We start from the raw sequence: 144,179 nt of genomic DNA, 5'->3' as shown, positions 1-144,179 counted from the left end.
CTCAATGTCCTGATGTCAGTCCGGTGACTAGGCTCAATGTCCTGATGTCAGTCCAGTGACTAGGCTCAATGCCCTGATGTCAGTCCAGTGACTAGGCTCAATGCCCTGATGTCAGTCCAGTGACTAGGCTCAATGCCCTGATGTCAGTCCAGTGACTAGGCTCAATGTCCTGATGTCAGTCTGGTGACTAGGCTCAATGTCCTGATGTCAGTCCGGTGACTAGGCTCAATGTCCTGATGTCAGTCCAGTGACTAGGCTCAATGTCCTGATGTCAGTCCAGTGACTAGGCTCAATGTCCTGATGTCAGTCCAGTGACTAGGCTCAATATTCTGATGTCAGTCTGGTGACTTGGCTCAATGTCCTGATGTCAGTCCAGTGACTAGGCTCAATATTCTGATGTCAGTCCGGTGACTAGGCTCAATGTCCTGATGTCAGTCCAGTGACTAGGCTCAATGTCCTGATGTCAGTCCAGTGACTAGGCTCAATATTCTGATGTCAGTCCAGTGACTAGGCTCAATGTCCTGATGTCAGTCCAGTGACTAGGCTCAATATTCTGATGTCAGTCCGGTGACTAGGCTCAATGTCCTGATGTCAGTCCAGTGACTAGGCTCAATATTCTGATGTCAGTCCGGTGACTAGGCTCAATGTCCTGATGTCAGTCCAGTGACTAGGCTCAATGTCCTGATGTCTGTCCAGTGACTAGGCTCAATATTCTGATGTCAGTCCGGTGACTAGGCTCAATGTCCTGATGTCAGTCCAGTGACTAGGCTCAATATTCTGATGTCAGTCCAGTGACTAGGCTCAATGTCCTGATGTCAGTCCAGTGACTAGGCTCAATGTCCTGATGTCAGTCCAGTGACTAGGCTCAATGTCCTGATGTCAGTCCAGTGACTAGGCTCAATGTCCCTGATGTCAGTCCAGTGACTAGGCTCAATGTCCTGATGTCAGTCCAGTGACTAGGCTCAATGTCCTGATGTCAGTCCAGTGACTAGGCTCAATGTCCTGATGTCAGTCCAGTGACTAGGCTCAATATTCTGATGTCAGTCCGGTGACTAGGCTCAATGTCCTGATGTCAGTCCAGTGACTAGGCTCAATATTCTGATGTCAGTCCGGTGACTAGGCTCAATGCCCTGATGTCAGTCCAGTGACTAGGCTCAATGCCCTGATGTCAGTCCAGTGACTAGGCTCAATATTCTGATGTCAGTCCAGTGACTAGGCTCAATGTCCTGATGTCAGTCCAGTGACTAGGCTCAATGTCCTGATGTCAGTCCGGTGACTAGGCTCAATGTCCTGATGTCAGTCCAGTGACTAGGCTCAATATTCTGATGTCAGTCCGGTGACTAGGCTCAATGTCCTGATGTCAGTCCAGTGACTAGGCTCAATGTCCTGATGTTAGTCCAGTGACTAGGCTCAATATTCTGATGTCAGTCCGGTGACTAGGCTCAATGTCCTGATGTCAGTCCAGTGACTAGGCTCAATGTTCTGATGTCAGTCCAGTGACTAGGCTCAATGTCCTGATGTCAGTCCAGTGACTAGGCTCAATGTCCTGATGTCAGTCCAGTGACTAGGCTCAATGTCCTGATGTCAGTCCGGTGACTAGGCTCAATATCCTGATGTCAGTCCAGTGACTAGGCTCAATATCCTGATGTCAGTCCGGTGACTAGGCTCAATGTTCTGATGTCAGTCCAGTGACTAGGCTCAATGTCCTGATGTCAGTCCAGTGACTAGGCTCAATGTCCCGATGTCAGTCCAGTGACTAGGCTCAATATTCTGATGTCAGTCCGGTGACTAGGCTCAATATTCTGATGTCAGTCTGGTGACTAGGCTCAATGTCCTGATGTCAGTCCGGTGACTAGGCTCAATATTCTGATGTCAGTCCAGTGACTAGGCTCAATGTCCTGATGTCAGTCCAGTGACTAGGCTCAATGCCCTGATGTCAGTCCAGTGACTAGGCTCAATATTCTGATGTCAGTCTAGGTGACTAGGCTCAATGTCCTGATGTCAGTCCAGTGACTAGGCTCAATGCTCTGATGTCAGTCCGGGGACTAGGCTCAATGCCCTGATGTCAGTCCAGTGACTAGGCTCAATGCCCTGATGTCAGTCCAGTGACTAGGCTCAATATCCTGATGTCAGTCCAGTGACTAGGCTCAATGTTCTGATGTCAGTCCAGTGACTAGGCTCAATATTCTGATGTCAGTCCGTTGACTAGGCTCAATGTCCTGATGTCAGTCCAGTGACTAGGCTCAATATTCTGATGTCAGTCCGGTGACTAGGCTCAATGTCCTGATGTCAGTCCGGTGACTAGGCTCAATGTCCTGATGTCTGTCCGGTGACTAGGCTCAATATTCTGATGTCAGTCCGGTGACTAGGCTCAATGTCCTGATGTCAGTCCAGTGACTAGGCTCAATATTCTGATGTCAGTCCAGTGACTAGGCTCAATGTCCTGATGTCAGTCCAGTGACTAGGCTCAATGTCCTGATGTCAGTCCAGTGACTAGGCTCAATGTCCCTGATGTCAGTCCAGTGACTAGGCTCAATGTCCTGATGTCAGTCCGGTGACTAGGCTCAATATTCTGATGTCAGTCCGGTGACTAGGCTCAATGTCCTGATGTCAGTCCAGTGACTAGGCTCAATGCCCTGATGTCCGTCAAGTGACTAGGCTCAATGTCCTGATGTCAGTCCAGTGACTAGGCTCAATATTATGATGTCAGTCCGGTGACTAGGCTCAATATTCTGATGTCAGTCCAGGGACTAGGCTCAATGTCCTGATGTCTGTCCAGTGACTAGCCTCAATACCCTGATGTCAGTCCAGTGACTAGGCTCAATGTCCAGATGTCAGTCCAGTGACTAGGCTCAATGTCCTGATGTCAGTCCAGTGACTAGGCTCAATGTCCTGATGTTAGTCCGGTGACTAGGCTCAATGTCCTGATGTCTGTCCAGTGACTAGCCTCAATACCCTGATGTCAGTCCAGTGACTAGGCTCAATGTCCTGATGTCTGTCCAGTGACTAGCCTCAATACCCTGATGTCAGTCCAGTGACTAGGCTCAATGCCCTGATGTCAGTCCAGTGACTAGGCTCAATACCCTGATGTCAGTCCAGTGACTAGGCTCAATGTCCCGATGTCAGTCCAGTGACTAGGCTCAATGTCCTGATGTCAGTCCAGTGACTAGGCTCAATGCCCTGATGTCAGTCCAGTGACTAGGCTCAATGCCCAGATGTCAATCCAGTGACTAGGCTCAATGCCCTGATGTCAGTCCAGTGACTAGGCTTAATGTCCTGATGTCAATCTGGTAACTAGGCTCAATGTCCTGATGTCAGTCCGGTGACTAGGCTCAATGTCCTGATGTCAGTCCAATGACTAGGCTCAATGTCCTGATGTCAGTCCAGTGACTAGGCTCAATGTCCTGATGTCAGTCCAGTGACTAGGCTCAATATTCTGATGTCAGTCTGGTGAATTTGCTCAATGTCCTGATGTCAGTCCAGTGACTAGGCTCAATATTCTGATGTCAGTCTGGGGACTAGGCTCAATGCCCTGATGTCAGTCAAATGACTAGGCTCAATGCCCTGATGTCAGTCCAGTGACTAGGCTCAATATTCTGATGTCAGTCCAGTGACTAGGCTCAATGTCCTGATGTCAGTCCAGTGACTAGGCTCAATATTCTGATGTCAGTCCGGTTACTAGGCTCAATGTCCTGATGTCAGTCCAGTGACTAGGCTCAATATTCTGATGTCAGTCCAGTGACTAGGCTCAATGTCCTGATGTCAGTCCAGTGACTAGGCTCAATGTCCTGATGTCTGTCCGGTGACTAGGCTCAATGTCCTGATGTCAGTCCGGTGACTAGGCTCAGTGTCCTGATGTCAGTCCAGTGACTAGGCTCAATGCCCTGATGTCAGTCCAGTGACTAGGCTCAATGTCCTGATGTCAGTCCGGTAACTAGGCTCAATGTCCTGATGTCAGTCCAGTGACTAGGCTCAATGCCTGCTGTCAGTCCGGTGACTAGGCTCAATGCCCAGATGTCAGTCCAGTGACTAGTCTCAATGCTCTGATGTCAGTCTGGTGACTAGGCTCAATGTCCTGATGTCAGTCTGGTGACTAGGCTCAATGTCCTGATGTCAGTCCGGTGACTAGGCTCAATGTCCTGATGTCAGTCCAGTGACTAGGCTCAATATTCTGATGTCAGTCCAGTGACTAGGCTCAATGTCCTGATGTCAGTCCAGTGACTAGGCTCAATATTCTGATGTCAGTCTGGTGAATAGGCTCAATGTCCTGATGTCAGTCCAGTGACTAGGCTCAATATTCTGATGTCAGTCCGGTGACTAGGCTCAATGCCCTGATGTCAGTCCAGTGACTAGGCTCAATGCCCTGATGTCTGTCCAGTGACTAGGCTCAATATTCTGATGTCAGTCCGGTGACTAGGCTCAATGTCCTGATGTCAGTCCAGTGACTAGGCTCAATATTCTGATGTCAGTCCGGTGACTAGGCTCAATGTCCTGATGTCAGTCCAGTGACTAGGCTCAATGTCCTGATGTCAGTCCGGTGACTAGGCTCAATGTCCTGATGTCAGTCCAGTGACTAGGCTCAATGTCCTGATGTCTGTCTGGTGACTAGGCTCAATGTCCTGATGTCAGTCCGGTGACTAGGCTCAATGTCCTTATGTCAGTCCAGTGACTAGGCTCAATGTCCTGATGTCAGTCCAGTGACTAGGCTCAATGTCCTGATGTCAGTCCAGTGACTAGGCTCAATGTCCTGATGTCAGTCCAGTGACTAGGCTCAATGTCCTGATGTCAGTCCAGTGACTAGGCTCAATGTCCTGATGTCAGTCCGGTGACTAGGCTCAATATTCTGATGTCAGTCCGGTGACTAGGCTCAATGTCCTGATGTCAGTCCGGTGACTAGGCTCAATGTCCTGATGTCAGTCCGGTGACTAGGCTCAATGTCCTGCTGTCAGTCTGGTGACTAGGCTCAATGTCCTGATGTCAGTCCAGTGACTAGGCTCAATATTCTGATGTCAGTCCAGTGACTAGGCTCAATGCCCTGATGTCAGTCCAGTGACTAGGCTCAATATTCTGATGTCAGTCCAGTGACTAGGCTCAATGTCCTGATGTCAGTCCGGTGACTAGGCTCAATGTTCTGATGTCAGTCCGGTGACTAGGCTCAATGTCCTGATGTCAGTCCAGTGACAAGGCTCAATGTCCTGATGTCAGTCCAGTGACTAGGCTCAATGTCCTGATGTCAGTCTAGTGACTAGGCTCAATGTCCTGATGTCAGTCCAGTGACTAGGCTCAATGTCCTGATGTCAGTCCAGTGACTAGCCTCAATGCCCTGATGTCAGTCCAGTGACTAGGCTCAATGCCCTGATGTCAGTCCAGTGACTAGGCTCAATGTCCTGATGTCAGTCCGGTGACTAGGCTCAATGTTCTGATGTCAGTCCGGTGACTAGGCTCAATGTCCTGATGTCAGTCCAATGACTAGGCTCAATGCCCTGATGTCAGTCCAGTGACTAGGCTCAATATTCTGATGTCAGTCCAGTGACTAGGCTCAATGTCCTGATGTCAGTCCAGTGACTAGGCTCAACATTCTGATGTCAGTCCGGTGACTAGGCTCAATGTCCTGATGTCAGTCCAGTGACTAGGCTCAATGTCCTGATGTCAGTCCGGTGACTAGGCTCAATGTCCTGATGTCAGTCCGGTGACTAGGCTCAATGTCCTGATGTCAGTCCAGTGACTAGCCTCAATATCCTGATGTCAGTCCGGTGACTAGGCTCAATGTCCTGATGTCTGTCCAGTGACTAGCCTCAATGCCCTGATGTCCGTCCAGTGACTAGGCTCAATGTCCTGATGTCAGTCCAGTGACTAGGCTCAATACCCTGATGTCAGTCCGGTGACTAGGCTCAATGTCCTGATGTCAGTCCAGTGACTAGGCTCAATGTCCTGATGTCAGTCCAGTGACTAGGCTCAATGCCCTGATGTCAGTCCAGGGACTAGGCTCAATGCCCTGATGTCAATCCAGTGACTAGGCTCAATGCCCTGATGTCAGTCCAGTGACTAGGCTCAATGTCCTGATGTCAGTCTGGTGACTAGGCTCAATGTCCTGATGTCAGTCCGGTGACTAGGCTCAATGTCCTGATGTCAGTCCAGTGACTAGGCTCAATGTCCTGATGTCAGTCCAGTGACTAGGCTCAATGTCCTGATGTCAGTCCAGTGACTAGGCTCAATATTCTGATGTCAGTCTGGTGACTTTGCTCAATGTCCTGATGTCAGTCCAGTGACTAGGCTCAATATTCTGATGTCAGTCTGGTGACTAGGCTCAATGCCCTGATGTCAGTCAAATGACTAGGCTCAATGTCCTGATGTCAGTCCAGTGACTAGGCTCAATATTCTGATGTCGGTCCGGTGACTAGGCTCAATGTTCTGATGTCAGTCCAGTGACTAGGCTCAATATTCTGATGTCGGTCCAGTGACTAGGCTCAATATTCTGATGTCAGTCCAGTGACTAGGCTCAATGTCCTGATGTCAGTCCAGTGACTAGGCTCAATATTCTGATGTCAGTCCGGTGACTAGGCTCAATGTCCTGATGTCAGTCCGGTGACTAGGCTCAATGTCCTGATGTCAGTCCGGTGACTAGGCTCAATGTTCTGATGTCAGTCCGGTGACTAGGCTCAATGTTCTGCTGTCAGTCTGGTGACTAGGCTCAATGTCCTGATGTCAGTCCAGTGACTAGGCTCAATATTCTGATGTCAGTCTGGTGACTAGGCTCAATGCCCTGATGTCAGTCCAGTGACTAGGCTCAATATTCTGATGTCAGTCCAGTGACTAGGCTCAATGTCCTGATGTCAGTCCAGTGACTAGGCTCAATATTCTGATGTCTGTCCGGTGACTAGGCTCAATGTCCTGATGTCAGTCCGGTGACTAGCCTCAATGCCCTGATGTCAGTCCAGTGACTAGGCTCAATGTCCTGATGTCAGTCCAGTGACTAGCCTCAATATTCTGATGTCAGTCCAGTGACTAGGCTCAATGTCCTGATGTCAGTCCAGTGACTAGGCTCAATGCCCTGATGTCAGTCCAGTGACTAGGCTCAATGTCCTGATGTCAGTCCAGTGACTAGGCTCAATGTCCTGATGTCAGTCCAGTGACTAGGCTCAATGCCCTGATGTCAGTCCAGTGACTAGGCTCAATGTCCAGATGTCAATCCAGTGACTAGGCTCAATGCCCTGATGTCAGTCCAGTGACTAGGCTCAATGTCCTGATGTCAGTCTGGTGACTAGGCTCAATGTCCTGATGTCAGTCCGGTGACTAGTCTCAATGTCCTGATGTCAGTCCAGTGACTAGGCTCAATGTCCTGATGTCAGTCCAGTGACTAGGCTCAATGTCCTGATGTCAGTCCAGTGACTAGGCTCAATATCCTGATGTCAGTCTGGTGAATTTGCTCAATGTCCTGATGTCAGTCCAGTGACTAGGCTCAATATTCTGATGTCAGTCTGGGGACTAGGCTCAATGCCCTGATGTCAGTCAAATGACTAGGCTCAATGCCCTGATGTCAGTCCAGTGACTAGGCTCAATATTCTGATGTCAGTCCAGTGACTAGGCTCAATGTCCTGATGTCAGTCCAGTGACTAGGCTCAATATTCTGATGTCAGTCCGGTGACTAGGCTCAATGTCCTGATGTCAGTCCAGTCACTAGGCTCAATATTCTGATGTCAGTCCGGTGACTAGGCTCAATGTCCTGATGTCAGTCCAGTGACTAGGCTCAATGTCCTGATGTTTGTCCAGTGACTAGGCTCAATATTCTGATGTCAGTCCGGTGACTAGGCTCAATGTCCTGATGTCAGTCCAGTGATTAGGCTCAATATTCTGATGTCAGTCCAGTGACTAGGCTCAATGTCCTGATGTCAGTCCAGTGACTATGCTCAATGTCCTGATGTCTGTCCAGTGACTAGGCTCAATACCCTGATGTCAGTCCAGTGACTAGGCTCAGTGCCCTGATGTCAGTCCAGTGACTAGGCTCAATACCCTGATGTCAGTCCAGTGACTAGGCTCAATGTCCTGATGTCAGTCCAGTGACTAGGCTCAATGTCCTGATGTCAGTCCAGTGACTAGGCTCAATATTCTGATGTCAGTCTGGTGAATATGCTCAATGTCCTGATGTCAGTCCAGTGACTAGGCTCAATATTCTGATGTCAGTCTGGGGACTAGGCTCAATGCCCTGATGTCAGTCAAATGACTAGGCTCAATGCCCTGATGTCAGTCCAGTGACTAGGCTCAATATTCTGATGTCAGTCCAGTGACTAGGCTCAATGTCCTGATGTCAGTCCAGTGACTAGGCTCAGTATTCTGATGTCAGTCCGGTGACTAGGCTCAATGTCCTGATGTCAGTCCATTGACTAGGCTCAATATTCTGATGTCAGTCCGGTGACTAGGCTCAATGTCCTGATGTCAGTCCAGTGACTAGGCTCAATGTCCTGATGTTTGTCCAGTGACTAGGCTCAATATTCTGATGTCAGTCCGGTGACTAGGCTCAATGTCCTTATGTCAGTCCAGTGATTAGGCTCAATATTCTGATGTCAGTCCAGTGACTAGGCTCAATGCCCTGATGTCAGTCCAGTGACTAGGCTCAATACCCTGATGTCAGTCCAGTGACTAGGCTCAATGTCCTGATGTCAGTCCAGTGACTAGGCTCAATGTCCTGATGTCAGTCCAGTGACTAGGCTCAATGCCCTGATGTCAGTCCAGTGACTAGGCTCAATGCCCAGATGTCAATCCAGTGACTAGGCTCAATGCCCTGATGTCAGTCCAGTGACTAGGCTTAATGTCCTGATGTCAATCTGGTGACTAGGCTCAATGTCCTGATGTCAGTCCGGTGACTAGGCTCAATGTCCTGATGTCAGTCCAATGACTAGGCTCAATGTCCTGATGTCAGTCCAGTGACTAGGCTCAATGTCCTGATGTCAGTCCAGTGACTAGGCTCAATATTCTGATGTCAGTCTGGTGAATTTGCTCAATGTCCTGATGTCAGTCCAGTGACTAGGCTCAATATTCTGATGTCAGTCCGGGGACTAGGCTCAATGCCCTGATGTCAGTCAAATGACTAGGCTCAATGCCCTGATGTCAGTCCAGTGACTAGGCTCAATATTCTGATGTCAGTCCAGTGACTAGGCTCAATGTCCTGATGTCAGTCCAGTGACTAGGCTCAATATTCTGATGTCAGTCCAGTGACTAGGCTCAATATTCTGATGTCAGTCCAGTGACTAGGCTCAATGTCCTGATGTCAGTCCAGTGACTAGGCTCAATATTCTGATGTCAGTCCGGTGACTAGGCTCAATGTCCTGATGTCAGTCCGGTGACTAGGCTCAATGTCCTGATGTCAGTCCGGTGACTAGGCTCAATATTCTGATGTCAGTCCGGTGACTAGGCTCAATGTCCTGCTGTCAGTCTGGTGACTAGGCTCAATGTCCTGATGTCAGTCCAGTGACTAGGCTCAATATTCTGATGTCAGTCCAGTGACTAGGCTCAATGCCCTGATGTCAGTCCAGTGACTAGGCTCAATATTCTGATGTCAGTCCAGTGACTAGGCTCAATGTCCTGATGTCAGTCCAGTGACTAGGCTTAATATTCTGATGTCAGTCCGGTGACTAGGCTCAATGTCCTGATGTCAGTCCAGTGACTAGCCTCAATACCCTGATGTCAGTCCAGTGACTAGGCTCAATGTCCTGATGTCTGTCCAGTGACTAGCCTCAATACCCTGATGTCAGTCCAGTGACTAGGCTCAATGCCCTGATGTCAGTCCAGTGACTAGGCTCAATACCCTGATGTCAGTCCAGTGACTAGGCTCAATGTCCTGATGTCAGTCCAGTGACTAGGCTCAATGTCCTGATGTCAGTCCAGTGACTAGGCTCAATGCCCTGATGTCAGTCCAGTGACTAGGCTCAATGCCCAGATGTCAATCCAGTGACTAGGCTCAATGCCCTGATGTCAGTCCAGTGACTAGGCTTAATGTCCTGATGTCAATCTGGTGACTAGGCTCAATGTCCTGATGTCAGTCCGGTGACTAGGCTCAATGTCCTGATGTCAGTCCAATGACTAGGCTCAATGTCCTGATGTCAGTCCAGTGACTAGGCTCAATGTCCTGATGTCAGTCCAGTGACTAGGCTCAATATTCTGATGTCAGTCTGGTGAATTTGCTCAATGTCCTGATGTCAGTCCAGTGACTAGGCTCAATATTCTGATGTCAGTCTGGGGACTAGGCTCAATGCCCTGATGTCAGTCAAATGACTAGGCTCAATGCCCTAATGTCAGTCCAGTGACTAGGCTCAATATTCTGATGTCAGTCCAGTGACTAGGCTCAATGTCCTGATGTCAGTCCAGTGACTAGGCTCAATATTCTGATGTCAGTCCGGTTACTAGGCTCAATGTCCTGATGTCAGTCCATTGACTAGGCTCAATATTCTGATGTCAGTCCGGTGACTAGGCTCAATGTCCTGATGTCAGTCCAGTGACTAGGCTCAATGTCCTGATGTCTGTCCAGTGACTAGGCTCAATACCCTGATGTCAGTCCAGTGACTAGGCTCAGTGTCCCTGATGTCAGTCCAGTGACTAGGCTCAATATTCTGATGTCAGTCCAGTGACTAGGCTCAATGTCCTGATGTCAGTCCAGTGACTAGGCTCAATGTCCTGATGTCTGTCCAGTGACTAGGCTCAATACCCTGATGTCAGTCCAGTGACTAGGCTCAGTGCCCTGATGTCAGTCCAGTGACTAGGCTCAATACCCTGATGTCAGTCCAGTGACTAGGCTCAATGTCCTGATGTCAGTCCAGTGACTAGGCTCAATGTCCTGATGTCAGTCCAGTGACTAGGCTCAATATTCTGATGTCAGTCTGGTGAATATGCTCAATGTCCTGATGTCAGTCCAGTGACTAGGCTCAATATTCTGATGTCAGTCTGGGGACTAGGCTCAATGCCCTGATGTCAGTCAAATGACTAGGCTCAATGCCCTGATGTCAGTCCAGTGACTAGGCTCATTATTCTGATGTCAGTCCGGTGACTAGGCTCAATGTCCTGATGTCAGTCCAGTGACTAGGCTCAATATTCTGATGTCAGTCCGGTGACTAGGCTCAATGTCCTGATGTCAGTCCATTGACTAGGCTCAATATTCTGATGTCAGTCCGGTGACTAGGCTCAATGTCCTGATGTCAGTCCAGTGACTAGGCTCAATGTCCTGATGTTTGTCCAGTGACTAGGCTCAATATTCTGATGTCAGTCCGGTGACTAGGCTCAATGTCCTTATGTCAGTCCAGTGATTAGGCTCAATATTCTGATGTCAGTCCAGTGACTAGGCTCAATGTCCTGATGTCAGTCCAGTGACTAGGCTCAATGTCCTGATGTCAGTCCAGTGACTAGGCTCAATGCCCTGATGTCAGTCCAGTGACTAGGCTCAATGTCCTGATGTCAGTCCAGTGACTAGGCTCAATAATATGATGTCAGTCCGGTGACTAGGCTCAATGTCCTGATGTCAGTCCAGTGAATAGGCTCAATGCCCTGATGTCCGTCAAGTGACTAGGCTCAATGTCCTGATGTCAGTCCAGTGACTAGGCTCAATATTATGATGTCAGTCCGGTGACTAGGCTCAATATTCTGATGTCAGTCCAGGGACTAGGCTCAATGTCCTGATGTCAGTCCGGTGACTAGGCTCAATGTCCTGATGTCAGAACAATGACTAGGCTCAATGTCCTGATGTCAGTCCAGTGACTAGGCTCAATGTCCTGATGTCAGTCCAGTGACTAGGCTCAATATTCTGATGTCAGTCTGGTGAATATGCTCAATGTCCTGATGTCAGTCCAGTGACTAGGCTCAATATTCTGATGTCAGTCTGGGGACTAGGCTCAATGCCCTGATGTCAGTCAAATGACTAGGCTCAATGCCCTGATGTCAGTCCAGTGACTAGGCTCAATATTCTGATGTCAGTCCAGTGACTAGGCTCAATGTCCTGATGTCAGTCCAGTGACTAGGCTCAATATTCTGATGTCAGTCCGGTGACTAGGCTCAATGTCCTGATGTCAGTCCAGTGACTAGGCTCAATATTCTGATGTCAGTCCGGTGACTAGGCTCAATGTCCTGATGTCAGTCCAGTGACTAGGCTCAATGTCCTGATGTTTGTCCAGTGACTAGGCTCAATATTCTGATGTCTGTCCGGTGACTAGGCTCAATGTCCTGATGTCAGTCCAGTGATTAGGCTCAATATTCTGATGTCAGTCCAGTGACTAGGCTCAATGTCCTGATGTCAGTCCAGTGACTAGGCTCAATGTCCTGATGTCAGTCCAGTGACTAGGCTCAATGCCCTGATGTCAGTCCAGTGACTAGGCTCAATGTCCTGATGTCAGTCCAGTGACTAGGCTCAATATTCTGATGTCAGTCCGGTGACTAGGCTCAATGTCCTGATGTCAGTCCAGTGACTAGGCTCAATGCCCTGATGTCCGTCAAGTGACTAGGCTCAATGTCCTGATGTCAGTCCAGTGACTAGGCTCAATATTATGATGTCAGTCCGGTGACTAGGCTCAATATTCTGATGTCAGTCCAGGGACTAGGCTCAATGTCCTGATGTCATTCCGGTGACTAGGCTCAATATTCTGATGTCAGTCCAGGGACTAGGCTCAATGCCCTGATGTCAGTCCAGTGACTAGGCTCAATGCCCTGATGTCAGTCCAGTGACTAGGCTCAATGTCCTGATGTCAGTCTGGTGACTAGGCTCAATGTCCTGATGTCAGTCCGGTGACTAGGCTCAATGTCCTTATGTCAGTCCAATGACTAGGCTCAATGTCCTGATGTCAGTCCAGTGACTAGGCTCAATGTCCTGATGTCAGTCTGGTGACTAGGCTCAATGTCCTGATGTCAGTCCAGTGACTAGGCTCAATATTCTGATGTCAGTCTGGTGACTAGGCTCAATGTCCTGATTGCAGTCCAGTGACTAGGCTCAATATTCTGATGTAAGTCTGGTGACTAGGCTCAATGTCCTGATGTCAGTCCAATGACTAGGCTCAATATTCTGATGTCAGTCCAGTGACTAGGCTCAATATTCTGATGTCAGTCCGGGGACTAGGCTCAATATTCTGATGTCAGTCCAATGACTAGGCTCAATGCCCTGATGTCGGTCCAGTGACTAGGCTCAATATTCTGATGTCAGTCCAGTGACTAGGCTCAATGTCCTGATGTCAGTCCAGTGACTAGGCTCAATATTCTGATGTCAGTCCGGTGACTAGGCTCAATGTCCTGATGTCAGTCCAGGGACTAGGCTCAATATTCTGATGTCAGTCCTGTGACTAGGCTCAATGTCCTGATGTCAGTCCAGTGATTAGGCTCAATATTCTGATGTCAGTCCAGTGACTAGGCTCAATGTCCTGATGTCAGTCCAGTGACTAGGCTCAATGTCCTGATGTCAGTCTGGTGACTAGGCTCAATGTCCTGATGTCAGTCCAGTGACTAGGCTCAATATTCTGATGTCAGTCTGGTGACTAGGCTCAATGTCCTGATGTCAGTCCAGTGACTAGGCTCAATATTCTGTTGTCAGTCTGGTGACTAGGCTCAATGTCCTGATGTCAGTCCAGTGACTAGGCTCAATGCCCTGATGTTAGTCCAATGACTAGGCTCAATGTCCTGATGTCAGTCCAGTGACTAGGCTCAAAATTCTGATGTCTGTCCTATGACTAGGCTCAATGTCCTGATGTCAGTCCGGTGACTAGGCTCAATATTCTGATGTCAGTCCAGGGACTAGGCTCAATGTCCTGATGTCAGTCCAGTGATTAGGCTCAATATTCTGATGTCAGTCCAGTGACTAGGCTCAATGTCCTGATGTCAGTCCAGTGACTAGGCTCAATGTCCTGATGTCAGTCCAGTGACTAGGCTCAATGCCCTGTAGTCAGTCCAGTGACTAGGCTCAATGTCCTGATGTCAGTCCAGTGACTAGGATCAATGTCCTGATGTCAGTCCAGTGACTAGGCTCAATGTCCTGATGTCAGTCCAGTGACTAGGCTCAATGTCCTTATGTCAGTCTGGTGACTAGCCTCAATACCCTGATGTCAGTCCAGTGACTAGGCTCAATGCCCTGATGTCAGTCCAGTGACTAGGCTCAATGCCCTGATGTCAGTCCAGTGACTAGGCTCAATGTCCTGATGTCAGTCTGGTGACTAGGCTCAATGTCCTGATGTCAGTCCGGTGACTAGGCTCAATGTCCTGATGTCAGTCCAATGACTAGGCTCAATGTCCTGATGTCAGTCCAGTGACTAGGCTCAATGTCCTGATGTCAGTCTGGTGACTAGGCTCAATGTCCTGATGTCAGTCCAGTGACTAGGCTCAATATTCTGATGTCAGTCTGGTGACTAGGCTCAATGTCCTGATGTCAGTCCAGTGACTAGGCTCAATATTCTGATGTCAGTCTGGTGACTAGGCTCAATGTCCTGATGTCAGTCCAGTGACTATGCTCAATGCCCTGATGTCAGTCCAGTGACTAGGCTCAATATTCTGATGTCAGTCCGGTGACTAGGCTCAATGTCCTGATGTCAGTCCGGTGACTAGGCTCAATATTCTGATGTCAGTCCAGTGACTAGGCTCAATATCCTGATGTCAGTCCGGTGACTAGGCTCAATATTCTGATGTCAGTCCAGGGACTAGGCTCAATGTCCTGATGTCAGTCCAATGACTATGCTCAATGTCCCGATGTCAGTCCGGTGACTAGGCTCAATATTCTGATGTCAGTCCAGGGACTAGGCTCAATATTCTGATGTCAGTCTGGTGACTAGGCTCAATGTCCTGATGTCAGTCCAGTGACTAGGCTCAATATTCTGATGTCAGTCTGGTGACTAGGCTCAATGTCCTGATGTCAGTCCAGTGACTAGGCTCAATGCCCTGATGTCAGTCCAATGACTAGGCTCAATATTCTGATGTCAGTCCAGTGACTAGGCTCAATATTCTGATGTCAGTCCGGGGACTAGGCTCAATGCCCTGATGTCAGTCCAATGCCTAGGCTCAATGCCCTGATTTCAGTCCAGTGACTAGGCTCAATATTCTGATGTCAGTCCAGTGACTAGGCTCAATGTCCTGATGTCAGTCCAGTGACTAGGCTCAATATTCTGATGTCAGTCCGGTGACTAGGCTCAATGTCCTGATGTCAGTCCAGTGACTAGGCTCAATGTCCTGATGTCTGTCCAGTGACTAGGCTCAATATTCTGATGTCAGTCCGGTGACTAGGCTCAATGTCCTGATGTCAGTCCAGTGATTAGGCTCAATATTCTGTTGTCAGTCCAGTGACTAGGCTCAATGTCCTGATGTCAGTCCAGTGACTAGGCTCAATGTCCTGATGTCAGTCCGGTGACTAGGCTCAATGCCCTGATGTCAGTCCAGTGACTAGGCTCAATGTCCTGATGTCAGTCCAGTGACTAGGCTCAATATTCTGATGTCAGTCCGGTGACTAGGCTCAATGTCCTGATGTCAGTCCGGTGACTAGGCTCAATATTCTGATGTCAGTCCGGTGACTAGGCTCAATGTCCTGATGTCAGTCCAGTGACTAGGCTCAATGTCCTGATGTCAGTCCGGTGACTAGGCTCAATGTCCTGATGTCAGTCCAGTGACTAGGCTCAATATTCTGATGTCAGTCCAGTGACTAGGCTCAATGTCCTGATGTCAGTCCAGTGACTAGGCTCAATGTCCTGATGTCAGTCCGGTGACTAGGCTCAATGTCCTGATGTCAGTCCAGTGACTAGGCTCAATATTCTGATGTCAGTCCGGTGACTAGGCTCAATGTCCTGATGTCAGTCCAGTGACTGTTGTTGAACAGGTAGTAGAGCATGTATGTCTAATTTGGTCCTTCATCAACTGTTTCCTTTCCTTCTTTGTTAGAAACACACACTAACAATTACATCATGTGCCCACCGACACACTCTGGGAAATCAGCTGTTGAGATTAATCATTTGCATTTAGATCACATATTAAAATGTAAATTGAACTTATGAACAGAAGACAATAAACAAATATTCTGGCTTGTGCAGTAACATGTCAGAATTAGACATTCATTCATCCATGTTTCTCAAATGTTACATTTCAAAGTTGTTCCAAACGTCACATTTTGAACTGTTTAAAGTTAAGTTTAGGCATTAACTCAGAATTTAGGGTTAAGTTTAGACATTGACATTTAGAAATCTTAAGGATAGTCATTAACTCTGAATGGTTAAGGTAAGGGTTAAGGTTTGGGATAGGCTTAAAATAAAAATATAAAAAATAATGCATATCTCTGGTTTCAAACATGCAAACTTTGGGACCAGGGGCAGATAGCCACCCTGCATCCCACTGCTGTCTTGCCTCTGAAGCTAAGCAGGTTTGGTCCTGGTCAGGTTTGGTCCTGGTCTAAGCAGGTTTGTCCTGGTTTGGTCCAGGTTTGGTCCTGGTTTTGTCCTGGATTGTTGACCATGTGCTGCTGGAAGTGGTGTTGGAGGGCCAGTAGGAGGCACTCTTCCCTCTGGTCTAAAAATAAATATCCCAGGGCAGTGATTGGGGACATTGCCCTGTGTAGGGTGCAGTCTTTCGGGTTGGAACGTTAAACGGGTGTCCTGACTCTCCGTGGCCACTTAAGATCCCATGACACTTATAGTAAGATTAGGGTGTTAACCCTGGTGTCCTGGTTAAATTCCCAATCTGGCCCTCATACCATCATGGCCACCTAATCATCCCCAGCTTCTAATTGGCTTATTCCTCTCCCCTGTAACTATTCCCCAGGTCGCTGCTGTAAATGAGAGTGTTCTCAGTCAACTTACCTGGTAAAATAAAATATGCTTATGCAAATCTGCCATCCATAATGTCTTAGCTAAACTGAAACCTTTTTGAAGGTAACAGTGCTCACAGTGACCAGATTCCATGTTTTCCTCAGACATGGATGGGTGTTTAATAGTGACTTCTATCACGGGTGACCTTTCTGCGTATTGTCACATTTCCATTAAGTCTGGGATTTCTTCCATATAAATAACTTTCCTGTTTCTCTTTAACTTTGCAGAGGACATTTGTAGCTGAAGGTGAATGGCTCCTGAGACTTTGAATCGTCCAATGATGATTTCCCTCTCTGCCTCTCCTGTCTGTATTTACTGCCTGTTGGCCTGCTAGCATGGGGGGAATTCCGACCCGAGTAGCCAATCAAATGACCAAATTGTGCTCTAGTAGTCTCATGGGTGGAATGTTCTTAATATTTTTCCAAATTTTCTAATTAATAAACATTTATATTTTTTAAACACCAAAAATCTGGTGTTTCTATGTCAAACGGTTTTTATTGTATTTCAGTCTTCTGTGATGTATATAAAGTGTAATATTGGGATGAAATCTCAAAATGTAATACATTTCAACTCTATATCTGACATGGTACAGGTGTCCTCTTGTTTTTTAAGCACATAACCATGTGTGTGAGGTGTATACTTTTTGATTTAGCCCACTGCAGTAAAACATTATAGTCTACCCCAACTTTCTCTGTTTCCTATTTCTATCATGTTAAATATTAGCCACTATCAATATTGACCAGAAGGCCTAATAATAAAGTGATAATGCCCTCGAAGCCAGTGTTTGGAGGATATATTGGGCCAATATATCCTCCAAACACTGGCTTCGAGCGCATTATCACTTTTATATAAAGAGTTACCAACATATTGAAATAATGGTTGACATATTTTCATTAAAAACACTATTTTGATGAATTTATTCATACTATTTCATCCTTCCACAAGATATAGTCCTGACACAAATCTAGGGTTGCTACCCAAGCCGGTTCGTTTACCAGAGACGTGACCCAGTCATTCAGTCTTTTTGTTCTGTATCTATGGACGCAACCCAGTCGTTTGTTCTAAATGTGTTCTAATGAACACATTTAATGAGGCGCGATTTCGCCTGGCATAGAAAATGTGCTCTCTCGTCAGGTCACTGTTGTTCGAGAGCTAGCCAACAACACAGCTAACACAATCACTTCAAACTGAAGCTGGAAACACTGCAAACTAGCTGCACTCCATTTCATTTTACCTTTTTTCAATTTAAATTTCTTTGTATATATATCCATAAAAATGATGCCAGCTGATTCATGATTTCGACTGGCTGAGAAACGCTGCCTGCCTGTCTGTCTCATTTCGATTCTCGAAACGTTCATTACTATGAGACAGATGGATATTTTATTTGAATATTGAAACAATGTTGCAAATGTTGACGAGACAGACAGCAAGGGTTATACAAATCTCCACTGTTGAAAACTAAATCTTAGTCCATGTGAGATAATGTCTAGATGCATTTTATAGTGGAGATCAAGTTTGTTAGTTGCCTGGATGGGCTGATGAGACAGTGGATTGCGCAGTCAGATGGAACAGAGTAAATAGGTATTTTAATGTCATAGATTTAGGTAACTTGTGGAATAGACACTGGCTGGAATGCGGTTTTAACCAATCAGCATCCAGGATTAGACCCACTCGTTGTATAACAACACATATTCAACTGTGAATTTACTGTTATTTCCCTTCAGTTGGTATAGCCGACATTATCATTCCATTTAATTACATTGTTTCGTTTACCTTAATTTGCTTCCTGTCTGAACACCGTCACATCTGTGTTGCTTAGGATAATTTGCATTCATTATGGATCCCCATTAGTTCCTGCCAAGGCGGCAGCTACCTTTTCTGTGGTCCAGCAAAATGAAGGCAGTTATACCATTTTTAAAACATTACAATGCATTCCCAACACATGAATTGTGTGCCTCAGGCCACTACCACATATCTACAACACAAAATCCATGTGTACGTGTGTGTATTGTGTGTATGTTATCGTGTGTGTATGCATGTGTCTGTGCTTGCGTCTCTTCACAGTCCCCGCTGTTTTATAAGGTGTATTTGTATCTGTTTTTTAAATTAGATTTTACTGCTTGCATGAGTTACTTGATGTGGAATAGAGTTCCATGTAGTCATGGCTCTATGTAATACTGTGCGCCTCCCATAGTCTGAACTGGACTTTGGGATTTAAGTTATTTAAAATATGATGAAAAAAACATGACTGTTAAGAAGTCATTACAACAACAACAAAGGACTTCAGAAACAAACTTTCAAACCAATGGAAACTTCTTGGCAGGGAAAAAAACACATTTGAATAAATGTGAGTTTTGACACTCATATGTAGGTGTCATAACCAGCCATAAAATAATGCAATATACAGTGCATTCAGAAAGTATTCAGACCACTATACTTTTTCTTCATCTTATTACGTTACAGCCTTATTCTAAAATGGATTAAATAGATTTTTTTTACCTCATCAATATAAACACAATACCCCATAATGTCAAAGCAAAAACAGGTTTTAGAACTTTTTGCAAATGTATGAAAAATAAAAAACTGAAATATCGAATTTACATAAGTATTCAGAACCTTTACTCAATACTTTATCAAAGCACCTTTGGAAGTGATTACAGCCTTGAGTTTTCTTGGGTATGATGCTACAAGCTTGGCACACCTGTATTTGGGGAGTTTCTCCCATTCTTCTCTGCAGATCCTCTCAAGCTCTGTCAGGTTGGATGGGGAGCTTCACTGCACAGCTACTTTCAGTTCTCTCCAGAGATGTTCGATCGGGTTCAAGTCGGGCTCTGGCTGGGCCACTCAAAGACACCAAGAGACTTGTCCCGGAGACACTCCTGCATTGTCTTGGCTGTGTGGTTAGGGTCGTTGTCCTGTTGGAAGGTGAACCTTCGCCCCAGTCTGAGGTCCTGAGCACTCCTGAGCAGGTTTTCATCAAGGGTCTCTCTGTACATTACTCCATTCATCTTTCCCTCGATCCTGACTAGTCTCCCAGTCCCTTCCGCTGAAAAACATCCCCACAGTTCAATCTTTGCCTTTTGGCAAACTACAAGCGGGTGGTCATGTTTCTTTTACTGAGGAGACGCTTCCTTCTGGCCAATCTACCATAAAGGCTTTTATTGGTGGAGAGCTGCAGAGATGGTTGTCCTTCTGTAAGGTTCTCCCATCTCCACAGAGGAACTCTGGAGCTCTGTCAGAGTGACTATCGGGTTATTGGTTACCTCCCTGACCAAGGCACCCGAAATGCTCAGTTTGGTCGTGCGGGCAGCTCTAGGAAGAACCTTGGTGGTTCCAAACTTCTTCCATTTAAGAATGATGGAGGCCACTTTGTTCTTGGGGACCTTCAATGATGTAGAAATGTTTTGGTATCCTTCCCAGATCTGTTCCTCGACAAAATCCTGTCTCTGAGCTGTACGGACAATTCCTTCGACCTCATGGCTTGATTTTTGCTCTGACATGCACTGTCAACTGTGGGACCTTATATAGACAGGTGTGTCATGTCCAATCAATTGAGTTTGCCACAGGTGGACTCCAATCAAGTTGTAGAAACATCTAAAGGATGATCAATGGAAACAGGACGCACCTGAGCTCAATTTCTAGTCTCATAGTAAAGGGTCTGAATACTTATGTAAATAAGGTATTTCTGTTTTTGTTTGTTTATACATTTGCAAAAAAATTCCCCAAAATTATTTTCGCTTTGTCATTATGGGGTATTGTGTGTAGATTGATGTGGGAAAAAATATTTAATCAATTTTAGAATAAGGCTGTAACTTTACGAATGCCCTGTATGTCAAAACTGGTGTAAATATATGGGTCATGACAGTGTTATGACCATATTATGAAAGGTTATGACAAGTTATGTCAGCTGTTATGGCATATTATGACATGGTTATGACGCTGGGTGTCAAGTAAAGTGTTACCAATGAATCAAACAACCATTTTCATTTCGTGCGTAAAGACTCTGCTAACCTTTTTTTATGATTAATAAATCATTACCTAAACCTAAATAATCTACAAGATCAGAGTATTTTTAAATCTACCAATTGGTGCTGAAACGGATTCGAATATGTATATATTGAGATGTCTTCCTGATCCCTAATATTCTGAACCGGTTATCTCAATATATTTTAGTTAGTCTGTCGACAAAATTCTAACTAAAAGGTACACTGTATTTAAAAAGATGGTTTAAGATAAATGTACTGAAACTCCTATTGAATGAAAACCACGAGAAAATCTATTGGCTAGCAAGTGGGAGCGTTTTCAGCTGTTTAATTAAATTTATTCAGAGCGTTCAAGTTAGCCACACCTGCAGAGCGGGTTATGCAACTGAATAAGGTATGTCTGATTACCAAATGCTGATAAGTGTGTAGAAAAGGTGTAAATTCCTCTTAGTGAATAATAATATGTTATTGTGCTGCTTTGCAGTTGGCCCCAGCTCTCTTAAATACTGAATGAATATATCTGTTGCCGCTGCTGTGCCAGAAACATACACTAGCGAGCTGTGGATTATACATCAGATTTTATATTCAAGAGCATTATCAAAGCAAATAGAAGAGGGTAGAATGAAGTCTAGACAAAGGGCACTACTGTAAACATAGAGTGAAGATTTACCACACCAAATAGAAACCTGTATTTATTCAAAATGTCAGAAAACTTGAAGACCACATTATTCTCTGCTGCTCATAGTTTTAGTGTGTGTAGTCTGTGTGTGTGTGGCATTTGTGTCTGCCTGACCTTTTCTATGGTAACTGACAAAAAGTAGTTGGCAGGGAGGACATGTTAGGTCTCAATTATGGACTGGAAACATACCAGAGGACAGCGAACGTACTGTGCCGCTGCTAGAGAAGCAGGGTGAAAACAGAAGGCAAAGCCAAAGCAGCACTAGACAGAACAGTGATAGCAACTCAATTATTCATAACTGAACTGTGAGAGGAAGCATCACTGGGGTTTTACGCCCCAATTAGACTGGTTAGTGACATAGAGAAAACAGGAAGTGAGCAGTCACATCACAAAGACAATAGAAAGTAAAGTCATAACCCATAGAGATGGAAAGAGGTATTAACTCTGTATCTATGCCATTACGGCGTCTGTGAAGCATGAGCAGCGCCGTAGCGCCATTGAGGCTATATAGTCATTTTTCTTCTTCTGTTGTGTCCGAAAAAAGTGAAAGCTAATATTTGTGATTTACCGCCACCAGCAGTGCTAAAGCCATTTTGAAGACGAAGACAATGATATGATCATTGACTGATTGTTCTCAACTAATAGGAATCCCCATCCAGTTGACTACATTAAAATGGTGGAAGCACTCAATGGCAATGTCCATGCAAAAACAGGTTATAGCCAAGTTGAGTCCTCTAACTATGTCTATGCCCAAACCCTAGCTGCATGTACACAACCCAGTTCAACCCTAACCCTCAACCACAACCATAACCCTCAACCACAAACCTAACCCGTAACCACAAACCTAACCCTAGCTTCATGTCCACATCCCAGTTCAACCCTTACCCTTAACCTAGCCTCCACCACAACCCTAATCATAGCTTCATGTCCACATCCCGGTTCAACCCTTACCCTTAACCTAGCCTCCACCACAACCCTAATCATAGCTTCATGTCCACATCCCGGTTCAACCCTTACCCTTAACCTAGCCTCCACCACAACCCTAATCATAGCTTCATGTCCACATCCCGGTTCAACCCTTACCCTTAACCTAGCCTCCACCACAACCCTAATCATAGCTTCATGTCCACATCTCGGTTCAACCCTTACCCTTAACCTAGCCTCTACCACAACCCTAATCCTAGCTTCATGTTCAACCCTATTCCTAGCCTCAACCACAACCACAACCATAACCCTTAACACCCACCCTAACCCTAACCCTAGCCTTAACCACAATCATTACCCTAACTCTAGCCATGTGGCCCTCCAGGACCAGAAGTGAAGAACACTGCTTTAGGGTACAAAAAAGCTTTATATCGGGAATGGTGAATCTGAAAAAAGATATACTGCAACATACTTGACCAGAAATGTGATTTTCCAGACCTGGATCCTTTGTTTGAACTGCAAGAGGCAGCCCCACTCAGCCTCGGTGATATTCCAAAACGTCACCGGAGGAGAAAAGGGGTGGGTCTTAGTCAGACTCAGGCGGCGAGCAAACCATTCCAAGTATATTACTCGCTAACGTTCAGTCCCTGGACAATAAAGTAGACACACTCAGGGTAAGGATCTCCTTCCATAGAGACATAAGGGACCATAACATACTCTGTTTTATGGAATCGTGGCTCTCTCCCTATATATTGTCCCCGTCCATACAGCCAGTGGGGTTTTTCATTCATCGCGTGGACAGGAACAAAGAACTCCTTGTATCTCCCGATCTTGAATAGCTCACCATCAAATGCCGACCGCATCAAATGCTGCTGCTCACGAGGACTTTGTGCTCCTGATCTCTGTGGCCGACGTGAGTAATACATTTAAGCGTGTTAAACCTCGCAGGGCTGCTGGCCCAGAAGGCATCTCAAGCTGCATCCTCAGAGCATGCGCAGACCAGCTGGCTGGAGTGTTCACGGACATATTCAATCTCTCACTATCCCAGTCTGTTGTCCCCACTTGCTTCACGATGTCCATCATCGTTCCTGTTCCCAAGAAAGCAAAGGTACTGTTACTGAATTAGATGACTATCACCCTGTTGCACTCACTTCTGTAATCATGAAGTGTTTTGAGAGGCTAGCTAAGGACCATATCACCTCCACCTTACCTGACACCCTTGACCAACTACAATTTGCATACCGCCCGAACAGATCCATGGACAAGGCATATTGCACGGCACACTGCCCTTTCCCAACTGGACAAGAGGAATACCTATATAAGAATGCTGTTCGCTGTTCTTCGACTACAGCTCAGCCTTCAACACCATAGTGCCCTCCAACCTCAGCACTAAGCTCAGGACCCTGGGTCTGAACCCCTCCCTGTGCAACTAGTTCCTGGACTTCCTGACGGGCTCACCCCAGGTGGTGAAGGTAGGCAACAACAACTCCGCCACACTGATCCACAACATGGGGCCCCACAGGGGCGCATGCACAGCCCCCTCCTGTACACCGTGTTCACCCATGACTTTATGGGTGCGCACGTCTCCAACTCAATCATCAAGTTTGTTGACGACACAACAATGGTTGGCCTGATTACCAACAATGACGAGACAGCCTACAGGGAGGATGCGAGTGCCTTTGTGGAAAAATAACCTCTCCCTCAACGTCAACAAAACGAAAGAGATGATCGTGGACTACGGGGCCGTAGTGAAGAGTGTCTAAAGCGGCGTGCACATCACTGAGGACCTGAAATGGTCTTATCACACAGACGGTGTGGTGAAGAATGTGCAACAGCACCTCTTCAACATCAGGAGACTGGAGAAATGTAGTTTGCCCCTAAGTCCCTCACAAACTATTACAGATGCACCATTGAGCGCATTCTGTCAGGCTGTATCATCGCCTTGTACGGCAATTACACTGTCTGCAACCGCAGGACTCTCCAAAGTGTGATGCGGTCAGCCCAATACACCATCGGGAGCACACTGCCTGCCTGACAGGACACCTACAGCACCCGGTGTCACAGCACCCGGTGTCACAGGAAGGCCAATAAATTAAAATGTATTTATAAAGCCCTTTTTATATCAGCAGTTGTCACAAAGTGCTTACACAGAAACCGAGACTAAAACCCCAGGGAGCAAGCAATGCAGATGTAGATAAGAGTACATGGCCATTAAGGCCAGATCGTTCTTCAAGATGTTCAAACGTTCATAGATGACCAGCAGGGTCAAATAATAATCATAGTGGTTATAGAGGGTGCAACAGGTCAGCACCTCGGGAATAAATGTCAGTTGGCTTTTCATAGCCGATCATTCAGAGGTTGAGACAGCTGGTGTGAGAGAGAGAGACAGAGAGATGGAGGGTCAAAACAGAAGGTCTGGGACAAGGAAATACAAATGGTGAACAGGTCAGGGTTCCATAGCCGCAGGCAGAACAGCAGGAATTGGACCAGCAGCACGACCAGGTGGACTGGGGACAGGGACCTCCAGGAGCCAGACTCCGGGCACATAGACTATTGCAGCAGAGATACTGGAGACTGAGACAGGGGGGGGTCAGGGGACACTATAGCCCTGTCCAAAGTTACCCCCAGACAGGGCAAACCAGGCAGGATATAACCCTACCCACTTTGCCAAAGCACAGCCCCCACACCACCAAAGAGTTATCAACACTAACTTACTACCCTGAGACAAGGCTGAGTATAGCCCACGAAGATCTCCCCCACCGCACAAGCCCGAGGACAGGAAGGAAGATCACATCAGTGACTCAACCCACTCAGGTCGAGTACAGCATGATGCACCCCTGCTAGGGACAGCATGGGAGAGCCTGAACAAGCCAGTGACTCAGCCCCCCGTAATAGGGTCAGCGGCAGAGAATCCCAGTAGAGAGAGGGGAGCCGGCAAGGCAGAGACAGCAAGGGTGTTTTGTCACTCCAGTGCCTTGCCGTTCACCTTCGCACCTCTGGGCCAAACTACACTTAATCATAGGACGTACTGAAAAGATGAGTCTTCAGTAAAGACTTAAATGTTGAGTCCGAGTCGGCATCTCTCACATAGATTGGCAGACCATTCCATAAAAATGGAGCTCTATAGGAGAAAGCCCTGCCTCCAGCTGTTTGCTTGGAAATTTTATGAACAATAAGGAGGCCTGCTGTATTTAGAACTAACTGAAGTTTATTTAGTGCCTTATCTGGGTAGCCGGAGAGTAGAGCATTGCAGTAGTCTAATCTTGAAGTGACAAAAGCATTTTTCGACAAAAAGTTTCAGATTTCTGCAATGTTATGAAAATGAAAAAGGCTGCTCAAAAGAGAGATCAGGGTCCAGAGTAACTTGAGGTCCTTATTTGAGATAACAAACATCGTGCAATATTCGAGATTCATTGTGAGATCCGACAGCAGATCTCTTTGTTCCTTGGGACCTAAAACTAGCATCTCTGTTTTGTCAAGGACTTCAGCCACCTGAGCCGCGGCCTATTCACCCCACTATCATCTAGAAGGCAGAGACGGTACAGGTGCATAAAGCTGGGACCGAGAGACTGAAAAACAACTTCTATCCCCAGGCCATCAGACTGTTAAAGAGCCACCACTAGACAGCCTCTGCCCTGTACCCTGCCATCCGCCCAGTACCCTACTCTGCCCAGTACCCTACTCTGCCTTTCAGTCACTAGCCGGGGTACTCTACCATGCACCTTAGGGACTGCTGCCCTATGTACATAGTCATTGAACACTGGTCACTTTAATAATGTTTACATACTATTTATATATCTACTGTTGTACAACATTTTGGATTTATTTAAAGATTTTGGATTATTCTGTGCTTGTTGACATTTACTGCATTGATTGATAGGAACTAGGAACAAAAGCATTTTGCTACATCCGTCATAACACCTGCTAAACTGTGTACAGAAATGTTTTTATTTCATTTGATTTGATACTCCAATGGCTTACTCTATGCCATCCTATCGTCCTCGCTTTCTCTTCATCCCCTAACTACCTTACCACCCACCCTTCCATGATCCATGCCAGGTCGGACGTAACTGTCAGAGAAATGTAATCCTGCCATTGTTAAGTCTGTTCCTATTCTGATGCGTCAAGACATAAATCTCAGTCTGCTGTCATGCAGGCAGGCCCACATCTCTTCTCGTTACTCAGACACACACACACACACACACACACACACACACACACACACACACACACACACACACACACCACACACACACACACACACACACACACACACACACAAACCTGACAAGCTTTTTTACAGGGCTGTTCAGACGCTTTATCTCACCGCAATGACTTTGTCATTTGCCTTTCAGCCATGGCAATCTGCCAGCCTCTCGCTGAGAGATCAATTAAACACCTCTGTTGTGCACTATCCTCTGTGAAACATGTCTCTGTCTGTCCGTCTGTCCGTCTGTGCGTGTGTGTGTGTGTGTGTGTGTGTGTGTGTGTGTGTGTGTGTGTGTGTGTGTGTGTGTGTGTGTGTGTGTGTGTGTGTGTGTGTGTGTGTGTGTGTGTGTGTGTGTGTGTGGAATAACTAAGATGGAAGAGACTTTGCCTGGAGATATGTGTGTTAACACGATGTCATATGTGAACAAACCAAATAAAGGTGACAAGTGTGCACCTTGGAACAAACCCTAAAATATCCACACTATCTGGGCCAGTGCAGCAGTACTGTCTGTCAGAACTTGTGTGGTCTCACCCACTGGGAGATGTTCCAGGAGAAAGTGCAGAGTTGACCTGGTTATGGCAGAATGAGCAGGTTTCTCACACACACATGCACCGCACCCCCCCACACACACACACACTGGACCCCAGGAAAAGTAGCTGCTGCTTCTGCAAAAGCTAATGGGGATGTAAATAAACAAATAAATATATAAATCAGGGAGATGAAGGGTGCTCTGGAACTTCAGCAATGTTTGGGCTGACAGAGGCAATTTGTATGCATTAATCTCCCATCAACCCCTAAGCAGTGCTCACAGAGGGCGTCCTCAAGTACTGCGCATGTGCAGAATCATGGGGCAAGCAGTGGAGTGAACGGAGAAGGAATAGCTAAGAGCAGACAGGAAATAATGAGAGAAAGAGTGTGAGAAAGGCGAGAGAAAGAGGGAGGAGGAGAGGGTGTGAGCGGAATGAAAAAAAGAATGAAAAACAGTGCTTAAAGGACAGAGCGAGAAAGAGAGAGCAAGGAGAAAGAGAGGGAGAGGAAGAGGGAGAGAGACTTCTCACCAGCAGCTGTAGTTTTCACATCACTGCACAGAAAAACATGTAAGTGTATTTTACAAACCCAGCAATTTCCAAAAGTGCATATGCATCCTCTAAATGAATTGTCTTAGCCATCTCATTTATTATTTCCCCCCTTTCAATGTGTCTGAAAAGCAGTAATAATAACTGAGAAAAGTTATTAAAAGTAAAGGTCTTTATTAACATCTAAACTTTTACATTGACAACCTTTCGAAAGCATATTCTTCATCAGTTTTATACGTAAATCACAGCAATAAATACAATGTATTTCGCTTAATTAAAAAATAAAAAATCTTATAGCTTGACCACTGCACTCCTTCTCCCTGTGCATCCACATGCATACATGCCAAATAAGAATTATCTTCCTCTTACCATCATCATCATCCTATAATCTTTGTCAACATCATCGATATCTTCAGCAGCAGTTTTCAGAAGATCATCAATAGAAATGTGCCGGTCATTTCCGATTGAACTAACATATGCAGTGTGTACAGTGAATGTAGTCTCTGCTAACGTGGGAACATTGCTTTTACATTTCAATCACGCTGTAACGCTGAACTTCCGCGATACGGATTGAATAGAGATGCTAGTTTCTTCAGAGCAAAACAAAAATAAAAAACAAACAAACAACCAAAACAATACACAAAGCATCAAAGTTGTATCATGCACATTCTTCATCATCATGGAACACAGTGTCACAACAATGGTATTCAGCGTCATTACGGCCTGAATTAATTCACTTGATTTGTACTAAGATTAACTTGTTCATAAAAACAGTATTGTCCTTATTCACATATAGTATTGAGTAAGTTGGTTTGCTGTAGTGTTTTAAGATAATGACATGAAGTGTAAAATGCATAGAATAGGTCATATGTCTTCATGCATTACTAAGAGTACAGTTGAAACCTGTAAACTGCATAAGTACAATGTCATCCGAGTTAAAACAGCTTTATTGTGCTTATAATATACCAGCGAGGGTTTTTCAGGACACTCCGTCGAGGGGCATCACAGCACCCCATTCCTGACTCAACAGAAATGACCAACTCTGCTGATGTATCTAATGTAGTTGTCTACTCAGTCTTATATCCTTGTGTAACTCTAAGCCTAACGCTGTATGCTGACTCCAACCCCAACGAGTTAACCCATACTAACTGGGTTCAATCGTAAAGGGGTTGTTTTTGGTAAATCTCCTGTTTGAGACCATGAGCATAAAATCAGGCACCTTTTGACAATCCAATTGCCTAGTTAGTAGTAGGACCTTGTGAGCTCCTACCGTTGGCATGCTCCATCGCTTATTTGTTATTTACAACCAATAGGGTTTTTACAAATTGTTTTCTACGCTAATGTACGCTGGCCATAAAGATTGTCATAATGATATAGATATATCGATATAGAAAATAAAATAAACTGTGTGATAAATACTTTTACAGAGGAAACTGTGAAGATAACAAATGTGTCTTTAAATACCCTGTCTTATACAAAAATGTCATGGACGTAATGGTGTAAAAAAAATGTAATAATACTTTTGGGGCTTACACTTTGAAATGCATAATGCTACAGCAGCAGAGAGGAGGCAGGCAGCCTGAGGTGTATACTTAAGGACATGATACATAATAAGTTAGAACATATATGCTTCATGAATGGCACTCTTCGAATTGTGAATAACACAGTCAGTTAGCATCAGTCAACACCTTTGTGTATGTCTCTCTCTCTCTTTAATACGCACCATTCCCGAGAGTTCTTTGAGGCTTCGGTAACAGCACAACTGTGCCGTCAGTGAGATACAGGAGAGAAATGGAACTCCACGATTGAAAAAAGAGAGAGAGAGAGAGAAGAAAAAAGAAACAAGTCCAACAACACCATAGGGGAGGAGTGGAGGAGAGGAGTGGAGGAGAGGAGTGGAGGAGAGAAGAACCTTGGAGTCAGCGTCACAAAGCCTCTCCCTTGACGTGATCGTTGTTGTTGAGTCCCAGTCTGGGTGAGGGCTTGCTCCTCATACCCTCTGTACCCCCCTGTGACGCCTCCTGGAAGAACAGACCAGGCATCCACATGGACATGATAATCCGTTTGTATTCCTTACGGAAGTTCTGGTTGAGCAGGCCGTAGATGATGGCGTTAAGGCAACTGTTGAAGTACGCCATGAAGTAGCTGACCACGAACAGCCACTCGGGGATCCGTGGCGCCACCGTCTCCGGGTCGATGGCCACGGCTAGACCGATGAAGTTGAGCGGCGCCCAGCAGATGGCAAAGAGCACGAACACCACGAACATGGTGATGAAGTTGCGCATGTCGCTGGGTTTGAGGCGGGGCTTCACCTCTGACTTCACCTTCCTCCTCACCTGGATGACCAGGATCCAGATCCTCAGGTAGCAGAAGGTAACCACGGCGATGGGCACAAAGAAATGAATCACCACCACGGTGATGGTGTACGATGTACTGACGGCCTGGGCAAAGGTACACGAATACACCCTGGGGTCGTACTGGAGTGACCCTACGAAGAAGTTTGGTATGATGGCCAGGATGGTGAGGAGCCAGATGAGCCCCACCAGTAAGAGGGTGTTGCGGTAGCTGTAGAGCCTGTCATAGGCAAAGCTGTGGCAGATGTAGCAGTAGCGGTTGATGGCGATGCCGGTGATGTTGAAGATGGAGCCGATGACGCTCAGGCCCATCAGGAAACCACTGACCTAGAAAGAGAGAGAGAAAACAGAAGCCCTGTTTATACCTGGTTCTAACATTCAGCCTTTGTCCTGATTTTGTCCACATTCTTAATTTGCCCACATTTTCAGAAATATGTCTCCGCATTGTGACCATATTTCCTCATCCCTCCCTGTATGCAAATTCTTTGACAGCTATTCTTTCAAAATAATATTTATTTATTTTAAGCCATATGGATGCCATAAGTCAATGGTGCCACCTACCTCCCGAGGTGGTCAGGAAGATCTAATCATAGTCAGATGACAATCTGTATTTTAATCATCTACATCTGTATAAAAATGTGGGCACAATCAGAATGAGGACAAGATCAAGACAAATAACCTGTTAGAACCAGGTATAAATAGGGCTAGAGAGGCAGAGAGAGAGAGAGAGAGAGAGAGAGAGAGAGAGAGAGAGAGAGAGAGAGAGAGAGAGAGACAGACAGACAGACAGACAGACAGACAGACAGACAGACAGACAGACAGACAGACAGACAGACAGACAGACAGACAGACAGACAGACAGACAGACAGACAGACAGACAGACAGACAGACAGACAGACAGACAGACAGACAGACAGACAGACAGACAGACAGACAGACAGACAGACAGACAGATCTTAGTCACTTTGCACTGTGTCTCTCCCAGCGACCAGCCGTCATGGAAGATGGCGTAGAGCACCAATGGATAGGGGTAGAAGGCCACCACGAGGTCAGCAAAGGCCAGGCTCACCACAAACACGTTCCCTACAGAGGAGAGAGACCACAACACATTAGCTTATTGGTCCTTTATCAAGCGAAAGGGTTCGGGTTACAGGTAAGGGTTAGGATTGAGGCTAGGGTTAGGCTAAGGTTTGAGGCTAGGGATAGGGTTAGGTTTGAGGCTAGGGATAGGGTTAGGTTTGAGGCTAGGGATAGGGTTAGGTTTAAGGCTAGGGATAGGGTTAGGTTTGAGGCTAGGGATAGGGTTAGGTTTAAGGCTAGGGATAGGGTTAGGTTAGGTTTGAGGCTAGGGATAGGGTTAGGTTTAAGGCTAGGGATAGGGTTAGGTTTGAGGCTAGGGATAGGGTTAGGTTTAAGGCTAGGGATAGGGTTAGGTTAGGTTTGAGGCTAGGGATAGGTTTGGGGTTAGGGTTGAACCGGGGTGTGCACATGAAGCTAGGGTTAGTGTGAAGGGAAAGGTTAGGGTTAGTGCTTAAAATTGCATTTGAGTTAAAAAGTGCTTGGCCGTGTCTCAATACCTGTATTTCTGTTCTAAATAGTAGACATTTACGGTATGTGAAAAAATGTAGTAAGTTTTATATGCTTTAAATGCCAGGATGTCATATTCATTTAGGCTTTTGATCTAGTAGAATTCGCTGCACACAATTAAGGAAGAGAATCGTCTTTCGAGACCCACGTGTGACTGACAACAGCTGATAATCAGCTGAGGTGATGCGCTGTACCCAAATGAACGCATGGCTGGAATCAACGCAATAGTGCATTAGATGACCCATTCTCAGTAGGATTTTACTAAACAGTACATTATAAATAGTATGTAGTACACAGGAGGTTAGTTGCACCTTAATTGGGGAGGACGGGCTTGTGGTAATGGCTGGAGCGGAATAAGTGGAATGGTGGAAAATACATCAAACACGTGGTTTCCATGTGTTTGATACCATTCCATTAGCGCCGATCCAGCCATTATTATGAGCCGTCCTCCCCTCAGCAGCCTCCATACATATACAGTACATGGCATACTCTGCTGCTTCACGATCAGGCTGGAAGTCAAGGGCCGTGCCCAAAATCTGGTTTACCTACTACTTATTTAATCTGCATACTTAAAATGCATACTGTGTACTATTCATACTTCATTGCATATCAATCACACAGGCACAACCATCCAACTAGAAACACACACCTGCTATCATCCTACCTTGCATATCAATCACACAGACACAACTATCCACTGAGAAACAAACACCTGCTATCATTCAAATACATTTTTTCATTGAATCACATCTCATTTCCTTTTTCCTGGGCCTAATTTCCTGTGTTATACTACACTATTCCCACCACACGGGTCAATCAAGATTAAAGGAGACTTCTGCTCGGTAATGACTTGGAAGTCGAGAATGACTTGAGGACAAGTATGGAATATTAAGACACTTACAGACGGCGTAGAGAGAATAGAAAGAGGATGTATCTTTAGGAGAAGAATATATAAACTAGAGTGATGTGAGCAGGATTTCTCAGACAGATCTGCTGTGTTGTTAGCACGCAGGATACTAAGCCATGTGGTCTCAGAGCTGACTCACTCGATCGCTCGTCACCCAGCTAATTGAATGAGAAAAGGTACACGGCTCCTAATTGCCTTGTGAAAACAATCATTGTGTCAAGTCACTCCCACTTTGCCAAGACAAAATAAAGTATGTGTACTGTGCAGTGGACACGGGGGAGAAGATTGTTAGCGTTAGCATATTAGCATGCACTATGTACTTTTCATTCCCCTAGATTCACTCCTCATTTGAATGGCAGTTAATTTCCACCTTAGCCTGCGTACTAATATTCATATTCGTCAGTCTAAATTGTTCCGATGCAAGGCCTTACCTCAGACCAGCCATTCTCCCTCTACAATGTACTGTTTTGTACTGAACTCTACTCTACTGTACAGTACTGTACTCCATTGAACTCTACTCTACTGTACTGTAGTGTTCTGAACTCTACTGTACTGAACTGAACTCAACTGTACTGTGCCGTGCCGTGCTGTACTCTACTGTACTCTACTGTACACTACTGAGCTCTACTATGCTATACTTTGATGTCCAAACTTGTGGTTCAGATTTGGTCTTGTTTGGGGGCAGAGCTCATAAAAATAATAGCCAGTGTGTAGAATAATACCCAAAATATGCAGAGGAGGATGTTGGATATTTCTACCTTTGTGTACCTATTCAGGATACATCACTATGAAGAGAATGACATTCATATACATAATTATGCATTTCTGTATAGTACAGATTAGGGACCAATGATGAAATTCTGTTACCGCAATTCCGTTACAGGGTGTAATTCCACTTCACTTACTGTAGTTCAATAACCAAAATATATTTTTTCAAAGTCAAGGATCCATGTCATAGCTGACATCTCATTCTTCTGCAGACATCTTCGATACAGAGTTTTTAGAAAACATGGTCACATAAAAAACTGAGGGAGATTTTACCTAAATTCTGTTACCAAACTTTGCATCTGCAAAGTTTTTCCAGTAAATGTGTTTTTGTAACATTTTCAGTGTAAATTGTTAAAAATAGTCCTTGTGCATGGAATTGTATGGTTTGTTAAAATTTTAAATCAATCGTCTTTGGCATACATTATAGGTGAAAAAATCAGAGTCTCAGTGCAATTTTGTTACCGTGGAATTACCCATTACTGTCTCCTCCAGTTAATATTACAGGTATTAAAATGAATGATATTGCTGCTCTGGTCCAATGACTACGGAAGGAAGAGAAAGAGGCCTATGCTTCATGCAAAAATGATTTCCAAACATTTCCTGCCACTTCAAAGACATTTCTCTCCTTCAGACTTTTCCACTGTGCTTCCATCTCTACTCTGTTTACTATTCCCCTCTGCTTGTCCTTTTCCCCATCTCTATCACTCTCTGTCATTTCTACTTCCTCATATTTATCGCTATACTTTCTACACCTATTAAAACAACAGTTGTGAAGTTATAATAGGTGCTAAACAACATACCTTGAAGAGGCAATCTGCAGTTCAAACAATAACAAAGCTGACCCCCCCCCCAATCACTGTTTTGGTAAAAAGCTGAGGGAAGAGGCTGGAAAAATGTCACCACATAGACAGAGCTATGGATGTATGGATAAATTGGCACATGGTGGGCGAAACACATAGGGACAATATCATGAGCTCACATTGGGAACAAATGACCCACTGGAATTGTGATATAAAATTGTGAAATAAAAAAACATTTACAGCAAGAAATAGAACCCTTGTAATGAAACGGAAATTTAACCATTTTGAATGATTAGACAGGAATTTAGCCTGTAAAAATGATTGTTGAGAATGAAATATAATATGAAAAAAACTGGTAAATACCAAATTTGCTAAATATTGCACATTACCTGCTACGTAATGTGCTCATTATGGTCTCACACAACTTATTTGTGCTTCTTGTAAAAAAAAGAAGAAACAACAAGCAATGACATCGTATTGCAATGTTGTGTTGATTCGGACATGATTGTCTTTAAACAATGTTGTGTTGATTCGGACATGATTGTCTTTAAACAATGTTGTGTTGATTCGGACATGATTGTCTTTAAACAATGTTGTGTTGATTCGGACATGATTGTCTTTAAACAATGTTGTGTTGATTCGGACATGATTGTCTTTAAACAATGTTGTGTTGATTCGGACATGATTGTCTTTAAACAATGTTGTGTTGATTCGGACATGATTGTCTTTAAACAATGTTGTGTTGATTCGGACATGATTGTCTTTAAACAATGTTGTGTTGATTCGGACATGATTGTCTTTAAACAATGTTGTGTTGATTCGGACATGATTGTCTTTAAACAATGTTGTGTTGATTCGGACATGATTGTCTTTAAACAATGTTGTGTTGATTCGGACATGATTGTCTTTAAACAATGTTGTGTTGATTCGGACATGATTGTCTTTAACAATGTTGTGTTGATTCGGACATGATTGTCTTTAAACAATGTTGTGTTGATTCGGACATGATTGTCTTTGAACAATGTTGTGTTGATTCGGACATGATTGTCTTTAAACAATGTTGTGTTGATTCGGACATGATTGTCTTTGAACAATGTTGTGTTGATTCGGACATGATTGTCTTTAAACAATGTTGTGTTGATTCGGACATGATTGTCTTTGAACAATGTTGTGTTGATTCGGACATGATTGTCTTTAAACAATGTTGTGTTGATTCGGACATGATTGTCTTTAAACAATGTTGTGTTGATTCGGACATGATTGTCTTTAAACAATGTTGTGTTGATTCGGACATGATTGTCTTTAAACAATGTTGTGTTGATTCGGACATGATTGTCTTTAAACAATGTTGTGTTGATTCGGACATGATTGTCTTTAAACAATTGTTGGAAAAATGACTTGTGTCATGCACGAAGTAGATGTCCTAACCGACATGCCAAAACTATACTTTGTTAACAATACATTTGTGGAGTGGTTGAAAAACGACTTTTAATGACTCCAACCTAAGTGTATGTAAACTTCCGACTTCAACTGTATGTACACAATTAAGAAAATCAATTATGGGTCAACATCTAAATATTGCTCCCAGCGTTGATCAAAGCTCAGAATGCTTATATTCTTGATCTGAGTGAGTTCTAATCACATCTGCAAAAAATAGGCTACGAAGTTCTCATAATAACTTTGCTTTACATAGAGTAGGTTACTGAGACAGACAGTGATGTGGCGCTCAGTGGTGAGGCAGGCTGCAATGCACGCAGGAGAAGCAGAGCGAAAGAGCGAGCGAGAGAGCAAGCAGAAAGAGAGGTTCGTATAGTGGTTCCCAAACTTGGGGTCGGACCCCCGTGCGGGGTTCCTGAGAAAATCTGTACTAATCTTATCAAACAAGTTAGGAACTTTAAAAAAATAAGATATGTTTCAATGTGAACATCTCATACAGTAGCTCTCTTTACATAGATACTGTAGCTATTTGTAGCTCCCCACCATGCCACCCCTCCCAGATGGACCTCACTAAAACTCAAATGCTGGTTACAGCCCCTTGATGCCAATGTGGGCATGTTTACTGGGTAGTTACAGTACTTGGCACCAATACAGTCTACTGGAGATTGGGAGATGTAAAAACCCACCAACAGACTCTTTGGAGAGTAAAGCTTCAGACCCCTGGGGCGGGAGCGAGGGAATATAAGAGATTATCCGGTTGAATACAGAGAGAGAGAGAGAGAGAGAGAGAGAGAAGAGAGAGAGACAGAGAGAGAGACAGACAGAGAGAGAAGAGAGAGGGACAGAGAAAGAGAGACAGAGACAGAGAGAGAAGAGAGACACAGAGAGAGAAGAGAGATAGAGAGAGAGACAGAGAGAAGAGGACTGCTGTCGGCCTTTTTTAATTTCCCTCTCCACGCAAGCACAAACGGGGCCAAGGCTATGTGCGATCTGAGAACTTTTCCTCTGGGAGAGAGACAGAGACACACACGCACAAACACACACACGCACAAACACACGCACAAATACACAGACGCACAAACACACGCACGCACGCACAAACACACGCATGCACAAACACACACACAAACATACACACGCACAAACACACGCAGGCACAAACACATGCACAAACACAAGCGCGTCTTTGGAGTGTTCCATCAAACAGCAATTACACAATCCAGTTGCTAGGCACACACAAACACATTCGTTGTCTCAGTTGGCATAACCCACTTAGAATGCAATGTTAATTCAAAATGTGCATTAACTGATGAGGAAAACTGTGCTTTGTTATTGATTTAACATGATCTAATACACCCTTCTCTGCCAATGCAATTTCATCCTACCACCCCCTTTGGCATTCCCCAACCACATTGGCACTGTGGTCCCTCTGGCACTTTTCTGCCTCTCACACTCTTTGATTTAGAAGTCTCTCTATATACACTACCGGTCAAAAGTTTTAGAACACCTACTCATTCAAGGGTTTTTCTTTATTTTTACTATTGTCTGCATTGTAGAATAATAGTGATGACATCAAAACTATGAAATAACACATATGGAATCATGTAGTAACCAATAAAGTGTTAAACAAATGGACGCAATCAGAGAAAGAGAGACAGAGAGAGAGAAAGAGAGAGAAAGAGAGACAGTTTCATCAGAGCACTTGATGATTTTTGCAACTGCACTAAAATAAACTTTTTGTATTTGAGATTCTTCAAAGTAGCCACCCGTTGCCTTGATGACAGCTTTGCACACTCTTGGCATTCTCTCAACCAGCTTCATGAGGTAGTCACCTGGAGTGCATTTCAATTAACAGGTGTGCCTTTATTAAAAGTTGATTTGTGGAATTTCTTTCCTTCTTAATGCGTTTGAGCCAATCAGTTGTGTTGTGACAAGGTAGGGGTGGTATACAGAAGATATTTCGTAAAAGACCAAGTCCATATTATGGCAAGAACAACTCAAATAAGAAAAGAGAAACAACAGTCCATCATTACTTTATTAAGACATGAAGATCAGTCAATCCGGAAATTGTCAAGAACTTTGAAAGTTTCTTCAAGTGCAGTCACAAAAACCACCAAGCGCTATGATGAAACTGTCTCTCTCTCTTTCTCTCTCTCGCTGTCTGTCTCTTTCTCTGATTGCATCCATTTGTTTAACACTTTTTAGGTTACTACATGTTTCCATATGTGTTATTTAATAGTTTTGATATCTTCACTATTATTCTACAATGTAGTAAATAGTAAAAATAAAGAAAAACCCTTCAATACGTAGGTTTGTCCAAACTTTTAAAGCTGTCTCCAGTATCTCTGGCACGTAACTCATCTATACATTTTTAAGGGGAGTGGCAATCGATATCCTTTTATCGATGTACAGGTGCTGATTCTGTCATTCATCACACCTTGTTTTGTGGTTAGGCAAGGCCAGACCAAACTAATCTAGCACCCTACTTGCCCCCACTACAGTTTCCAATTCTCCTAGGATTTTCACTGGAAAAGATGGCCATAGAAGAGCCTGTTCACACACTAACCTTCCTCATCCATCACTCTTATGGTCAGACAAGACCAAGGACAGTCCTAACTGCCAAGCAATTCACCACTTTTCTGTCTCAGTGTCCCCTAGGCTGGCCTAATGGTTTTTAATGGAGAAAAGGTGGCCATAGTAGTGTCCATTACTATACTATTTTCCTTATCCATCTCTTCTTTATTTGATGTTGGGTAATGCCCATGCAAGACAGGACAGGACAGCCCCAACAGCCACCCTCCAGCAGCCTCCATCCCACTCCCCTCCACTGGCATGGCAGTCCTTGGCTGGCCATTACTGTGCCTGATCATCTCTACCCAGCAGGAGCTCTGAGTGTCAACCAGAGTTCATCCTGTGCCTGCCGTGAGGTCAACGCCACTCTTGTCAGCCCTATAGTCACGTGGAGAATTGTCATCTTTATCAGAAATTTGCCATCAATATCAGAAACTTTGAATATCCCACGGAGCACAATTAAATACATTATTAAAAAATGGAAAGAATATCGCACCACAACAAACCTGCAAAAAGAGGGCCGCCCACCAAAACTCATAGACTTGGCAAGGAGGTCATTGATCAGAGAGGCAAAAAAGAGATCAAAGATAACCCTGAAGGTGCTGCAAAGCTCCACAGCAGAGATTGGAGTATCTGTCCATAGGACCACTTTAAACGGTACACTCCACAGAGCTGGGCTTTACAGAAGAGTGGCCAGAAAAAAAAGCCATTGCATGAAGAAGAAAATAAGCAAACACGTTTGGTGTTCGCCAAAAGGCATGTGGGAGACTCCCCAAACATATGGAAGAAGGTACTCTGGTCAGATGAGACTAAAATTGAGCTTTTTGGCCATCAAGGAAAATGCTATGTCTGGCGCAAACCCAACACCTCTCATCACCCCGAGAACACCACCCCCACAGTGAAGCATGGTGGTGGCAGCATCATGCTGTGGGGATGTTTTTCATCGGCAGGGACAGGGAAACTGGTCAGAATTGAAGGAATGATGGATGGTGCTAAATAGAGGAAATTCTTGAGGGAAACCTGTTTCAGTCTTCCAGAGATTTGAGACTGGGACGGAGGTTAACTTTCCAGCAGGACATTGACCCTAAGCATACTGTTAAAGCAACACTCGAGTGGTTTAAGGGGAAACATTTAAATGTCTTGGAATGGCCTAGTCAAAGCCCAGAACTCAATGCAATTGAGAATCTGTGGTATGACTTAAAGATTGCTGTACACCAGCGGAACCTATCCAACTTGAAGGAGCTGGAGCAGTTTTACCTTGAAGAATGGGCAAACATCCCAGTGGCTAGATGTGCCAAGCTTATAGAGACATACCCCAAGAGACCTTCATCTGTAATTGCTGCAAAAGGTGGCTCTACAAAGTATTGACTTTTGGGGGGTGAATAGATATGCACGCTCAAGTTTTCATTGTTTTGGTGTTATTTCTTGTTGTTTCACAATAAAAAATATTTTGTATCTTCAAAGTGGTAGGCATGTTGTGTAAATCAAATGATACAAACCCCCCAAAAATTCCAAGGGGGTGAATACTTTCGCAATCCACTATACATCATCGTGCATGAATGTGTCTCCCTGTCAGGAATGCCATGCCACGGTTGCCCTTAGTTTGAAGATGTAATCCGGAGACAGGTGTTTCCTGTAGCTATCATACTCAAAATGTGCTCCTTCAGAAAGTGGAGAGCAACACTTAAGCAGCTCCACTACACAATACATTTTTTTTTTTACAAGCAGCGTTCAACAGTATTACCAACACAGACTGGCAAGCTTCTATGGCAGACCAATCTGAACTCCTCTCTCGGCATGTCCAGCCCACTCATTATCTCAGCCAATCGTGGCTAGTGGGAAGGGTGTTCGCTTTTTCTGTGGCTTAACCAACAAGGCTCGTAATTTAACCATTTTATTTGTATTTACAGATGGCATACAAGTTTGTTATTAAGGCGCATGAAAGTTCACATGTTCAAGATGTCATTTCTGCCAAAAAAACACATTTTGAAGTGGTGACTTGCGACACACGCCTAGTTTCCTGAATCGGGTCACATTTTACATCAAACAATTTAACTTTATTCCTAGTTTAATCACTGTCTCTCACACACACATGCACACACACACACACACAGACACACGCATACACACACACACACACACACACACACACACACACACACACACACACACACACACACACACACACACACACACACACACACACACACACACACACACACACACACACACACACACACACACTGCTAAATGATGACCTCTGGGTCATGGTTAATCTTTTCCCTTGCAGCCCAGTGGTGTGATAAGTTTGACTCGGTGTCACCTTACGCATCTTCTCTAATGGCATCATCAGACACCTGAACTTTAACCCTTCACCTCCAACCTAAAGGTTTACCGTCCACAGGACTCTGCCTGGAGAAACCCCCAGGGTGTGTCTGGAACCCTATTGACTACATTCTTAGAAAAATGGTACTATCTAGAACCTAGAAGGGTTCTTCGGCTGTCCCCATAGGAGAACTGTTTGAAGAACCCTTATTGGTTCCAGGTAGATCCATTTTGGGTTCCATTTAGAACTCTTTCCACAGAGGGTTCTACATGGAACCCAAAAGGGTTCTAACTGAAACCAAAAAAGGTTCTACCTGGAACCAGAAATTGTTTTCCTATGGGGACAGCTGAAGAACCCTTTTGGAACCCTTTTTTCTAAGAATGTACATAGTGCCCTACTTTTGATCAGAGCCCGATGGGTTCACTATATATGGAATAGGGTGTGTCGTGACGTTGCTATCGTTAATGTGATGACATGCTATTTATCGAATAAGAAACTATGTTTATTATTACGTGATTAATTTAATCATGTAACAATTAACTCAGTAACCTGGGGCACCATTTCTGATTTACATACATTTAGTATTTATTGACACTTCAGAGTGTTTCATCGTTATAACTACCACAATGTGGTGTATCACTAACTATACTAACTATGTTGATAACTACACACAGACAAGGCCACACACAATGGATGTAATCAGAGAGAGAGAGAGAGAGAGAGAACAGACCCACAAAGAATTAAAAATACCTCCCATATCTCTTGGGTGAAATATCACATTGTGCCATCACAGCAGCAAGATTCGTGACCTGTTGCCACAAGAAAAGGGCAACCAGTGAATAACAAACACCATTGTAAATACAACCCATATTTATTTATTTTCCCTTTTGTAGTTTAACTATTTTCACATCATTCCAGCACTGTACATATATAGACATAATATGACATGTAATGTTTACTGTTAATTTTTTATTGTTTATTTCACTTTTGTTTACTATCTATTTCACTTGATTTGGCAATGTAAACTTATGTTTCCCATGCCAATAAAGCCCCTCAAATTGAATTGAAAAAGATAGAGAAAGAGACAGAGAAAGAGATAGAGAGTGAGAGAGAGACAGACAGACAGACAGACAGACAGACAGACAGACAGACAGACAGACAGACAGATAAACCGACAGTGTGAACCACAGTGTCAGACCTCAACCTAAACGTTAACCCCTACACTCATGTAAAATAAAAAAGCATGTCTATTTTATTTACCACATTTAGAACACCGTTTTGTAATTGCTTACATCAATAAGTAAGTCCATAGGGCAGTGCAGAGCCTCAAGGTCTTACCAGGCTTAGCACTACACGCCTGTGTATAATTCCCCAAGATGGACCTAGCTATGGAAAGAAACAACCACCACCACTACAGAGGCAACAACTGACCTACCGAAGGCAATCTCAGTTGAGTTTTTTGTGCTAATCCCAAATTGTTAAGATTTTCAGGAAATATCTTGTACTTTTTCTATTTTCTCTGTTGTTATGTAAAAATGTTTGTTGAGTCATTCATAGCTTCCTATATTTATATTCAAATTCCGTATCACATTCTGCTCTTGTTCCCAGTAAATATGAATAAGGAACTGTGAAGAAAACCTCTGTTCTGAACGATGAATGCTTTAATCGCGTGCTGAATGCATTTATCCCTTCTTTCCTCATTAAACAAACAGCTGTTCCCAGTTTTATCTCTTAGCTTCCTGTGAGTTAGCGATACAGATTTACTAGAGCCCTAACTGTGACCCTGTTATACAACCTTGACCCGGGGCCAGCTCTTACTCATCATGATCATCACAGCTTAGCTGGAGAAAGCCAGAGGGTAGAGGAGAGAGTGTGAAGTGGGTGGCAGGATGGGGGTGTTTGGGTCAGCCTGGAGAGAGCAGAGAGCGGGTAGCGCACCACTGGTGGCCGGATGGGGTGTGTTGGGGTCAGTGCTAACAACAGCTAGGTTAATCAGGATCTAGAAAGAGAGGCTAAGGGTGAGTGAACCTCGTCCTCCTGCAGGGTGCCTCAGCTACAATAGCTACGCCTGGTTGGTTTACAATTACAGGTTGGAGGGGAGGAGACAACACCATTTGTCTAGATACTAACACTGAGGGGGAACAAAAGCCACGGCTGGTTCTGTAGAATAAAACTAAGGCTGGTTTGGCAGACATACACTGAGGCAGACGATGTCAGGGCAAGTTAAGAAATACAAGAACAGCAAGAGGGAAATGAAGCGAGTCTAGAAAAAGAAAGAGCCCCCATTAGGTACCACTTTGCATTGAGGGGTATACGCGATGTTAGAGGTGTCTCATTCTAGTACCAGCTCTGCTCTCTCTTTCTAAATGGTGCAGAGACAGTCGACAAGCCAATGTGCTGCTAAACAACAGAAACCATAAGTAGGTAAAGAGATAACAAGATGAACAGAACAAATGGATCTCACCATTCTGCCGTAACTAAGAAAATCACCGGTCGTGGAAAAAGTACTCAATTGTCATACTTGAGTAAAAGTAAAGATACCTTAATAGAAAATTACTCAAGTAAAAGTCACCCAAAAGATGTATGGGGGTAAAAAAATGGCATAATAGGGCCTGAGGATAATGAGGGGGAAAGAAAAAACAGAATGAGGGTTGGAGAAAAAAGAGAGAGGAGGGAAAAGGTTTTTACATCCTAAATATGCCATTAGTGCTTGTTTGGCCATTTGAAAAATGTCCTCCATTCATACATTTCCAATTAGCTAATGAGCCAATTACACCCTTGGAGCTCTTTAATTGGTGTATAACTGATGGATGGGGGTGTTGTGGACATGCTAATGTGCTCCTCCACACAAACAGACAGGGGGAACAGAGCATTGTTAGGGATAGAACAAGTGTTGGGCTACATCTGGCCTCTTATTCCCTATATAGTGGCCTACTTATGACCCAAGCCCTATGGACCCTTGTAAAAGTAGTGCACTATATAGGGAATAGGGTGGGTAAAAGCCAGTGGAGGCTGCTGAGGGGAGGATGGCTCATAATAATGTCCAGAACGGAGTAAATGTGTCTGATGTATTTGATACCATTCCACCTATTCCGCTCTAGCCATTACGACGAGCCCGTCATCCAAAATTAAGGTGCAACTAACCTCCTGTGGTAAAAGCTACACTGCATAGCATCCTAGTATGAACACATCAGAAGGTGATTCCACATAGCCCTGTAATCTTAATGAGCTATAATCTAATCTCTGGTGCTGTTAATGCTATTTATTCCCTCTCTCTAATCCCCTGCATAACCCATGTATTGAGGAAGCACTAAATGAGACACAACTATTAAGGGAGTATAAAGACATCTACTTTTAAAAGCTAGCCACGTCTGACTGCAATTACATCAGGGTGATGAACGTTAGGGTGATGAACATCAGGGTGATGAACGTCAGGGTGATGAGGATGCTGACTACTATGCAAAATGTGGTACTCGTTGCCACACACACCCACATTTTCTTTTACATCACAGTGCCGGTGGACGATCTGAAACCTGAAACCTGAAACACTACATCAATTGAATTGGAGAGTAAGAGAAAGCGAGAGCTTTTGTACTTCCATTTGCACATCGTTACAACACTGTACAGTAGGCTCCAAAATTGCTGGCACCCTTGACTGGCAATGCACAAACAATACTTAAAAAATATAAACAATATAATTATAGAGATAAACTCAAAATACCAACGTGAAAAATACTGTACTTTATTAATGTTTCAATGGAACCCACCAAAATCATTTATTGATTTAATTAAAAATCAATGTCCTCCAAATCAAGGTTTCACAATTAATGACACCCTTAAATATTATTGTAAATAACATCTACCAAAATTAAACCAGGAATTATATTCCACATATTTAAATTGATCCAAGTGTTAAGGAACTATATTGAGCCATTACATCACTTCCTTTTTCACTAGGGTACAAAAATGAGGTAACACACATGCAATATCCCTTTGTCATCCAGCACCATAAAGAAAAGAAAAGAACTAGCAGTTCAAAAGGGACAGATGGTCGTAGACCTTGATAAATTTGGTAATGGCTACAAGAAGATCCACAAACGATTGAATATACCACTGAGCACTGTCAGGGCAATTATTAAAAATTAAAACGATATGGAACAGTTGAAAACCTCTCGGGTAGAGGACGCAAATGCATTTTGCCCCCCAGGATAGGGAGGAGGATCGTGAGAGAAGCAACAAAATCCCCAAGAATCACTGTGAAAGAATTGCAGGCCTTGGTGGCGTCTTGGGGTCACCAGGTTTCAAAAAGCACCATCAGACGCCACAACCACAGGCTCTTTGGAAGGGTTGCCAGAAGAAAGCCCTTTCTGACCCCAAGACACAGACGCAAGCGCTTGGAGTTTGCCAGACCTCATTTAAATTATGACTGGAAGAAGGTGCTCTGGTCAGATGAGACCAAAATTGAACGTTTTGGTCAGGTACAGCATCGGCATGTTTGGCGTCGAAACAGAGATGCATACAAGGAGAGGCACCTCATACCCACGGTGAAATATGGAGGGGGGTCAGTGATGTTTTGGGGCTGTTTTAATTCCAGTGGTCCAGGGGCACTGGTTAAGATTGATGGCATAATGAATTCCACCAAATATCAGGCAATTTTGGCTGACAATCTGGTTGGCTCTGCCAGAAGGCTGGGACTTGGCCGTATGTGGACTTTCCAACAAGACAGACCTCAAGATCCACACAGAAATGGTTCTGTGACAACAAAATCAATGTTCTGGCATGGCCATCTCAGTCGCCGGACCTCAATCCAATCGAAAACCTGTGGGCTGAGTGGAAGAGGGCAGTTGATAAGCGCAAACCCAAGAATGCGAAGGATCTTGTTGAAAGGATCTGCATAGAGGAATGGTCCAAAATCCCTCCAAATGTGTTCCTTAACCTTGTCAAACATTACAGGAAAAGACTCCATGCTGTTATCCTTGTCAGAGGTGGTGGCACTAAGTACTAAATGAGGAGTGCCAATAATTATGAAACCTTGATTTTGGTGAAATGTATTTTGTATTAAATAATTGTATGATTTTGGTGGGTTCCATTGAAACATTAATAAAGTACAGTATTTCTCACATGTTATTATATTGTTTATATTTTTTAAAGTATTGTTTGTGCATTGCCAGTCAGGGCTGCCAGTAATTTTGGAGCCCACTGTATATATACATAATATGACATTTGTAGTCTTCATTCTTTTGGATCTTCTGTGAGTGTAATTTTTACTGTTCATTTTTATTGTTTATTTCACTTTTGTATATTATGTACTTCACTTGCTTTGGCAATGTTAACATATGTTTCCCATGCCAATGAAGCCCCTTGAATTGAATTGAATTGAGAGAGAGTGACCGAGAGAGAGAGCGAGGCAAAACCACCACAACAGTGCGGTAGGTTTCACTATGAAATGGTCTAAACCAGAGATGATCAACTCGATTTTTTCTTGAGTAAGTGGGTGGAACATAACTACAAATAATTTGTAGATGCCAAATTGACAGCAAGAAAACCACACAAATATAATATGCGACTAGAACATAATCAAACCTTGCTTCCATTTGTTTATGATCATATATACAGTAGGCTACCTCTCTATTATGCGTGGGAATACTTTGGAACAGATTTCAAAAATTAAAATCACATGGAGCTGTTTGCTGGAGTTTTTATAGTCTTTTACGTTCCAACAATAAACATTTTAAAAAGTTTATTTACTTGCTCAGAAAACCTGGGGGGAGAAATAAAATCACCCGCGGACCGCCATTTGGGGAACCCTGGTCAAAACTGAGGATTCACTTTTGATCAAAGTGCTAAATGATCATGATCCCTGCTCAGTGCGATGTGTCTGTAAAGTGATCTTTAGTCTGGTGTGCCTGACTTCTGATTGAAGACACCAGTCTGGGGGATAAATAATAACATTTCTCTCCAAGACAGAGCTGACTATCAAGATATATATAGCTGCATATTACAGATTGATGAATGGTAAGAGCCCTAGGTCATTCATTCTCCACCCCAGTCCGCTGCTCTAGCTAGCGTCACAGCCTCACCCTTTCTCTACTCTCCATCACATGAGCCCTGTGTTGACTGTTGTCTATTGAGCACTCTAAAGTGAGTTCCTCACCCTCCGACTATACAGACACACTTCAGAGAAGACATGGCAGTACAAACGTTGGGCAGAAACCTACTCTGCTCCTATTATACCTGCATTTATCAACCTGGCATCTCATTAGTTGTACCGGATGTGCTCTTTAATGTCCAACACCCATCCTGACAAGTAACAAAGACATCTGACGGTTCCTCTTCCTCACACCAATCATATAACTATGTAACACAGAGATATATATATAACATGTATACATTTACAACCATCTCAGCTATATCCCACAGTGCCATGGTCATATTTGTATTCAAGTGGCTGCCGACTTGGACAAATCGTCCTGAAACGGGTTGCATCATCCCCTGGTACGGCAACTGCACCGTCCATAACTGCAGGGCTCTCCAGAGAGCCACTTTAATAATGTTACATGTCTTGCATTACTCTCGTATGTATATACTGTATTTTATACCACCTAATGCATCTTCTCTATGCCGCTCGGTCATTGCTCATCCATATATTTATATGTATATTTTCATATTCCATTCCTTTACTTAGAATTGTGTGTATTAGGTAATTGTTGTGGAATTGTTAGATTACTTGTTAGATATTGCTGCACTGTCGAAACTAAAAGCACAAGAATTTCGCTACACCCGCAATAATATCTGCTAACCATGTGTATGTGACCAATAAAATGTGATTTGATTTGAAACAGCTCTGCCAGTAATTCCATTCACCTGTCTATCTGTTTACCAGCTTCAGTCACGGCTGTACAGTGAGTATCCATTAACAGCCAGGGTTCGGGAGAAACGGATTATATGTAATCCGTTACATGTAAGGGATTACAAAAAACGGTAACTGCAGACAGTTACATTACCAGCAAAAATATTGTAATCAGATTACAAGGAGGGAAAAAAGTATTTGATCCCCTGCTGATTTTGTACGTTTGCCCACTGACAAAGAAATGATCAGTCTATAATTTTAATGGTAGATTTATTTGAACAGTGAGAGACAGAATAACAACAAAGAAATCCAGAAAAAAACATGTCAAAAATGTTATAAAATTATTTTCATTTTAATGAGGAAAATAAGTATTTGACCCCTCTGCAAAACATTATTTAGTACTTGGTGGCAAAACCCTTGTTGGCAAAGCCCTTGTTGGCAATAACAGAGGTCAGACGTTTCTTGTAGTTGGTCATCAGGGTTGCACACATCTCAGGAGGGATTTTGTCCCAGTCCTCTTTGCAGATCTTCTCCAAGTCATTAAGGTTTCGAGGCTGACGTTTGGCGACTCGAACCTTCAGCTCCCTCCACAGATTTTCTATGGGATTAAGGTCTGGAGACTGGCTAGGCCACTCCAGGACCTTAATGTGCCACTCCTTTGTTGCCTTGGCCGTGTGTTTTGGGTCATTGTCATGCTGGAATACCCATCCACAACCCATTTTCAATGCCCTGGCTGAGGGAAGGAGGCTCTGACCCAAGATTTGACGGTACATGGCCCCGTCCATCGTCCCTTTTATGCGGTGAAGTTGTCCTGTCCCCTTAGCAGAAAAACACCCCCAAAGCATAATGTTTCCACCTCCATGTTTGACGGTGGGGATGGTGTTCTTGGGGTCATAAGCAGCATTCCTCCTCCTCCAAACACGGCGAGTTGAGTTGATGCCAAAGAGCTCCCTTTTGGTCTCATCTGACCACAACACTTTTACCCAGTTGTCCTCTGAATCATTCAGATGTTCATTGGCAAACTTCAGACGGGCATGTATATGTGCTTTCTTGAGCAGGGGGACCTTGCGGGCACTGCAGGATTTCAGTCCTTCACGGCGTAGTTTGTTACCAATTGTTTTCTTGGTGACTATGGACCCAGCTGCCTTGAGATCATTGACAAGATCCTCCCATGTAGTTCTGGGCTGATTCCTCACCGTTCTCAAGATCATTGCAACTCCACGAGGTGAGATCTTGCATGGAGCCCCAGGCCGAGGGAGATTGACAGTTCTTTTGTGTTACTTCCATTTGCGAATAATCGCACCAACTGTTGTCACCTTCTCACCAAGCTGCTTGGCGATGGTCTTGTAGCCCATTCCAGCCTTGTGTAGGTCTACAATCTTGTCCCTGACATCCTTAGAGAGCTCTTTGGTCTTGGCCATGGTTGTCAAGGTTGTCGTAAGGATTGAACCAAAATGCAGCGGGAATATGTATACTCATCTTCTTTTTATTTGAAGAAGGAGAAACAACTAAATACGTATACAAAATACAACAAAACGAAACAGTCCTATCAGGTGCAACAAACACTAAACAAGGAACAACTACTCACAAAATCCCATAGAAAAAACACCCCTCTTAAATAGGACCTTCAATTAGAAGCAACTAGGAGCAGCTGCTTCCAATTGAAGGTCAACCCAACAAACATCACATAGAAATAGACATAATAGAACTAACATACAAATAGACAAACAAAGAACATAGCCCAACAAACCCCGAAACACTCTAAACAAACACCCCTCTTAACTATGAACATAGCCCAACAAACCCCGAAACACTCTAAACAAACACCCCCTGCCACGTCCTGACAAAACTACAATAACAAATAACCCCTTATACTGGTCAGGACGTGACAGTACCCCCCCAAAGGTGCAGACCCCGGATGCACCTCACACAAAAAAGAAACACAAAAAGAAACAAACCCCAAAACAAAAAAAATAATCCTAACTAAAGGGAGGGAAGGGAGGGTAACCACTGTCACCGACGGTTCTTGGGCTACACCCCCCCCCAACCTCCTACTACGGAGGTGGCTCAGGCTCCGGCCTTACTCCCCAACTTAACCTGTCCACCCCCGCTAAATGCTTATCAAATTTTACCCATCTCGAAGTCTCTGGGCTATGGCGCAATGCTGAAGACCTCGGGCTGATGCACATTGCTAGAGACCTCGGACTGGAGGGCGACTCTGGGAGCTCCGGACTGGAGGGCGACTCTGGGAGCTCCGGACTGGAGGGCGACTTTGGGAGCTCCGGACTGGAGGGCGACTCTGTCGGTTCCGGACTGTAGGGCGACGCTGTTGGTTCCGGACTGTGGGCCGTCTCTGTCGGTTCTGGACTATGTGCCGTCTCTGTCGGTTCCGGACTGTGGGCCGTCTCTGTCGGTTCCGGACTGTGGGCCGTCTCTGTCGGTTACGGACTGTGGGCCGTCTCTGCTGGCTCCGGACTGTGGGCCGTCTCTGCAGGCTCCGAACTGTGGGCCATCTCTAGACGGGGTACTGTCGCCGGAAGCTCTGGACGGGGCACTGTTGCCGTACACTCTGGACGGGGCACTGTTGCCGGACACTCTGGACGGGGCACTGTTGCCAGACACTCTGGACGGGGCACTGTTGCCGGACACTCTGGACGGGGCACTGTTGCCGGACACTCTGGACGAGGCACTGTTGCCGGACACTCTGGACGGGGCACTGTTGCCAGACACTCTGGACGGGGCACTGTTGCCAGACACTCTGAACAGGGCACTGTTGCCGGAAGCTCTGGACGGGGACTGCGCACTGAAGGCCTGATGCGTGGGGCTGGCTTAGGAAGCGCCAGACTAGGAACACGCACCACAGGGCTAGTGCGAGGAGCAGGAACAGGACGAGTTGGACTGGGCTGACGCACTGGAGGCCTGGTGAGTGGGGCTGGTACTGGAGGTACCAGACTGGAGACACGCACCCCAAGGCTAGTGCGAGGAGCGGGAACAGGATATACTAGACTGGGCTGACGCACTGGAGGCCTGGTGCATGGTGCTGGCTTTGGAGGCGCCAGACTAGAGACACGCACCTCAGGGCTAGTGCAAGGAGCAGGAACTGGATACACTGGGCCATGAGTAGGCACTGGAGGTCTGGAGCGCACCTCCTGCACAACCCGTCCTGGCTGGATGGTAATAGTAGCCCTGCACGAGCGGAGTGCTGGCACAGGGCAAACTGGGTTGTGCAGAGGCCTGATGGCTGCCGTGCATAGAGCAGGCGTAGGGTAGCCTGGGCCTAGGAGGCGCACTGGTGGCCAGATGTGCTGCGCAGGCATCCTCCTCCCAGGCTGGATGCCCACTCTAGCACGGCACTTGCGAGGGGCTGGGATCTCTCGCACCGGACTGAGCGTGCGCATGGGCGAGATTGTGCGCACTTCCGCATACACCGGCGCTCTCCACTTCACACGCTCCCCATAATAAGCACGGGGAGTTGGCTTAGGATTCACCCTTGGCACAGCCAAACTACCCGTGTGCCCCCCCAAAAAATGTCTTGGGGGTGCCTCTCAGGCTTCCTTGCTAGCCGTGTACCCACATAGCGTTCCCGGTCCTCTCCAGCCTTCCTGGCTGCCTCCGCTCTCCTGGCTGCCTCCACCTGTTCCCATGGAAGGCGATCTCTTCCAGCCTGGATCTCCTTCCATGTGTAGGATCTCTTTCTGTCCAATATCTCCTCCCATGTCCACGATTCTAAGCTCCTCTGCTGCTCCTTCCTCCGCTGCTTGGTCCGTTTGTGGTGGGTAGTTCTGTCACGGTTGTCGTAAGAATTGGACCAAAATGCAGCGGGAATATGTATACTCATCTTCTTTTTATTTGAGGAAGGAGAAACAACTAAATACGTATACAAAATAGAACAAAACGAAACAGTCCTGTCAGGTGCAACAAACACTAAACAAGGAACAACTACTCACAAAATTCCATAGAAAAAACACCCCTCTTAAATAGGACCTTCAATTAGAAGCAACTAGGAGCAGCTGCTTCCAATTGAAGGTCAACCCAACAAACACCACATAGAAATAGACATACCAGAACTAACATAGAAATAGACAAACAAAGAACATAGCCCAACAAACCCCGAAACACTCTAAACAAACACCCCTCTTAAATATGAACATAGCCCAACAAACCCCGAAACACTCTAAACAAACACCCCCTGCCACGTCCTGACCAAACTACAATAACAAATAACCCTTTATACTGGTCAGGACGTGACAATGGTGGAGAGTTTGGAATCTGATTGATTGATTGCTTCTGTGGACAGGTGTCTTTTATACAGGTGTTGTGTCTTTGGCATCATTAAAACAGAAGACATGTTTATCAAATAACTCTCTGTAATTATTATTACGCGATTAAACTGATTAATCGCGTAACTGTAATTAACTAGGAGGTCGGGGCACCAAGGAAAATATTCAGATTACAAAGTTATAATTTTCCTAATATTTCAGATATTATAATATCTGATCGATTAGCCTCCTTTAATGATGTGTTAGTTTACCTCACGTTAGTCTCATTCCAAACGTCGTAAATTGTTGGTTATCTGCACGAACCCAGTCTTCACTATGAGTCATCCATACATCAATTGTCTTAAAATCATTTATTTACTAAACTAAATAATTCACAGAAATGCATAAACAAACAGATATGGTTACAAGGAAATGATAGGAGAATGTGCCCTAGTGGGCTAAACTGGCATGGCGGCTTGTTACACAAAGAAAGGGGGTTGGGCTTGAATGAAAGAGCGGGAAGACTGAGGAACACAGAAACAGCTTTGCCATCGTAAATACATTATCGTATGCATTCTAAATTACCGCCCATTTGGGAAAGGAAAAGGCAATAAATATTTACTCTGAGCTGCACTTCGGTAGGTTGGTCGTAGATGCTGGCCGTGTTGGCCAACAGAGATCTTCTTGTCCTCGGAAGAATGTCACTGGTGGTAAAATGGATACGTTGTAGTATCTTCGTTGTGTGTTAGACTAGATACGCCGTTCGTCCTTTCCTGACCCACGTCTACAGCGGCCGCTGCTAACTCAAAGGCTTGGAAGTATCACTTCTGTAGTGAATAAGGCTCACGCTGAGGTTGGCTTAGTTCTGTACTTGACATGTGTGTCCTTTTAACGCAGAGGCTGCAGACCTCACGTACCCGGAACAGACTGAGGAACAGTTTGTCACTGGCTTATATAGTGGGGAGGGGAGAAGGGTGTGTTTCGTCGTTTATAACCCCTGTCTCTTCACAGGGGCGGGCCACTGATTGGTCAGGGCTCTTTCTTTATAAAAACCCAATTCTCTCATTTGCAAGCTAAAATTAAATTTAATCTCCTAACAAACCGTTTCAATATAAAACATTTAAATTGCACAACAATTTCATGTGAAACTAGAATGTGTAGACTTTCCCAGGTACAGTTTATGTCGTCCTGTCATCAGTCATAATGTCTCAGATGACAACCGAACTGACATCCATACTCATTATGTACCTGGTATATTTCCAACTGGTTCTATTACCGAAATATGTTTCCTTTCCCCCAACTTGTTTGATGTTCCCAGACTCTCTATATTTAACAAAGGCTATTCAAAAGTCCTTCAGTAGGGTCAGAGAGAGAGGGGAAGGGAGAAAGGCCAACGTCATGACACAGGTAACAAACTGAGATTAGGAGCACTCCCTTTAAGAGTGTGCTCCTAATCTCAGCTCGTTACCCATATAAAAGACACCTGGCAGCCAGAAATCTTTCTGATTGAGAGGGAGTCAAATACTTATTTCCCTCATTAAAATGCAAATCAATTTATAAAATTTTTGACATGCTTTTTTCTGGATTCTTTTGTTGTTATTCTGTCTCTCACTGTTCAAATAAACCAACCATTAAAATTATAGACTGATCATATCCATCGTCTTTATTATTTTGGAACTTGTGTGCGTACTGTTAATTCTTTATTGTTTATTTCAGTGTAGTGAAGTGCTTGTGCTTCTAGTTCTGACAGTGCAGTAATATCTAACAAGTAATCTAACAATTCCACAACAACTACCTAATACATACAAATCTAAGTATGGAATGAAATATAAATATATAAATATAAATATATGGATGAGCAATGACAGAGCGGCATAGGCTAAGATGCAATAGATTGTATAGAATACAGTATCTACATATGAGATGAGTGATGAAAGATATGTAAACATTATTAAAGTGGCATTATTGAAGTGACTAGTGATCCATTTATTAAAGTGGCCAATGATTTCAAGTCCGTATGTAGGCAGCAGCCTCACTGTGTTAGTGATGGCTGTTTAACAGTCTGATGGCCTTGAGGTAGAAGCTGTTTTTCAGTCTCTCGGTCCCAGCTTTGGTGCACCTGTACTGACCTCGCCTTCTGGATGGTAGCGGGGTGAACAGCCAGTGGCTCAGGTGGTTGTTGTCCTTGATGATCTTTTTGGCCTTCCTGTGACATCGGGTACTGTAGGTGTTGAATGCTGAGCTATAGTCAATGAATTGCATTCTTACATAGGTATTCCTCTTGTCCAGATGGGTTAGGGCAGTGTGCAGTGTTATGGAGATTGCATCGTCTGTGGACAAATTGGGGAGGTAAGCAAATTGAAATGGGTCTAGGGTGACAGGTAAGGTGGAGGTGATATGATCCTTGACTAGTCTCTCAAAGCACTTCATGATGACAGAAGTGAGTGCTACGGGGTGATAGTAATTTAGTTCAGTTACCTTTGCCTTCTTGGGTACAGGAGCAATGGTGGCCATCTTGAAGCATGTGGGGACAGCAGACTAGTATAGGGAGAGATTGAATATGTCCGTAAACACACCAGCTGGCTGCTCTGAGGACGCGGTTAGGGATGCCGTCTGGGCCGGCAGCCTTGCGAGGGTTAACACGTTTAAATGTATTACTCACGTCGGCCACGGAGAAGGAGAGCCCACATAATACAGTGCCACCGACGGGCCACGTCGGTGGCACATTATTATCCTCAAATCGGGGAAAGAAGGTGTTTAGTTTGTCTGGAAGCAAGACGTCGGTGTTCGTGATGTGGCTGGTTTTTCTTTTGTAGTGATTGTCTGTAGACCCTGCAACATATGTCTTGTGTCTGAACCGTTGAATTGCAATTACAACCGGTATTAGTAATTTGGTAAAAAAAAGTTGGTTGGACTTTTTTCTTTGAATTTTGATCATGACCTGCATTCAAAAACAGAGTTTACACTTATCTCAAGATGACTGTACGTTTAACTGGAAGGCTTGGGTACATTACTCCCAATCTCACACAAAAAACATACACACACACGCACGCACGCACGCACGCACGCACACACGTACACACACGCGCGCACACGCGCACACGCACACGCGTACACGCGCGTACGCACGCACGCGTACGCACACACACACACACACACACACACACACACACACACACACACACACACACACACACACACACACACACACACACACACACACACACACGCACGCACGCACAGTTGCCTAGAGATCTGAGTGAGAGTGACAGGCAGACGTTCCACTCCTGTCCCTCTCAAGGCGATGAATAAACAAACAAGCCATTTACTATGCAAATAATGAAATCCTCCCCTGGACTGTGGCAGAGCTTCCCAATCAATCATGCTGCACTGAAGAGACAGAAACGTGTGTGTGTGTGTGTGTGTGTGTGTGTGTGTGTGTGTGTGTGTGTGTGTGTGTGTGTGTGTGTGTGTGTGTGTGTGTGTGTGTGTGTGTGTGTGTGAGTGTGTATGTGTGTGCCTGTGTGTGTACAAATCAGTGTTTCAAATCAAATCACATTTTATTTATCACATGCGCCGAATACAACAGGTGTAGACCTTACAGTGAAATGCTTACTTACAAGCCTTTAACCAACAATGCAGTTTTAAGAAAAAAAATGTAAAAAAGTAAGGGATAAGAATAACAAATGATTAAAGAGCAGCAGTAAATAACAATAGCGGGCTATATACAGGGTCAATTTGCGGGGGGGGGGGGGGGGGGGGGATTTGATTAGCTGTTCAGGAGTCTTATGGCTTGGGGGTAGAAGCTATTTAGGAGCCGCTCCGGTACCACTTGCCATGGGGTAGCAGAGAGAACAGCCTTTGACTAGGGTGGCTGGAGTCTTTGACAATTTGTAGGGTCTTCCTCTGACACCGCCTGGTATAGACGTCCTGGAAGGCTGGAACCTTGTGTCACGTCCTGACCATAGAAAGCTTTTATTTTCTATGGTAGAGTAGGTCAGGGCATGACAGGGGGTTTTGTCTAGGTTATTTATGTCTATGTTGGCGCTACTTTCTTTTTTCTATGTTGGGGGTTTTGTCTAGTTTATGTATTTCTATGTGGGGTTCTAGTTTCTGTATTTCTATGTTGTTGTTTTTTGGGATGATCTCCAATTAGAGGCAGCTGGTCATCGTTGTCTCTAATTGGGGATCATATTTAAGTTGTTGTTTTTCCCACTAGGTTTTGTGGGAGATTATTTTGAGTAAGTGTATGTTGCACCTCTTTGTCACGGTTTGTTATTTTGTTTATTAGTATGTCTTGCATAGTTTCACAGTTTAAATAAAAATGTGGAATGATACACACGCTGCGCCTTGGTTCATTCTTCAGACAGCAGTGACACCTTGGCCCCGGTGATGTACTGGGCCGTACGCACTACCCTCTGTAGTGCCTTGCGGTCGGAGGCCGAGCAGTTGCCATACCAGGCAGTTATGCAACCCGTCAGGATGCTCTCGATGGTGCGCTATAAAACCTTTTGACGATCTGAGGACCCGTGCCAAATCTTTTCAGTCTCCTGAGGGGGAATAGGTTTTGTTGAGCCCTCTTCACGACTGTCTTGGTGTGCTTGGACCATGTTATGTTGTTAATGATGGTGTTGGAGTCGTGCCTGGCCATGCAGTCATGAGTGAACAGGGAGTACAGGAGGGGACTGAGCACGCACTCGGGCCCCATGTTGAGGATCAGCGTGGCGGATGTGTTGTTACCTACCCTTACCACCTGGGGGCAGCCCATCAGGAAGTCCAGGATCCAGTTAGGGAGGTGTTTAGTCCCAGGGTCCTTAGCTTAGTGAAGTGCTTTGAGGGCACAATGGTGTTGAACGCTGAGCTGTAGTCAATGAATAGCATTTTCACATAGGTGTTCCTTTTGTCCAGGTGTGAAAGGGTAGTGTGGAATGCAATAGCATTTTGCATCATCTGTGGATCTGTTGGTGCAGTATGCAAATTGGAGTGGGTCTAGGGTTTCTGGGATAATGGTGTTGATGTTTTTTTTGGGGGGGGTTCACCTTTATTTAACCAGGTATGCAAGTTGAGAACAAAAAAACAACAACACAGAGTTACACATGAGATAAACAAAAGTACAGTCAATAACACAATAGAAAAATCTATATACATTGTGTGCAAATGGAGTAAGGAGGTAAGCAATAAATAGGCCAATAGCAGCGAAGTAATTACAATTTAGCAAATTAACACTGGAGTGATAGATGTGCAGATGATGATGTGCAATTAGAAGTACTGGTGTGCAAAAGAGCAAAAAAAGTAAATAAAAACAATATGGGGATGAGGTAGGTATCTACAGATGGGCTGTGTACAGCTGCAGCGATTGGTAAGCTGCTCAGGTAGCTGATACTTAAAGTTAGTGAGGGAAGTATAAGTCTCCAACTTCAGTGATTTTTGCAATTCGTTCCAGTCATTGGCAGCAGAGAACTGGAAGGAAAGGCAGCTAAAGAGGTGTTGGCTTTGGGGATGACTAGTGAGATATACCTGCTGGAGTGCGTGCTATGTGAGACATGAACAGCCTTTCAAAGAATTTTATGGCTACAGACGTGAGTGCTACAGGTCAATAGTCAATTAGGCAGGTTACCTTAGTGTTCTTGGGCACAGGGACTATGGTGGTCTGCTTCAAACATGTCGGTATTACAGACTCAGACAGGGAGAGTTTGAAAATGTCAGTGAAGACACTTGCCAGTTGGTCAGCGCATGCTCGGAGTACACGTCCTGGTAATCTGTCTCGTCTCACTGGGCAGCTCTCGGCTGTGCTTCCCTTTGTACTATGTAATAGTTTGTAGGCCCTGCCACATCCGACGAGCATCGGTGCCGGTGTTGTACGATTTGATCTTAGTCCTGTATTGATGCTTTGCCTGTCTGATGGTTCATCGGAGGGAATAATGGGATTTCTTATAAGCTTCCGGGTTAGAGTCCCACTCCTTGAAAGCAGCAGCTCTACCCTTTAGCTCAGTGCAAATGTTGCCTGTAATCCATGGCTTCTGGTTGGGTTATGTACACACAGTCACTGTGGGGACGACGTCCTTGATGCACTTATTGATAAAGCCAGTGACTGATGTGGTGTACTCCTCAATGCCATCGGAAGAATCCCGGAACATATTCTAGTCTGTGCTAGCAAAACAGTCCTGTAGTTTAGCATCTGCTTCATCTGACCACTTTTTTATAGACCGAGTCACTGGTGCTTCATTCTTCAATTTTTCTTGTAAGCAGGAATCAGGAGGATAGAATTATGGTCAAATTTGCCAAATGGAGGGCGAGAGTTAATGGAGGGCGCGTCTCTGTGGGTGGAGTAAAGATGGTCTAGAATTTATTTCCCTCTGGTTGCACATTTAACATGCTGATAGAAATTAGGGAAAACTGATTTAAGTTTCCCTGCATTAAAGTCCCCAGCCATTAGGAGCATCGCCTCTGGATGAGCATTTTCCTGTTTGCTTATGGCGGTATATAGCTCATTGAGTGCGGTTTTAGTGCCAGCGTCGGTCTGTGGTGGTATGTAGACAGCTACGAAAAATTCAGATGAAAACTCTCTAGGTAGATAGTGTGGTCTACACCTTGAGACTTCCTTAGATATCGTGCACCAGCTGTTGTTTACGTAAATGCATAGGCCCCGCCCGTGTCTTACCAGAGGCTGCTGTTCTGTCCTGCCGATAGAGTCTTAACCTGTTAGGGCTAGGGGGCAGTATTTGCACGGCTGGATAAAAAAAATGTACCCGATTTAATCTGGTTACTAATCCTACCCAGTAACTAGAATATGCATATACTTATTATATATGGATAGAAAACACTCTAAAGTTTCTAAAACTGTTTGAATGGTGTCTGTGAGTATAACAGAACTCATTTGGCAGGCAAAACCCTGAGACATTTTCTGACAGGAAGTGGATACCTGATGTGTTGTATTACCTTTAAACCTATGCCATTGAAAAACACAGGGGCTGAGGAATATTTTGGCACTTCCTATTGCTTCCACTAGATGTCACCAGCCTTTACAAAGTGTTTTGAGTCTTCTGGAGGGAGATCTGACCGAACAAGAGCCATGGAACAATGATGGCCCATTAGACACCTGGCGCGCGAGTTCATGTTGGGTACCCTCGTTCCAATACGTTATAAAAGAGAATGCATTCGTCCACCTTGAATATTATTCATGTTCTGGTTAAAAAGGCCCTAATGATTTATGCTATACAACGTTTGACATGTTTGAACGAACGTAAATATATTTTTTCCCCTCGTTCATGACGAGAAGTCCGGCTGGCTTAGATCATGTGCTAACAAGACGGAGATTTTTGGACATAAATGATGAGCTTTTTTGAACAAAACTACATTCGTTATGGACCTGTGATACCTGGAAGTGACATCTGATGAAGAGAATCAAAGGTAATGGATTATTTACATAGTATTTTCGATTTTAGATCTCCCCAACATGACGTCTAGTCTGTATCGCAACGCGTATTTTTCTGGGCGCAGTGCTCAGATTATTGCAAAGTGTGATTTCCCAGTAAGGTTATTTTTAAATCTGGCAAGTTGATTGCGTTCAAGAGATGTAAATCTATAATTCTTTAAATGACAATATAATATTTTACCAATGTTTTCTAATTTTAATTATTTAATTTGTGGTACTGACTTGACTGCCGGTTATTGGAGGGAAACGATTTCCTCAACATCAATGCCATAGTAAAACGCTGTTTTTGGATATAAATATGAACTTGATAGAACTAAAAATGCATGCATTGTCTAACATAATGTCCTAGGAGAGTCATCTGATGGAGATTGTAAAAGGTTAGTGCATCATTTTAGCTGGTTTTATGGTTTTGGTGACCCTGTCTTTGAATTGACAAAACATTACACACAACTCTTGTAAATGTACTGTCCTAACATACTCTAAATGTATGCTTTCGCCGTAAAACCTTTTTGAAATCGTAAAACGTGGTTAGATTAAGGAGATGTTTATCTTTCAAAGGGTGTAAAATAGTTGTATGTTTGAAAAATTTGAATTTTGACATTTATTTGGATTCAAATTTGCCGCTCTTGAAATGCACCTGCTGTTGATGGAGTGCACCACGGGTGGGACGCTTGCGTCCCACCTAGCCCATAGAGGTTAATGTCGTCGTTCAGACACGACTCGGTGAAACATAAGATATTACAGTTCTTAATGTCCCGTTGGTAGGATAAACGTGCTTTCAGCTCGTCCCATTTATTTTCCAGCGATTGAACGTTAGCTAGCAGGACGGAAGGTATGGGCAGATTAGCCACTCGTTGCCTGATGCTCACAAGGCACCCCAATCTCTTTCCGCAAAGTCTCCATTTCCTTCTCCAGCGAATAATGGGGATCTGGGCCTGGTCATATGTGTGTATAATCACTCCCGTCCGACTCATTGAAGAAGAGCTCTTCGTCCAGTTTGAGGTGAGCAGTCGCATGTCCAGAAGCTTTTTTCGGTCATAAGAGACGGTAGCAGCAACATTATGTTCAAAACAAGTTACAAACAAAGCAAAACAAATGTAAAAAATAGCATGGTTGGTTAAGATCCAGCGCCATCACTGCATCCGTGTGTCCCGTTGGTAGGATAAACACACTCTGTGCATGTGTGTGTGTGTGTCTGTCTGTCTGTCTTCAGCCCCAGCAAAAGCAGAGAGGATGAGTGACTCTGTATGAAATTAGGGTTAGAATCAACAAAATGTTGGCACCCTGACTACCTTCCACTGTCTGGCTCTAACACACACACATGCACAAACATTGGAACACACCACAAGCACAGGACCATGGCCTTATGTCCAAGTTATGCACTGAGAGAGAGCGAGAGAGAAAGAGGGAAAGAACGAGAGAGAGATGGAGCGAGATAGAGAGAGAGATAGGGAGAGATAGAGAGAGACAGCTGTAAGGGAGACAGAGACAGACAGACACAAACACAGAATAACAAAACCGCTGTGCAGGGCAGCACTCTGTAACCTAGCAATTTCCCCTTCATGAACACCTAATCAAATTACTGAGGTGTAAGTGCATACTGCATCGCTCTGCAAGGTGACACTGGCACACGGAATTATGGACCTTTCAAAAATCTGTTTTGCCTCCCATTTTCTCAGATCTTAGACCAATATAAACGTAACCTCTAAAAATGTAGATTCTCTCTCTCTCTCTCTCTCTCTCTCTCTCTCTCTCTCTCTCTCTCTCTCTCTCTCTCTCTGTCCCTCTCCCTCTCTCTCTCACTCTTTCCCTCTCTCTTACCCTCTCTCTCAGCCTGATCACCGACAACGATGAGACAGCCTATAGAGAGGAGGTCAGAGACCTGGTGGTGTGGTGCCAGGATAACAACCTCTTCCTCAACGTGATCACGACAAAAGAGATGATAGTGGACTACAGAAAAAGGAGGACTGAGCTCGCCCCCATTGTCATTGACGGGGCTGCAGTGGAGCAGGTTGAAAGCTTCAAGTTCCTTGGTGTCCACATCACCAACAACCTATCATGGTCCAAACACACCAAGACAGTCATGAAGAGGGCACGACAATACCTATTTCCCCTCAGGAGACTAAAAAGATTTGTCATGGGTCCTCAGATCCTCAAAAAGTTGTACAGCTGCACTATCGAGAGCATCTTGACCGGTTGCTTCACCGCTTGGTGGCAACTGCTTGGCATCCGACCACAAGGCACTACAGAGGGTAGTGCATATGGGCCGGTACATCACTGGGGCCAAGCTTCCTGCCATCCAGGACCTCTATAACAGGCGGTGTTAGAGGAAGGCCCCAAAAAATTGCCAAACATTCCAGCCACCCTTGTCAAAGACTGTTCTCTCTGCTATCGCAGGGCAAGCGGTACCGCAGCGCCAGGTCTAGGTCCAAAAGGCTTCTTAACAGCTGCTACCTCCAAGCCATAAGACTCCTGAACAGCTAATCAAATGGCTACCCGGACAACTTGCATTGCCCCCCCACCCCCATTTTTACGCTGCTGCTACTCTCTGTTTATTGTTCATGCATAGTCACTTTACCTCAACCTACATGTACATATTACCTCAATTACTTTGACTAACCGGTGCCCCCGCACATTGACTCTGTACCAGTACCCCCTGTATATAGCCTCGTTACTGTTATTTTATTTTTGCTCCTTAATTATTTGTTATTTTTCCATTTTTCTTATTTTGTTAATTTTTTTAATTCTTTTATGATTATTTTTTTTACTTCAATTTATTTTAGTAAGTACTTTCTTAACAATTTTTTTCTTAAAACTGCATTGTTGGTTAAGGGCTTGTAAGTAAGCATTTCATGTGACAAATAACATTTGATTTGATTTGATCTTAATCTGACCAGTTATTTACATCAGAAAAATAATCCCGTAGCAATTGATTATTGTTTGGATTATAATTAATGAAGATTTTTGTAGGGGTTGATACATTTTTAGTTAGTGGAAATCAAGTCTGGCATTTTAAAGTGGAAATTACAAACTTTAGAAGCCTCGAATACACCACAAGTTTGCATTTCCTGCAACAACAGGTTGATAAAATACACTAGTCTAACACAATGGTTAACCAAGGTCCAAGGACGTTACAGCCAGCATGGCTCGATACAAACAGCACTTCGCTTGTTTTGCTTCGTGTATGAATGGATAATGAGTGAAATAGGAGTCGTGAAAGTAGGCCCTGAACAAAGGAATTGACTAACACTGTTAGAATCCTTAAGACAGGGACACACACAAGCAGGAACGTATGTACGCATATACATGCGCCAAGGCGCACATAAATGCAGGCACACACACAAACACACACAAAGCGATACCTGACACCGAGCGGTTTCCCTGTGGCAGCAAAAAAGAAGCCCTCGCTACTCCTTTCATCCCTTTAGTTTCAGGTAGCCAATCAAAAGCCGTACCCCTGAGGCCAAGCGTTGCGTTGGCATCGCTCTAAAATCCCTCAACTTTTGACCTTTTAGCTCTGCATGTTCTTCCCCTCATCATTCTTGCCAACTCTGTTAATCCTTAATAAGAAATGAAAAACAAATGTTCTGGATAAAAACACGGGGCCAAACTGCTGAATACAGAAAAGCTCTCTGCTGAATACAGAGAAGTCTCTAAATTAATCTCATCCCATGGAACGTGCTTCATTCATTGGAACGGTGGGTCATTCTTAAAGAATTATTATTTATAGATTATGGGCTCTATTAAATCCGTTTTAGCCGACATCTGCATAGCGGTTGTTTTGGCAGTGGTGGAGGTGGAACCACGTTAGAGCTGTTAAATCCATGCAGGTTAGAGATTTTTGTCACAGATGTGACTAATTTCCGGAAACTAGGCATATGTCGCGCGTCACTATTTCACAGGAGCGCCATTTTAAAGTAAACTTATTTTTTTTATCAAAATGCATTTTTGGGTAGAAATGCCTTCTGGAACATGTGAACTTTAATGTGCCTTAATGACAAACTTGTATGCCATCTGTAAAGACAAATAGAATTGTTAAATTACGAGCTTAGTTGGTTGGAAAAAGTCAGCAACCTTCTGCTAGCCATGATTGGCTGAGATAATGAGTGGGCTGGACATGCCGAGAGATGAGTTTGGATTGGTCTGCCATGTAGTGTGCTTCTGTCTATAATATGAGCTGGTCAGTATGTGTAGGTAGTCCTTTATAACAGCGGTCCCCAACCCCCGGGCCGCAGACCGGTACCGGTCCGTGGGTCATTTGGTACCGGGCCGCAGAGAAAGAATAAATAACTTACATTATTTCCGTTTTATTTATTATCTGAGTCTGAACGATGTTTTATTTTGAAAAGTGACCGGATTCCCTCTGTTACATCCGTCTATGACTCACTCTTGACGCTTGTCTCGGTCACGTGATACGTTGCCGCTAAAATTAAACCCACAAGCTAGCAAAATGAATAAAAAACAAAAGTCTTTGGAAGTTTCTTTGCGAAGTGGAAAAGGCCCAGTGAGGAGACAGAAGGAGAGCCTACGACTTCCAAGAAAAAGAAAGCTGCATTTAACAGACAATACCAGGAGTCCTACTTAAAATATAGATTTATCGCGACAGGTGATTCCCGCGCACCAAGCCCACTCTGCATAATATGCGGCGACCGGCTCTCTAATGAGGCAATGAAGCCTTCAAAACTGCTTCGCCACTTGGAGACCAAGCACCCTGCATTAAAAGACAAGCCTTCTGAGTATTTTGAAAGAAAAAAGCATGAACAAGAAGGACAGAAGCAATTACTGAGGGCCACCACATCAACAAATGTGAGTGCACTGAGAGCATCATACTTGGTGGCTAATCGTATTGCTAAGGCTAAGAAGCCATTCACCATTGGTGAAGAAATGATCCTGCCCGCCACTAAAGACATTTGCCCTGAACTTCTGGGAGAGGCTGCGGTTAAAAAGATAGCACAGGTGCCTCTTTCGGCTACCACCGTCACTCGGCACATTGAGGAAATAGCAGAGGACATTGAGAAACAATTGTTGGAGAGGATTAATACATCACCGTGGTACGCACTCCAGGTTGACGAGTCTACAGATCTTGACAACAAGGCAATACTACTTGTTTATGTGCGATATCTTTATCAGGAGGATGTGCATGAGGATATGTTATGTGCACTATCGTTGCCAACCAAAACCACAGCCGCAGAACTATTCAAGTCGCTGGATGATTATATATCAGGAAAACTGAAATGGTCCTTTTGTGTCGGCATATGCACAGATGGAGCTGCTGCCATGACCAGACGGCTGTCTGGTTTAACTACTCGGATTAAGGAGGTTGCACCTGAATGTGAGTCTACGTATTGTGTCATTCACAGGGAAATGCTGGCTAGCCGAAAAATGCCACCGGAACTTAACAGCATATTGAATGATGTCGTTAAAGTTATTAACCACATCAAAGCACACGCCCTTAACTCGCGCCTGTTCGAGCAGCTTTGTGAGGAGATGAACGCGGAGCACAGACACCTTCTCTTATACACAGAAATAAGATGGTTATCCCGAGAGAGATCGCTGGCCAGAGTGTTTGAATTACAAGAGCCGCTGCAGAGATTTTTTTCAGAAAAAAGTCACCTCTGGCAGCTCATTTCAGTGACGAGGAATGGGTCACAAAACTCGCTTACTTGTGCGACATATTCAACCTGCTCAATGAACTCAATCGGTCACTTCAGGGGAAAATGACAACTGTCTTCAAGTTGGCAGATAAAGTAGCTGCATTTATAGCCAAACTGGATTTGTGGGGACGGCGCGTGAACAGAGGTATATTTGACATTTTTAAAACATTCGCAGGGATTTTGGAAGAGACTGAGCCCGAGCCTTCATTGTCCCAGCTGGTGCACGATCACCTGTCTTTGCTTTTAAAAGAGTTTGAGCGCTACTTCCCAACCACAAAAGACCCACGAACTGCCAAGGAATGGATCCGGGACCCATTTGTCAACAAACCAGGTGAATCCAGCATGTCTATGCAAGAAGAAGATCAACTGCTGGAGATCGCAAATGACGGCGGCCTTAAAAGTATGTTCGAGAAACAACTCTGCCGGTGTTCTGGATTAAAGTCACAGCAGAATACCCTGAGATCGCCACAACAGCACTGAAAACCCTGTTGCCATTTCCGACATCCTATTTGTGTGAAGTGGGATTTTCTGCAATGACAGCAACCAAAACAAAATTACGGAGTAGACTGGACATAAGCAACACACTTCGGGTGTCATTGTCTCCCATTACCCCTAGATGGGACCGTCTCGTTGCAGAGAAACAAGCTCAGGGCTCCCACTGATTTAGCATTATGGTGAGTTGTATTTTTCATGCACTTTATATTTTTTTTTGTGTTGTATCTTATTTTTAAGGCATGTTTAAACATTACCATAGCGACCAGAGAGTGTTAGGGGGCAGAGAGGATGTTACTCATGTTATGTTGTTGGTGCGATGTTACGAGGACGCTGCTAATAAAGTTGCATACGAGTACACAGTGGATTCACATTTATTATTATATTTAAAAAAATACCACAGTTTTTATGCCGGTCGTATCATTTTATTTTGTGTATTTATCCGCCACACCTTAAAGGCCGGTCCGTGAAAATATTGTCTGACATTAAACCGGTCTGTGGCCCAAAAAAGGTTGGGGACCGCTGCTTTATAACACGGCTTTTTTGACAGACATCATGTAGTAGAACTGCATAAGTATTGCTCTCCACTTTCTGGAGGACCGAGTTTTAAAATCAGTGGAATTCGAGTATGATAGCTAAGGAGATGGAGAAAATTTGGGCATTTGATTGCAAATATGCAGACGGAGTCAAAATGAGAAGTTGTATAAAACACCTGTCTCTGGATTACATCTTCAAACTAAGGGCAACCATGGCATCCGTGACAGAGAGGTAGAAGCGTCCATCCATGTATCGGGTAAGAGATTCTAGCTAGCTACATTTTCAGAAACAACACGTTTTTAATTTAGTCAGAAAGTTGTTTTCATTTGAAGTTGTACTGTTAACCTCTATGGGATAGGTGGGACGCAAGCGTCCCACCCGTGGTGCACTCCATCAACAGCAGGTGCATTTCAAGAGCGGCAAATTTGAATCCAAATAAATGTCAAAATTCAAATTTTTCAAACATACAACTATTTTACACCCTTTGAAAGATAAACATCTCCTTAATCTAACCACGTTTTACGATTTCAAAAAGGTTTTACGGCGAAAGCATAAATTTAGAGTATGTTAGGACAGTACATTTACAAGAGTTGTGTGTAATGTTTTGTCAATTCAAAGACAGGGTCACCAAAACCATAAAACCAGCTAAAATGATGCACTAACCTTTTACAATCTCCATCAGATGACACTCCTAGGACATTATGTTAGACAATGCATGCATTTTTAGTTCTATCAAGTTCATATTTATATCCAAAAACAGCGTTTTACTATGGCATTGATGTTGAGGAAATCGTTTCCCTCCAATAACCGGCAGTCAAGTCAGCACCACAAATTAAATAATTAAAATTAGAAAACATTGGTAAAATATTATATTGTCATTTAAAGAATTATAGATTTACATCTCTTGAACGCAATCAACTTGCCAGATTTAAAAATAACCTTACTGGGAAATCACACTTTGCAATAATCTGAGCACTGCGCCCAGAAAAATACGCGTTGCGATACAGACTAGCCGTCATGTTGGGGAGATCTAAAATCGAAAATACTATGTAAATAATCCATTACCTTTGATTCTCTTCATCAGATGTCACTTCCAGGTATCACAGGTCCATAACGAATGTAGTTTTGTTCAAAAAAGCTCATCATTTATGTCCAAAAATCTCCGTCTTGTTAGCACATGATCTAAGCCCGCCGGACTTCACTTCATGAACGAGGGGAAAAAATATATTTACGTTCGTTCAAACATGTCAAACGTTGTATAGCATAAATCATTAGGGCCTTTTTTAACCAGAACATGAATAATATTCAAGGTGGACGAATGCATTCTCTTTTATAACGTATTGGAACGAGGGTACCCAACATGAACTCGCGCGCCAGGTGTCTAATGGGCCATCATCGTTCCATGGCTCTTGTTCGGTCAGATCTCCCTCCAGAAGACTCAAAACACTTTGTAAAGGCTGGTGACATCTAGTGGAAGCAATAGGAAGTGCCAAAATATTCCTCAGCCCCTGTGTTTTTCAATGGCATAGGTTTAAAGGTAATACAACACATCAGGTATCCACTTCCTGTCAGAAAATGTCTCAGGGTTTTGCCTGCCAAATGAGTTCTGTTATACTCACAGACACCATTCAAACAGTTTTAGAAACTTTAGGGTGTTTTCTATCCATATATAATAAGTATATGCATATTCTAGTTACTGGGTAGGATTAGTAACCAGATTAAATCGGGTACATTTTTTTTATCCAGCCGTGCAAATACTGCCCCCTAGCCCTAACAGGTTAACTAACGTTAGCTGGCTGGCTAGATAGCTAAAATTACGTGTATGACCTGTGTAGAAATATTGGTATCTCTCAGCCATTTGCATTGCTAGTTATTGACTTATTTTAGCTAGCTAACATTGAACCTGGTTGATTAGCTACCTGCAGATTCATGCAGGGTAGTAACGTTATGAGTTGGGATTATGGTTCATTGTTTAGCTAGCTAGCTACATGTCTAAACAAAAGACTCCACTCTGCAAGTAACTATTTCAATAGAATGTTTATGGCAACAATTTAATTACAACTGATGATAGACATAGCTGGTAAATTTGCTCTGGCTATCTACTCATATTTCAGAGCACTCTTGTCTGAGTGTGCCAGAGCGCAGAATTAATGATGAATTTACGTACAGTTTACGTACCTGATGAAAATGGCCGGTGTCAGTAAACATTGGCAAAAAAGTGTAATTAAATTATTGCCAGCAGCACAGTTGCAGTCACCAACACTCTGGATAACATAAAAACACCCTAACCAGCTCTGTTAGGGCGAGTAAAATGGCTAGCCAACGTTAGCCAGTTATCTTGGGTGTTTGACTGTTGTTAGGTCAGAACGCTCGGATCAACCACACATTTCGGCCAGAGCATCCAGTTTGGGCTCTGAATGCTTCCAGAGAAAAACGCTCTGAATTTACGAACGGCTAATCTGACAACACTCTGAGTTTAAGAACGTTAAGAGCACACTCTGGCACTCCAGATTAAATTATGAAAACACCCATAGTATAAGCCAGCCTTTAGTCTTGAAATCTTTGCTTGTTTCACATGTGAATCCTTAAAGAGATGGGTGGGGCTAAAGCTTAAAAGGGTGTGAACGATGCTGAATGGGTGTCCACAAAGAAGGGCTCTCCAGTAGTAGTACTAAAACATTCAAGGGCCATTTTCTCAAAAGTGAGGTTACAAGTTTATCAACTTTCAAAGCAGAATTACTTTCCCATTGTTCCTCAACTGTAGTGTATGTGTTCCTCTCCCTGTTCGGGCGGTGCTCGGCGTCGCCGGCCTACTAGCCATCACCCATCCTTTTTTACTTTTCCGTTTGTTTTGTCTGTGGGTTCTTCACACCTGTTTTCATTTGCCTTGATTTCTGTGTATATAATTACCCCTGTTGCCTGCCTAGGTTTGTGCTGGATTATTTTCATGTGAGGTTGCTCGTTTAGGTTGTGCCTTATTTGTTTTCGCGTGTATTACAAAGTGTGTATAAGTTTAGGAGCGTTGTTTTTTCTTCCCTCCTTCCGTGAGTAACTGGTTTCACTGTTGTCAAGGGTGTTTATTTTTGGTATTGTCCTGACCTGTATGTTTGTTGGACTTGCCTATTAAAATACGCATCTCGGACATCTCTGCTCTCCTGCGCTTGTCTCCTTCACCTACCTCCAAACACAATCTCGTCACAGTATGATAATATAACATTTTATAGCTCTGAGTCTCTACATCCATCAAATATAAAAAAACACAATTTCAAATTTTGCTACATAAGACCGAATTGAGCCAGTCGGTCACAAATCTTATTCTGGAGGCAGCTCTGCAGAGTGGTCACAAGCTGGCACAGCCACAAAGTCGGAAAATCTGATTTTAAACCTAACGCTAACCTTAACCCTAACCCTAACCACATTGCTAACCCTAGGTGGATGAATGGCATGAAAATAAGCCTCAGGATCTTGTCACGGTATCTCTGTGCATTCAAATTGCCATCGATAAAATGCAATTGTGTTTGTTGTCCGTAGCTTATGCGTGCTCATACCATAATCCTACTGCCACCATAGGGCACTCTGTTCACAACGTTGACATCAGCAAACCGCTCACCAATTGGACAATCTGCCAAATTGTCTAATACTACGTTGGATGCGGCTTAAGGTTGATAAATTAATATAAAATTATCTGGCAACAGCTCTGGTGGACATTCCTGCAGTCATCATGCCAATTGCACGCTCCCCTCAAAATTTGAAATATCTGTGGCAATATCTGTACATTTTAGAGTGGCCTTTTATTGTCCCCAGCATAAGGTGCACCTGTGCAATGATCATGCTGTTTATTCAGCTTTTTGATATACCACACCTGTCAGGTGGATGGATTATCTTGGCAAAGGAATAAATTCTCACTAACAGGGATGTAAAAAAAATCCACTGTATATACAATATATACACTGAGTACAAAACATTAGCAACACCTTCCTAATATTGAGTTGTACCCCTTTTGCCCTCAGAACAGCCTCAATTCGTTGGGGCATGGACTCTACAAGGTGTCAAAAGCGTTCCACAGGGATGCTGGCCGATATTGATTCCAATGCTTCCCACAGTTGTGTCAAGTTAGCTGGATGTTCTTTGGGTGTTGGGCCATTCTTGATACACACAGGAAATTGTTGGGTGTGAAAAAACTAGCAGCGTTGCAGTAGCTTGGCACCTACTGACACCTAGTACCATACCCCATTAAATATTTTTCCCCTTGCCTACTCACCCTCTGAATGGCACACATACACAATCAATGTCTTAATTGTCTCAAGGCTTAAAAATCCTTCTGTAACCTGTGTAATCCCCTTCATCTACACTCATATAAGTGGATTTAACAGGTGACATCAATATGGGATTATATTTTTCACCTGGTTTCACCTGGTCAGCCTATGCCATGGAAAGAGAAGGTGTTCCTAATGTTTTGTACAATCAGTGTACATGCTGTGCCTGTGAGAACACAAGCCTATGGCAGTTATTATATTTTCATTGACATTACATAACATAGGTATGTGGCTCAGTTGGTAGAGCATGGTGTGTGCAACACCAGGGTTGTGGGTTCGATTCCCACTGGGGGCCAGTACAAAAAAAAAATAATGCATGAAATGAAATGTATGCATTCACTACTGTAAGTCGCTCTGGATAAGAGCGTCTGCTAAATGACAAAAAAAAAAAAAAAAAAAAAAAAATATGTAACTTTCCAGCGTTGACATCAGCACAGCGTTAAGGGTGGCATCACTGCTGTGAGTTAACGAGCTCGTCAGTTGCCAGGATGATCCTGAAAATGACATGAAGACCAACCTGGCAGACTCAGGTTCTCTATGAAACTGTGTATAGAGGAAAAGAGGCAGTTCCCTCCCGGAGAGGAGGAGAACAGAATTATCTGAAGGACAATAAAACGTTGCCCATCAGTGACTATGCTACACAACCATCACAGACAGACAGACAGACAGACAGACAGTGAGACACTTCATCCAGGAGTACGACACACACACACGCACACACACACACACACACACATGAGCAGCTCCACCAGGTCTACCATTCGCGTTGCATTTATTTTAGTGTGTAATTTAATAGTTAGAGTTAGCATTATCATTTTGTGTGTTTTAGAGTGTCTTTGAATGGTTAGAGTTAGCATTAGCAAAGTGTGTGTTTTAGAGTGTGTTTGAATGGTTAGAGTTAGCATTAGCAAAGTGTGTGTTTTAGAGTGTGTTTGAATGGTTAGAGTTAGCATTAGCAAAGCGTGTGTTTTAGAGTGTGTTTGAATGGTTAGAGTTAGCATTAAATCAAATGAAATTGTATTGGTCACATACACATGGTTAGGGTGGTTAGGGTCTGGAGGGAGTTCATGGAACATCTGGGGGTCTCGATCAGCCTTACCTCGGGTTTTTACCCCGAGAGTAATGGGCAGGTGGAGAGAGTAAACCAGGATGTGGGTAGGTTTCTGAGATCTTATTGCCAGGACCGGCCAGGGGAGTGGGCAGCGTTCGTGCCCTGGGCAGAGATGGTCCAGAACTCGCTCCGTTACTCCTCCACTAACCTCTCCCCCTTCCAGTGCGTACTGGGGTATCAGCCGGTTCTGGCTCCTTGGCATCAGAGTCAGACCGAGGCTCCTGCGGTGGATGACTGGTTCTGGAGCGCGGAGGAAACATGGGACACCACCCATGTTCACCTTCAGCGCACCGTGCTGCGCCAGATAGCCGGCCCGGTGAGGCCCCGGTGTTCGCACCGAGGGACCGGGTCTGGCTCTCGACCCGAAACCTGCCCCTCCACCTGCCCTGCCGGAAGCTGGGTCCTCGGTTTGTGGGGCCATTTAACCTGTTGGGGCTAGGGGGCAGTATTTTCACGGCTGGATAAAAAAACGTACCCGATTTAATCTGGTTACTAATCCTACCCAGTAACTAGAATATGCATATACTTATTATATATGGATAGAAAACACCCTAAAGTTTCTAAAACTGTTTGAATGGTGTCTGTGAGTATAACAGAACTCATTTGGCATCTTATACCCTGAGACATTTTCTGACAGGAAGTGGATACCTGATGTGTTGAATTACCTTTAAGCCTATGCCATTGAAACACACAGGGGTTGATTAATGTTTTGGCACTTCCTATTGCTTCCACTAGATGTCACCAGCCTTTACAAAGTGTTTTGAGTCTTTTACTGTGAGATCTGACCGAACAAGAGCCATGGAACGGTGATGGCCGATTAGACTCTGGCGCGCGAGTTCATGTTGGGTACCCTCGTTCCAATACGTTATAAAAGAGAATGCATTCGTCCACCTTGAATATTATTCATGTTCTGGTTAAAAAAGGCCCTAATGATTTATGCTATACAACGTTTGACATGTTTGAACGAACGTAAATATATTTTTTCCCCTCGTTCATGAAGTGAAGTCCGGCGGGCTTAGATCATGTGCTAACAAGACGGAGATTTTTGGACATAAATGATGAGCTTTTTTGAACAAAACTACATTCGTTATGGACCTGTGATACCTGGAAGTGACATCTGATGAAGAGAATCAAAGGTAATGGATTATTTACATAGTATTTTCGATTTTAGATCTCTCCCAACATGGCCGCTTGTCTGTATCGCAACGCGTATTTTTCTGGGCGCAGTGCTCAGATTATTGCAAAGTGTGATTTCCCAGTAAGGTTATTTTTAAATCTGGCAAGTTGATTGCGTTCAAGAGATGTAAATCTATAATTCTTTAAATGACAATATAATATTTTACCAATGTTTTCTAATTTTAATTATTTAATTTGTGGTGCTGACTTGACTGCCGGTTATTGGAGGGAAACGATTTCCTCAACATCAATGCCATAGTAAAACGCTGTTTTTGGATATAAATATGAACTTGATAGAACTAAAAATGCATGCATTGTCTAACATAATGTCCTAGGAGTGTCATCTGATGGAGATTGTAAAAGGTTAGTGCATCATTTTAGCTGGTTTTATGGTTTTGGTGACCCTGTCTTTGAATTGACAAAACATTACACACAGCTATTGTCAATGTACTCTCCTAACATAATCTAACTTTATGCTTTCGCCGTAAAACCTTTTTGAAATCGGACAACGTGGTTAGATTAAGGAGATGTTTATCTTTCAAAGGGTGTAAGATAGTTGTATGTTTGAAAAATTTGAATTTTGACATTTATTTGGTTTCAAATTTGCCGCTCTTGAAATGCACCTGCTGTTGATGGAGTGCACCACGGGGGGGACGCTAGCGTCCCACCTAGCCCATAGCGGTTAAAGTCCTGAGGAGACTGAACAAAGTGAGTTACAGGTTACAGCTTCCCTCCGATTACCGTATTAACCCCTCGTCCATGTGTCTCTCCTCAGGCCGGTGGTGGCTGGCCCGCTCCAGGAGTCTGAGGTGCGGGAGGTTCCTCCGCCCCCTCTGGACATCGAGGGGGCCCCGGCGTACACCGTTCGATCCATCCTGGATACGAGACGTCGGGCGAGCGGCCTTCAGTACCTCGTGGACTGGGAGGGGTACGGTCCGGAGGAGAGATGCTGGGTTCCGGTGGAGGATGTGTTGGACCCTTCAATGCTGCGGGAGTTCCACCGTCTCCGTCCGGATCGCCCTGCACCTCCCCCTCCGGGTCATCCCCATGTTTTCTTACAGACCTGGTTTCCATTTCCCTCATTAATTGTTGTGTATTTAACCCTCTGTTCCCCCCATGTCCTTGTGTGGAATTGTTTGTTTGTAAGAGCTTGTACTCTATGTTACTGGTGCGCGTCGGGTTTTGTACCCCTTTAGGTTCTTTTTGTATTGCCGTGGGTTTTGTAATTAAACTGCTCCGGCTATTACCTATTTCTGCTCTCCTGCGTCTGACTTCACTGCCACCAGTTCCGCAACCCTTACATCTAACAAGTAATATATAACAATTCCACAACAAATAACTAATACACACAAATCTAAGTAAGGAATGGAATAAGAATATATAAATATAAATATATGGATGAGCTATGTCAGAGCGGCATAAGCTAAGATGCAATAGATAGTATAGAATACAGTATCTACATATGAGATGAGTAATGCAAGATATGTAAACATTATTAAAGTGGCATTATTAAAGTGACTAGTGATCCATTTATTAAAGTGGCCAATGATTTCAAGTCTGTATGCAGGCAGCAGCCTCTCTGTGATAGTGATGGCTGTTTAACAATCCGATGGCTATGAGATAGAAGCTGTTTTTCAGTTTCTCGGTCCCAGCTTTGATGCACCTGTACTGACCCCGCCTTCTGGATGGTAGCGGGGTGAACAGGCAGTGGCTTGGGTGGTTGTTGTCCTTGATGATCTTTTTGGCCTTCCTGTGATATTGGGTGCTGTAGGTGTCCTGGAGAGCAGGTAGTTTGCCCGACAGGATCCTCTCAATTGTGCATCTGTAAAAGTTTGTGAGGGTTTTAGGTGACAAGCCAAATTTCTTCAGCCTCCTGCGGTTGAAGAGGCGCTGTTGCACCTTCACCACACTATCTGTGTGGGTGGACCATTTCAGTCTGTCTGTGATGTGTATGCCGAGGAACTAAAAACGTTCCACCTTCTCCACTACTGTCCCTTCGATGTGGATGGGGGTTGCACCCCCTGCTGTTTCCTGAAGTCCATGATCATCTCCTTTGTTTTGTTGACGTTGAGTGAGAGGTTATTTTCCTGACACCACACTCCAAGAGCCCTCACCTCCTCCCTATAGCCTGTCTCGTCATTGTTGGTAATCAAGCCTATTACAGTACTGTTGTGTCGTCTGTAAATTTGATGATTGAGTTGGAGGCGTGCATGACCATGCAGTACATGGGTGAACAGGGAGTACAGGAGGGGGCTCTGCACGCACCCTTGTGGGGCCCCAGTGATGAGGATCAGCAAAATGGAGAAGTTGTTTCCTACCTTCGCCACCTGGGGGTGGCCCGTCAGGAAGTCCAGGACCTAATTACACAGGGCGGGATTGAGACCCAGGGCCTCAAGCTTAATGGTGAGCTTGGAGGGTACTATGGTGTTGAATGCTGAACTATAGTCAATGAACAGCATTCTTACATAGATATTCCTCTTGTCCAGATGGGATAAGGCAGTGTGCAGTCTTACTCATGTCGGCAACAGAGAAGGAGAGCCCACACGCCTTGGTAGCGAACCGCGTCGGTGGCTCCAACTCCCTCTTCTCCGCGGCGTTGTTTTGGGTCAGCTCTGGAATCAGTTCAAATGCCCTGGGTGGTGCGGACAAAGAATTCACTTCGGGAAAGTCATATTCCTGGTTGTAGTGCTGGTAAGTTGACGTGGCTCTGATATCCAATAGTTCTTCCCGGCTGTATGTAATAAAACGTACGATTTTTTGGGCTAACAATGTAAGAAATAATACATAAAAAAACGAAATACTGCAAAGTTCCCTAAGGACTAGAAGTGAGGCAGCCCTCTCTGTCGACGCCATTTTCCACCTCGTGTGTGTTTTAGTGTGTGTTAACTGGCTAGAGTTAGCATTAAGCATAGTCCCAATAGGTTTAATTGAAATAATTTATCAGAGAGGATGGCCAAGGTGCCAAAGTCATTCAAATGAATCATACATCACTGGAAGCAAACACGATGTTAGAGCATTCTAGCATATGCTCTGGGCCATGGCTCCCTACCAAAATAACACACAGGGGATTTGGAGGTACACACAGGAACGTGAACTGGGTTACTATCAGCTCACTATACCCACCTAGAGTTACTTGGTGTCAGTACTCACTCTGCTCTTTTCTCTACTCCGATGTCCTTTCCTCTCTTCTATCCCCCTTATCCTTCTCTCTTTTTCCCTTCTCATCTCTTCACCCTCCTCCACTTTCCTCCACTCTCCTCCTTCCCGTCTCTCCACTCCTCTACTTTCCTCCACTTTCCTCCCCTCCTCTTCTCGCCACTCCTCCTCTCTGGTGTCCTATACTTCCCCTTGCTCCGTCCTCTTCATCTTCTCTCTGCTGTCCCCTTTCATTCCCTCTCCATGCTTTTTCCCCCCTGATCTATCCTTTCCTTTCTCATCTTCTCTTGTCTATTCATAATTATCCCCATTCCCTCTCCTCTCCCTTCTACCTCCTCTACCTTTCTTCCCCCTCCTCCCCTCTCCATTCGGAGTGCATGGGTACAGAGGGATCATCTCTTTGAAATGGGAGCCAATTGTCTGGGAGAGACGCTCCTTCAGTTTTATACCATGCCATCAGGGAGGTTTAGCTGTGACAAAGCTCGCTGTTGAATAAAGATGACTGTTGAGGGAGTGTGTGTGTGTGTGTGTGTGTGTGTGTGTGTGTGTGTGTGTGTGTGTGTGTGTGTGTGTGTGTGTGTGTGTGTGTGTGTGTCTGAGTTTGTGTGCGTACCTGTGTTTGTGTGCGTACCTGTATTTGTGTGTGGCTGGTGTAATGTGCACTAATGATTGCCATTCTTTTTAAAGGCTCATGGAAACGTTGGGTCCACCTCAAAGCCTAGCCAATATTACCTCCTACCACCCACCCTGACACACACACACACACACACACACACACACACACACACACACACACACACACACACACACACACACACACACACACACACACACACACACACACACACACACACACACACACACACACACACACACACACACTCCTCCCCTGTGGCTGAACCTCGCAGGTTACATAAGCCATGTTCCATTCTCATGCGATGACCACTGTGGCGCTGCAATGGCCAGTTTCCTAATGGGTAAGCCTGGGTAGTATGGAGAGGTTGCAACAGACAGAACCCCTTTTTCAGTAAAGAGAAAATCCACCAAACTAATTATTTTCACACAAAGCAAGCTCTTAACTACAATAAATGGACTCTCTGGCATAACAAGAGTTGAGCATTTTGAGCCTCTGTTCAACTTGTTGACAAAGCACCCGCTCCACCCACGGAAAGGAGAGGGAGAGCCATCCAGACCAGTCTAGTCATCCCCTTCAAAACAGCCAATGAGTCAGTTGGTCAAGCTCCCCAGCAGCCGACACACATCCCAACATAGCTCAGCCCGGATGCTAACACAGAGACTGCTGGGTTCTTACTTGGGCCTCACTGGGCCAGCCACATTCATCTCTATCAGCCCAATTACGTGGAGGCGAGAGAGGGGGGGTGGATGAGAGGGTGGATGAGGGAGTGGATGAAGGGTTGGAGGGATGAGGGGCTTTGTGTTGGGTTACGCTTCACATCATCTGAAACCAAAGTCAGCCCTCCATATTCATCATGTAATGAAAATGAAGCTGACATTTCAAAGTCACCTTGCACCCCTCACAGTCTTAGTGTGTGTCCCTCGGCACGCAAGTATAGTGTGTGTGTCCCTTGGCACGCGAGTATAATGTGCGTGTAAGCTGTTTGCTGACAGCACGGAAAACGGAGGGGAGTGCTAGCAGAGGCGACAGAGCGTTGATGCCACACACCCTTGGCCTGTTCCGTGTGTTTAGCTCTTAGCATGATGGCCACTGACAAAACCCTCTCTGAATTCCCTTCCTCCCTCATCAGTTGTATTAGAAGTCACAAGACAACTTCCCCAACCCCTCGAGAGCCCCTCTTCTACGGCCTCATAGAATGACAGTGTGAATGACAGTATGATAGAAGGTGACCTCCAAGGGAAGCAGTCCCAAATACACACACACACACACACACACAGCTACCGTAGGGGGTAGAGGTGACAGTTGATATACCATCAGGTAGGGATAGCTGGTGCTAGGCCCGACAGCAAATTTTATTTATTTATTTCAACTTTATTTAACCAGGTAGGCAAGTTGAGAACAAGTTCTCATTTACAATTGCGACCTGGCCAAGATAAAGCAAAGCAGTTCGACAACATACAAAAACACAGAGTTACACATGGAGTAAAACAACATACAATCAATGATGCAGTAGAAAAAAATAAGACTATATACAATGTGAGCAAATGATGTGAGATAAGGGAGGTAAAGGCAAAAAAGGCCATGGTGGCAAAGTAAATAAAGTATAGCAAGTAAAACACTGGAATGGTAGATTTGTAGTTTGAAGAAAGTTCAAAGTTAAAATATAAATAATATGGTGCAAAGGAGCAAAATAAATAAAATAAATAAATACAGTAGGGGAAGAGGTAGTAGTTTGGGCTAAATTATAGATGGCCTATGTACAGGTGCAGTGATCTGGGAGCTGCTCTGATAGCTGGTGCTAAAAGCTAGTGAGGGAGATAAGTGTTTCCAGTTTCAGAGATTTTTGTAGTTCGTTCCAGTCATTGGCAGCAGAGAACTGGAAGGAGAGACGACCAAAGGAGGAGTTGGCTTTAGGGGTGACCAGAGAGATATACCTGCTGGAGCGCGTGCTACAGGTGGGTGCTGCTATGGTGACCAGTGAGCGGAGATAAGGGGGGACTTTACCTAGCAGGGTCTTGTAGATGACCTGGAGAAAGTGTGTTGGGCGACGATTATGAAGCGAAGGCCAGCCAACGAGAGCGTACAGGTCACAGTGGTGGGTAGTATATGGGGCTTTGGTGACAAAACGGATGGCACTGTGATAGACTGCATCCAGCTTGTTGAGTAGGGTATTGGAGGCTATTTTGTAAATGACATCGCCGAAGTCGAGGATTGGTAGGATGGTCAGTTTTACGAGGGTATGTTTGGCAGCATGAGTGAAGGATGCTTTGTTGTGAAATAGGAAGCCAATTCTAGATTTAACTTTGGATTGGAGATGATTGATGTGAGTCTGGAAGGAGAGTTTACAGTCTAACCAGACACCTAGGTATTTGTAGTTGTCCACAAATTCTAAGTTAGAACCGTCCAGAGAAGTGATGCTGGACAGGCGGGCAGGTGCAGGCAGCGATCGGTTGAAGAGCATGCATTTAGTTTTACTTGTGTTTAGGAGCAGTTGGAGACCACAGAAGGAGAGTTGAATGGCATTGAAGCTCGTCTGGAGGGTTGTTAACAGAGTGTCCAAAGAAGGGCCAGAAGTATACAGAATGGTGTCGTCTGCGTAGAGGTGGATCAGAGATTCACCAGCAGCAAGAGCGACATCATTGATGTATACAGAGAAAAGAGTTGGCCCAAGAATTGAACCCTGTGGTACCCCCATAGAGACTGCCAGAGGTCCGGACAGCAGGCCCTCCGATTTGACACACTGAACTCTGTCAGAGAAGTAGTTGGTGAACCAGGCGACGCAATCGTTTGAGAAACCAAGGCTACTGAGTCTGCCGATGAGGATGTGGTGATTAACAGAGTCAAAAGCTTTGGCCAGGTCAATGAATATGGCAGCAGAGTATTGTTTCTTATCGATGAAGGTTACGATGTCGTTAAGGACCTTGAGCGTGGCTGAGGTGCACCCATGACCAGCTCTGAAACCAGATTGCATAGCGGAGAGGGTGCGGTGGGATTCGAAATGGTCGGTAATCTGTTTGTTGACTTGGCTTTCGAAGACCTTAGAAAGGCAGGGTAGGATGGATATAGGTCTGTAGCAATTTGGGTCAAGAGTGTCACCTCCTTTGAAGAGGGGGATGACAGCAGCTGCTTTCCAATCTATGGGAATCTCAGACGACACGAAAGAGAGATTGAACAGGCTAGTAATAGGGGTTGCAATAATTTCGGCAGATAATTTTAGAAAGAAAGGGTCCAGATTGTCAAGCCCAGCTGATTTGTAGGGGTCCAGATTTTGCAGCTCTTTCAGAACATCAGCTGAATGGATTTGGGAGAAGGAGAAATGGGGGAGGCTTGGGCGAGTAGCTGTGGGGGGGTGCAGTGCTGTTGAATGCAGTAGGGGTAGTTAGGTGGAAAGCATGGCCAGCCGTAGAAAAATGCTTATTGAAATTCTCAATTATAGTGGGCTTATCGGTGGTGACAGAGTTTCCTATCCTCAGTGCAGTGGGCAGTTGGGAGGAGGTGTTCTTATTCTCCATGGACTTTACAATGTCCCAGAACTTTTTAGAGTTTGAGTTGCAGGAAGCAAATTTCTGTTTGAAAAAGCTAGCCTTGGCGTTTCTAACTGCCTGTGTGTATTGGTTTCTAACTTCCCTGAAAAGTTGCATATCGCGGGAGCAGTTCGATGCTAATGCAGAACGCCACAGGATATTTTTGTGTTGGTTAAGGGCAGTCAGGTCTGGGGAGAACCAAGGGCTATATCTGTTCCTGGTTCTAAATTTCTTGAAAGGGGCATGCTTATTTAAGATGGTGAGGAAGGCATTTTATAAAAAATAACCAGCCATCCTCTACTGACGGGATGAGGTCAATATCCTTCCAGGATACCAGGGCCAGGTCGATTAGAAAGGCTTGCTCGTTGAAATGTTTCAGGGAGCGTTTGACAGTGATGAGTGGAGGTCGTTTGACCGCTGACCCATTACGGGTGCAGGCAATGAGGCAGTGATCGCTGAGATCTTGGTTGAAAACAGCAGAGGTGTATTTAGAGGGCACGTTGGTTAGGATGATATCTATGAGGGTGCCAGTGTTTGCGGCTTTGGGGTTGTACCTGGTGGGTTCATTAATAATTTATGTGAGATTGAGGGCATCAAGCTTGGATTGTAGGATGGCTGGAGTGTTAAGCATGTCCCAGTTTAGGTCACCTAGTAGCACGAGTTCTGAAGATAGATGGGGGGCAATCAGTTCACATATGGTGTCCAGAGCACAGCTAGGGGCCGAGGGGGGTCTATAGCAGGCGGCAACGGTGAGAGACTTGTTTTTGGAGAGGTGGATTTTTAAAAGTAGAAGTTCAAATTGTTTGGGTACAGACCTGGATAGCAGGACAGAACTCTGCAGGCTATCTCTGCAGTAGATTGCAACACCGCCCCCTTTGGTTGTTCTATCTTGTCTGAAAACGTTGTAGTTAGGGATGAAGATTTCAGAGTTTTTGGTGGACTTCCAAAGCCAAGATTCAGACACAGCTAGGACATCCGGGTTGGCAGAGTGTGCTAAAGCAGTGAATAAAACAAACTTAGGGAGGAGGCTTCTAATGTTAACATGCATGAAACCAAGGTTATTACGGTTACAGAAGTCATCAAAAGAGAGCGCCTGGGGAGTAGGAGTGGAGCCAGGCACTGCAGGGCCTGGATTCACCTCTACATCCCCAGAGGAGCAGAGAAGAATAAGTATGAGGGTACGGCTAAAAGCTATAAGAATTGGTTGTCTGTGACGTCCAGAATAGAGAGAAAAAGGAGCAGGTTTCTGGGGCCGATAAAATAGCTTCAAGGTATAATGTACAGACAAAGGTATGGTGGGATGTGAGTACAGAGGAGGTAAACCTAGGCATTTAGTGATTATGAGAGAGATATTGTCTCTAGAAACATCATTGAAACCAGAAGATGTCATAGCATGTGAGGGTGGAGGAACTGAGAGGTTGGATAAGGTATAATGAGCAGGGCTAGAGGCTCTACAGTGAAATAAGCCAATAAACACTAACCAGAACAGCAATGGACATTGCATATTGACATTAAGGAGAGGCATGCTTAGCCGAGTGATCAAAGGGTCCAGTGAGATTCAGACAGCTAGCCGGGCCATAGGTAGCAAGCTGGTGGAAGATGGAGGGAGGTCTGTTTTTAGCCACCTCGTGCGTTTCTGTCTGTGGGTTAGTGGGGTTCCGTGTGGAAGGGGGGACCAGTCCAAGTTGGCAAAATAGTTAGTTATAGTGGCCCAAGAAAAGTGTCCGATAGACCTATTCAGATCGCAGCCGATAAGACAGCTAACGATTAGCCGGCCGCAGATGGGCGATCAGGTTACGTCGCGACGGAGGGGCCAGTTGGATAACTCCCTCGGGCAGATAACATCGGTGGTCCAGTCGTGAAGACCCGATGGGGCTCCGCATCGGCAGTAAAAAGGGTCAGGATAGGTGATTGTAGCCCAGGAGACACTTCAGCTGGCTAGCTCAGGAAAAGCCCACGAGTGGCTGACGGAACTCTTCAGCTGGCTAGCACCGTAATAATGTGTGTTAATTCCGTGACCGACGTTGCCAATAGTCACTCAGGTAGCAGCTAGTTAGCTGCAAGATCCAGATGTAAATGTCCAGAGCCTGCGGTAGAAATCGGGGAAAGGAGAGAGAATAGGTCCGGTATGCTCTGGTCTGAGTCGCGCTGTACAAAAACTGCCGATAGCTTTTCGAGCTAATGGATAGCTTAGGACAGCTAACCGTGGCTAGCTGAACTCCAACGTTAGCCAGTGAAAATGGCTAACCTCTGGCTGGCTTCTGTTGTGGAATTCAGATGAGGTAAATAATACTTTATTTTTTAAATTGGTGAGGCGGGTTGCAGGAGAGTGCTTTGAGGTTGAGTTTTTAGAAGAAAAAAATTTAAAAAGATAAGTGAAGAAAAATATGTAAATATATATATACACGGGACACGACAAGAGGAGGGTAGAGGACGTCTGAACTGCTACGCCATCTTGGATACAAATCACAACAAATAACATAACTTGTTTGATTATGTTTCAAGCACGGCCAGGGAAAATATTTTAAAGGCTAAATTAGACAAATTCTCAGATCTCATCCTAACTAATTATTTTTAAAAAACCTCCTTCACATTCAATCTATGATTAAGATTTAAGATTTATTCTGACTAACTTTCACATGGTGTCAAAACGAATTATCCCATTACAGCCACAAGTAACATTACAGTCACTAGTCACATTACAGCCACCAGTCCCATTACAGACACTAGTCCCATTACAAAAACTAGTCCCATTACAGTCGCTTGTCCCAATACAGCAACTAGTCCCATTACAGTCACTAGTCCCATTACAACAACTAGTCCCAATACAGCAACTAGTCCCATTAGAGTCACTTGTCCCATTACAGGCACTAGTCCCATTATAGCCATTAGTCCCATTACTGTGACTAGTCCCATTACAGTCACTAGTCCCATTACAGTCACAAGTCCAATTACAGCCACTAGACCCATTACAGGCACTAGTCCCATTACAGTTACTAGTCCCATTATAGCCACTAGACCCATTAGAGGCACTAGTCCCATTACAGGCACTAGTCCCATTACAGTCACTAGTCCAATTACACCAACTAGTCCCAATACTGTCAATAGTCCCATTACAGTAACTAGTCCCATTACAGTCACCAGTCCCATTACAGCCACTAGTCCAATTACACCCACTAGTCCCAATACTGTCAATAGTCCCATTACAGTAACTAGTCCCATTACAGTCACTAGTCCCATTACAGTCATTAATCCAATTGCAGCACTAGTCCCATTACAGTCACAAGTCCCATTACAGTGACTAGTTCCATCACAGTACTAGTCCCATTATAGCACTAGTCCCATTACAGACACTAGTCCAAATTACAGGCACTAGTCACATTACAGTTACCAGTCACAATACTGTCACTAGTCCCATTAAAGCCACTAGTCCTATAATAGACAGAGGTCCCATTACAGTCAAGTGACCCTTTACAGACATTAGTCCCATACAGTCACTAGTCCCATTACAGTCACTAGCTCCACTACAGCCACTAGGCCAATTACAGTCACCTGTCCAATTACAGTCACCAGATGCATTACAGTCACTAATCCCATTACAGCGACTTGTCCTATGACAGACATTAGTCCCATTACAACCACCAGTCCCATTACAGTCACTAGTCCCATGACACTACTAGTCCCAATAGGCACTAGTCCCATTACAGTCATTAGTCCAAACAGTCACTAGTCCCCTTACAGCAACTAGTCCCATTACAGTCAGTAGTCCCATTACAGCCACTAGTCCAATTACAGTCACTAGTCCCATTAAGGACATTAATCCAATTACAGACACTAGTCCCATTACAGCCACTGCTCCCATTAGAGCCAATGGTCCCATTACAGTCACTTGTCCCATTAGAGTCACTAGCCCCACTACAGCTACTAGTCCCATTACACTACTAGGCCCATTACAGCAACCTGTCCCATTAGAGTCACTACTCCCATTACAGTCACTAATCCCATTACAGCGACTTGTCCTATTACGGACATTATTCCCATTACAGCACTTGTCCCATTACAGTCACAAGTCCCATTTCAGCCACTCGTCCCATTATAACCCTTGTCCCATTACAGCCAGTAGTCCCATTACAGTCACTAATCCCATTACAGCCACTAGTCCCATTACAGCACCAGTCCCATTACTGTCAAAAGTCCCATTACTGTCACTAGTCCAAATACAGTCACTAGTCACATTACAGTCCTTAGACCCATTACAGTCACTAGTCCAATTAGAGTTACAAGTCCTATTACAACCACTAGTCCCAATACAGTCACTAGTACCATTACAGTTACTAGTCCCATTACAGTCACTAGTCCCATTACAGTCACTAGTCCCACTACAGTCACTAGTCCCATTATAGCCACGAGGCCCATTACAGTACCTGTCCCATTACAGTCACCAGTCCCATTACAGTCACTAATCCCATTACAGTGACTTGTCCAACTACAGACATTAGTCCCATATAGTCACAAGTCCATTACAGTTCCTTGTCCCATTAGAGGCACTAGTCCCATTACAGTCACTAATCCTATTACAGCGACTTGTCCTATTACAGTAACTAGTCCAATTACAGCCACTCGTCCCATTACATACCTTGTCCCATTACAGGCACTAGTCCCATTACAGCCACTAGTCCCATTACAGCCACTAGTCCCATTACAGTCACTAGTCCCATTACAGCTACTTGTCTCATTACAGACTTTAGTCCAATTACAGTCATTCATCCCATTACAGCCACATGTCCCATTACTGTCAATAGTCCCATTACAGTAACTAGTCCAATTACAGCCACTAGTCCCATTACAGCTACATGTCTCATTACAGACATTAGTCCAATTACAGTTATTCATCCCATTACAGTCAAATGTCCCATTTCTGTCAATAGTCCCATTACAGCCACTAGTCCTATTACAGTAACTAGTCCCATTCCATCACCTGTCCCATTACAGTCATTAATCCAATTACAGCACTAGTCCCATTAGTCACAAGTCCCATTACATTGACTAGTCCCATCACACTACTAGTCCCATTACCTCACTAGTCCCATTACAGTCATTAGTCCCAATAGTCACTAGTACCATTACAGTAATTAGTCCCATTACAGCCGTTAGTCCCAATAGTCACTAGTCCCCTTATAGCAACTAGTCCCATTACAGTCAGTAGTCCCATTACAGTCACTAGTCCCATTAAGGACATTAGTCCAATTACAGACACTAGTCCCATTACAGCCACTGGTCCCATTACAGCCAATGGTCCCATTACAGTTACTTGTCCCATTACAGTCACAAGTCCCATTAGAGTCACTAGCCCCACTACAGATACTAGTCCCTTTACAGAACTAGGCCCATTACTGCAAAAGTCCCATTTCAGTCACCATTACAGCCACAGGTCCCATCACATATACTAGGCCCATTACCGTCACCTGTCCCATTTGGATCACTACTCCCATTACAGCTACTAGTCCTATTACAGCTACTTGTCCCATTACAGACATTAGTCCCATTAAGCACTAGTCACAATACAGTCACTAGTTCGATTACAGACAGTTGTTCTATTACAGGCACAAGTCCCATTACAGACACTAGTCCCGTTACAGTGTCTAGTCCTACTACAGCACTAGTCACATTACAGCTACAAGTCCCATTACAGTCACTAGTCCCATTACAGTCATTAGTCCCATTACAGGCACTAGTCCCATTACAGTCCCAAGTCCCATTACAGAGACTTGTCCCATTACAGTACTAGTCCAATTACTGTCAAAAGTCCCATTACAGTCACTAGTCCCATTACAGTCACTAGTCCCAATACAGTCCTTAGACACATTACAGTCACTAGTCCCATTACAGCCTGTTGTCGCATTACATACACTTGTCCCAATACAGTCACTAGTCCCAATACAGTCCTTAGACACATTACAGTAACTAGTCCCATTACAGTCTGTTGTCGCATTACATACACTAGTACCATTACAGACACTAGTCCCAATACAGTCACTAGTCCCATTACAGGCACTAGTCCCATTACAGTCACAAGTCCCATTACAGTCACTTGTCCCATTACATCACTAGTCCAATTACTGTCAAAAGTCCCATTACAGTCACTAGTCCCATTACAGTCACTAGTCCCAATACAGTCACTAGTCCCATGACAGCTACTTTTCCCTTTAAAGACATTAGTCACATTACAGTCATTAGTCCTATTATAGCACATGTCCCATTACAGTAACTAGTTCTATTACAGTGACGACTCCATTTACAGAACTAGTCCAATTACAGACACTAGTCCCATTACACCCACTAGTCACATTACAGTCCTTAGACCCATTACAGTCATTAGTCCCATCACAGTCAGTAGTCCCATTACAGTCACAAGTCCCATTAATGCCACTAGTACCATTACAACTACTAGTCCCATTACAGGCTACTAGTCCCATAACAGTCACTAGGCCCATTACAGTCACTAGTCCCATTACAGCTGCTTGACCCATTACAGACATTAGTCCGATTACAGACATTAGTCCCATTACTGAAAAAGTCCCATTACAGTCACCATTACAGCCACGGGTCCCATTACAGCACTAGGCCCATTACATCGACTTGTCCTATTAAAGTGACCAGTCCCATTACAGTCAATAGTCCCATTACAGTCACTAGTCCCATTACAGTCATTAGTCCCATTACAGTCACTTGTCCCATTACAGTACTAGTCCAATTACAGTCATTAGTCCCATTACAGCTCTAGCACCATTACAGTCACAAGTCCCATTACAGAGACTTGTCCCATTACAACACTAGTCCAATTACTGTCAAAAGTCCCATTACAGTCACTAGTCCCATTACAGTCACTAGTCCCAATACAGTCCTTAGACACATTACAGTCACTAGTCCCATTACAGCCTGTTGTCGCATTACATACACTTGTCCCAATACAGGCACTAGTCCCAATACAGTCCTTAGACACATTACAGGAACTAGTCCCATTACAGTCTGTTGTCGCATTACATACACTAGTACCATTACAGTCACTAGTCCCAATACAGTCACTAGTCCCATTACAGGCACTAGTCCCATTACAGTCACAAGTCCCATTACAGTAACTTGTCCCATTACAACACTAGTCCAATTACTGTCAAAAGTCCCATTACAGTCACTAGTCCCATTACAGGCACTGGTCCCATTACAGTCACTAGTCCCATTACAGCCACTAGTCCCATTACAGTCACTATTCCCATTAGAGTCACTAGCCCCACTACAGCTACTAGTCCCATTACAGTACTAGGCCCATTACAGTGACCTGTCCCATTAAAGTCACTACTCCCATTACAGTCACTAATCCCATTACACAACTTGTCCCATTACTGTCACTAGTCCCATTACAGCCACTCGTCCCATTATATCTTGTCCCATTACAGCCACTAGTCCCATTACAGTACTAGTCCCATTACAGTCACTAGTCCCATTACAGCCACTAGTCCCATTACAGGCACTAGTCCCATTACATCACCAGTCCCATTACTGTCAAAAGTCCCATTACATCACCCGTCCCATTACTGTCAAAATTCCCATTACTCCACCAGTCCCATTACTGGCACTAGTCCCAATACAGTCACTAGTCCAAATACAGTCACTAGTCACATTACAGTCCTTAGACCCATTACAGTCATTAGTCCCATCACAGTCAGTAGTCCCATTACAGTCACAAGTCCCATTAATGCCACTAGTACCATTACAACTACTAGTCCCATTACAGGCACTAGTCCCATAACAGTCACTAGGCCCATTACAGTCACTAGTCCCATTACAGCTGCTTGACCCATTACAGACATTAGTCCGATTACAGACATTAGTCCCATTACTGAAAAAGTCCCATTACAGTCACCATTACAGCCACGGGTCCCATTACAGCACTAGGCCCATTACATCGACTTGTCCTATTAAAGTGACCAGTCCCATTACAGTCAATAGTCCCATTACAGTCACTAGTCCCATTACAGTCATTAGTCCCATTACAGCTCTATGACCATTTCAGTCACAAGTCCCATTACAGTCACTTGTCCCATTACAGTACTAGTCCAATTACAGTCATTAGTCCCATTACAGCTCTAGCACCATTACAGTCACAAGTCCCATTACAGAGACTTGTCCCATTACAACACTAGTCCAATTACTGTCAAAATTCCCATTACTCCACCAGTCCCATTACTGGCACTAGTCCCAATACAGTCACTAGTCCAAATACAGTCACTAGTCACATTACAGTCCTTAGACCCATTACAGTCATTAGTCCCATCACAGTCAGTAGTCCCATTACAGTCACAAGTCCCATTAATGCCACTAGTACCATTACAACTACTAGTCCAATTACTGTCAAAAGTCCCATTACAGTCGCTAGTCCCATTACAGTCACTAGTCCCAATACAGTCCTTAGACACATTACAGTAACTAGTCCCATTACAGTCTGTTGTCGCATTACATACACTAGTACCATTACAGTTACTAGTCCCAATACAGTCACTAGTCCCATTACAGGCACTAGTCCCATTACAGTCACAAGTCCCATTACAGTAACTTGTCCCATTACAACACTAGTCCAATTACTGTCAAAAGTCCCATTACAGATACTAGTCCCATTACAGTCACTAGTCCCAATACAGTCCTTAGACACATTACAGTCACTAGTCCCATTACAGCCTGTTGTCGCATTACACACACTAGTCCCATTACAGTCACTAGTCCCAATACAGTCCTTAGACACATTACAGTCACTAGTCCCATTACAGTCTGTTGTCGCATTACCCACACTAGTCCCATTACAGTCACTAGTCCCAATACAGTCCTTAGACACATTACAGTCACTAGTCCCATTACAGCCTGTTGTCGCATTACACACACTAGTCCCATTACAGTCACTAGTCCCAATACAGTCCTTAGACACATTACAGTCACTAGTCCCATTACAGCCTGTTGTCGCATTACACACACTAGTCCCAATACAGTCACTAGTCCCAATACAGTCCTTAGACACATTACAGTCACTAGTCCCATTACAGGCACTAGTCCCAATACAGTCCTTAGACACATTACAGTCACTAGTCCCATTACAGGCACTAGTCCCAATACAGTCCTTAGACACATTACAGTCACTAGTCCCATTACAGCCTGTTGTCGCATTACACACACTAGTCCCAATACAGTCACTAGTCCCAATACAGTACTTAGACACATTACAGTCACTAGTCCCATTACAGCCTGTTGTCGCATTACATACACTAGTCCCAATACAGTCACTAGTCCGATTACATACAATTGTCCCATTACAGCACTAGTCTCATTACAGTAAATAGTTCCATTACAGTCACTAGTCCCAATACTACTAGTCCCATTACAGTTGAAAGTCCCATTACAGTCAGTAGTCCCATTACAGTCAGTAGTCCCATTACAGGCACTAGTCCCATTACAGTCACAAGTCCAATTACAGCTACTAGTCACATTACAGCCAATGGTCCCATTACAGGCTCTTGTCCCATTACAGGCTCTTGTCCCATTACAGTCACTAGCCCCACTACAGCTACTAGTCCCATTACAGCCACAAGGCCAATTAAAGTCACCTGTCCCATTAGAGTCACTACTCCCATTACAGTAACTAATCCCATTACAGCGACTTGTCCTATTACAGACATTAGTCCCATTACAGCCACTAGTACCATTACAGTCACCAGTACCATTACAGTCACTTGTCCAATTCCAGGCACTAGTACCATTACAGCCACCAGTACCATTACAGCCACTCGTCCCATTATAAACCTTGTCCCATTACAGTCACTTGTCCCATTACAGTCACTAGTCCCATTACAGCTGCATCTCCCATTACAGTCATTAGTCCCATTACTGCAAAAGTCCCATTACAGTGACTACTCCCATTACAGCACTAGTGCAATTACAGGCACCAGTCCCATTACAGGCACTACTCCCATTAGAGTTACTAGCCCCACTACATCTACTAGTCCCATTACAGCCACTAGACCCATTAGAGAGACATGTCCCATTAGAGTCACTCCTCCCATTACAGTCACTAATCCCATTACAGCGACCTGTCCTATTACAGACATTAGTCACATTACAGGTACTAGTCCCATTACCATCACTAGTCCCATTACAGTCACTAGTCCCATGACAGCTACTTTTCCCTTTAAAGACATTAGTCACATTACAGTCATTAGTCCTATTATAGTACATGTCCCATTACAGTAACTAGTTCTATTACAGTGACTACTCCATTTACAGAACTAGTCCAATTACAGACACTAGTCCCATTACACCCACTAGTTCCATTACAGTCACTAGTCCCATTACAGCCACTGGTCCCATTACAGTCACTAGTCCCATTACAGCCACTAGTCCCATTACAGTCACTATTCCCATTAGAGTCACTAGCCCCACTACAGCTACTAGTCCCATTACAGTACTAGGCCCATTACAGTGACCTGTCCCATTAAAGTCAGTACTCCCATTACAGTCACTAATCCCATTACACAACTTGTCCCATTACTGTCACTAGTCCCATTACAGCCACTCGTACCATTATATGTTGTCCCATTACAGCAACTAGTCCCATTACAGGCACTAGTCCCATTACAGTCACTAGTCCCATTACATCCCACTAGTCCCATTACAGGCACTAGTCCCATTACATCACCAGTCCCATTACTGTCAAAAGTCCCATTACATCACCCGTCCCATTACTGGCACTAGTCCCAATACAGTCACTAGTCCAAATACAGTCACTAGTCACATTACAGTCCTTAGACCCATTACAGTCATTAGTCCCATCACAGTCAGTAGTCCCATTACAGTCACAAGTCCCATTAATGCCACTAGTACCATTACAACTACTAGTCCCATTACAGGCACTAGTCCCATTACAGTCACTAGGCCCATTACAGTCACTAGTCCCATTACAGCTGCTTGACCCATTACAGACATTAGTCCGATTACAGACATTAGTCCCATTACTGAAAAAGTCCCATTACAGTCACTAGTCCCATTACAGTCATTAGTCCCATTACAGCTCTATGACCATTTCAGTCACAAGTCCCATTACAGTCACTTGTCCCATTACAGTACTAGTCCAATTACAGTCATTAGTCCCATTACAGCTCTAGCACCATTACAGTCACAAGTCCCATTACAGAGACTTGTCCCATTACAACACTAGTCCAATTACTGTCAAAAGTCCCATTACAGTCACTAGTCCCATTACAGTCACTAGTCCCAATACAGTCCTTAGACACATTACAGTCACTAGTCCCATTACAGCCTGTTGTCGCATTACATTCACTTGTCCCAATACAGTCACTAGTCCCAATACAGTCCTTAGACATATTACAGTAACTAGTCCCATTACAGTCTGTTGTCGCATTACATACACTAGTACCATTACAGTCACTAGTCCCAATACAGTCACTAGTCCCATTACAGGCACTAGTCCCATTACAGTCACAAGTCCCATTACAGTCACTTGTCCCATTACAACACTAGTCCAATTACTGTCAAAAGTCATATTACAGTCACTAGTCCCATTACAGTCACTAGTCCCATTACAGCCTGTTGTCGCATTACACCTACTAGTCCCAATACAGTCACTAGTCCCAATACAGTCCTTAGACACATTACAGTCACTAGTCCCATTACAGCCTGTTGTCGCATTACACCTACTAGTCCCAATACAGTCACAGGTCCCAATACAGTCCTTAGACACATTACAGTCACTAGTCCCATTACAGCCTGTTGTCGCATTACATACACTAGTCCCAATACAGTCACTAGTCCGATTACATACAATTGTCCCATTACAGCACTAGTCTCATTACAGTAAATAGTTCCATTACAGTCACTAGTCCCAATACCACTAGTCCCATTACAGTTGAAAGTCCCATTACAGTCAGTAGTCCCATTACAGTCAGTAGTCCCATTACAGGCACTAGTCCCATTACAGTCACAAGTCCAATTACAGCTACTAGTCACATTACAGCCAATGGTCCCATTACAGTCTCTTGTCCCATTACAGGCTCTTGTCCCATTACAGTCACTAGCCCCACTACAGCTACTAGTCCCATTACAGCCACAAGGCCAATTAAAGTCACCTGTCCCATTAGAGTCACTACTCCCATTACAGTAACTAATCCCATTACAGCGACTTGTCCTATTACAGACATTAGTCCCATTACAGCCACTAGTACCATTACAGTCACTTGTCCAATTCCAGGCACTAGTACCATTACAGGCACTAGTACCATTACAGCCACTCGTCCCATTATAAACCTTGTCCCATTACAGTCACTTGTCCCATTACAGTCACTAGTCCCATTACAGCTGCATCTCCCATTACAGTCATTAGTCCCATTACTGCAAAGGTCCCATTACAGTGACTACTCCCATTACAGCACTAGTGCAATTACAGGCACCAGTCCCATTACAGGCACTACTCCCATTAGAGTCACTAGCCCCACTACATCTACTAGTCCCATTACAGCCACTAGACCCATTAGAGAGACATGTCCCATTAGAGTCACTCCTCCCATTACAGTCACTAATCCCATTACAGCGACCTGTCCTATTACAGACATTAGTCACATTACAGGTACTAGTCCCATTACCATCACTAGTCCCATTACAGTCACTAGTCCCATGACAGCTACTTTTCCCTTTAAAGACATTAGTCACATTACAGTCATTAGTCCTATTATAGCACATGTCCCATTACAGTAACTAGTTCTATTACAGTGACGACTCCATTTACAGAACTAGTCCAATTACAGACTTTAGTCCCATTACACCCACTAGTCCCATTACAGTCACTAGTTCCATTACAGCCACTGGTCCCATTACAGTCACTAGTCCCATTACAGCCACTAGTCCCATTACAGTCACTATTCCCATTAGAGTCACTAGCCCCACTACAGCTACTAGTCCCATTACAGTACTAGGCCCATTACAGTGACCTGTCCCATTAAAGTCACTACTCCCATTACAGTCACTAATCCCATTACATTACTTGTCCCATTACTGTCACTAGTCCCATTACAGCCACTCGTCCCATTTTATCTTGTCCCATTACAGCCACTAGTCCCATTACAGCCACTAGTCCCATTACAGTCACTAGTCCCATTACAGCCACTAGTCCCATTACAGGCACTAGTCCCATTACATCACCAGTCCCATTACTGTCAAAAGTCCCATGACATCACCCGTCCCATTACTGTCAAAAGTCCCATTACCTCACCAGTCCCATTACTCGCACTAGTCCCAATACAGTCACTAGTCCAAATACAGTCCCTAGTCACATTACAGTCCTTAGACCCATTACAGTCATTAGTCCCATCACAGTCAGTAGTCCCATTACAGTCACAAGTCCCATTAATGCCACTAGTACCATTACAACTACTAGTCCCATTACAGGCACTAGTCCCATTACAGTCACTAGGCCCATTACAGTCACTAGTCCCATTACAGCTGCTTGACCCATTACAGACATTAGTCCGATTACAGACATTAGTCCCATTACTGAAAATGTCCCATTTCAGTCACCATTACAGCCACTGGTCCCATTACAGCACTAGGCCCACTACAGCGACTTGTCCTATTAAAGTGACCAGTCCCATTACAGTCAATAGTCCCATTACAGTCACTAGTCCCATTACAGTCATTAGTCCCATTACAGCTCTATGACCATTTCAGTCACAAGTCCCATTACAGGCACTTGTCCCATTACAGTACTAGTCCAATTACACTCAAACGTCCCATTACAGTTACTAGTCCCAATACAGTCCTTAGACACATTACAGTCACTAGTCCCAAAACTGTCTGTTGTCGCATTACATACACTAGTACCATTACAGTCACTAGTCCGATTACAGCCAGTAGCCCATTAAAGCACTAGTCCCATTACAGTCACTCATCCAATTACAGGCACTAGTCCCATTACAGCCACCAGTCCCATTACAGTCACTCATCCAATTACAGGCACTAGTCCCATTACAGTCACTAGCCCCACTACAGTTACTAGTCCCATTACAGCCACGAGGCCCATTACAGCACCTGTCACATTACAGTCACCAGTCCCATTACAGTCACTAATCCCATTACAGTGACTTGTCCAATTACAGTAACTAGACCCATTACAGCCATTCGTCCCATTACAGTTACTAGTCTATTACAGTTACTTGTCCCATTACAGTCACTAATCCCATTGCAGTCACTAGTCCCATAAACGTTACTAGTCCATTACAGTTACTAGTCCCATTACAGCACTAGTCACATTACAGCCACAAGTTCCATTACAGTCATTTGTCCTATTAAAGGCACTAGTCCCATTACAGCCACTAGTCCCATTACAACCATTAATCCCATTACAGCACTAGTCCCATTACAGTCAATAGTCCCATCACAGTCACTATTCCCAATAGTCATTTGTCACATTACAGTCAGTAGTCCCATTACAGTCAGTAGTCCCATTACAGCCACTAGTCCATTACAGTTACTAGTGCCATAACAGTTACTTGTCCCATTACAGACATTAGTCCCATACAGTTCATCGTCCCAATACAGCCACTAGTCCCATTACAGTTACTTTATAATATTCTCTAATGCTCTCTAATATTCTCTCATTGTCTCATTTCTCTCTTTCACATAATTCTGTAATGGGAATGATAGGGGGCGTTGCAGTCATCTTCATGGCCGCATCATGCCTACCTTCTCTGGCTCTCTGTAGTGAGCTCTGGAGAGGTTCCATTGGGTACACTTCATGAATATAATCATGTAAATGGGGTCTGGAGTGGAGCAGCCAGAAGTCTTAGTGGCCCCGGCGTCTCTCTCTGGTTTGGCGAGGAGGAGGAGGAGGAGGAGGAGGCTTTTGTCGGAGCAGAGCCGCACACGCCTGTGAAGTGACGGAGCCTGCACTCTTTCAGATAAGTAAATGTCATGGGAATCCACCAAATCACGTTACATTAGTGAAGAGCGCAGCAGAGTGAGAGAGAGAAGAGAGCGAGAGAGCGAGAGAGAGAAGAGAGAGAGAGCAGAGAGAGAGAGCAGAGAGAGAGAGAGAGAGAGAGAGAGAGAGAGAGAGAGAGAGAGCTACACCAGCAATGGCTCTGTTTCTGTTTCTATCTCATCACACTCTCGCTCTCCGTACACAAGAAGACACTTATATGATCAGTCAAAACACACACACACAGTCTTGTATAACTAACCTTGTGGGGACACACAATTCAAACCCATTCAAACCCTAAACCTAACCCTTGCTCCTAACCCTAACCCTAAAACTAAACCTAGCTCCTAACCCTAAACCTGATTCTAACCCTAACACTAGTTCTAACCTTTACCCTAAACTCCCTAGAAATAGCATTTGACCTTGTGGAGACTTATAGTTAAACACGTCCACACACACACACACACACACACACACACACACACACACACACACACACACACACACACACACACACACACACACACACACACACACACACACACACACACACACACACACACACATCATGCACTCAGCACAGCGGGTAGAGCACAGCACAATGGAGAGCTACACTTAATAACATACAAGTCATACATCAGCACTGAAAGTGTCACGTCCTGGCCAGTATAAGGGTTAATTGTTATTGTAGTTTGGTCAGGACGTGGCAGAGGGTATTTGGTTTATGTGGTTCGGGGTGGTGTTTTTTCTAAAAGGGCATTTGATTTAAGTATTCCGGGGTTTTTGGGCACTGTTCCTTGTTTACGTATTTCTATGTTGATCTAGTTGGTTGTATGTCTATGTTTGGTTAATTGGGGTGGACTTCCAATTGAAGGCAGCTGTGTGGTGTTGCCTTTGATTGGAAGTCCTATATTAGTTGGGTGGTTTTGTCTGTGTAATTGTGGGAGATTGTTTCTTGTTTAGCGTGTGTGAGCCTAACAGGACTGTCTGTAAATCGTGAGTTTATTTTGTTATTTTTGTATGTTCGTTTTGAGTTTATTAAAAGTTCAAAATGAACTATCTCAACTCTGCTGCATATTGGTCCTCTTTTTCCGACGATGATTTCGCCATATCGTCTGACGACGAAGAAATCCCTGACAGAATCTCCCACCAAACCAGGACCAAGCAGCAGAATAAGGAGCAGAGGGAATTTGAGTTGAGCAAAAGGGAGAAATGGACATGGGAGCAAGTTATGGCCTGAGAGGGCCCATGGAGAAAGGCGGGTAAGGACCGGGAACGTTACCGAGGAACGCGACTGGCGTTGAAGCACGAGAGGCACCCCCAATAATTTTTTTGGGGGGGGCACACGGGTAGTTTGGCTAAGCCAAGCAAGAGCCAGAAGCCAGCTACCCGTGGTTATATGGAGAAGCGTATGAGGTGGAGAGCGCCATGTTTCGCTGAGGAGCGCACTATCTCATCCATACGCACGCACAGTCCGGTGCGCGTTATTCCAGCCCCTCGCAGGTGCCGTGCTAGAGCGGGCATCCAGCCTGGTAGGAGGATGCCTGCGCAGCGCATCTGGTCGCCGGTACGCCTCCGAGGACCAGGCTACCCAACTCCCGCTCTACGCACGGCTACCATCAGGCCCCTGCACAGCCCAGTCTGCCCTGTACAAGCACCCCGCTCGTACAGGGCTACTAGTTCCATCCAGCCAGGACGGGTTGTGCAGGAGGTAAGATCAAGACCGCCTGTGCGCCTCCATAGCCCTGGGTTTCCAGCTCCTGTCTCTCGTGCGGACCCGGAAGTGCGTCAGCCCAGTCCGACTCGTCCTGTTCCCGCTCCCCGCACTAGCCTGGAGGTGCGTGTTCCCAGTCTGGTACGTCCAGTACCAGCACCACGCACCAGGCTTCAAGTGCGTCATCCCAGTCCGACGTCGCTAGAGCTGCCCGTCAGTCAAGAGTCGCCAGAACTGCCCTTCAGTCAAGAGTCGCCAGAACTGCCCGTCAGTCAAGAGTCGCCCGAACTGCCTGTCAGTCAAGAGTCGCCTGAACTGCCCGTCAGTCAAGAGTCGCCCGAACTGCCCGTCAGTCAAGAGTCGCCGGAGCCGCCCGTCAGTCAAGAGTCGCCGGAGCCGCCCGTCAGTGAGGAATCGCCAGAGCCGCCCGTCAGTGAAGAGTCGCCAGAGCCACCCACTAGTCAGGAGCTGCCAGAGTGGCCAGACTGCCCGGAGATGCCAGAGTGGCCAGACTGCCCGGAGATGCCAGAGTGGCCAGACTGCCCGGAGATGCCAGAGTGGCCAGACTGCCCGGAGATGCCAGAGTGGCCAGACTGCCCGGAGATGCCAGAGTGCCCGGCGATGCCAGAGTGGCCAGACTGCCCGGCGATGCCAGACTGCCCGGCGATGCCAGACTGCCCGGCGATGCCCGACTGCCCGGCGATGCCAGACTGCCCCGACTGTCTTCCGGGTCTGCCAGAGTGGCCCGACTGTCTTCCGGGTCTGCCAGAGTGGCCCGACTGTCTTCCGGGTCTGCCAGAGTGGCCCGACTGTCTTCCGGGTCTGCCAGAGTGGCCCGACTGTCTTCCGGCCAGCCAGAGTGGCCCGACTGTCTTCCGGGCCAGCCCGAGTGGCCCGTCTACCCGGAGCTGCCGGGGTGGGTCGTCTGCCCGGAACTGCCTGAACCAGAGCCACCTCCAGATATAGGTGGGTTGGGGAGGGGGGGTGTAGCACAGTGCCGTCGTTGACGGCAGCCACCCTCCCTTCCCTCCCTTTAGTTAGGGGGATTTTTTTTTGGGGGGGGGGGGTTTGTTATTTTTGAGGTGCTTCCGGGGTTAGCACCTTTAGGGGGGGGGTACTGTCACGTCCTGGCCAGTATAAGGGTTAATTGTTATTGTAGTTTGGTCAGGACGTGGCAGAGGGTATTTGGTTTATGTGGTTCGGGGTGGTGTTTTTTCTAAAAGGGCATTTGATTTAAGTATTTCGGGGTTTTTGGGCACTGTTCCTTGTTTACGTATTTCTATGTTGATCTAGTTGGTTGTATGTCTATGTTTGGTTAATTGGGGTGGACTTCCAATTGAAGGCAGCTGTGTGGTGTTGCCTTTGATTGGAAGTCCTATATTAGTTGGGTGGTTTTGTCTGTGTAATTGTGGGAGATTGTTTCTTGTTTAGCGTGTGTGAGCCTAACAGGACTGTCTGTAAATCGTGAGTTTATTTTGTTATTTTTGTATGTTCGTTTTGAGTTTACTAAAAGTTCAAAATGAACTATCTCAACTCTGCTGCATATTGGTCCTCATTTTCCGACGATGATTTCGCCATATCGTCTGACGACGAAGAAATCCCTGACAGAAAGTATCCATTATCAGAGAAGAGATCCTATAGAGACATACTGACACAATGTCAAACACACACACACACACGCACACACACACACTCTATAGATAAAAAAATCCCCACACACAATTGAACATACACGTCCGCTGGGGATTCATTAGGAGACACAGCGAGCTGAAAGCTGAAAGCCTGCTTTGAGTGACTTCTTGGTGATACAGCACTTGAACCTGCTGTCTGAATCTTTCTGTCACTCTCTCCCGATGAAGCTATTATTTTCTCTCTCTCTGTCTACAGTTCTGTCTTTTTACCAAGACAAACTATTGTATTTTTCTGAATCGCACTCAGATATTCTCTCTCTCTCTCTCACACACACACACACACACACACACACACACACACACACACACACACACACACACACACACACACACACACACACACACACACACACACACACACACACACACACACACACACACACACACACACACACACACACACACACAATCCACTTATTAAAAGGTGTCATATTTTCTGAACTCAAACCCACGATAAAGATGACCAAGGAGCAAGTTTGTCGGTTGGTAGATTTGTGTAGGCATGTACGCTGCTGTACGTGACAGGGTGTTCATCTTTACTCTACGACCATGAAAAAGACTCAAAAGCCCCTTTAATGAGACCAGTCTGCTTTAGTGCCTTCAGAGAACCTGTGCCTAAGCATACTCAGGAAAATAGTAGTAGTGCACTCAAGAAACCAATCAGAAAATCGTAGTACTTACACTCAGAAACCAATCAGAAAATAGTAGTAGTGCACTCAGAAATCAATCAGAAAATAGTAGTAGTTGCACTCAGAAACCAATCAGAAAATAGTAGTAGTTGCACTCAGAAATCAATCAGAAAATAGTAGTAGTTGCACTCAGAAACCAATCAGAAAATAGTAGTAGTGCACTCAGAAATCAATCAGAAAATAGTAGTAGTTGCACTCAGAAACCAATCAGAAAATAGTAGTAGTTGCACTCAGAAACCAATCAGAAAATAGTAGTAGTTGCACTCAGAAATCAATCAGAAAATAGTAGTAGTTGCACTCAGAAACCAATCAGAAAATAGTAGTAGTTGCACTCAGAAACCAATCAGAAAATAGTAGTAGTGCACTCAGAAATCAATCAGAAAATAGTAGTAGTGCACTCAGAAACCAATCAGAAAATAGTAGTAGTGCATTCAGAAACCAACCAGAGAATAGTAGTAGTGCACTCAGAAATCAATCAGAAAATAGTAGTAGTGCACTCAGAAACCAATCAGAAAATAGTAGTAGTGCACTCAGAAATCAATCAGAAAATAGTAGTAGTGCACTCAGAAACCAATCAGAAAATAGTAGTAGTGCACTCAGAAACCAGTCAGAAAATAGTAGTAGTTGCACTCAGAAAACTGTCAGAAAATGGTAGTACACTCAGAAACCAATCAGAAAATAGTAGTAGTTGCACTCAGAAACCAATCAGAAAATAGTAGTAGTTGCACTCAGAAACCAATAAGAAAATAGTAGTAGTGCACTCAGAAACCAATCAGAAAATAGTAGTAGTGCACTCAGAAACCAGTCAGAAAATAGTAGTAGTGCACTCAGAAACCAATCAGAAAAGAGTAGTAGTGCACTCAGAAACCAATCAGAAAATAGTAGTAGTTGCACTCAGAAACCAGTCAGAAAATAGTAGTAGTTGCACTCAGAAACCAATCAGAAAATAGTAGTAGTTGCACTCAGAAATCAATCAGAAAATAGTAGTAGTTGCACTCAGAAACCAATCAGAAAATAGTAGTAGTGCACTCAGAAATCAATCAGAAAATAGTAGTAGTTGCACTCAGAAACCAATCAGAAAATAGTAGTAGTTGCACTCAGAAACCAATCAGAAAATAGTAGTAGTTGCACTCAGAAATCAATCAGAAAATAGTAGTAGTTGCACTCAGAAACCAATCAGAAAATAGTAGTAGTTGCACTCAGAAACCAATCAGAAAATAGTAGTAGTGCACTCAGAAATCAATCAGAAAATAGTAGTAGTGCACTCAGAAACCAATCAGAAAATAGTACTAGTGCATTCAGAAACCAACCAGAGAATAGTAGTAGTGCACTCAGAAATCAATCAGAAAATAGTGGTAGTGCACTCAGAAACCAATCAGAAAATAGTAGTAGTGCACTCAGAAACCAATCAGAAAATAGTAGTAGTGCACTCAGAAACCAATCAGAAAATAGTAGTAGTGCACTCAGAAACCAATCAGAAAATAGTAGTAGTTGCACTCAGAAAACTGTCAGAAAATGGTAGTATGCACTCAGAAACCAATCAGAAAATAGTAGTAGTTGCACTCAGAAACCAATCAGAAAATAGTAGTAGTTGCACTCAGAAACCAATAAGAAAATAGTAGTAGTGCACTCAGAAACCAATCAGAAAATAGTAGTAGTGCACTCAGAAACCAGTCAGAAAATAGTAGTAGTGCACTCAGAAACCAATCAGAAAAGAGTAGTAGTGCACTCAGAAACCAATCAGAAAATAGTAGTAGTTGCACTCAGAAACCAGTCAGAAAATAGTAGTAGTTGCACTCAGAAACCAATCAGAAAATAGTAGTAGTTGCACTCAGAAACCAATCAGAAAATAGTAGTAGTTGCACTCAGAAACCAATCAGAAAATAGTAGTAGTCGCACTCAGAAACCAATCAGAAAATAGTAGTAGTTGCACTCAGAAACCAATCAGAAAATAGTAGTAGTTGCACTCAGAAACCAATCAGAAAATAGTAGTAGTGCACTCAGAAACCAATCAGAAAATAGTAGTAGTGCACTCAGAAACCAATCAGAAAATAGTAGTAGTTGCACTCAGAAACCAATCAGAAAATAGTAGTAGTTGCACTCAGAAACCAATCAGAAAATAGTAGTAGTGCACTCAGAAACCAATCAGAAAATAGTAGTAGTGCACTCAGAAACCAGTCAGAAAATAGTAGTAGTTGCACTCAGAAACCAATCAGAAAATAGTAGTAGTGCACTCAGAAACCAATCAGAAAATAGTAGTAGTTGCACTCAGAAACCAGTCAGAAAATAGTAGTAGTTGCACTCAGAAACCAATCAGAAAATAGTAGTAGTTGCACTCAGAAACCAATCAGAAAATAGTAGTAGTGCACTCAGAAACCAGTCAGAAAATAGTAGTAGTGCACTCAGAAACCAATCAGAAAATAGTAGTAGTTGCACTCAGAAACCAATCAGAAAATAGTAGTAGTTGCACTCAGAAACCAGTCAGAAAATAGTAGTAGTGCACTCAGAAACCAATCAGAAAATAGTAGTAGTGCACTCAGAAACCAATCAGAAAATAGTAGTAGTTGCACTCAGAAACCAGTCAGAAAATAGTAGTAGTTGCACTCAGAAACCAATCAGAAAATAGTAGTAGTTGCACTCAGAAACCAATCAGAAAATAGTAGTAGTGCACTCAGAAACCAGTCAGAAAATAGTAGTAGTGCACTCAGAAACCAATCAGAAAATAGTAGTAGTTGCACTCAGAAACCAATCAGAAAATAGTAGTAGTTGCACTCAGAAACCAATAAGAAAATAGTAGTAGTGCACTCAGAAACCAATCAGAAAATAGTAGTAGTGCACTCAGAAACCAGTCAGAAAATAGTAGTAGTGCACTCAGAAACCAATCAGAAAAGAGTAGTAGTGCACTCAGAAACCAATCAGAAAATAGTAGTAGTTGCACTCAGAAACCAGTCAGAAAATAGTAGTAGTTGCACTCAGAAACCAATCAGAAAATAGTAGTAGTTGCACTCAGAAACCAATCAGAAAATAGTAGTAGTGCACTCAGAAACCAGTCAGAAAATAGTAGTAGTGCACTCAGAAACCAATCAGAAAATAGTAGTAGTTGCACTCAGAAACCAATCAGAAAATAGTAGTAGTTGCACTCAGAAACCAATCAGAAAATAGTAGTAGTGCACTCAGAAACCAGTCAGAAAATAGTAGTAGTGCACTCAGAAACCAATCAGAAAATAGTAGTAGTGCACTCAGAAACCAATCAGAAAATAGTAGTAGTTGCACTCAGAAACCTGTCAGAAAATTGTAGTACACTCAGAAACCAATCAGAAAATAGTATTAGTTGCACTCAGAAACCAATCAGAAAATAGTAGTAGTGCACTCAGAAACCAGTCAGAAAATAGTAGTAGTTGCACTCAGAAACCAATCAGAAAATAGTAGTAGTTGCACTCAGAAACCAATCAGAAAATAGTAGTAGTGCACTCAGAAACCAGTCAGAAAATAGTAGTAGTGCACTCAGAAACCAATCAGAAAATAGTAGTAGTTGCACTCAGAAACCAACCAGAGAATAGTAGTAGTGCACTCAGAAACCAATCAGAAAATAGTAGTAGTGCACTCAGAAACCAATCAGAAAATAGTAGTAGTGCACTCAGAAACCAGTCAGAAAATAGTAGTAGTGCACTCAGAAACCAATCAGAAAATAGTAGTAGTTGCACTCAGAAACCAATCAGAAAATAGTAGTAGTGCACTCAGAAACCAATCAGAAAATAGTAGTAGTTGCACTCAGAAACCAATCAGAAAATAGTAGTAGTTGCACTCAGAAACCAATCAGAAAATAGTAGTAGTTACACTCAGAAACCAATCAGAAAATAGTAGTAGTGCACTCAGAAACCAGTCAGAAAATAGTAGTAGTTGCACTCAGAAACCAATCAGAAAATAGTAGTAGTTGCACTCAGAAACCAATCAGAAAATAGTAGTAGTGCACTCAGAAACCAGTCAGAAAATAGTAGTAGTGCACTCAGAAACCAATCAGAAAATAGTAGTAGTTGCACTCAGAAACCAATCAGAAAATAGTAGTAGTGCACTCAGAAACCAATCAGAAAATAGTAGTAGTTTCACTCAGAAACCAATCAGAAAATAGTAGTAGTTGCACTCAGAAACCAATCAGAAAATAGTAGTAGTGCACTCAGAAACCAATCAGAAAATAGTAGTAGTGCACTCAGAAACCAATCAGAAAATAGTAGTAGTGCACTCAGAAACCAATCAGAAAATAGTAGTAGTGCACTCAGAAACCAGTCAGAAAATAGTAGTAGTTGCACTCAGAAAACTGTCAGAAAATTGTAGTACACTCAGAAACCAATCAGAAAATAGTAGTAGTTGCACTCAGAAACCAATCAGAAAATAGTAGTAGTTGCACTCAGAAACCAATCAGAAAATAGTAGTAGTGCACTCAGAAACCAGTCAGAAAATAGTAGTAGTGCACTCAGAAACCAATCAGAAAATAGTAGTAGTGCACTCAGAAACCAATCAGAAAATAGTAGTAGTTGCACTCAGAAACCAATCAGAAAATAGTAGTAGTGCACTCAGAAACCAGTCAGAAAATAGTAGTAGTTGCACTCAGAAACCAATCAGAAAATAGTAGTAGTTGCACTCAGAAACCAATCAGAAAATAGTAGTAGTGCACTCAGAAACCAATCAGAAAATAGTAGTAGTGCACTCAGAAACCAATCAGAAAATAGTAGTAGTTGCACTCAGAAACCAATCAGAAAATAGTAGTAGTGCACTCAGAAACCAACCAGAGAATAGTAGTAGTGCACTCAGAAACCAATCAGAAAATAGTAGTAGTGCACTCAGAAACCAATCAGAAAATAGTAGTAGTGCACTCAGAAACCAATCAGAAAATAGTAGTAGTGCACTCAGAAACCAATCAGAAAATAGTAGTAGTGCACTCAGAAACCAATCAGAAAATAGTAGTAGTTGCACTCAGAAACCAATCAGAAAATAGTAGTAGTTGCACTCAGAAACCAATCAGAAAATAGTAGTAGTTACACTCAGAAACCAATCAGAAAATAGTAGTAGTGCACTCAGAAACCAGTCAGAAAATAGTAGTAGTTTCACTCAGAAACCAATCAGAAAATAGTAGTAGTTACACTCAGAAACCAATCAGAAAATAGTAGTAGTGCACTCAGAAACCAATCAGAAAATAGTAGTAGTGCACTCAGAAATCAATCAGAAAATAGTAGTAGTTGCACTCAGAAACCAATCAGAAAATAGTAGTAGTGCACTCAGAAACCAATCAGAAAATAGTAGTAGTTTCACTCAGAAACCAATCAGAAAATAGTAGTAGTTGCACTCAGAAACCAATCAGAAAATAGTAGTAGTGCACTCAGAAACCAATCAGAAAATAGTAGTAGTGCACTCAGAAACCAATCAGAAAATAGTAGTAGTGCACTCAGAAACCAATCAGAAAATAGTAGTAGTGCACTCAGAAACCAATCAGAAAATAGTAGTAGTTGCACTCAGAAAACTGTCAGAAAATTGTAGTACACTCAGAAACCAATCAGAAAATAGTAGTAGTTGCACTCAGAAACCAATCAGAAAATAGTAGTAGTGCACTCAGAAACCAATCAGAAAATAGTAGTAGTGCACTCAGAAACCAATCAGAAAATAGTAGTAGTGCACTCAGAAACCAATCAGAAAATAGTAGTAGTTGCACTCAGAAACCAATCAGAAAATAGTAGTAGTGCACTCAGAAACCAGTCAGAAAATAGTAGTAGTGCACTCAGAAACCAATCAGAAAATAGTAGTAGTTGCACTCAGAAACCAATCAGAAAATAGTAGTAGTTGCACTCAGAAACCAATCAGAAAATAGTAGTAGTGCACTCAGAAACCAGTCAGAAAATAGTAGTAGTTGCACTCAGAAACCAATCAGAAAATAGTAGTAGTTGCACTCAGAAACCAATCAGAAAATAGTAGTAGTTACACTCAGAAACCAATCAGAAAATAGTAGTAGTGCACTCAGAAACCAATCAGAAAATAGTAGTAGTTTCACTCAGAAACCAATCAGAAAATAGTAGTAGTTACACTCAGAAACCAATCAGAAAATAGTAGTAGTGCACTCAGAAACCAGTCAGAAAATAGTAGTAGTGCACTCAGAAATCAATCAGAAAATAGTAGTAGTTGCACTCAGAAACCAATCAGAAAATAGTAGTAGTGCACTCAGAAACCAATCAGAAAATAGTAGTAGTTTCACTCAGAAACCAATCAGAAAATAGTAGTAGTGCACTCAGAAACCAATCAGAGAATAGTAGTTGTGCACTCAGAAATCAATCAGAAAATAGTAGTAGTGCACTCAGAAACCAATCAGAAAATAGTAGTAGTGCACTCAGAAACCAGTCAGAAAATAGTAGTAGTGCACTCAGAAATCAATCAGAAAATAGTAGTAGTTGCACTCAGAAACCAATCAGAAAATAGTAGTAGTTTCACTCAGAAACCAATCAGAAAATAGTAGTAGTTGCACTCAGAAACCAGTCAGAAAATAGTAGTAGTTGCACTCAGAAAACTGTCAGAAAATTGTAGTAGTTGCACTCAGAAACCAATCAGAAAATAGTAGTAGTTGCACTCAGAAACCAATCAGAAAATAGTAGTAGTTGCACTCAGAAACCAATCAGAAAATAGTAGTAGTGCACTCAGAAACCAATCAGAAAATAGTAGTAGTGCACTCAGAAACCAATCAGAAAATAGTAGTAGTTGCACTCAGAAACCAATCAGAAAATAGTAGTAGTGCACTCAGAAACCAGTCAGAAAATAGTAGTAGTTGCACTCAGAAACCAATCAGAAAATAGTAGTAGTTGCACTCAGAAACCAATCAGAAAATAGTAGTAGTGCACTCAGAAACCAGTCAGAAAATAGTAGTAGTGCACTCAGAAACCAGTCAGAAAATAGTAGTAGTTGCACTCAGAAACCAATCAGAAAATAGTAGTAGTTGCACTCAGAAACCAATCAGAAAATAGTAGTAGTTACACTCAGAAACCAATCAGAAAATAGTAGTAGTGCACTCAGAAACCAGTCAGAAAATAGTAGTAGTTTCACTCAGAAACCAATCAGAAAATAGTAGTAGTTACACTCAGAAACCAATCAGAAAATAGTAGTAGTGCACTCAGAAACCAGTCAGAAAATAGTAGTAGTGCACTCAGAAATCAATCAGAAAATAGTAGTAGTTGCACTCAGAAACCAATCAGAAAATAGTAGTAGTGCACTCAGAAACCAATCAGAAAATAGTAGTAGTTTCACTCAGAAACCAATCAGAAAATAGTAGTAGTTGCACTCAGAAACCAATCAGAAAATAGTAGTAGTGCACTCAGAAACCAATCAGAGAATAGTAGTAGTGCACTCAGAAATCAATCAGAAAATAGTAGTAGTGCACTCAGAAACCAATCAGAAAATAGTAGTAGTGCACTCAGAAATCAATCAGAAAATAGTAGTAGTGCACTCAGAAACCAACCAGAAAATAGTAGTAGTGCACTCAGAAACCAATCAGAAAATAGTAGTAGTGCACTCAGAAACCAATCAGAAAATAGTAGTAGTGCACTCAGAAATCAATCAGAAAATAGTAGTAGTGCACTCAGAAACCAATCAGAGAATAGTAGTAGTGCACTCAGAAATCAATCAGAAAATAGTAGTAGTGCACTCAGAAACCAATCAGAAAATAGTAGTAGTGCACTCAGAAACCAATCAGAAAATAGTAGTAGTGCACTCAGAAACCAATCAGAAAATAGTAGTAGTGCACTCAGAAACCAATCAGAAAATAGTAGTAGTGCACTCAGAAACCAATCAGAAAATAGTAGTAGTGCACTCAGAAACCAGTCAGAAAATAGTAGTAGTTGCACTCAGAAACCAATCAGAAAATAGTAGTAGTTGCACTCAGAAACCAATCAGAAAATAGTAGTAGTTACACTCAGAAACCAATCAGAAAATAGTAGTAGTGCACTCAGAAACCAGTCAGAAAATAGTAGTAGTGCACTCAGAAACCAATCAGAAAATAGTAGTAGTTGCACTCAGAAACCAATCAGAAAATAGTAGTAGTTGCACTCAGAAACCAATCAGAAAATAGTAGTAGTGCACTCAGAAACCAATCAGAAAATAGTAGTAGTGCACTCAGAAACCAGTCAGAATATAGTAGTAGTGCACTCAGATACCAATCAGAAAATAGTAGTAGTGCACTCAGAAACCAATCAGAAAATAGTAGTAGTTACACTCAGAAACCAATCAGAAAATAGTAGTAGTGCACTCAGAAACCAGTCAGAAAATAGTAGTAGTGTCACTCAGAAACCAATCAGAAAATAGTAGTAGTTACACTCAGAAACCAATCAGAAAATAGTAGTAGTGCACTCAGAAACCAGTCAGAAAATAGTAGTAGTCCACTCAGAAATCAATCAGAAAATAGTAGTAGTTGCACTCAGAAACCAATCAGAAAATAGTAGTAGTGCACTCAGAAACCAATCAGAAAATAGTAGTAGTTTCACTCAGAAACCAATCAGAAAATAGTAGTAGTTGCACTCAGAAACCAATCAGAAAATAGTAGTAGTGCATTCAGAAACCAACCAGAGAATAGTAGTAGTGCACTCAGAAACCAATCAGAGAATAGTAGTAGTGCACTCAGAAACCAATCAGAGAATAGTAGTAGTGCACTCAGAAATCAATCAGAAAATAGTAGTAGTGCACTCAGAAACCAATCAGAAAATAGTAGTAGTGCACTCAGAAACCAATCAGAAAATAGTAGTAGTGCACTCAGAAACCAATCAGAAAATAGTAGTAGTGCACTCAGAAACCAGTCAGAAAATAGTAGTAGTTGCACTCAGAAAACTGTCAGAAAATGGTAGTACACTCAGAAACCAATCAGAAAATAGTAGTAGTTGCACTCAGAAACCAATCAGAAAATAGTAGTAGTTGCACTCAGAAACCAATCAGAAAATAGTAGTAGTGCACTCAGAAACCAATCAGAAAATAGTAGTAGTGCACTCAGAAACCAGTCAGAAAATAGTAGTAGTGCACTCAGAAACCAATCAGAAAATAGTAGTAGTGCACTCAGAAACCAATCAGAAAATAGTAGTAGTTGCACTCAGAAACCAATCAGAAAATAGTAGTACTGCACTCAGAAACCAATCAGAAAATAGTAGTAGTTGCACTCAGAAACCAATCAGAAAATAGTAGTATTGCACTCAGAAACCAATCAGAAAATAGTAGTAGTTGCACTCAGAAACCAATCAGAAAATAGTAGTAGTTGCACTCAGAAACCAATCAGAAAATAGTAGTAGTTGCACTCAGAAACCAGTCAGAAAATAGTAGTAGTGCACTCAGAAACCAATCAGAAAATAGTAGTAGTTGCACTCAGAAACCAATCAGAAAATAGTAGTAGTTGCACTCAGAAACCAATCAGAAAATAGTAGTAGTGCACTCAGAAACCAATCAGAAAATAGTAGTAGTTGCACTCAGAAACCAATCAGAAAATAGTAGTAGTGCACTCAGAAACCAGTCAGAAAATAGTAGTAGTGCACTCAGAAACCAATCAGAAAATAGTAGTAGTTGCACTCAGAAACCAATCAGAAAATAGTAGTAGTTGCACTCAGAAACCAATCAGAAAATAGTAGTAGTGCACTCAGAAACCAGTCAGAAAATAGTAGTAGTGCACTCAGAAACCAATCAGAAAATAGTAGTAGTGCACTCAGAAACCAATCAGAAAATAGTAGTAGTGCACTCAGAAACCAACCAGAGAATAGTAGTAGTGCACTCAGAAACCAATCAGAAAATAGTAGTAGTGCCCTCAGAAACCAATCAGAGAATAGTAGTAGTGCACTCAGAAATCAATCAGAAAATAGTAGTAGTGCACTCAGAAACCAATCAGAAAATAGTAGTAGTGCACTCAGAAACCAATCAGAAAATAGTAGTAGTGCACTCAGTAACCAATCAGAAAATAGTAGTAGTGCACTCAGAAACCAGTCAGAAAATAGTAGTAGTTGCACTCAGAAAACTGTCAGAAAATGGTAGTATCACTCAGAAACCAATCAGAAAATAGTAGTAGTTGCACTCAGAAACCAATCAGAAAATAGTAGTAGTTGCACTCAGAAACCAATCAGAAAATAGTAGTAGTGCACTCAGAAACCAGTCAGAAAATAGTAGTAGTTTCACTCAGAAACCAATCAGAAAATAGTAGTAGTTACACTCAGAAACCAATCAGAAAATAGTAGTAGTGCACTCAGAAACCAGTCAGAAAATAGTAGTAGTGCACTCAGAAACCAATCAGAAAATAGTAGTAGTTGCACTCAGAAACCAATCAGAAAATAGTAGTAGTGCACTCAGAAACCAATCAGAAAATAGTAGTAGTTTCACTCAGAAACCAATCAGAAAATAGTAGTAGTTGCACTCAGAAACCAATCAGAAAATAGTAGTAGTGCATTCAGAAACCAACCAGAGAATAGTAGTAGTGCACTCAGAAATCAATCAGAGAATAGTAGTAGTGCACTCAGAAATCAATCAGAAAATAGTAGTAGTGCACTCAGAAACCAATCAGAAAATAGTAGTAGTGCACTCCGAAATCAATCAGAAAATAGTAGTAGTGCACTCAGAAACCAACCAGAGAATAGTAGGAATGCACTCAGAAACCAATCAGAGAATAGTAGTAGTGCACTCAGAAATCAATCAGAAAATAGTAGTAGTGCACTCAGAAACCAATCAGAAAATAGTAGTAGTGCACTCCGAAATCAATCAGAAAATAGTAGTAGTGCACTCAGAAACCAATCAGAAAATAGTAGTAGTTGCACTCAGAAACCAATCAGAAAATAGTAGTAGTGCACTCAGAAACCAGTCAGAAAATAGTAGTAGTGCACTCAGAAACCAATCAGAAAATAGTAGTAGTTGCACTCAGAAACCAGTCAGAAAATAGTAGTAGTGCACTCAGAAACCAATCAGAAAATAGTAGTAGTGCACTCAGAAACCAGTCAGAAAATAGTAGTAGTTGCACTCAGAAACCAATCAGAAAATAGTAGTAGTTGCACTCAGAAACCAATCAGAAAATAGTAGTAGTTGCACTCAGAAACCAATCAGAAAATAGTAGTAGTTGCACTCAGAAACCAATCAGAAAATAGTAGTAGTGCACTCAGAAACCAGTCAGAAAATAGTAGTAGTGCACTCAGAAACCAATCAGAAAATAGTAGTAGTTGCACTCAGAAACCAATCAGAAAATAGTAGTAGTTGCACTCAGAAACCAATCAGAAAATAGTAGTAGTGCACTCAGAAACCAGTCAGAAAATAGTAGTAGTGCACTCAGAAACCAATCAGAAAATAGTAGTAGTGCACTCAGAAAACAATCAGAAAATAGTAGTAGTGCATTCAGAACCCAACCAGAGAATAGTAGTAGTGCACTCAGAAATCAATCAGAAAATAGTAGTAGTGCCCTCAGAAACCAATCAGAGAATAGTAGTAGTGCACTCAGAAATCAATCAGAAAATAGTAGTAGTGCACTCAGAAACCAATCAGAAAATAGTAGTAGTGCACTCAGAAATCAATCAGAAAATAGTAGTAGTGCACTCAGTAACCAATCAGAAAATAGTAGTAGTGCACTCAGAAACCAGTCAGAAAATAGTAGTAGTTGCACTCAGAAAACTGTCAGAAAATGGTAGTACACTCAGAAACCAATCAGAAAATAGTAGTAGTTGCACTCAGAAACCAATCAGAAAATAGTAGTAGTTGCACTCAGAAACCAATCAGAAAATAGTAGTAGTGCACTCAGAAACCAATCAGAAAATAGTAGTAGTGCACTCAGAAACCAGTCAGAAAATAGTAGTAGTGCACTCAGATACCAATCAGAAAATAGTAGTAGTGCACTCAGAAACCAATCAGAAAATAGTAGTAGTTACACTCAGAAACCAATCAGAAAATAGTAGTAGTGCACTCAGAAACCAGTCAGAAAATAGTAGTAGTTTCACTCAGAAACCAATCAGAAAATAGTAGTAGTTGCACTCAGAAACCAATCAGAAAATAGTAGTAGTGCACTCAGAAACCAGTCAGAAAATAGTAGTAGTCCACTCAGAAATCAATCAGAAAATAGTAGTAGTTGCACTCAGAAACCAATCAGAAAATAGTAGTAGTGCACTCAGAAACCAATCAGAAAATAGTAGTAGTTTCACTCAGAAACCAATCAGAAAATAGTAGTAGTTGCACTCAGAAACCAATCAGAAAATAGTAGTAGTGCACTCAGAAACCAACCAGAGAATAGTAGTAGTGCACTCAGAAATCAATCAGAGAATAGTAGTAGTGCACTCAGAAACCAATCAGAAAATAGTAGTAGTGCACTCAGAAACCAATCAGAAAATAGTAGTAGTGCACTCAGAAACCAATCAGAAAATAGTAGTAGTGCACTCAGAAACCAATCAGAAAATAGTAGTAGTGCACTCAGAAACCAATCAGAAAATAGTAGTAGTGCACTCAGAAACCAGTCAGAAAATAGTAGTAGTTGCACTCAGAAAACTGTCAGAAAATGGTAGTACACTCAGAAACCAATCAGAAAATAGTAGTAGTTGCACTCAGAAACCAATCAGAAAATAGTAGTAGTTGCACTCAGAAACCAATCAGAAAATAGTAGTAGTGCACTCAGAAACCAATCAGAAAATAGTAGTAGTGCACTCAGAAACCAGTCAGAAAATAGTAGTAGTGCACTCAGAAACCAATCAGAAAATAGTAGTAGTGCACTCAGAAACCAATCAGAAAATAGTAGTAGTTGCACTCAGAAACCAATCAGAAAATAGTAGTAGTGCACTCAGAAACCAATCAGAAAATAGTAGTAGTTGCACTCAGAAACCAATCAGAAAATAGTAGTAGTGCACTCAGAAACCAGTCAGAAAATAGTAGTAGTTGCACTCAGAAACCAATCAGAAAATAGTAGTAGTTGCACTCAGAAACCAATCAGAAAATAGTAGTAGTGCACTCAGAAACCAGTCAGAAAATAGTAGTAGTGCACTCAGAAACCAATCAGAAAATAGTAGTAGTTGCACTCAGAAACCAATCAGAAAATAGTAGTAGTTGCACTCAGAAACCAATCAGAAAATAGTAGTAGTGCACTCAGAAACCAGTCAGAAAATAGTAGTAGTGCACTCAGAAACCAATCAGAAAATAGTAGTAGTGCACTCAGAAACCAGTCAGAAAATAGTAGTAGTTGCACTCAGAAACCAATCAGAAAATAGTAGTAGTTGCACTCAGAAACCAATCAGAAAATAGTAGTAGTGCACTCAGAAACCAATCAGAAAATAGTAGTTGTGCACTCAGAAAAAATTCTGAAAATAGTTGTAGTTGCACTCAGAAACCATTCAGAAAATAGTAGTACTGCACTCAGAAAACAGTCAGAAAATAGTAGTAGTGCACTCAGAAACCAGTCAGAAAATAGAAATAGTGCACTCAGAAACCAGTCAAAAAATTGAGTTAGTGCACTCAGAAAACAGTCAGAAAATTGTAGTACTCTCAGAAACCAATCAGAAAATAGTAGTTGTACACTCAGAAACTAATCAGAAAATAGTAATAGTGCAGTCAGAAACCATTCAGAAAACCAGCTTGTGCTTCGGAGCAGAGGAGAGGAGCAAGTACAGATCAAAGCCCCCAACGATTTTCTGGGAACGGTCAACCAACTTACAGCACTGGCCACACTCAAACCACACACTGTAATACGCAGAAACACAGACACACACAAGTGTGTACACACACATTTGCACAACATTTACCACACAAACTCACTCCCTCTTTCCCTATCTCTGTCTAACTCCATGCCCTTTACTACCATCCTCCCTCCCACTCTCTCGCTCTCTCGCTCTTTCCCTCCCTCCCTCCCTCCCTCCCTCCCTCCCTCCCTCCCTCCCTCCTCCTTCCCCTCCCTCCCTCTCTTTTTCTCCAACCAACTGGCATAAAACTAACCTCCATGCAGTGATCTGAACACATTGGGCTCTGGGTTGGACTATGTCCATGTCTTGAAGTTCTAAGGTCACACATAGAGGATAGGAGAGGATCCAGGGGGTCACACACAACAATCTAGCAGCAGAAGCACCATACAGAGACCCTGTTAAGCAGCTAATCACTCCCACTGGATGGACAGAAAAATGTGGTGGAGGGAGGAAAGACAGGGAGGGACGGAGGGGAGAGAGAGTGAGAGAGAGAACGAGGGGAGGCACAGAGAGGGAGGAAAGGAGAGGAACAGAGAGGGAGGGAGAAAGAGGAGGGGAGGAAGAGGGAGGTGTAATAGAGAGAGAATGTGATTATCGGTGCAGACTGATAATAATCTGAGACATTATATCCGTAGCCCAGATAATTACTTTTTAATAGAATCAATTCTAACTGAACTTTTACCAAACCAAAATAGTTTGAATATCTCTACCAATTAAATATTCAGACAGCAGGTGGCAAAAGGTATTAATAGACACATTTTAGGCAATATATCCGTAACCCTGATAAATACTTTTTAATGGAATCAATTCTAACTGCACTTTTTCCAAACCAAAACAGTTTGAATATCGCTACCAATTAAATATTCAGACATCAGGTGGCAAAAGGTATTAATAGACAGATTTTCTGGTCGATGGTTATCGTAAAAGAGGGGCAGAGTTAGATGGAGGGAGCTGTAAATGGTATTTAGGGGGAAGGTTTTACAGTGCATGGGTGGCTGGCAGTCAGAAAATAGGATGTTAAAATGTTTATAACTTTATGCTTATAAACTTGTTGCATTTCAGCATGGTGAGACAACTATCAGTTATTTTAGCCTCTAACCTTTAGTACCTGTGAACATCACACAGGGGAAGGCAATTATTAGCACATAGAACAGACGTTCAAAAAGTTTTGGAGGGGATAAAAAGAGAAGCTGCAGGGGTAGAGTGCTGCACACACACACACACACACACACACACACACACACACACACACACACACACACACACACACACACACACACACATACTACCAACTCACCAGCTCTGGCACACTCCACAAGGGAGAGAGAGGGAAATAGACAGAGGAGTGGGGGAAAGAGAGAGGAATGGGATAGATGATATGGAGAAAGAGGGGGGTTAAGAGAGAGAGAGAGAGAGAAATGGAGAGTAAGAGAGAAGACAGTGAGAGAAGAGAGAGAGAGAGAGAGAGAGAGAGAGAGAGAATCTGGGGTGAGATAGAGTGCCATGTACGCTTCAAAGGCAATGTCTGGCGACGTGCTGTCAATGGGCCCGGGCGCTGTGTCTGGGATGAGGTCTGGCTCTAGGAAGGTCTCCCCCTGGCACATTTAGGAAGAATACCTCTGTGCCTGCCTTTAATTGGCTCCTGCTCATTAAGAGTGGGGGATAGGAGAGCTCTGGGACCTGTTAACAAGCCAGGCATATTAATAAGAGGGTCAATGAGATATTCACCCTCATATCCCCATTCAGCCACACTGACTATGGGGGTCTCAGGTAGCCTAGCAGTTAGAGCATTGGGTCAGTAACTGAAGGGTCGCTGGTTCGAATACCCAAACAGACAAGAAGAAAAGTCTTTTGATGTGCCCTTGAGGAAGGCACTTAACCCTAATTTGCTCCAGGAGCGCTGTACTACTATGGCTGACCCAGTAAAACAACACATTTCACTGCACCTATTTTGTGTATGTGGGAATAAAACATGTCATTTTTTCTCCTATAGGTCAATACATGCACACACGCATGCACAAACACACACACACAGGCGGCAAGAACTACTTCCCCCAAAAAATAAACAGCCTCCACTACAGATATCAAACAACTTTCTGATCCAGAGTCATGGGATTACATCCATCCTCCACCCCCGTCCACAACACCCTAGCAAAACGCAAGCCTACTTGATGGTAATAGCGCTCACTCTCACCCCTAGTGGACGGTTTTGAAGGCATTTCCTGACGTCCTCAGGACATGGATAGACGTCCAATTTCGATGGACGCTTCAATGTGCCGTGGCATGGTTTCTACAAGTGTCTGGAACTCTATCAGAGGGATGCGACAACATTCTTCCATGAGAAATTCCATCATTTGATGTTTTGTTGATGGTGGTGAAAAACGCTGTCTCAGGCGCTGCTCCAGAATCTCCCAAAGTGTTCAATTAGTTTGAGATCTGGTGACTGAGGCACACATACACACACCCACACACACACAAACAAGCACACACTTTAAACCCCCTATGCTCCTTTGAAACCCCTCTTTCAAAGTCACTGAGGTCTCTTCATCTAGCCATGGTAACCCAAATAATATAGAGCAATAGTAATGGCGTCTTTTTGTAGGCACTAACTCCGCCATAGCTCGTTGGCAAAAGCCAAGGGGGAAATTAACTGAGTTTTTGTAGGGTTTTTGGATAATCTCTGAAAATAAGGTTTGTTGTAAAGACAGGATTCGGAGATATTGTATGTTTTTTTCTTTGAGGTCATTTTCATTAGCTAACTTCCCTTTTGTAAATTTGGAAGCATTTATGTAATAAAAGAAAGCACATAAAGCACATCAAAGCTTATGAAGGCTTCATAATTCATGTTTACTGGGTGATATTATCTCATTGAACAAAACGTATAAGATCTCCCAAGCCTGTCTTAACCTCAGACCTTGTTTTCTGTGTTTATACCAAAACCCTATTCCTTCCCCATTCATTTCCGCCATATGAATGGCTGAACGAACCAAATGTAACTAATTTCCTTTTTTAGGACTACAAGCTGGCGAGCTTTATGGGCGACTGGGCATGATGGGATGTTAATTGCTTAACTAACTCAGGAACCACACCAGTGTGGAAGCACCTGCTTTCAATATATTTCGTATTCCTTATTTACTCAAGTGTTTCCTTTATTTTGGAAGTTACCTGTATGTGTGCTGTTTGATCAAACTGAAAATGAACGTTCCCAAGGCAAAGTGCCAATTTTTGCTTGCAGTGGTACTTACAGTATTCTTCCTCTGGTTTAAGAGCTTTAGGATCATGTAGTTTGTTTGTGTGTGTGTGTGTGTGTGTGTGTGTGTGTGTGTGTGTGTGTGTGTGTGTGTGTGTGTGTGTGTGTGTGTGTGTGTGTGTGTGTGTGTGTGTGTGTGTGTGTGTGTGTGTGTGCAGTGATACTGACAATTCTCTCGCTCTGTGTTACACAACACAATACAATCCAATGCACGATGAACTAGCTCTTTACAGTTTAGCACAGCCATTCCAATGAATTCTCTCTCCATTCCCAGACTACAGCAATTTCTCTCTTATTACAATAATGACATCAAAACCTATACTTGTTATCAATAGATGTTGTCTTTGGAATGCATTTTTTTATGCAACTAGGAGGCGGCTATGACACGAGCACTTATTTTTTTCTTTGTGTATTGAGGCTAGATGCGAACTGTCACATCTTGGCATCTTGACTGGCTGCACCCATGCGTTAGATCAGGGTAGAGGTGTCATGTCCATAGGGGGCAGAGAGGCACGTGCCCCCTCACAGTGGTCCTCTTGGAGCTCTTTCCGTGACATAAACTGACCAGGTGAATCCAGGTGAAAGCTATGACCCCCAGCGAACAGTCAAAACTGTTCGCTGCTCTGGCACCCCAATGGTGGAACAAGCTCCCTCACGACGCCAGGACAGCGGAGTCAATCACCACCTTCCGGAGACACCTGAAACCCCACCTCTTCAAGGAATACCTGGGATAGGATAAAGTAATCGTTCTAACCCCCCCCTTAAAAGATTTAGATGCACTATTGTAAAGTGGTTGTTCCACTGGATATTATAGGTGAATGCACCAATTTGTAAGTCGCTCTGGATAAGAGCGTCTGCTAAATGACTAAAATGTAAAATGTTATTGATGTCACCTGTTAAATCCACTTCAAAACAATGTAGATGAAGGGGGGAGTGAGGTTAAAGGAATTTTAAGCCTTGAGTCAATTGAGACATGGATTGTGTATGTGTGCCATCCAGAGGGTGAATGGGCAAGACAAAAGATTGAAGTGCCTTTGAATGGGGTATGGTAGTAACTGCAACGCTGCTGGGGTTTTCACGCTCAACAGTTTCCCATGTGTATCAAGAATGGTCCACCAGCCAACTGGACATACAGTAACTGTGGGAAGCATTCGAGTCCACATGGACCAGCATCCATGTGGAACACTTTCGACCATTTGTACTCCATGCCCAATGAATTGAGGCTGTTCTGAGGGAAAAATGGTGTGAAACTCAATATTAGGAAGGTGTTCCTAATGCTTTGTCCACTCAATGTATGTATATACAGTACGAGTCAAAAGTTTGGACACATCTACTCTTTCAAGGGTTTTTCTTTATTTTTACTATTTTCTAAATTGTAGAATAATAGTGAAGACATCAAAACTATGAGATAACACATATGGAATCATGTAGTAACCAAAAAAGTGTTAAACAAATCAAAATATATTTTAGACTTGAGATTCTTCAAAGTAGCCACCCTTTGCCATGATGACAGCTTTGCACACTCTTGGCATTCTCTCAACCAGCTTCATGAGGTAGTCACCTGGAATGCATTTCAATTAACAGGTGTCCCTTGTTAAAAGTTAATTGTGGAATGTATTTCCTTCTTAATGCGTTTGAGCCAATCAGTTGTGTTGTGACAAGGTAGGGTTGGTATACAGAAGATAGTTCTATTTGGTAAAAGACCAAGTCCATATTATGGCAAGAACAGCTCAAATGTGACTCGTTTCAGGAAAGTAGGTGTATGTCGCGGGTCACTACTTCACAGGAGAGCCATTTGAACGTAAACTTATTTTATCAAAATGTGTTTTTTTGCAGAAATGCCTTCTGGAACATGTGAACTTCATGTGCCTTAATAGCAAACTTGTATGCCATCTGTAAATACGAATAACATTTTTAAATTGTGAGCTTGGTTGCCTTAGCCACAGAAAAAGTCAGCAACCTTCCCCCTAGCCATGATTGGCTGAGATAATGAGTGGGCTGGACATGCCTAGAGATGACTTCGGATTGGTTTGCCATATTGCACGCTTTTGTCTATTTGAGCTGGTCAGTATCTGTAGGTAATCCTGTTAAAAATATATATATAGTGTTATATTACATAGTAGAACTGCATACGTGTTGCTCTCCACTTTCTGGAGGAACGAATTTTGAAATCAGTGGAATTAGAGTATGATAGCTAAGGGAATGGAGAAAACAACTGTCTCCGGATTACATCTTCAAACTAAGGGCAACCATGGCATCCGTGACAGAGAGAAGCGTCCATTCATCCATGATGTATACGGGTAAGATAGTATAGCTAACGGCTAGCTACATTTTCAGATATTAAACGTTTCTAATTTCAACAGAAAGTTGTTTTCATTTCAAGTTAAAGTGCACTGTTAGCTAGGTAACTAACGTTAGCTGGCTGGCTCGCTAGCTAAAGTTACGTGTATGATCTTATCATTTGTATCTCAGAGCCATTTGCTTTGCATTCCAGCATTCCAGGTGAAGCTGGTTGAGAGAATGCCAAGAGTGTGCAAAGCTCTCATCAAGGCAAAGGGTGGCTACTTTGAAGAATCTCATTCCTGGCAGCTCATTTGCATATCCAGTCCAGCTGTTATCCCTGTGTGAACGCACCTATCGCTTTCTCTCAAACCTCCTCTCTCCTGTGCGGACCGAACCTTGCCCGCAGTGCTGTGAGCTGCCGTGTGTCTTGCCTCTGGCAAAGTCTGGCTGCAATCTGAATTATTTGTTTCAAAATTCGCTCGGAATTGCGAATCCACAGCGCAATCAGACTAGCGAGCGAGAGCCAGACGGTTGGTTTGTATTCAGAAAGAGGATATATCGGGGAAGCGGATTCATTAACTCGTGCTTCGAACCCGAGCTCAGTGAAGCGTGCGTTTGTTTCATAATTATTTTTCCGCTCAGCGCGGTGACAATATTTTGTTCATTAATTTGAAGATGTCTGTCTGCCTGCGGTGCGCCGTCTGGAAACAATGTTGTATGACATCGAAATGACTATCATTCCACAGCAGATTCCGGCTGTGACCGACCTTTTCACAACAAAAAGTGTCAAGTTGCCAGTATGAAGAGCGCACTGGCTAGCACCATGGAGCGCGAATTGGGTATGAGGGACTGGAATGTCAGACCCACTGGAAAAAAAGGGGTTGAATCAATATTGTTTTAATGTCATTTCAACTAAAACATTTAATGTGATGACGATGAATCAACGTGGAAAACAGACTGGATTGGCAAAAAGTAATCTATGAAAGGGAATTTCGTCTTTTTTCACACAACTTTTACCCAACATCCAATGACATGGTGAATTTTATTGATTTCACCTTGAATTCACGTTAGTTGACAACTCAACCAAATGTAATGCACTGTTAGCTAGGTAACTAACGTTAGCTGGCTGGCTCGCTAGCTAAAGTTACGTGTATGATCTTATCATTTGTATCTCAGAGCCATTTGCTTTGCATTCCAGCATTCCAGGTGAAGCTGGTTGAGAGAATGCCAAGAGTGTGCAAAGCTGTCATCAAGGCAAAGGGTGGCTACTTTGAAGAATCTCAAATATAAAATATATTTTGATTTGTTTAACACTTTTTTGGTTACTACATGATTCCATATGTGCTATTTCATAGTATTGATGTCTTCACAATTATTCAACAATGTAGAAAATAGTAAAAATAAAGAAAAACCCTTGAATGAGTAGGTGTCCAAACTTTTGACTGGTACTGTATATATATTTTTGATGTATTATTATTATTATTTGTTGTTGATTCTTTGTAATACTCCTAGCCCCCTTGTAATTTTATGATGTTGTTTTATGAAGTTGTTCTGAATAAGACTCACATGCCTTTCAATTGTTTATCCAGATTTGAGAAAAGATGTAGAGAAGCATATTTAGGGAGTGTTAGTAAATTTACTCTGGAGTGCCAGAGGGCGCTCAGAGTGTGCTCTGGGCGTTCGTAAATTCAGAGCATATGCAGAAAAATACATAGAATTAAGCCTAATAATTATTGCTCTAGATTGCCGGAATAAGCTGCCCCTCAGACTTTTAGGGTGCATGACGCCCCTAGTAGATGATGCCTGAAAAAAAGCAAGTGAACCGAGCACGATAAATTACGACTGTGACTGCTGTTAAAGTGCTACAGAGGTTTGAGAGCTCAGTGTTGAGAACAACAGACTGGAATTGACCGACAGTACTACAACTAATCCCCGGCCCCTGCAATAAATCCCCAAACCATCACAACTGAATTGTTTTTCTTTTTTCAAACATATATTACAAGATGAATCAGTAACCTAGAAGACAGCTACTAGCCCGTTCAGAAAACGCCCAACGAATTAAATCTATTATGTCACGCGAATGGGCACATAATGTTACGGCAACTGTAACACAGCTGACGTGTGTTGGTATAATTGGTGCTCCTCCGCCGTCTTTCCACGATGGTGGATACCCCTGGCAGGAATCCATCGTTTATACTGTGTTACTTTTGCATTTTCACTATGGACACGACAGGCCCATGAAAAGAGTTCTAGTTTAAAAATGTTGTCAAAACCCAATTTGGAAATAAAAAAGTGTAGGCCTCTGTTAATACACACACAAAAAACATGTATATTTGCTTATGTATTATTTAATAACAATACTATTAAATAACAATTAAGGTCAATATTGATAAAACAATAGATTAAGGCAACAATAAAGCAAGCTAAAAGAATCCCATGAGATTTAAATATGTTATCCTAATCATAATCTATCCATACTTTATGTGTACATTGTTTGGTAGGAATCGAGTGCCACAATAAGATCTGAGAACTCCCTGTAGCTCTTCACAAGCGACTCCCGAATGACTCTCAAAGCATTGCCATAGGTTAAAACACCTTACAGACAATAAGATCTGAGAACTCCCTGTAGCTCATCACAAGCGACTCCCGAATGACGCTCAAAGCATTGCCATAGGTTAAAACACCTTACAGACAATAAGACATAACATTTTCCCATAACAATCGCCAACATTCGATACAATCATAATTTTTTATCTCTGCATAAAGTAAACTAAACGCATATGATGTTCACACCTTCCGCATAGGAGGAATACGTTCAGTATGTTCAGGATACTGAACGTGGCTTATTGGTGTGAATGAGACCGTTCAGTGATTCAGATAAGGCACAAGACCGAAATCATATTTTCAGAATCTCTCCTTGTCATTGCATTCATAACATATATATTTTATTGGTCGATAAGTCAATGTTATGCCAAATACTTTCAACAATATTAAGGTAGGCTATAACCAGGGGTGCCATCTTTCTCCGTCTCTCTATCTCTCTCTATCTCTCTCTCTCTCTCACACACACACACACACACACACACACGCACGCACGCACGCACGCACGCACGCACGCACACACACACACACACACACACACACACACACACACACACACACACAAAGAGACAAGAACAATAATTATCCACTTACCCGCATTCCTAAGTTTCCGGTTCCTAAGCACTGAAATGATAACCAGCAAGTTGCCCAAGACATCCACTACGGTGGTGAAGATCAGCACGCTGGCCAGCACCGTGATAGCCCATGCAGGACGCGCCCCCGGCCGCGCGTCCAGTTCCGTGCGGTTCCTGGAGAACGAAACATTCTCTGGCATTTCGAAAACCTTAAGGCTGCCAATTTATGTCCTCCCCGTCCGAGTCATTCAAACCCCGCTGTCCTTCTGACAAAACACTGACATGTTGTTGCAAAAGTAGACTTGTAGCCCATTTGATAGCTGAATATGTTAAACGTCGCGTTGGGTTTTGACAGTCTGTGATGCACACAGTTTCTCAACTTGCTCCGAGTGCGCGCGCCTTCATCGAGTTGTTTATAACTGCGCCCGCTCTGGCTAGCTGACCCTAATATCCCCTATTGATCAAATACTTGAGAAGACTCGTGGGTGCTCCGTGCCCTCATTCCTGGCAGCTCATTTGCATATCCAGTCCAGCTGTTATCCCTGTGTGAACGCGCCTATCGCTTTCTCTCAAACCTCCTCTCTCCTGTGCGGACCGAACCTTGCCCGCAGTGCTGTGAGCTGCCGTGTGTCTTGCCTCTGGCAAAGTCTGGCTGCAATCTGAATTATTTGTTTCAAAATTCGCTCGGAATTGCGAATCCACAGCGCAATCAGACTAGCGAGCGAGAGCCAGACGGTTGGTTTGTATTCAGAAAGAGGATATATCGGGGAAGCGGATTCATTAACTCGTGCTTCGAACCCGAGCTCAGTGAAGCGTGCGTTTGTTTCATAATTATTTTTCCGCTCAGCGCGGTGACAATATTTTGTTCATTAATTTGAAGATGTCTGTCTGCCTGCGGTGCGCCGTCTGGAAACAATGTTGTATGACATCGAAATGACTATCATTCCACAGCAGATTCCGGCTGTGACCGACCTTTTCACAACAAAAAGTGTCAAGTTGCCAGTATGAAGAGCGCACTGGCTAGCACCATGGAGCGCGAATTGGGTATGAGGGACTGGAATGTCAGACCCACTGGAAAAAAAGGGGTTGAATCAATATTGTTTTAATGTCATTTCAACTAAAACATTTAATGTGATGACGATGAATCAACGTGGAAAACAGACTGGATTGGCAAAAAGTAATCTATGAAAGGGAATTTCGTCTTTTTTCACGCAACTTTTACCCAACATCCAATGACATGGTGAATTTTATTGATTTCACCTTGAATTCACGTTAGTTGACAACTCAACCAAATGTAATTCAAAACTAGATGTTGAAATGATGTCTGTGCAGAGGGGGTATTGTGCACCTCCTCTCTGGGCTTCTGGGGAGCACGATCTCCTATGAGTTCCCTCAACCAGTTCCAGTGTGCTATATTCTCGCCCCAACAACTAGATATGCTTTATATATATATATATATATATATATATATATATATATATATATATATATATATATATATATACAGTTGAAGTCGGAAGTTTACATACACCTTAGCCAAATACGTTTAAACTCAGTTTACACAATTTCTGACATTTAATCCTAGTAAAAATTCCCTGTCTTAGGTCAGTTAAGATCACCACTTTATTTTAAGAATGTGAAATGTCAGAATAAAAATAGATATCATTATTTATTTCAGCTTTTATTTCTTTCATCACATTCCCAGTGGGTCAGAAGTTTACATACACTCAATTTAAATTGTTTAACTTGGGTCAAAAGTTTCGGGTAGCCTTCCACAACCTTCCCACATTGTTGGGTGAATTTTGGCCCATTCCTCCTGACAGAGCTGGTGTAACTGAGTCAGGTTTGTAGGCCTCCTTGCTCGCACACGCGTTTTCAGTTCTGCCCACAAATTTTCTATAGGATGAGGTCAGGGCTTTGTGATGGCCACTCCATTACCTTGACTTTGTTGTCCTTAAGCCATTTTGCCGCAACTTTAGAAGTATGCATTGTCCATTTGGAAGACCCATTTGCGACCAAGCTTTAACTTCCTGACTGTTGTCTTGAGATGTTACTTCAATTTAACCACAACATTTTCCACCCTCATGATGCCATCTATTTTGTGAAGTGCACCAGTCCCTCCTGCAGCAAAGCACCCCCACAACATGATGCTGCCACCCCCGTACTTCATGGTTGGGTGGTGTTCTTCAGCTTGCAAGCGTCACCCTTTTTCCTCCAAACATAACGATGGTCATTATGGCCAAACAGTTCTATTTTTGTTTCATCAGACCAGAGGACATTTCTCCAAAAAGTATGATCTTTGTCCCCATATGCAGTTGCAAACCGTAGTCTGGCTTTTTTATGGCGGTTTTTGAGCAGTGGCTTCTTCCTTGCTGAGCGGCCTTTCAGGTTATGTCGATATAGGACTCGTTTTACTGTGGATATAGATATTTTTGTACCTGTTTCCTCCAGTATCTTCACAAGGTCCTTTGCTGTTGTTCTGGGATTGATTTGCACTTTTCGCACCAAAGTACATTCATCTCTAGGAGAGAGAACGCGTCTCCTTCCTGAGCGGTATGACGGCTGCGTGGTCCCATGGTGTTTATACTAGCGTACTATTGTTTGTACAGGTGAATGTGGTACCTTCAGGCGTTTGGAAATTTCTCCCAAGGATGAACCAGACTTGTGGAGGTCTACAATGGTTGAAAAATGAGTTTCAATGACTCCAACCTAAGTGTATGTAAACTTCCGACTTGAACTGTATACAGTACCAGTCAAAAGTTTGGACACACCTACTCATTCAAGGGTTTTTCTTTATTTTTACTATTTTCTACAAAGTAGAATAATAGCGAAGACATGAAAACTATGAAATAACATACATGGAATCATGTAGTAAACAAAAAAGTGTTAAACAAGTCAAAATATATTTTAGATTTTAGATTCTTCAAAGTAGCCACCCTTTGCCTTGATGGCAGCTTTGCACACTCTTGGCATTCTCTCAACCAGCTTCATGTGGTAGTCACCTGGATGCATTTCAATTAACAGGTGTGCCTTGTTAAAAGTTATGGATTGTTGTCCCGTCTACTGAAATCTTGCTCTGATTTGTCATCCTAAGGGTCCCAGAGATAACATGTAGTGTTGTTTTGTTAGATAAAATCCTTTTTCATATGCTAAAATGGTCCATTTTGTATGCACAATCGATTTTGTATTTCCACTCGCTCAACTTGCAAAGAAAGAAATCTGTGAAAATTGAATGCTAAACGTTGTTTCAACCAGTCAAATTACATTCGTATGTATTCCTCAGACACCATAAAAAGTAACCAGCCTTTGCTATATCATTCTGCATTCAGTACATCCACTGGAAAGGCAATTTTAGCAAGGAAGATACGGCGTCATTGTGCGCCGATGACATGGGCGGTGTTCACTTGATTGAATGTATCTTTGTCAAATGACCACGTATCATTTTGAAACCAAGCTAGCTAGATAGCCAATGAGCTGTGCTTTATGAGAGTAGGTGGAAACCCTTTGTCCATCACACAATCTTTGAGCTAACCTCGCGCGCTAAGAGTCTTGTTCTGTTTGGACATTTATGCAAGAGCATGTCAAAGTGCGTTTTGCATACAGTGGCTTGCGAAAGTATTCACCCCCCTTGGCATTTGTCCTATTTTGTTGCCTTACAACCTGGAATTAAAATAGATTTTTGGGGGGGTTGTATCATTTGATTTATACAACATGCCTACCACTTTGAAGATGCTAAATATTTTTTATTGTGAAACAAACAAGAAATAAGACAAAAAAAACATAAAACTTTAGCATGCATAACTATTCATCTCCCTAAAGTCAATACTTTGTAGAGCCACCTTTTGCAGCAATTACAGCTGCAAGTCTCTTGGGGTATGTCTCTATAAGCTTGGCACATCTAGCCAATGGCATATTCTCAATTGAATTGAGGTCTGGGCTTTGACTAGGCCATTCCAAGACATTTAAAATGTTTCCCCTTAAACCACTCAAGTGTTGCTTTTGCAGTATGCTTAGGGTCATTGTCCTGCTGGAAGGTGAACCTCCGTCCCAGTCTCAAATCACTTGAAGATTGAAACAGTTTCCCCCCATGAACTTCCCTGTAATTAGCGCCATCCATCATTCCTTCAATTCTGACTAGTTTCTCAGTCTCTGCAGATGAAAAACATCCCCACAGCATGATGCTGCCACCACCATGCTTCACTATGGGGATGCTGTTCTCAGGGTGATGAGAGGTGTTGGGTTTGCGCCAGACAGTGGCCTTGATGGCTAAAAAGCTCAATTTTAGTCCCATCTGACCAAAGTACCTTCCTCCATATGTTTGGGGAGTCTCCCACTTTCCTCTTGGCGAACACCAAACATGTTTGCTTATTTGTTTCTTTAAGCAATGGCTTTTTTTCTGGCCACTCTTCCGTAAAGCCCAGCTCTGTGGAGTGTACGGCTTAAAGTGGTCCTGTGGATAGATACTCCAATCTCCGCTGTGGAGCTTTGCAGCTCCTTCAGGGTTAACTTTGGTTGCTTTGTTGCCTCTCTGATTAATGCCATCATTGGCTGGTCTGTGAGTTTTGGTGGGCAGCCCTCTCTTGGCAGGTTTGTTGTGGTGCCATATTCTTTCCATTTTTTAATAATGGATTTAATGGCGCTCTGTGGGATGTTCAAAGTTTCTGATATTTTTTCTTAATCCAACCCTGATCTGTACTTCTCCACAACTTTGTCCCTGACCTGTTTGGAGAGCTCCTTGGTCTTCATGGCGCGGCTTGCTTGGTGGTGCCTCTTGCTTAGTGGTGTTGCAAACTCTGGGGTTAAATAAATGTTAATAAAAAATTAATAATTGGTCCACACACTTCACCACAGTGTTCTCCACTCTATATAATATATGTTTATAGATGTGTTGTTTATTTGATGTATTGCTAAAAAAGTTGTCATTGTAAATACGAATTTGTATTGACTTGCCAAATTAAATAAAGGTTTATTAAAAATAAAATATAATAATTGGTACAAACACTTCACCACATTGTTCTCCACTCTATATAATATATGTTTATATAGATGTGTTGTTTATTTGATGTATTGCTAAAATAAAGGTTCAATAAATAAGTAATAAACTTGAGTTCTTACTGAATTAAAAAAAAATGGTGATCTTCAAAGAGATCACATTCAAGTCCTCCATCCCCCATTTAGTCTGACTGCTGCTGTAACGCCCTGGCCATAGAGAGGGGTTTTTGTTCTTTATTTTGGTTAGGCCAGGGTGTTACATTGGGTGGGCGTTCGATGTTCGTTTTCTAGGTTTTTTGTATTTCTTTGTTTTGGGCCATGTGTGGCTCCCAATCAGGCACAGCTGAAGTTCGTTGTTGCTGATTGGGAGTCACACATAAGGAGCATGTTTTTCCTTTGGGTTTTGTGGGTAATTGTTTCTGTTCAGTGTATTACCTGTCAGTACTGTTTGGCTGTCGGTTTTCCTGTTTTTTGTACAGTGTTCTTTCGTCAATTAAATATTCATGATGAACACTAACTCCGCTGCACCTTGGTCTACTCTCTCTTCAGACAGCCGTTACAGAATTACCCACCAAAAACGGACCAAGCAGCGGAGGAAGGAGAGGCAGCAGGAGAAGGAGAATAGTATGGACTCATGGACTTTGGAGAAAATGGAGAGGATCGTTCAGGATTCCTGGATATGGGAGGAATTACTGGACGAAGGTGGACCATGGGCTCAAGCTGGGGAGTATCGCCGCCCGCAGTGGGAGATCGAGGCGGCGATAGCTGAGAGGCGCTGGTGTGAGGAAAGGGAGCGCAGCAGACACGAGAGGCAGCCCCAAAACAATTTTTGGGGGGGGCACACGGGGAGATTGGCGCAGTCAGGCGGTAGACCTGAGCCAACTCCCCGTTCTTACAGGAGGCAGCGCAGTACTGGTCAGACACCGTGTTATGCGGTAAAGCGCACGGTGTCCCCAGTACGTGTGCATAGCCCGGTGCGCTATAGGCCAGCCCCCCGCAAGTGCCATGCGAGGGCAGGCATCGAGCCAGGACGGGTTGTGCCAGCTCAGCGCGTCTGGTCTCCAGTGCGCCTTTTCGGGCCAGGGTATCCTGCACCGGCTCTGCGCACTGTGTCTCCAGGGCGCTGGGAGGGTCCAGTTCGCCCAATGCCTGCTCTCCGGGACAAAGTGGGCATTCAGCCTGGAGTATGGGTAAAGAGCGTCAAGTCTAGAACTCCAGTGCTCCCCCACAGCCCGGTTTATCCTGTGCCTCCTCCTCGGACCAGGCCTCCAGTGGATCTCTCCAGCCTGGTCCGTCCTGTGCCACCTCCCAGGACTAGGCCTCCAGTGGGTCTCCCCATCCTGGTTAAGCCTGTGCCTCCTCCTCGGACCAGGCCTCCAGTGGGTCTCCCCATCCTGGTCCGTCCTGTGCCGCCTCCTAGGACTAGGCCTCCAGTAGGTCTCGCCAGTCCGGAGCCGCCAGAGCTGCCCGCCAGTCCGGAGCAGCCAGAGCTGCCCGCCAGTCCGGAGCCGCCAGAGCTGCCCGCCAGTCCGCAGCCGCCAGAGCTGCCCGCCAGAGCTGCCCGCCAGTCCGGAGCCACCAGAGCCGCCCGCCAGTCCGGAGCCGCCAGAGCCGTCCGCCAGTCCGGAGCCGCCAGAGCCGCCCACCAGTCAGGAGCCGCCAGAACCGCCCGCCAGTCAAGAGCCGCCCGCCAGTCAGGAGCCGCCCGCCAGTCCGGAGCCACCAGAGCCGCCCGCCAGTCAGGAGCCGCCAGAGCCGCCCGCCAGTCAGGAGCCGCCAGAGCCGCCCACCTGTCCGGAGCCGCCAGAGCCGCCCGCCTGTCCGGAACCGCCAGAGCCGCCCGCCTGTCCGGAGCCGCCAGAGCCGCCGCCTGTCCGGAGCCGCCAGAGCCGCCCGCCTGTCCGGAGCCGCCAGAGCCGCCCGCCTGTCCGGAGCCGCCAGAGCCGCCCGCCTGTCCGGAGAGCAGTCAGAGCCGCCCGCCAGCCCGGTGAGTTCTGTGCCTGCGCCTAGGGCCAGGCCTCTTACATGTCTCCTCAGCCTGGTGAATCCTGGGTCAGTGCCACCGGAGCCGCCAGGGACGCCCGCCAGCCGGGCGCAGCCAGGGACGCCCGCCAGCTGGTGATGGCTGTGCTAATGATACCCGCTAATGATCAAAATCCAGAAAAAAGCTGTTAAGTTCTACAACCACCTAAAAGGAAGCGTTTCCCAATCCTTCCGTAACAGAGAGATAAACCTGCAGAAGAGTCCCCTAAGCAAGCTGGTCCTGGGTCTCTGTTCACAAACACAAACAGAGCCCCAGGACAGCAACAATTTGACCCTACTAAATCATGAGTTAACAAAAACATAAAAAACTGAGCAAACTAGAATGCTATTTGGCTCAAAACAGAGAGTACACAGTGGCAGAATACCTGATCACTGTGACTGACACAAAATTAAGCTTTGACTATGTACAAACTCAGTGAGCATAGCCTTGCTATTGAGAAAGGTCGCTGTAGGCAGACCTGGCTCTCAAGAGAAGACAGGCTATGTGCACACTGCCCACTGCCAACTAAGCTGCACTTCCTAACCTCCTGCCAAATATATGACCATATTAGAGACACATATTTCCCTCAGATGACACAGACCCACAAAGAATCGGTAAAACAAATCCAATTTTGGTCAACTCCCATATCTATAGGGTAAAATACCAGTGTGCCATCACAGCAGCAAGATTTGTGACCTGTTGCCACAAGAACAAACACCATTGTAAATACAACCCATATTTCTGTTTATTTATTTCCCCTTTTGTACTTTAACTATTTGCACATCGTTACAACACTGTATATAGCCATAATATGACATTTGAAATGTCTCTATTCCTTTGGAACTTGTGTGAGTGTAATGTTTTCTGTTCATTTTTATTGTTTATTTCAGTTTTGTTTATTTTCTATTTCACTTGCTATGGCAATGTAAACATATGTTTCCCATGCCAATAAAGCCCATTGAATTGAATTGAATTGAGCGAGAGAGACAGAGCGAGAAATGTATTTGCACGAGGATAACTGCAGACTGCACAAAATGAAACTTCCCTTTTCAACCAAGAGACTCACAGGCCAGCAGCATTTGTCACACCACACAGGTTAAAATCTCCATTATATTGATTTGAACACAATTGAAGGCAAATGAGGGCCAAGCTAAAGCTTCTCTCACAACATCAATACAACGTTATCAGGGTGTGAAAACAGAGCTGGCGCGCCTCGACTATCCTGTATAGGCCTATCACAGCCAACATAGTGCACGCTCAGAATAGAGTCAGAGATAATCTCTGCAATACCTTCCTCTGGGCACAGTCAATACCGTGCTTCCAGATCGGAACCCTGGGTCCTTGGTTGGGACAGAGAGGACAAGTCCGAAATGGGAAGTGTGTCACCGGTAACTTCACTTCCATATCCGCTTGTTGTGCTAGCTAAACATGAACACATTTCAAGCTGGCCTTTTAAGCCCAGCCCCCCCAAACTCGTGATTTGTTGGGAGAGTTGTCTGTCTGAAAAGGACCCTCCCCTGAACAACGTATTTCCCCTTTTCGAAATGTCCGACACGATATCCTCCCCAGACTTCGTATGCCGTTGCTTAGCATACGCCTAGCATACGCTGCTCCAAAGTCTAGGATATCCGAGACTATACATTGTTCTATGACGATGTTAAAGGGACAAATGAAGTTGGAGAAAAGGTTGAGAGTCTCAAAAGCATTGTTTACAAGCTACAGCCCTCACACCATGAGGACACTTGATTTTAGAACCAGGCTACTTGACATCCTTTCAACTCTTCAAATAAGGCCTGCCCACAAGTTATAGCCTAGCTGATCTTCCCCAAATGAAACTTGAACTGTGTGGAATTCAAGAGGGTTCTTTCCCCTATATGTAGGCTACAAAGGGTTTCTCCTGTCGGCACTGGCAGTACTGGCAGCCCTGCGGTGAGCTTCTGACTATCAGTAGGGCCACCTGGTATATCAGTGAGTTTGCTGTCTAGGGACACAAAGAGGTGAGCTAGTGTGACAGACACAAGTTTGACTGTGCTGGAAGACGGGTCATACATAGTCTATACATTTCTTCGGTTATTTACCAGCGCCACCTACCACCCACTTTCCCGCCTTACTTCAGCCTGGAGGGAGCACAAAGCCTTTGTGCTGTATGTTTACATTCCCTGTAGGCCTATCTATTCTCATGAATGTTAAGTAATCCTAAATCAACAGAGCTGTTTGATGGATCATATGTAAATGTTGTATTTTTAAGGAGCAAAAAACTATTATCTTTTGGATACAGCATGCCCTCTTGATTTCGGAGTCACATTTGTCAGCTATATAAATTATACATTTAAAAATGTAGATTTGGCTACAGCACACAGTTCGAAAGCTGATAAGGAGGTGACAAACCCTGCTGTCCAGACCTGAGCAGCCTCGCAGAGTGTGAAACGGAACTACTATAATAATTTAGGCTAGATTATTATTATATTTTATCAGCATTAATAACTATAGGTAAAAACATGTCAGATTAAACATTTCCCTTGAGAAGAGAGGACACAGCATTCAAGCGCGAGTTGTTTTCTCAGTGCCTGCCTGGTGTTGGTGCGCACGCGGGGGCAGAGTTTGATTGTTCCAGCGCGTGTCTCGTTAAGAGCTCACAGGTTATGTAACTGCCTGTCTGTCTCTGAATGAACACCAAGGCATATCTGCTTTGATGTTGGCCTCACTGGCTCTACAAAGTAGAGGGACTGCATATGCGTGCATGCGTGTGTGTGTGTGTGTGTGTGTGTGTGTGTGTGTGTGTGTGTGTGTGTGTGTGTGTGTGTGTGTGTGTGTGTGTGTGTGTGTGTGTGTGTGTGTGTGTGTGTGTGTGTGTGTGTGTGTGTGTGAGAGAGAGAGAAACAGGCAGAGGGATTAGGCCTACCCCCAAATATACCTGGGGGACTCCATACCCCCCTCTGTAAGTGTGTGTTTTTGCATACAGTGTGTTTGTTGTACACATTGTGTGTGTGTTTATCTGTGTGTTTCTGTGTGTTTGCGTGTGTGTTTGTTGTATGTATGCACATGCTCGCTCCTTGTCCTCCAAATGGTAATCTTCCCAATGCATATGTGCTCCGTGCAGCTGTGTCACTTGTGTAAATGTCAGAATGAGAGGGGTAGTTTTTCCTGACTCCTCTCTCCTCTTCTGGCATACGCTGTGCTCTCTCCCTCTCCCTTTTTCATCACTGCAAAAGCCCAAGACACAATCGTCTATAGAAATAGACCATGTTTAGCAGACCAAATCGGAGCATGGCAGACAAGCCTGTCCTAGCTCAGGACCCTCTGCCTTACCAACTGAAAGTCAGACTCAGCTAACAGTACAGAGAGGCAGATACAGTTGAAGTTGGAAGTTTACATACACTTAGGTTGGAGTCATTAAAACTCTTTTTTCAACCATTCCACAAATATCTTGTTAACAAACTATAGTTTTGTCAAGTCGGTTAGGACATCTACTTTGTGCAAGTAATTTTTCCAACAATTGTTTACAGACAGATTATTTCACTTATAATTCACTGTATCACAATTCCAGTGGGTCAGAAGTTTACATACACTAAGTTGACTGTGCCTTTAACCAGCTAGGAAAATTCCAGAAAATTATGTCATGGCTTTAGAAGCTTCTGATAGGCTAATTGACATCATTTGAGTCAATTGGAGGTGTACCTGTGGATGTAATTCAAGGCCTACCTTCCAACTCACTGCCTCTTTGCCTGACATCATGGGAAAATCAAAAGAAATCAGCCAAGACCTCAGAAATTAAATTGTAGACCTCTACAATTCTGGTTCATCCTTGGGAGCATTTTCCAAACACCTGAAGATACCACGTTCATCTGTACAAACAATAGTACGCAAGTATAAACACCATGGGAACATGCAGTTGTCATACCGCTCAGGAAGGAGACGCGTTCTGTCTCCTAGAGATGAACGTAAAGTGCAAATCAATCCCAGAACAACAGCAAAGGACCTTGTGAAGATGCTGGAGGAAACAGGTACAAAAGTATCTATATCCACAGTAAAACGAGTCCTATATTGACATAACCTGAAAGGTCGTACAGCAAGGAAGAAGCCACTGCTCCAAAACCTTCATATATAAGCCAGACTATGGTTTGCAACTGCACATGGGGACAAAGATCGTACTTTTTGGAGAAATGTCCTCTTGTCTGATGAAAAAAAAATAGAACTGTTTGGCCATAATGACCATCGTTATGTTTGGAGGAAAAAGGGGGACGCTTGCAAGCTGAAGAACACCATCTTTGCTGCAGGAGGGACTGGTGCACTTCACAAAATAGATGGCTTCATAAGGAAGGAAAATGATGTGGATATATTGAAGCAACATCTCAAGACATCAGTCAGGAAGTTAAAGCTTGGTCGCAAATGGGTCTTCCAAATCGACAATGACCCCAAGCATACATACAAAGTTGTGGGAAAATGGCATAAGGACAACAAAGTCAAGGTAATGGAGTGGCCATAACAAAGCCCTGACCTCAATCCCATAGAAAATGTGTGGGCAGAACTGAAAAAGCGTGTACGAGCAAGGAGGCCTACAAACCTGACTCAGTTACACAAGCTCTGTCAGGAGGAATGGGCCAAAATTCACCAAACTTATAGTGTGAAGCTTGTGGAAGGCTACCCAAAACATTTGACCCAAGTTAAACAATTATAAGGCAATGCTACCAAATACTAACTGAGTGTATGTAAACTTCTGACCCACTAGGTATGTGATGAAATAAATAAAAGCTGAAATAAAAAATTCTCTCTATTATTATTCTGACATTTCACATTCTTAAAATAAAGTGGTGATCTTAACTGACCTAAGACAGGGAATTTTTACTTGGATTAAATGTCAGGAATTGTGAAAAACTGAGTTGAAATTTATTTGGCTAAGGTGTATGTAAACTTCCGACTTCAACTGTATGTCTATTGGTCAAGTGATTCAGAGTTAAAACACGTGTCCATGTGGTAGCTTCCCAACACAGACCCAAAACTCTCTTTTCATTTCATTTTATTCACTTTTTTTGTACGATTTTTTAAAACAATAACCATATATTAACAAAAGCCAAAAGACCCACAACTATCTATGCGGGGGAAAGAGCTTCTGTCTGTATGAGTCCCTCTCTAACTCATGCCTGATGAGTCACACTCTGAGAGTGACAAAACACAGTCTCTAAATTACTTTATAAATTGTTCTGGACAAGATGAGCCTGAGGGAAACGGAATTACACTGGGGGTGGGTAGTAAAAGGGGCATAAACAACCACTCTAATAAGGAGGAGGTGGAAAGCTGACAAGACTAAGGTTGTCAGACTGTCAGTGAAGTGTCAGTGTTATTGTGTGTGTGTTTGTTTGTCTCTTTTGCTGTATAAAACAACTTCAGTAGCATCCGATGTAGAAGTCTGGGTCCATGCTTACCCCGACTGCAATTTTTCTCTGATTAACTTTTTAGAACCCAAAGCGTCTGTTGAAGGCCTTTCTTTAAATTACTATAGCGGCCGTGAATGGCCTTGTTTTTCTAACAATAATATCTGTGTCAATATCACAAACTTAACTTGCTCACAACCTGTTGTCATATTCGCGTGGCGGTTGTCATCAACCAGATTTTTCAAAGTTTTATGCACATAATTAGTCAAAATGAGGGCGCCGAAGGGGACACGACTTTTCACTGTGAAAGAGGCTTTATCTCTACGTTGGTTGAAGATACAAATTCGGACACGTCATTACACTTTGAAAAGCGATGATGTCGAGGTGAGTGAAATAAGTAAACAGCAGATTTATGTTTGGTGTTGTCGATGTTTGATGCTGGGAAACTTGGGGAATAGCTCTCAGATTAGCAAATTCCTGTCATGATAACTTGGTTGGTACAGGCGAGCACATCAGCGGTGTAGCTCGAATGACTGCTCTCTGTCTCATGGAAGTAGTTGCAGTGTTAAACTGTATATAGTCAGCTAACTAGTTGGTTGTTCTGTGTTGTTTCTATGGAAATCATATGGAAACGACCCAAGCTGCTTGCTATAGCTAGCTACTGTAGCAAGCTTGTTAGTCTGTCAGGCAAGACAAGTTGCATGTAGCTGTAAATTTGAGCTGCGCTCACGAAGCGTCAACCTGTGGTGGCTAATTTCTGCATTACCAAATGAGGAGAGTTACAAACTTCACACACCAGTCAGAGTTATACTTATAACTACATCTTTAATAATTAACCTGTTAGGGCTAGGGGGCAGCATTGACACGGCTGGATAAAAAACATACCCGATTTAATCTGGTTACCACTCCTACTCAGTAACTAGAATATGCATATACTTATTACATATGGATAGAAAACACCCTAAATTTTCTAAAACTGTTTGAATGGTGTCTGTGAGTATAACAGAACTCAAATGGCAGGTCAAAACCTGAGAGATTCCTTTACAGGAAGTGGCCTGTCTGACCATTTCTGGAACTTCTTTGCCATCTCTATCATTTACTAAGGATCTCTGCTCTAACGTGACACTTCCCACGTCGTCCATAGGCTCTCATAGCCCGGGAAAAAAGAGAATGTCGTCATTCCAGCCCCAGGCTGAAACACATTATCGCCTTTCTCAAGTGGCCCATCAAGAGACACTAGCTTATGCGCGTGACCCCGACCGCCCCGCCTTTGGGATTTTTTTCCTCTGTTTGCCGAAAAGGAGATTCCCTGTCGGAATTTTACCGCTTTTCTACGAAAAAAATGACGTAAAAATTGATTTTAAACAGCGGTTGACATGCTTCGACGTACGGCAATTGAATACTTTGAATTTTATTGTCAGGAATTGCGCCAAGCGCGCGACACTTCTTTACTATTTCGGATAGTGTCTGGAACGCATCGAACAAAACGCCGCTATTCGGATATAACGATGGATTATTTTGGACCAAACCAACATTTGTTATTGAAGTAGACGTCCTGGGTGTGCATTCTGACGAAGACAACAAAAGGTAATGACATTTTTATAATAGTAAATATGATTATGGTGAGTGCTAAACTTGCCGGGTGTCTAAATAGCGAGCCCGTGATGCCTGGGCTATATACTTAGAATATTGCAAAATGTGCTTTCACCAAAAAGCTATTTTAAAATCGGACATATCGAGTGCATAGAGGAGGTCTGTATCTATAATTCTTAAAATAATTGTTATGCTTTTTGTGAACGTTTATCGTGAGTAATTTAGTAAAATGTTAGCGAATTCCCCGTAAGTTTGCGGGGGGTATGCTAGTTCTGAACGTCACATGCTAATGTAAAAAGCTGGTTTTTGATATAAATATGAACTTGATTGAACAAAACATGCATGTATTGTATAACATAATGTCCTAGGGTTGTCATCTGATGAAGATCATCAAAGGTGAGTGCTGCATTTAGCTGTCTTCTGGGTTTTGGTGACATTATATGCTGGCTTGAAAAATGGGTGTCTGATTATTTCTGGCTTGGTACTCTGCTGACATAATCTAATGTTTTGCTTTCGTTGTAAAGCCTTTTTGAAATCGGACAGTGTGGTTAGATTAACGAGAGTCTTATCTTTAAATGGCTGTAAAATAGTCATATGTTTGAGAAATTGAAGTAATAGGATTTTGAAGATTTTGAAAATCGCGCCACAGGCTGGCAGTGGATGTTACGTAGGTGGGACGAATTCGTCCCGCCGGTCACATAGAGGTTAAGATCTTTTTGCAAAAGCACTTTGACTTTCAATGAACCATTGAAAAAGTGATTACACAAAAGTACAAAGATCTTTTATAGCCAAGATACACCCCTCTCAACGTACATGACGAACCACAGATACATAGAATGGGTCACAAGGTTAGGTTTTGTATGAAAGATATCTATAAAACATATCAGACAGCAACTGCTGTGTCAACAGTTTTCATTGTATAGACCAGTGTCTGGTCCTCCTACTCCAAACTGGAACCGTCCCTCCCTGGTACGGTATAGAACAGAACCATTAGCTCATCCAATGGCATAAATCAATTGACAACTCTTGATACTCCCATCTCAAGTAAACCCCCTCTTGACTCCACTCCTGGACAAGCTCACTGAGGGGAGTGAGCCTCTAGGTCATACACTATCCCAGGATAAGTGCAACATCAGAGGGGACATACAATGGTCCAGACACTGCCATACACCTTCCCCCAATGCCAAAGGAGGGAGTGATTTGCGCACAGACATTGTGGAGACAAGTAATTGGTTCCCCATTAATCACGCCATCCCTTCACATGGTTTAACAGATACATTCACATATGGCAAGTATCTTACATAAGCATATTATGCAAATAAAACATCTTAATTATCTATGTTACCCAACTAATTCTGATTCATCCGCCACAAACCTCAGCTGTCACTTTTACTAGCCAGCCATACAGAAAACCAGCTAACTAGTCACCGAAATGAAGGCTAGAATAATTTGTGTTTATATGTTGGGCTTAGGTTATTTTTTGTCATGTTTGCTAGGTGCAGATATTCATAGGCTATATATTGCCTCGTTTTCCTATTTGACAGCTTAGCTGGATATTTGTTTGGATATTTGTTTACATAGCCAGCTAACAACTTACTTGTTTTGTCCTGTTTCTACCGATGCAATTCATTTGGAAACTGTCCCAGATTCGTAACTAATCAGCTAACATTGGCGAACTCAGTAGTTAGTCTTTCAGGCAAGAAAGTAAGAGTTTATTGGAGGAGAGAGAGAGAGAGAGAGAGAGAGAGAGAGGTGTGTATGTGTGTGTGTGTGTGTGTGTGTGTGTGTGTGTGTGTGTGTGTGTGTGTGTGTGTGTGTGTGTGTGTGTGTGTGTGTGTGTGTGTTGAATGGGAGGCTTGTAACTGTATAACACACTTTATTATAGAAACCCCTTATTAGGAAGACAGTGTGTATGGTTGAGAAAAAGAAAGAGGGAGGAAGACAGAGAGTGTGAGAGGGAGAGAAGGAGGAAGAGAGAGACAGTGTGAGAGGGAGAGAGGGAGAGAGATGGTGTGAGAGGGAGAGAGAGAGATTATGTTCCTGACCACTATTGTGTCTTATTTGTTGCTCCTCTCCTCTCCCTCTGTTACTCTGTTCCTCTAGGTCAGTGAAAGAGAAGGAAGTGATGCGGAGAGTCAGGGCTCAGCAGCAAAAGGCATGGAGAAAGAGGAGTTAGAGATGACTGGAGGGATAGAGATGTGGAGCGAGAGGAGAGTGGAGGGAGAGAGGAAGAGGAGAGTGAAGGAGAGGAGATTGGAGGGAGAGGAACATGATGAGGAAGAGGAGGAGGAAGAAACAGTGGGTGAGGAGCCAGTAGAGGGAGAGGAGGAAGCAGAGAGAGGAGGAGGAGGAAGAGGGAGGGGAAGAGGGAGATCACACACGAGAGGGGAGCCTATGTTTCCATGGAGTGTTTCTGTCGCATGTCCCACCATTCACCCTTGTACCACACAGCCAGGGCCTAAAGTGACTTGTTTTGGAGTTGTTTTTAAAAGTGGTAGGAAGTTATATCTGCTCCAGAGCTTGTAATGGATTACAACAAGAAAATGGGCGGGGTTGACCATCTTGACCAACTGAAGAGCCATTCAAATGTTTGTACCTTGTGTGGGGCACCCTACAAAGGCCCCTTCCCAGAAACTGCAGGCGCTGGTCCCAGAAAGCATTCAAAATGCAGCTTGTGCAGTCATTTTGTGATATGGCTACAGTGGCAGGAAGAGGAGAGCCAAGAGTGTGGCACCAGGGCGTGTAGACCAAGTTGTAACTCATTTGAAAGCAGGTGAAGTTTGAAGGGCACAAGAGAGGGTGTGTGGTGTGCATCTGGAGTGGACGCAGGGCAAAGAGTGGCAGATGTGTATAAACCTCCTTTGGGTGCTCTACGTGTTCTGAGCCACTTAGCAGGATGGGGCAGTGCTTCCAGAAGTTCCATGATATATTGTAGGCTAAATGCAAACACTAAAGTGACAGTGTGAAATATGAATTTGTCTTACATATATTTTATTGTCTCTGAAGAGTTGTGTATCTTCTCTCTTTATCTGTCTCTATCTAATACTTGTTACATTCACTGAATTGTTGTCAAAGTAGGCTACTATTTCTACATTTTGTATCAGGCCTGGTCTGTAGTAAATCTTATTGAGAGAAGTTATCTACATTTTGTGTCAGGCCTGGTCTGCCCTAAATCTTATTGAGAGAAGTTATCTACATTTTGTGTCAGGCCTGGTCTGTACTAAATCTTATTGAGAGAAGATATCTACATTTTGATATAGTCTCTGAATAGTTCTTTGCATTTACAAATTTGATTGTGTTGAGTGTTAATAGTTTTTTGATAGTGAGTGTCTTTACACAATGGAAGACAAAATGAATGTTGTTCCTATTGACATGAATGTGGTGTCATATTAAGGAAGAGGTTGTGTTCTTTAAAACTAAGTGAACTTGTAATTCCCATTTGTTGTTTGTTTTGAGCTGTTTGTTTGTTTGAAATGTGTGAGAAAATGAGCTTCACCGTGAACATTCTCAGTAATCTACAGCAGCATTCTAGAATTGTATTGGGGTCTGAAGGGTTAACAAATTGCCAGGAAAATCAGGAACATTTTACATTTTAAAAAGCTTTTGCAACTCCATAAAGCTGACAGTTCGCTGACTCTCGCGTTTGATTGGGCTTCAGAGAGCCCTCGACAGGCACTTACCCTTAGCATCGCAAAAGAACAAACGAAGCAGTAAAGCGTTGAATTGCACTTTCATAAACGTATAAAGGAAATGACAGTCAGCTCCTTGAAAAAGAGCCCTTGATGATAAACATCTGGCACTCCCCTCTCTACTCATGGGTCTTGTACCATGTTGTAATGCCTCTCACGGTCCTAACAAACCACTTCTCACGGTCCTCTAAACCACTTCTCACGGTCCTAACAAACCACTTCTCACGGTCCTCTAAACCACTTCTCACGGTTCTAACAAACCACTTCTCATGGTCCTAACAAATCACTTCTCACGGTCTTAACAAACCACTTCTCACGGTTCTAACAAACCACTTCTCACGGTCCTAACAAACAACTTCTCACGGTCCTAACAAACCACTTCTCACGGTCCTAATAAACCACTTCTCACGGTCCTAATAAACCACTTCTCACGGTCCTAACAAACCACTTCTCACGGTTCTAACAAACCACTTCTCACGGTCCAAACAAACCACTTCTCACGGTTCTAACAAACCACTTCTCACGGTCCTAACAAACCACTTCTCACGGTTCTAACAAACCACTTCTCACGGTCCTAATAAACCACTTCTCACAGTCTTAACAAACCACTTCTCACGGTTCTAACAAACCACTTCTCACGGTCCTAACAAACCACTTCTCACGGTCCTAATAAACCACTTCTCACGGTCCTAACAAACCACTTCTCACGGTCCTAACAAACCACTTCTCACGGTTCTAACAAACCACTTCTCACGGTCCAAACAAACCACTTCTCACGGTTCTAACAAACCACTTCTCAAGGTCCTAATAAACCACTTCTCACGGTCCTAACAAACCACTTCTCACGGTCCTAACAAACCACTTCTCACGGTCCTAACAAACCACTTCTCACGGATCTAACAAACCACTACTCACGGTCCTAATAAACCAATTCTCACGGTCCTAACAAACCACTTCTCACGGTTCTAACAAATCACTTCTCACGGTCCAAACAAACCACTTCTCACGGTTCTAACAAACCACTTTCACGGTCCTAATAAACCACTTCTCACAATCCTAATAAACCACTTCTCACGGTCCTAACAAACCACTTCTCACGGTTCTAACAAACCACTTCTCACGGTGCTAATAAACCACTTCTCACGATTCTAACAAACCACTACTCACGGTCCTAATAAACCAATTCTCACGGTCCTAACAAACCACTTCTCACGGTCCTAACAAACCACTTCTCACGGTTCTAACAAACCACTTCTCACGGTCCAAACAAACCACTTCTCACGGTTCTAACAAACCACTTTTCACGGTCCTAATAAATCACTTCTCACAATCCTAATAAACCACTTCTCACGGTCCTAATAAACCACTTCTCACGGTTCTAACAAACCACTTCTCATGGTCCTATTAAACCACTTCTCACGGTCCTAATAAACCACTTCTCACGGTTCTAACAAACCATTTCTTACGGTTCTAACAAACCACTTCTCACGGTCCTAATTAACCACTTCTCACGGTTCTAACAAACCACTTCTCATGGTCCTAACAAATCACTTCTCACGGTTCTAACAAACCACTTCTCACGGTCCTAACAAATCACTTCTCACGGTCCTAATAAACCACTTCTCACGGTCTTAACAAACCACTTCTCACGGTTCTAACAAACCACTTCTCACGGTCCTAACAAACCACTTCTCACGGTCCTAACAAACCACTTCTCACGGTCCTAATAAACCACTTCTCACGGTCCTAACAAACCACTTCTCACGGTTCTAACAAACCACTTCTCACAGTTCTAACAAACCACTTCTCACGGATCTAACAAACCACTACTCACGGTCCTAATAAACCAATTCTCACGGTCCTAACAAACCACTTCTCACGGTCCTAACAAACCACTTCTCACGGTTCTAACAAACCACTTCTCACGGTCCAAACAAACCACTTCTCACGGTTCTAACAAACCACTTTTCACGGTCCTAATAAACCACTTCTCACAATCCTAATAAACCACTTCTCACGGTCATAACAAACCACTTCTCACGGTTCTAACAAACCATTTCTTACGGTTCTAACAAACCACTTCTCACGGTCCTAATAAACCACTTCTCACGGTTCTAACAAACCACTTCTCATGGTCCTATTAAACCACTTCTCACGGTCCTAACAAACCACTTCTCATGGTTCTAACAAAGCAGTTCTCACAGTCCTAATAAACCACTTCTCACGGTCCTAATAAACCACTTCTCACGGTTCTAACAAACCATTTCTTACGGTTCTAACAAACCACTTCTCACGGTCCTAATAAACCACTTCTCACGGTCCTAACAAACCACTTCTCACGGTCCTAACAAACCACTTCTCACGGCTCTAACAAACCACTTCTCATGGTTCTAACAAACCACTACTCATGGTCCTAATAAACCAATTCTCACGTCCTAACAAACCACCTCTCACGGTCCTAACAAACCACTTCTCACGGTTCTAACAAACCACTTCTCACGGTCCAAACAAACCACTTCTCACGGTTCTAACAAACCAGTTTTCACAGTCCTAATAAACCACTTCTCACAATCCTAATAAAGCACTTCTCACGGTCCTAACAAACCATTTCTTACGGTTCTAACAAACCACTTCTCACGGTCCTAATAAACCACTTCTCACGGTTCTAACAAACCATTTCTTACGGTTCTAACAAACCACTTCTCACGGTCCTAATAAACCACTTCTCACAGTCTTAATAAACCACTTCTCATGGTCCTAATAAACCATTTCTCTGGCCTTCCCGAGTGGCGCAGCAGTCTAAGGCACTGCATCGCAGTGCTTGAGGCGTCACTACAGACCCGGGTTCGATCCCGGGCTTTGTTGCAGCCGACCGCGATCGGGAGACCCATGAGGCGGTTAACAATTGGCCCAGCGGCGTCTGGGTTAGGGGAGGGTTTGGCCGGCCGGGATGTTCTTGTCCCATCGCGTTCTAGCGACTCCTGTGGCGGGCCGGGCTCATCTACGCTGACATGGTCGCCAGTTGTACGGTGTTTCCTCCGACACATTGGTGCGTCTGGGTTAAGAGAGCAGTGTGTCGACCTTCGTCTCTCCCAAGTCCGTAAGGGAGTTCCAGCAATGGGACAAGACTGTAACTACCAATTGGGGAGAAAAACTGTAAAAAATACACTTCCCATCGTCCTAACAAACCACGTATTGAAAAACAAGGCCAATTTCCCAAAAATCTCGTTTAGCAGCCAGCACATAGCGGTATAGCTCCCTCATCCCTCCATCCCTCCTCTTCCCTAAGTGCTCGTCCTGTTCTATACATGTTTAATGTGAACTTTGACCTATATCATACCTATTCTATTTTGATATAGTCTCTGAATAGTTGTTTGAATTTGCACATTTGTTTGTGTTGAGTGTTAATAGTTTTTTTTGTAGTGTCTTTACACAATGGAAGACAAAATGAGTGTTGTTCCTATTGACATAAATGTGGTATCATATTAAAGAAGAGGTTGTGTTCTTTAAAACTAAGTGAACTTGTAATTCTCATTTGTTATTTGTTTTTGAGCTATGTTTGTTTGTTTGAAATGTGTGAGAAAATGAGCTTCACCGTGAACATTCTCAGTAATCTACAGCAGCATTCTAGAATTGAATTTGGGTCTGAAGGGTTAACAAATTGCCAGGGAAAATCAGGACCATTTTACATTTTAGAAAGCTTTTGCAACTCCATAAAGCTGACAGTTCGCTGACTCTCGCGTTTGATTGGGATTCAGAGAGCCCTCGCCAGGCACTTACCCTTAGCATCGCAAAAGAACAAACGAAGCAGTAAAGCGTTGAACTGCACTTTCATAAACGTATAAAGGAAATGACAGTCAGCTCCTTGAAAAAGAGCCCTTGATGATAAACATCTGACACTCCACTCTCTACTCATGGGTCTTGTACCATGTTGTAATGCATCTCACGGTCCTAACAAACCACTTCTCACGGTTCTAACAAACCACTTCTCACGGTTCTAACAAACCACTTCTCACGGTCCTAACAAACCACTTCTCACAGTCCTAACAAATTACTTCTCACGGTCCTAACAAATTACTTCTCACGGTCCTAACAAACCACTTCTCACGGTCCTAACAAACCACTTCTCACGGTCCTAACAAATTACTTCTCACGGTCCTAATAAAGCACTTCTCACGGACCTAATAAACCAATTCTCACGGTCCTAACAAACCACTTCTCACTGTCCTAACAAACCACTTCTCACGGTCCTAACAAACCACTTCTCACTGTCCTAACAAACCTCTTCTCACGGTCCTAACAAACCATTTCTCACGGTCCTAACAAACAACTTTTCACGGTCCTAACAAACCACATCTCACGGTGCTATTAAACCACTTCTCACGGTCCTAACAAACCACTTCTCACGGTCCGAACAAACCACTTCTCACGGTCCAAACAAACCACTTCTCACGGTTGTAACAAACCACTTTTCACGGTCCTAACAAACCACATCCCATGGTCCTATTAAACCACTTCTCACGGTCCTAACCAACCACATCTCACGGTCCTATTAAACCACTTCTCACTGTCCTAACAAACCTCTTCTCACGGTCCTAACAAACCACTTCTCACGGACCTAATAAACCAATTCTCACGGTCCTAACAAACCACATCTCACGGTGCTATTAAACCACTTCTCACGGTCCTAACAAACCACTTCTCACGGTCCTAACCAACCACATCTCACGGTCCTATTAAACCACTTCTCACTGTCCTAACAAACCTCTTCTCACGGTCCTAACAAACCACTTCTCACGGACCTAATAAACCAATTCTCACGGTCCTAACAAACCACATCTCACGGTGCTATTAAACCACTTCTCACGGTCCTAACAAACCACTTCTCACGGTCCGAACAAACCACTTCTCGTCCAAACAAACCACTTCTCACGGTTCTAACAAACCCCTTTTCACGGTCCTAACAAACCACATCCCATGGTCCTATTAAACCACTTCTCACGGTCCTAACAAACCACTTCTCACGGTCCTAACAAACCACTTTTCACGGTCCTAACAAACCACATCTCACGGTCCTATTAAACCACTTCTCACGGTCCTAACAAACCACTTCTCACGGTCCTAACAAACCACTTTTCACGGTCCTATTAAACCACATCTCACGGTCCTAACCAACCACATCTCACGGTCCTATTAAACCACTTCTCACGGTCCTAACAAACCACTTTTCACGGTCCTAACAAACCACTTCTCACGGTCCTAATAAACCACTTCTCACGGTCCTAACAAACCACTTGTCACGGTCCTAACAAACCACATCTCACGGTCTTATTAAACCACTTCTCACGGTCCTAACAAACCACTTCTCACGGTCCTATTAAACCACTTCTCACGGTCCTAACAAACCACTTCT

The 144,179-nt window shown here is 43.6% G+C and overlaps 1 protein-coding gene across 1 annotated transcript; it reads right to left on the bottom strand.

Annotated features, from left to right (window-relative positions):
- Positions 1–27,831: 27,831 nt before the first annotated feature.
- On the bottom strand, positions 27,832–122,118 carry LOC106581214 (melatonin receptor type 1B-B). Its single transcript, XM_045703958.1, has 3 exons — positions 121,117–122,118; positions 30,994–31,112; positions 27,832–30,355 (listed from the first exon to the last, which is right to left on the bottom strand). The coding sequence occupies exons 1-3, from the start codon at positions 121,295–121,297 to the stop codon at positions 29,600–29,602; spliced, it is 1,056 nt and encodes a 351-aa protein (XP_045559914.1). The 5' UTR covers positions 121,298–122,118; the 3' UTR covers positions 27,832–29,599.
- Positions 122,119–144,179: the final 22,061 nt, after the last annotated feature.

Source organism: Salmo salar, chromosome ssa20, assembly GCF_905237065.1.
Source record: "Salmo salar chromosome ssa20, Ssal_v3.1, whole genome shotgun sequence".
Taxonomy (NCBI): Eukaryota; Metazoa; Chordata; class Actinopteri; order Salmoniformes; family Salmonidae; genus Salmo; species Salmo salar.
Note: the sequence above shows the minus strand (reverse complement) of the source record. Positions and strands in the feature narration are given on the sequence as shown.

Excerpts from the sequence above, each read along its gene's own strand:
- LOC106581214 (XM_045703958.1), bottom strand. The coding sequence starts at position 121,297 with ATGCCAGAGAATGTTTCGTTCTCCAGGAACCGCACGGAACTGGACGCG. Across the intron at positions 31,113-121,116 it reads CCGGAAACTTAGGAATGCGG|GGAACGTGTTTGTGGTGAGC; the intron begins GTAAGTGGATAA and ends TCTCCTCTGTAG. Across the intron at positions 30,356-30,993 it reads TGGGAGAGACACAGTGCAAA|GTCAGTGGTTTCCTGATGGG; the intron begins GTGACTAAGATC and ends CTCTCTTTCTAG.